Source organism: Apteryx rowi, unplaced genomic scaffold, assembly GCF_003343035.1.
Source record: "Apteryx rowi isolate R43461 unplaced genomic scaffold, aptRow1 scaffold_252, whole genome shotgun sequence".
In the NCBI taxonomy this organism is placed as follows: Eukaryota; Metazoa; Chordata; class Aves; order Apterygiformes; family Apterygidae; genus Apteryx; species Apteryx rowi.
The window spans coordinates 675,640-790,413 of record NW_020448886.1 but is presented as its reverse complement, the minus strand read 5'-3'; the positions used below and the strand labels follow the sequence as shown (position 1 = coordinate 790,413).

At 37.1% G+C, this 114,774-nt stretch overlaps 1 protein-coding gene across 1 annotated transcript; it reads right to left on the bottom strand.

Annotated features, from left to right (window-relative positions):
• Nucleotides 1-6,133: 6,133 nt before the first annotated feature.
• Nucleotides 6,134-106,917, bottom strand: PTPRZ1 (protein tyrosine phosphatase, receptor type Z1). Its single transcript, XM_026067047.1, has 28 exons — nucleotides 106,858-106,917; nucleotides 71,513-71,692; nucleotides 69,504-69,655; nucleotides 67,896-67,991; nucleotides 67,570-67,636; nucleotides 64,655-64,812; nucleotides 63,941-64,091; nucleotides 55,449-55,633; nucleotides 54,570-54,696; nucleotides 47,731-47,774; nucleotides 44,338-45,298; nucleotides 37,914-38,058; nucleotides 30,645-30,736; nucleotides 27,202-27,287; nucleotides 24,677-24,773; nucleotides 22,436-22,518; nucleotides 21,552-21,686; nucleotides 20,061-20,195; nucleotides 19,117-19,280; nucleotides 16,393-16,528; nucleotides 15,313-15,459; nucleotides 13,099-13,192; nucleotides 12,706-12,779; nucleotides 11,560-11,688; nucleotides 10,509-10,655; nucleotides 9,714-9,856; nucleotides 8,961-9,096; nucleotides 6,134-7,157 (listed from the first exon to the last, which is right to left on the bottom strand). The coding sequence occupies exons 4-28, from the start codon at nucleotides 67,989-67,991 to the stop codon at nucleotides 7,017-7,019; spliced, it is 3,873 nt and encodes a 1,290-aa protein (XP_025922832.1). The 5' UTR covers nucleotides 69,504-69,655; nucleotides 71,513-71,692; nucleotides 106,858-106,917; the 3' UTR covers nucleotides 6,134-7,016.
• Between the last annotated feature and the right edge of the window lie 7,857 nt (nucleotides 106,918-114,774).

Genomic DNA, 114,774 nt, shown 5'->3' with positions numbered 1-114,774 from the left:
GCTGTGTACGTGAAATATCTTTTCATACTTCTTGCCAGACTCACAAGAGAAGTCTCTTAAAGGATTGTTTGAACATACACATCTAACACTATATATATTGCTGTATCTAGACAGCTTCTTCTTCAGCTGTAGTCTTAAGGTATGCAGAGGCTTTTTTTAGTGAACGTTTTGTACTTGGGTAGAAGGTCAACTTGTTAAGTGGGAAGCTACAGAACACTAGATGTATAATGTCTATCTGAGCCCTAGGAAGAAATAAATGCTTTGTCTGTCACTGCCTGTCTCAGCTGTAGGGCTTTGCTCTCCCAATGCAAAGTTGAATATTCAACTTGGTTTCTGATGTCACTGCCTGGGATGAAAGGCTCTTAAACTATTTGCTCACATTAGGCTGCAAAGAACAGATTGCTTGTCATTGTGTTTCTCTTATTTCTTCTTTTGGGAATTTGTTCTACTGACTGCTCTCTCTGACAGATAAGATCCCTCTTTCCTTCCGAGTTAAGAAGGTGCATGAGCCAGATGATTAACTCAAACAGCCTCTGTCTTCCTTGCATTGATATTTGACTCTCCTTCAGGCCCCAGATATTCCAGTAGACAAGAATTACATCCTTTATCAAGGACTGGAGCACAGAAATGTAACTGACTGCTAGACAAAAGTAGGAGCTCGTAGCACAGCAGCTGTTTAAGGGGAAAAAATCTGGATCAAGACAGTATGGGGTAAAGTGATGGTGATTAGGCTGGAAATCTAACAAAAGAAGGAAGGAAAAAAAAGAAGTTTAAGAATGACTGTCCAGCAGAATTTATCAAGGCAAATCAGACCATCTCAAATGAAGTGTGACTAATTCTAAGGTCACAAGATATAGCTGTTTCCTGAAATGAAGGAATGAATTCAGTAAGCCAGAAGGTTTCATTTTTTTTCACTCTTGTGCTCTAAAAGTACAAGAACATAATTGAAAAAAGGGGAAACAGGTAGAGGAGATGTGGCCAAATGTGCTGAGAGAGACTTCTCTCCTGTCTTGTCCCTTTAAAAGTACCTTATCTAACAAAGTACAAACCTGTGAAACAGAAATGTATAGTCAAACCTTAACCTTACTGCAGGGAAGTAGTGTAAACTAAGAATGTGACCTTTTCCATGTGCCATCTGCTATGTTTTTCCTTTTGTTCTCCCATCTATCATTCGTAATGCTATATAAGCTTTTTTAATTTAGACACCTGTTGACCTTCCCTTTCTTCCTCCATTTGCTTGAGAAACATGACCACAAGGCTGGCAGATATCTTGGCAACCTCAGAGAGTGGCAGTGCTTTACTTACCCCAGTCTTCTGAGGGCTGAGTGGTTGGGTGGTAGCGACCAAGCAGAAATATAAGCAGAGGTGCCCATACAGCCCAGGCAAAAGCTCGTCCAGGCTGACAGCAAAAGATGCTAGAAGAGTGGGAGACAGGAGATGTACCAGGTGTCATTGCACTCATGTTTGATGGAGCATTGCTGGCAAATGCATTCTAGGTGCCTTATCCTCTTGCCCATTACAGAATGTGAAATGCCTGTGGTAATTCCTGGCATGTCACCAATGCGCTATTCCCTCACACGCTAGAGAAAAGGAAACTCTACTAGCCTGTGTTCAGCAAGAGCAAAATAGTTGGTGCTCTCTGAAACGCTGGCTTGCAGCTTGATGGCTGGAGGGACAGCTCTAGGAAGTCCCACCAAGGCCTGAGAGTCCAGCGTGGACCATGCCCAGTGGTAGTGGCATCTGCAGCCCATTGACTATTGCCTTCTCATGGCACAGGGCGCTGTAGTGAGAACGTCATCCAGACCCAAACATGTCCCATGCTGTGATCTTGGCATAGAGATGAATCCCACTGTGAACACTTCTGTCCAGTGGCAAATCCCAAGCCCTGGCACCAGTGACAGGGTACTAAGATGTCTTAGACTTGCTGTAGTAATTTGGACTTCTGTCTAACCCCAATGAGACAACATGACTCATCTTCTCCCCATCTCCAGCTTTGCTTCTTCTTGAGAATGACTGAATAAGAGGAATGAATTTAACCTTGCCAAACTCATGTTGAAGTATTTTCCACAGAAAATTTCAGCCCATCTGGTTTTGCATTATCCTAGATATTACAATGAACCATGCTGGATAACCAGTTTTATAACACATTGATAACTAGTTTAGTGAAATAATTTTCAAAGCTTTTACTAAAGTCTTTAACTAATATGCTGTTGTACTGATAACCATGAATTTATAACTTCTATTCATCATTTCTTGCTGACTTTTGTAAAGCTTTTCCTTAGGTATTAAATCACAATGCCAGTTTCTATATTTTTAAAAAGTTGGTGACTTTACTAAATTAGTTAAGATTTTATGGTTTGTTTATTTTTTAAAACTCTTTCTCTACTTACAGTTTCTTAGGAGGAAGCATATTAATCTTTTTTTTTTTTATGGCACACATGACTGTTGCAGCTGTGTTTAAAAGAAAAAAATGCTTAAACTGACATTATTTATTAATAGCCTACTTCTTGTAGGAGATACATAGCATCTTTTCCACACTTGACCCATTTTGGAAAGGCAGGGTATATGTCTTTTGAGTCTGTAGCTTGGATTACAAGAAAAAATTAATTAGAATATGGCCTTTGTCTGAGATGGGAACTGATACGCATTTATTAAAAATCTGTAATCCATCACAGGTTGAAGATTACAGAAGATTTTTCTATGGTTCTTAATTTTTTTTCCAGATCAGAACCAATATGTGTTGGTAAAGAGATTATCCTAAGCACTTATGTTTTAAATAACTTGTCAGCATGCTAAGATGATGAATATGATTACAAACATCTCTGGAAGAAACCTTGAATGACAGCTGATTCCTTGGATTATTATTTTAAAATGTCTGCAAAACAGTTTAGGTTGAAAGGAACAGTTATATCAAGATGGGATTTTAGAAAGGAGGATTCAGGGGTTTTTTTGCTTTTGCTCCATATAGGCTTGAAAAACATGACAAAATATATTGGCCTAAAAGCTACTACAACTATATGCAACTGCAAATATATTAATAGAAGCTGTCAGAAGAAAAACGCATAAAGTTATGTAAGACTAAAAGCCAGTTTTCCTAAAGAAAAGGCTGGAGAAGTAGCAGAGGAGCATTATAGATTCTTATGTTATGTGCTAATACTATGGTGAAGAGCAGATTATGGAATAAGGTTTGGAAATGGCCATAAGATTGAAATTAACCTCTATTTTACATGCAGCTCTAGAGATAAAGAAAGCAAAAAATATTGTGTCTGAGTACATACTATGTTTTTGGAACAAAAGAGAATTAGATAGTGTTTCTGACCTCATTAAACTAAATATTCAAGTTGAAGAGTTTAGTCAATTGAGTACCTAAGAGGAAGTAGCAAGTAATCCCCAGGCCACATGGAAAAAGAATATATTGGCTTGCTCAAAGTGCAGTTTACTGCTTGAATGTTGGGAAGAATCTGTACATATAAGAATGCAAGGTTATAAAAATGTACATATTTTGGGGCAGTGTGGTGGTTCTGTACATTTGTAACTCTTACCACCCCCAAAAAACCACAAATATAACACAAGCTAGTACAAAAAATCTTGATCCCGTTTTTCAAAGATATTTAACTTGGCTAGGGATACATTACAAGTTAGCACAGTGGATGCTTGCACTTAGAAGCCATCTCTCAGTCCCATTCTTCCCGGACTCCAGAATTAGCGAATGTGCAGGTATGACAAGGATCACAGGAAGAAACTTGTAGAACCTAAATAGTGATGTCTCAGCTCAGAAAAGGAGGTTCCTCCATTTCTATCAGAATTACTTAATCAATTGGTTATGGCTCTGAACTGAAGAGGCAGGTATTAAAATTTACAGGCAGATAGCTAGTCCCTGGCCTGAGGTTAAGCTGACTGAACAGATCCTGAGAAACTGCTGGGCATGACATGAGGAAACTGCTGAACAGAACAAGTAAGCGTGAGAAGCTGACAAGTGTTAAAGATATAGCAATGAAAGGAGGCCACATTTCACAGGGGGCTAAGGGGGAGTTATCTGAGAGATCACCAAACTTCACAGATTAATGGAGGGGAGTACTGGCGACCTTTTGGAGGAGAAGAATTTGCAAGGCCAGCAGGAATCTAAGTAATCGTGTCAGAAAAAAACAACTTTGGGTAAAGATGTGACAAAACTGGGACTAGTGAGGAAAAAGTAATGAGGGGCAGGTTGTTTATCCAGGAGGAAACAAGGAAACCAGAGTGGAGAAACAGAGGGATCAATGTGGATAGGGGAAGAATAAACATGGGAAAAGGGAGAGAGGAGGGAGTAAAAGGGCCTGCTCGTGTGTAAGCAGGTGGCTGGTCAGTACCCGTGTCTGGCTGTGCCCTGTGCCTGATCACTGCAGTCTTTTCTGCCTTTTTATTAAAACTCTTTTCTGTATGTCTGTCTTCTGTGTGATGAATCCTGTTTCTAATTATTTGCTGTGTGATATCACTCTCTAGTGTGTGTGTGTGTGTGTGTGCGCGTGTGTGCGCGTGCGCACATGTGTGTTTGTTGGTGACAACAGCTATGGGCGCCAGCAACTGGAGAAGGATAATAGGGGATTGTAGGTCTGGAGGCCAGCCCTTGGATACACTGTCCAGGGCCCACTACAGGGCAGGAATCCATGTGTGTGCGCATGCAATGCACTAGCAAACTTCAAGCTGGACTATCTAGCAGGTAGCAGGAGACCCACATCTAGAAATACTCAAGGTCTGAGCTCATGAGAACCCAGGGATCCAGGCACAGATATTAGACAGGGAGTCTGTGCCACTATGCAAGGGACCCATGACTGGTGTGCTTGTGAATCTGGAGTGTGCAGACATGCACATGTGTATGTGTGTTTCACTACTGAACTTCAGTCCTGATCAGCTGGAGAGGAGGAACAGGATCAGGTCACTTGAATTCATGCTTAAATGAGTGCTGTTGGTGGTTATGAGATGCCGGTAAAGGCACTGCTCTGTTTGTGTTGGTCTCTGTGGCCAGCTGTGTGTGTGCGTGTGTGTGTGTGTGCGCGTGCACGTGCGTGCGTGTGTGTGTGTGTGTGAGAGAGAGAGAGAGAGAGAGAGAGAGAGAGAGAGAGAGATGAATGTGATGGATGTGCCTGTGTGTGCATCTCCCTCTGTGGAATATATGCCCAGCCTGGCTCCTGGCTGGACCTGCAAACAGGAACAGCACCAGCTATATCCATTAGACTGAGATGGAGAAAACCTCCTGGATTCAGCTCTGGTGGACTCGGAAGGTGAAATACCCCAGGTCTCAAAGTCCAATGGGTTTGGCCACTCCATAGCATCCGGGACCACATAGCTATGGTTATAAAGAGAAGTGGTCAAGCGTAAAAGGGAATTCAAGAGCATTAATATGTCGGCACACTTTTATAAGACAAACTTTGCATTAGTTTTGATTATTTCATCTGTATGATTAAAAAAATGGACAAAAGCAGGAAATAAATCCACATGCCATTCTGTCTTCTTCACACTGACTTAGCTTATCAACAATATTAGGATTTTTCAAGTTGTTACTCTTCAGATTCTTCTAGACCTATATTTGTTCACCTTTGTCTGCACTTTATCATTCCACATATCCTCTCAGGGAAGTCCCACACTGTTGAAGGGGACCTACATCCATCTGTTGACACATACTGTGTACTGAGATCCCCCACACTCTTGCCTCAGGGCATTAGTGGCCAAGCTGAAACTTTTTGCTTTTGGCCAGGTGGAGATTACTCCTTTTATTTTTTCCCAGCATTTGGCTTCTGCCTTGCAAAAGGAGGCAGCAAAGAGCTCATCAACTGAAGCAAAACCAGCATGGAGAAGTCTTGCTGAGGGGCAGTTAAGGCAATTTGGAGGTCTGGGACAGCCTGTCAGCCTGCGCTGACAAGGCTGGGAGACTTGCAAGGAAAGGTTAAATCAGGCATTGACTTGAACGCTACAGGTATGGGTGGAAGTGAAATAGAGATTGAGTAACAGAATTTAAAGCATTCCAAAATTATCAGAGCTTCCATAGAAACAGTAGGCTTCTCCAGGTCATCCTTGAGTCCTTATTCTTGTAAGTAAAAGCTCTTCCCTATGACAATGCAGACTGACTACTGTATGTGGTAGATTGCTAAGCACAGACTGGAATATTTATATTTATTTTTGCAATGCCATAGGTAAAAACAATTTAACAATGCCAAGTACAGATGTCATTCTCATAAAAACTTCTCATTTCAAAACAAATGATTTCTATTTCCCGCAAAAAGTTAAAATTGCATGCAGCTATATGAAGGTTAATTGCTTAATTATATATCAGAAGACTGTTAAAATAAAAACATACTGGACTACATCATTTTAACAAGGCAATTACACAGAACTAGAAAACTGACTCTGTAGTAAAATATAAAAATCTACAATTATAAATATAAATTTGGTCCATGGAATCACTATAGAAGTAGCAGTATTTACAGTAAGTATCAGATTACTATTCTAAATGTCTAATTGAAGTCTTAAAATGTTGAATGTTATGGAGAACAATATTTTATTTACATTCTACTATATTAAAAGTTATATTTCTAGCAAATGTAAGGTTGTTATAAATACGGCAAATAAACTGAGTACTAAAACCATGACGTTTTTCTGTAGTTGAGAATCCCCTAACATCTATAAATATGGTAGTTTTAAGTTAAATCCAGATAAATCAAAAACTAATACTGAAAAAACATACCACAATTCAATTCTTAGAAACACTGTAAAAGTCAATCAAATTAGTCCAGATGTAACAACGTATTACAATAAATCTTTCAAGAAAAGGCACACATTGTTAATGATGTAAGTAAGTTCTGCAGTAAAGTCATATGCAACAGAAATAACTGTTTGAATGAAGGATGGGAACTGATTATATATATAATAACAGAGAAGATTCCCCCCCCCTCCAAAATATAAAACTGAAAATAATAATGGTAAACTCCAGGTATGACTGATGTGTTGTAGGTATGTGTGTGTTTAATTTGCTTTGTTAATTAAACTAAAGACTCCAAACTTTCAGCTGCATTTCCATCAGGTAAAGCTGAACCATTACTGTCCATAGATGCTGAGGGATTTTCTTCTTGCCTTGTGCTAACAAGGCTGAGAATAGCTTTGTACAGAAACTGGTATTGTTCCTGGAGAAGAAAAGACGGTATGTGTTTTCACAAATAATAATGATAGATTTTATTATAACACTGTTACTCAATTAATAGCTAATGTGTCAGTCTGGTAACATATAGTCCTCCACAGTTGATAGTGTTACTCAGTAGATTTATTAATTTTCTGACTAATCGCTCCCCCTGTACACATTGTGGATCACATATTAAGGAACATAGTGCATGTTTGTTAGGTTGGGGAAAAACAATGTATTTCATTAAATACATGGGCTAAAACTGATCTTTGTTTAAGTCAATGGCAAAGTTCCCATTGAAGAAATGGGGTCAGGATTAGGGCTTCTTTATCTGTTTGCTTTTTTTTTCCTTGAATATGTTCTCATTTTCTGCCCTGTGAATCCTATCCTGGCAGACTTTATTTTTCCTTTTTCTTTTTGGTAAATGTGGTTGGTGCTTATGATTTTGAAACCCCTGACAAGTGTAGAAGGAGAGACTTGATTGCACTGGCAGATTCAGTGAAGAGGCCGTTGCCTAGCTGGAATGGGGGTCTCAGCTAGGTGCAGTAGGAAATGGGAAGTGCCAGAAGCACTGGCCAGAAGCCAGCCGGACTGGGTGGAGCTGGCTGGGGAGGAGGAAACGCTGGAAGTTCAGTGTAGGGCAGCATCTCTGGAGGGCATGCACAGCAAAGGCAGTGCTGCACTAGGTAACAGCAGATGATCTGAAAGGGCAGAGTAATATTTTGGATTCCTGAATGCATACATGAGGAGAATAAGGAGATCCTGGAGTGGAGAGCAGTAAGACAGACTACACAGAGTGGAGGAGATTTGGAGCTGGAGTATTAGTATGGACTCAAAGATCTGCGGTGGAAAGAGCAGGGCGTTGGGAACTCTGCAGCTGGAACAGATGGGAAACTGGAAATCTGAGATAAGGGCCCAGGTCTTTGCTGAAGGCTTCTGGGACAAGAGAGGTGAGAGAACTGATGGTGCTGCTGAGGTGGGAAGAGCTCTCATTGCACAGACCTGTCTGCCAGGCGCCTCAGTCTGGGCTGGCTGGTCAGGGGAAGGGGTGGACATGTCTAACTAAAATCAATGGCAAAATGCCTGTTCTTGGAATGGGGTCAGGATTAGGGCTATTTTATCTGTTTGCCTTTTTTTCCTTGAATATGTCATATGCCTTGAATATGACATGAATATGTCATATATGAACATCTATCAATCCTGTCACGTCCTGTCTTTTCTGTCAGAAATATAGTAACCCTATCTCTAATGTTTTACTGTTCAGGTGTTCTCTTTATTACACCCATTGTAACTCTGCAGTACATAGATCATCAGCAGTATGACCAAGGGCAGGATTCATAATTTCTGTAATGCATGTTCATCTTTATGGCACAGACTTAAGTGGGTAACTCTAATTTGCTATAGCTTTTTTTTTTTTTTTTTTAAGTTCTTCCCTTCTGTAAGTACGGTGACACTGGTGTCAAGTGACCATTCGACAGATCATGAAAGTTCAAAGTCAGTTCTGGACTGGAAAACTTAATTAATTAAAACCATTATTTACATGACATAGTGCAGACTTTTTATGATGGTGGCAGTTCTGCACATATTGAATAAGCCCACTTGATAACCAACTAACCAGTTTTTCATGGGAAACACTTTATTTTGGAATTAGCTATAGATCCACTACAGCACTGCTGGAAAACAGTTCTGATTAACTCATGAAGAAATTAACTCACAAGTGGTTCAATAAAGTTGCCCTAACACCTAAGCATTTTAATAATACTACACATATTAAAAAAAAAAAGTACACATTTTGCTTCTTACTTACAACATCTGTGAAGACTCCAGGTCTCATCAAATTTATCATCTTAGCTACCTGATAAACATCCACAGAGTTCTCATTTTCTAGCTGATGCAGGAGTGTTGTTAGTGCACAGAAAGTACCTGCTGTCACCCCTCCAAGCCTTTGGAAAGGAAAAAAAAAAACACAAATAAAAGTCTATAAACTGGGTCAGATTCCCACAGCTGGAGAAAATACAGGGGCTAGGGTGAATAGGTAAGGTGAATTTCCACGATGTGATATTTACACCTTTCTGAAACAGGCCTGCACAGCAATGCCTTAACATGATCTTCACAGTATATGGCTACAACTTCTGGGGAATCTTTAAAAAGTCAGTCTTAGAATTGTTTTCCCACAGTCACGTACTAAGAGAATCACGAAGGCTTTAGGGCCCATTTACAATATTTCAGTATTTTTGGCCATTGTTAAACAGCTGGGGCAGGGTAAGGCTCCTCAACTAAATAGTCTCTTAATAATAAAGAATGAAGCTCTGATTGATTTCATCTCCAGTGCCTAACTCAGTAATGATCCAGACTATCAAAAATGATTGAACTGAAAAGAGAAAATTCGGTGTGTTATTAAACCCAAATGCGTCTCTTGTTGATGCAGTTGAAACAGAAGCAGCAGCGCTATTGTTAGGTGCAGACTTTCTGCCTTGTTTCAGTGACTCTCATTCTAAATGAGCAGCAAATGTGACTCTAGAGAATAACATAAAAACAAACTGAAAGCTGCAGTTCTTACTCATCATGTACAATCATGGGTCCATCACGGTTGGATGTTTCCTCTTTGATGATGCTGATCAGTTCAAAAGTTTTACTAATAGGACTATCAGGATTTGGCCATTTTGGACACTGAAAATGCCTCACTTCGAGTACATAGTCATCCTAAAAGAGTAAAAAATCAAAAAAGAACATAACTATTGCTTAACATTTTAAAAGCAAGAAGAAGAGAAAAAAATTACCTTTTCCCTTTTAGGGCACTGTTTAAACAGACCAGAGTTTCTAGGGATCCTCCAAATTTTTTTTTTTAAACAAAAACATGACTTTTTTTCAGGATTAGGGTCTCATCAGGACTCAGCCTTCCAGCTCTGGTCCAGTTGTAGACCAACAGGCTACAACTCTCCAAGACACTCCCATTCCTTTCTCTTGAGAAATGCCAACAAGGTGCCCCAACACCTGAAGTCCCACTCCGGTAAGTGCAACGCAGTACAGAGCCAGCTGTGCATACCTGCTATGCTGAAGGGGTAGAAAAGATGAAAGCACCTCTTCCCATCAGTAATCCTAATGTTATACAGTAATATTTGGCCCCTTGTGCCCTGCCAGCCCCTGCCCTCCCCATGCAGGCAGCGCACCCAGAAGCTCCCTGACTCTATGCTTGGCTAGAACAGGCTCCCCTTTCTCTTTTTTCCGCTCTATTCAGTCCTGCTTTCTTGGTGCCCTCATTTCTCTCACATTCGCCATAGAAAATGTAACAAAAGGTAGGCATTACCTTTAACAAATCAAATCCCGAGAGTTACAAGGTTTATGACAGTGTTACCTGTGTAGCTTCTAAAATAAAGTCTTGGATAATGAGCTTTTCCTCGTTAGACAGACACTTATGTTCTTCAGCAATCATAGTAACTTTAAAACTCTCACAATTTATTGGCTCATCTTTGTTTGGCCAGTAAACAAATTCATCTTCAGCCTCAAGGAAGAAAAACAAAGTAATTTTCAGACATCAAAATAAAACTTAATCCAACATAATATATAATGTGCCATGTATGCAGTCAGTGCACCCAACTAGATTTAAACTGACAGAGCAAAATTTGAGCAGGATTACAAGTGTCTGAAGTGATGGTTTTCAGACACCTTCCTTACTATTAAGGCTAACTTAAAAACCCATCTCTTTTGTAGGAAGTATAACATTCATAATGTGTTTGATGAGGAGACAAAAATATAAATTGTCTTGGCTGCCCTTATTTTTCCAGTCATTCAAGACTTTCCAAAGCATTTGCATAGCTTTCCTCCAAACTCATCACCAAACATGATGCCCTGTCATGCCTCAAAATTTCTGTAAGCACCAACCTAAAAGCTCTCAGATATTTTTACGGCCACATCTCTAGTAACTGAAAAACACATTAATTGTTTATTAAATTATGCATACAGTATCAACACTTGAGTTTCCTTCTTAGTTTATAGTCAGATAAATTCCAACTAAAAAAACCCCTTATTTGCAACTTTAGGAGATGAGATAGAGAAACAACATCATATTTCTCCCTTACACAATAATAGCTGAAGGGGCCATATTACAGCTAAAGTAAAAGTCTTGGAGCAAAACTAGACTTGCTAAGGATGACTCCTGCTGTTTGACTCTTTTTATAAATGATATTGGAATGATGAAATATCTTCTCATTCCAACTAAAATCTGCCCAAATGAGGATCTCCAGATCAACTAGGTGACTTTGAATATTTTGCACTCAGTACAGTATTATTAATTTTTGATTGGGTTTGGCAAAATCTCAGACATTGTCCCATGTTTTGCATATTTTAAAATGGTAATACTAATAAAATTCATATACAAAACTGTAGCAATCAGTCATGAATCTTACCATATTCTGGCTGTCTGGAAGCATGACTATCACTTGGGCATTATGGTCCCATATCATTCTCCAGAAATCCTTGATAGTGTGTAGTAAGGGATGCTGGGTAATAATGAATTCATTACTTTGATAATAACCCTGCAAAAAAACCCACCGTTAGACTCAGAGCTGATGTCCAGCTTTCAACATTTAAAGGAAACTTCTGCTGGGCAGGGCCAGAAGCCTAAAAAGTGAATTCCAGAATGATGTCCCCTCTTGCAGAAAAGATAACCGCGATCACAGCATTTTCCAGATGAACAGAATAAAACCAATTACACTGAAATAACTTTTAAAACTTTGAAAAATTCAAGCAACCAAACAAAAAAGACAAAAGAAATCAGTGGAGAGTTGACGCTGAACAGTTAACTCAAATGAAAATACTCAGACGAACATCCTACAGGACGTGACATGAAACAAATAAAATAAAATCTCTTGAAAGATCTGAAAAAAATCCCAGGAAGTTTTTTGATTTGTATAAACATCACAGACAACTTCTAACCACAAAAGATACCTTTTTTGTACTCATGCATCTGATGAAATATCATGCATAAACAGCACTGCAGGGAGCTTTCCCCTCTATTTCCTGAATGGACATTTTCCATGTAAAAGACAGCCTTTACTCCTTCTTTCAGCTAATGAGGGGAAAAGAGTTGAAGAAAAACCACAGAGCAAGAAAGATAACGAAAAGATGATGACCTATGGTGCCTAGGCTCTGCCAGTTGTAAAAGCCATTTTAGATATCTGCAAGGAGGCACCTTTGTAAAACAAGGTAGGAAGGAAGTTTGGTTTCATGGCACAGCCTTTAAAAAGTAACTTGTTAGTTAACACTTATTGGTTACTCTCAGAAGATCCTTCCATAGGTGGTATTCAGCTTTACTGGTTTTTAAAACTGTGATGGGACTTTTAGTTCTACAGATACGCACTTAAATGAACTTAAAAACAGTAATAATAGTAATAATAATTCTGTGGAGAAGGTAAAGAGTAAATAATGGAAAAAAGTTCATGAGGAGCTTTCAAAATCAGAATTATGTCAGTATAATGTGGACCCTTGGCAGCTCTGAAAACAGCCATACAGTGGGGCACAGTATTTTTCATCAGCACAGTTAACTGACTTACCATGATATAGGAAGCATTGATGTAGTCTGTCCCTTCACCAGACAGTGATGAGATACCAACTCGAGACCTTTCCACTGTAAAAAAAAGTCATAAACTAGTCTGTTCATTGAATAACACATATATTTTAGTAATGATCTCATATATTATGGTAATGTTAACAAAACTGAGATCCATCAATCAGGATAAAGTGCTATCCAGCCATCTTTTTTGTTCTCTTCAGTGTAGCTACTTCGCCAAATCATTTCTTCACTAAAAGTTCTTTACAAAACTTAGGTACTCATTGCCCCACACCATTGCAGAAGTCCTCAGATCCTGCTGAGGAACAGTTAAAGGTTTGACACACACTATTCATAAAAATTTTGCCACCCAAGAAGCCAATTTCAACCAGCTTACCAGGAATGATGGATGAAGTTCTGTTCTTTTCTCTGTTACACTGTTTGAGTGCAGTAGAATAATCACACTGCTGTATGTTAGATTGACTCAGTAACTGAAATAAGGAAGTTAAAACAAATCAGGTCACTGTTCAAGAACCATTAGCTGCATTAAACAGAGGGGTGCACGTATTGCAGGTTAGCTGTATTGCTTAAATTTAGGCATTTAGTTATCTGGCTAAATCAGTTAGCTTGTCATCAAAGTCCTTTCTCTTCGGTGTTTTAGCAGTTCAAATGATTCTTGGTCCCTAGGTCAATGAGGCACTTGATGAACTGCCAGTTTAAGTTGTTCCCATGTCCACCCCATCACTGCTTGTTGTCACCCTGCTGTCACTTCTTCCATTGTGCCTGCACAGCTGTTTGTGTAGCTTTAAATAGTTTTCTCAAACAGTAAATAGTAAATAGACAAGTAAACTTGTCTGAACTGTGTGCAGAAAAATCTGCATTGTTACCGAGACAGTACAGATGTGAGTACTGATGTGATGCAGCTCTAGATATCCCAGTTATGAGCTTCCTGATTTTCTCTCCAAATCTGAGAGCAATACAAGACTGAAATGGAGGTCATATTAACCCACTTGTTTTGACTAATACAATTCAGGCAGACAAGTGTGAGAAGGAATGAGTATATATGTCACTATGACCATGCCTAAGCATGAAATAAGTTTGAAAATCAGGTGTTTCCTAGTTTTTAGTTTTCTGATTGCTAGTAAAATCAACTGGATTAATCAGAATGTTCAAAAGAATTCAAAAGACGTTTCTGTGATATTTTCGGCTGACCATATGTAGCCCCCAAAAGCTACTGCTTTGGAAGAACAGATAGCAAACCAGAGAATTTCCATCAAAATGAACTAGACCACTTTTTTTTTTTCATCCAAAACAGTTCTTACATAAACTAATGTTCCACATTTATATTCACACATTAATAATTTTGGCTTTCAAGGGAAAATGAGATTGAAGCAGACCTGCCCCTGTCTGATAATATTTAATCTCTTATAATTTGAGCTCTACAGGTCTCCCACAACTTACACTGCACATTATGTATTTTATTCTTTTATCTGTGTAAGAATGGTGGGATGTTTATTTCTCCAAACACATCATAGCTGAGACAGGAGAACCTGCTTCTCATTAGAAAAAAAAGCAACAGTACAACACTGTGTGATCCTTCAAGCCAAGACAGTAGCAAACTGTGAAATCCTTTGACCCTATTCTGTAGTTCATTATCTTGAAGAAATACTAGTTACTGTGCCTATGTGACCAAAATGCTTCAGAAAAGAAATATATTAATATTTTTCTTGGCCTCATTATCTACTGACATTATCTACCGACTTATCTGCTTGAGTTTTTTATTTGTGATCCAATAGTTAATTGTGGAAAGAATATACATTATCCCACACATTCCTTATCAGAATTAAAATATTTAGAGACAAAGCTTCTAACAAGTCATTTCCTGGTAAATTAGGGAAATCAAAGACTGTTATGCCACATAGAACAGAAAAAAATTAACTGTGATTTACTTCCCTGAATTCAAATTCACTTGAAAAGGTAGGATTTTCCATCTTTATTTCTTAAGTCACCCCAGTGAGCTAGCTAGATTTCCCATTCTCCCCATGAGTCAATGTACTGTTTCTCTCCTGGGTCCTGGGTTGTTACCTGCCCAGCTTCTGAACCTCTGGTCTTTCTCTGGGTGGCTGAAAGTCATTGGCATGTACACATCAATCTCCACATATACAAACACTGGAGTGTTTATTTATTGCCTACTGAGCAGATGTCTGCCTCTACAGCTATTGCTGTATATTGAGGGGACTATGTTGATTTACCAACATAGGACAAGATGTTTTCTGCCAGAATGACACCTTTCCAGACAGTTATTTTATCTTTGGGGATCTTCATGCAAAGGTATGTAGTAGTTTTATCCAATATCTACTTACTGGACTGTTTCTTATGCTGTTGTTTTTAGAAAAAAATTTAAAAATCCTGTTTAAGAGTATGTAAATAATTCTTTTGTCCCAACTGACTGCATGCATTTGTAAAATTGCTCTGAATCCAGGTTCAGCAGTTAAATTATACAGAGAGAAAGATGATGAAAGTTGCATTGAGATACCTACTCTAAAAATCATTCAGTTTGAGAATGCTTACAAGCCAAAAGCTTTTCATGTTAATATCTCAGAGAGCTCACCTTGAATTGTTTCTCCAGCCTGGTCTTTCCTGTTGGTCCAGGTATCAAGAGAGAATTAACATAGGCATGAATGTGAGTCTCAAGGACTTCTGTTTCTTTACTGAGTATCGCTTCGACCAGTGCATCATGAATGAAGATGTATTGCTCCTAGTAAAATAAAACCAAACATCTGAGCTCTAATTATTTTCAGATTTTTCCTGGGCATCTTCTTCGGCTAAGCTGCCGCTTCTGACTGGGTCAGTATTTCTTTGCGGTTTGCTGCTATAGTAGAGTTTTCTCAAATGTGATCCTCTACAGTAAAGGCTACTCCTCTGTAGCGACAGTATATATTTACAAGTGCAATTGAACTACATATGCAATGTATATGTGATATGATAGCCTCGAATCAAATTTCCAAGTCAGCTTCTTATTCAGTGCTCCCTGCCTCTCTTCCTTGCAATAAAGTGACCACTCCCAGTTCCTACTGCTATCTTCTATTTTCTCTCTCACATCCTTTCGAACAAGTGCTCATGCTGCTGTTGATTACCTCTTCTTCTACTGAAAGGCACCAGGGATTCTAACCCCTGTTCTTGAAATTTGAAATAAGCTTTTCAATGCCCTGCTGTTGTCCTTATTGTTTCTTTCTGGTCTTTTACCATTCTATATATAATCTTCTGTTTAAAACAGCTGTATATAATCTTTGCTTGAAACAGCTTTTTTCCTACTTATTATTATCTGCTATCAACTGTTAGATCTGAGTCAGTGAAGATTCCTAAAAATGATGTTTCCTTAAAACAGGACTATAACACGTACTGCCAAGAAAGTGCTATTGTGGGAAGCATGATTTATATAAACTCTCTCTCTTCTGATTCCTCCCCCATAAAGAGACGAGATCCCACAGATAGGTCATTTGCTAGCTCATTGCTTTGAGTGAGCCTAGAAGGATTGCACTATAGAAACAGGGGAAGCAAACAGGAAAGTCCAGTCTGGTGACTGGTTGCCATTCTGCCTGGTGGCACCAACAAGAGGATTGTATCATCTCTGCTACTGCAAATAGAACTATGGAAAGTAATATTCTTGTTAAATATATTTTAGTCTTACCTCAGTTTGCACCAAGTAGTTCCTTTGGGTACGTATGTGTTTTAAGAATCCAAATATGTTGACTGTCCCTTCATGCTGAATTTGCTGCAGCATGCTGTCTAATACTATGTATGTGCCTGTCCTTCCAACACCAGCGCTATAAAACAAAAAAACATTCTTGAGTCTGAAGTAAAACAACCATGAAGAGAATTGTTTCTTATATATAGCTTTTTCAACAAATTGGTGTGTGGGGAAGGCTTTCCTCTACAAATTAGATTATTATATGAATATATTACTTTATTAAAACTTCAAGGCTGGTAATGAAGAAAAATCTTTCCTCATCATTTTTTTCTTATGCAAGGATAGCTCTAAAGATCATTTTTTTAAACCGTTTTTTTAGAAAGTATTAATTGAAATAGAACTAAATGGCCTCCTATTAGACTGCAATTTTTGGGCTGCTGCAACTTCTGATACTACTGATACTTATAGAACTTTGTCAAAGATACTGAGCCAGTTAGCAAGTGTGGCATATGTCAGCATTTGGGCACATTTAATGTGCCCAAGTTCTTCTGTGCTGAAACACATGCCACTTTAAAGGACAAGCTGCATTATGCCGCCCCTTACAGATACTGCCTATGGAGTTTTCAAAGATACTGGATTGCGGAAAATCCTAGGAAGTGGCAGAGCTGCAGATGGTATATCTGTAAAAGAAAAAGCTTAGTACTCTTCAGGCATGGTTAAGAGGGAAAGCAATGGTTGAGACTTCTTAAAGAGAGAAGATGCAGAAGAAGAAAGGGTTAATCAACAGCTGGTGTCACGGTATTGCCACCATTTTATGCTAGAGTCAGATTTTGCCATTGTGTGTGAAACTCTCAAATGTGGAAAGCTTTGTATCCTAAGTATATCTGCGTTGAGAGAAGAACTTGCCTCTGAGAAATATCAGCAAAAAAAAAAACAACAAAACCCCCCAACCATTTGGAGCCATGTTGTATTAAAACACTCAGTCCTGTTATGAACTCTGACTCATTTAGCATAATGATGACTGTGTGGTAAGAATCTAGACTAACAAGCAGCTTTTTTTTTTCTGGGTCAAAAGCATTAAGACAAGAGATAATTTTTTGTTATGTAGTCACACATGGGAATTAGTCAGTTGTAATTCCCCTGTAATGTTATGTGGAAATGTTATGTATGTTGGTACATATAACTTGGCAGCAAAACTATGATTGGTCTACATGGTCCTTTAGAGGCAGATCCAAACTCAGTCTGTCTATGCTAATGCAGCCACCTCATTTCTTGTTCAGAGGTGGCACAAAGCATGGGTAGAGTGAGCTCAGATTGCCTGCAATCCATTGCCTAAGTAAACTTGATATAAAGCGGAAAAGTCCAGGTTATTGACACACTATTACACACACAAAATTACAAAGATTACCAGGTACCATCTGTACTTGTTAGAAAAGGCAAAGGCAAAACATGAAAAGTATCAAAACACAAAAGTAACTACATAAGGTGTCATGAAGTTCCTCATATTTGTCCTCCATATAGCCTGTAAAGATAAATAAAAGTTATATTTCTAATATTAGACTCCTCTGAGATTCCACAGTCCACAGTGACAAGTGAACTTAAAAGCCTTATAAAACTGTCTAATAACAGAAGTATTTGAGTTGTATCTATGACCCAATGGAGAAGTCTGACTGAAGCCATACGACTTACCGCTGTTCACTGTTTAAAAAAATCAATTTACTTGATTTATATCATGTTGCTGATCTCTCAGCCCACTGGCATAGATCACAGTCTTTTGGGGAAGCTCTTATTTTGAACTTCCCAGGAATAGGCAGGGTGCAAATACAGCAGAAAAACCAAAATGTGGAAATTTCATTTTCCAAGCTAAAAACAGATTTTAGTCACATTAGATCATCCCAGAAATAAAATATCTTCATTTTCAGTATTTGTGAGGCGACTTTACCTGTTGGCTTCCTCAGAGTCAGCTCCAGAAGGACAGAATTCATGAGGAGGTTCTCTTTCCAAATGTTCCATCAAAGGTGAGGTACTACAGTGGAAAACCAGAACCTGCTTATATATTTTACAATAACCCGGTCCTTCACGGGCATTGTGAAGTCATTCCAGGCCCTACAAGCCATTTTTAACCAATTTTCCCTGGGCTGCCCAGTTTTAATGAGCACTGACAGAACACCTGCCTGCACACTGCGGCACATGCAGACCTCAAACCGATCCCCAGAATGCTCCTCCATTGCAAATGAATGCTAGAGCACAGAGTAATGTTAAAAATGGCAGAGTTGTAGTTCAGCCAGGAATACAGTGAGTCTTCTTTTGTGCACAGAGCTCCTCTTAGGATTACAGAGTATCCCTGCACCAAAGAAAGCATGAGCCAAAAACATCCTAACGATATGTATATTTGCAGAAATGAAACAATTACTGCTATATACGTATCTGGTAAGCTCATAGCAAACAAAAGAATAGTACAGAAGTGTGCAAGAAAGTAAAAAAAAGCATTTTTTTGCAGAGCAGCATCACCTTGTTTATAGCCATTATGGCGATTTATAGAAGTGGCACAGACAGCTGATTGATTAGTTGGCCTTACCAAAGATAGAAATATCAGCCAAGAACTTAATCTTCCTCCATCAGCAATTGTTAAATATGAGTGAAGTTTTGCTTAACCCACCACAGAAAATTCATTTTTTCTGCAAAGCAAAGGTGGAGTGAACTTTACTACAGTAAAAACCACACCTGCAATGAACCACAACTGGCCCGACAGCATGACGCTTGGCATGCGATGCCTTCCGCACAAAGGTGAGCACAGGTAGCGAGTATTCTGGAACACCCATATCAGGCCACTGGGTATAATGGTACTGAGTTACTACACGTCCACTAGACCTCCCTTTCTGGGAACCCTGCAATATAAAAATAATGCCATGAATAAGTATCCCACATCTAAAAGGCATTATTTTTCATTATTTTATTTATGTAACTAATAGTTCTTTACTTAAATTAGTATAGTCCCTATTTCATTAAAAGCAAGCCAAACATGACAAAGCACTTTCTAGTGCTGAATATTCCAGTTTTCAAAGAGAACAGAAAGGGCAGGTGCTTCTATTAGTGCTAAAAGGAAAAGTGACCTGGCACTGCCCCTTAGAAAGACATAATGAAAGGCTAAGAGCACTGGAAAGATAACAAACTACAGCTGCTCTTAAGATCCACCAGTTATTTCTGCCACTCTGCTTCTCTGTCAGGTGGACAGAAAGGGTAGAAATCACCTCATCCAGCTTTACTGATCAAAAAAGGAATTATCCACCTGTTTTGCAAGGGAGTTAAAAATCCAGTCCTACAAAAGGAAAATTCATAGGTGGATGATTTAAATCATCCCATATTTTCTACTAGCTGCTGTCATTCTGAGAAGTCATATTCCTGCTCATCAGGAAGGTGAAGTCCACATCAGCTCTCTAGTGTGATTATAACCTTTTCCCTGCATCACACCACCACAGGCCAGTATCTCCTCCACCAGCTGATCAAGTCAAATTAACTCTGAAGTTGATGAGCATCTTGGCTGGCTGAGACCTACAGGATTCAGCTTTACCTCTACAGTGGAAAAGAGCTGCGAACTATTTTAAAATATTCTGAGCAACTTTCAACACTCCCTTTTGATCAAGCTATGTTTTCAGGATGCCACAAACCTTTTTGACCTTGGTGTTCCTAATAGTAAAATTCCTCACTGTGTAATAGGCAAGTACATGAACACTCTTCTGAGTAACCAAGAAGTTCCCATATTCTTCACTACCTTCGACAGGCCAGTACTGGTCACATTTTCTCTGTTAGAAAGAGAATGAGAAACAGAGAAAGAGAGAAGGAAAACAAGTGTCAAACTGTCAAGGTGAAATGTTCAAATTTAAGTGCACAGTCAACCACAGAAATATACAGGAACTCCCAATACACCCAGTTTATACTATACATGGTCTTCATCTCAAGAGAACAAAGAATGTTTATTTATTTTGTGCTGCAAAGAGATCTGGCTGTGTGAAGATATTCTTTATTTGGAATATTCCAAAAAAGAGAGGTCTAAATCATGCTATCAGAGCTAAAGAACTCTAATATTGTGGAAACTGCTATTCTATATACACTCTAAAATCTAAAGACAATAACAGATGACCTACATGAATAACAGGAATACATTCCACACAAGGGTGAGTCTACTCTGCCTCTGCTTCAAGTCATTAAAGTCATAGGTGGCTTTTTGGTTGGGTCACAGAATGGGTACAATATACTTATATCTGATCAGAGGGGAGAAGAGTGAACTTGTGTGTGGCCAGAACAGAGCTATATAGAGCTGCAATGTCCAGCCTTTTGGTTGGGCAGTACTTCTCTAGAAGTACTAGAGTACAGATTTATAGTCTGGTATTGTAAATGAAATAGTACTTACTGTGTGACCTCTGGTATTGTAAATGAAATAGTGCTTACAGTGTCTACATCTGCTGTGTCTATCACCTGACAGGCACTTAGTTGGTCATATGACAAGAATGCACGCATTTTAGGTCAAGTGACAGGCACACTTGCTGCCAGTATGTGGCAAGTGTGATGCAATGACTGCTCATGTGACGCCCAGTGGGCTTGCATATCCCCATCAAGTAATCAGATGAAGACACATCCTGTGATAAGAGATGACCTCATTTTGGCTCACGGGACTAATGCATATCTAGTCATGTGATGGGGGAGGAAGTGTGGGTGCCATGGGATGTTAACAGGGAGTAACCTGTGAACATCCAGAATACTTAATTTAAATTAAAGCCGTCTCCTTTCCAGAGCCTAAGGCACCCATGGGAAAGAGATTGACAGAAAACAGATTGCTAGCAGAATTTGGCCCATAGTCCACAGTCTGGCCACTCTTAAATATATCCAAGAAGGCATGTTCTAGTATAAGACAATTTTTTATTTATAACATGGTATTTTCAAGACCTCAGTTGTTGGAAATTGAGTTTGAATGTTTTCCTTAGTTTCATACTACAAATTCTCATCTTTATATTTCTATGGCCAATTCTAGTACAAGCAACTACTACAAACTATTGCTTTTTTCTCAATAAATGACTAAAAAGACTTTTAAAAGAGAGGAAGGAGCCTGCTAGAGGTAGATCTATCAATATCAGACAGATAAATAACAAAGGTACTCATACCCTTCCTTTCTCAACAAGATTAGTTATCATCACAATAACTTCTACGTTATGTTCCCATATCATTCTCCAGAAATCTTCTGCTGTCGATTTTAGTGGCCCTTGAGCTGCAATGTAGGCTTTTGGCTTGTTGTAGCCCTAAATTGAAATATAACAAATGATACTTGTTAAATCACAGTCTGCAAGCAAAAGAAGGTTGGGAGGAGTACATGACATTTTATATATCTATTTTTAAAGAATCTCAAGAGCTTTTAAGTACTTTTGAATTTATAACTATCTAATTCACAGAATGCCTGTGGTACCAGATGACATATGAATGGAACTGTTATGTCAATGTTTATCATTCCAACAAATAGGATATATATTCAAGTGCCCGTGTTCTGGCAGAAAGTTGACATGATAGTGATTATGAGACATCTGTTATGATAGTGGTTTAAGAAATGAATCAAGATCATTTGCATGTAAATTACTGGGTAACGGAAAGTGAATAAATGGTATCTCTATGAGGTTCTCAGCCAAATGCCATCTTCCCCTCATGAAATTATCTCAGAGAGAAGAATTAACCACTTACCAAAAAATGTATAAAAGAATAAACATTCATATGTGATATGCTTCTGAAACAATTCAGACATGATAGAACATTTTATGCTTCATAAAGCTTTTCACTAAGCTGCAGCTACTACAATATCAAGATGGATTCAAGAAAGTATTGGAGATTTACCTGCACTTCACTTTGTGGGTTTAAGTCAGAGCAAAAGGTTTTTTTAACAAAACCTTTAACATTATGATGCATTTTTTATTAAGTCTATTCACCTCCATGCCTCAGTATTTAGAGAAAAGACTCTTCTGACAGATGAATGTATTGGCAGTTAGAAAAATGCACTTACATCAACACAGTTGGCATTAATGTAATCAGTCAGTTTTCCATCCTTTTCTGCAAGTTGTGCTAATTTAACCCTAGTATGATCATCTGTATTAAAAAAAAGGACAAAATAAGCATAGTTGTCTGCAAGGATTATATTCTTTCTGTAAAATGTTTAAAAAATACTTAAATGGATTTTTACAATATTTATAAGCTAGTACAGTGACAATCACATATGCAAACATCCTGCGCTAGGTATGAGGCAAATTCAAAGTTCTAGTTTGCAGAAATATAACCTAATCAATCCATGGATTCAGAAATTCAGAAATTTATTTCAGAAGTAAATGGTAATATTTTTTAAAAGAAAAAAAAGATTTTTGCATATGACAGAAGTGTACAGCTCTGTGAAGCCCATGGAAGTTCAAAATGTGCAATTGATGGAAACCTGAGTCCCTTGAGAAAAACAGTCCTACTGCAGTAAAGATGAACAAAAAGGATGATAGCGTAAAGTGAGTTTGTCATAACTGCACAGTACAATGTCATGGTAAAAAAGACTAATGTTACTTGCAGGTATTCAGTATTATATAGTGTGCACAGTGATACTGAGGTGCACAATTTATTTGCCTGAACAGAAGCATCTAAGGTCATTTTAGGCACTGTTTCCCTATAACCTCCATCTGCTGCTTGTGAAGGGCACAGGTGTTCTCTAAGTCCTGTGTTATGACTGCCAAGCCTGCACAGCAGTCCTGGATGCCCTGGGATATCTCAAAAGATGGTAGGCACCCGTGCTTAGATAACTGACTCCCTTCTTGAGAGGGATTCATTTCAAGGTAAAGAGAGTGGAGCCTGGAGCTTGGAGACCTATGGGAGCCTATGGAGCTGGTCAGCTGAAGAGCCTTCAGCTGACTGCCTATTCAGTCAACTAGGTGACTACTCTAGGGTTAACCAAAGCTTTCTGTAGCCTCCATTGTTTATAGGGACCTGATTCTGCTGCACATGGCACTTCTTGCTACTTGAGATGCCCTAAGGTAGCTGAAACCTCAGTGAGGGGCTTGAAACTGTAATTCAGGACCTGTGGGAGATCCACATCCTTCTGGAATGACAGCGGAAAGGCAGGCAGAATGCCCTAGGACATCTCGGATGCCCTGGTCACCTATGCAGGACAACTGAATGTACCCAAGAACTCCATTGACTATAATGAGAGGTCAGACACTGACTTGCATGTAAACTCCTACATGTAAAGACATTAGTCCTGAACTGTATCACATCCACCATTTCACAGAACCAATGGGCAAAGCTTCTACTTCAGACTTTACCCTCCTTAGGGTCAAAGGCAAGTCAACATTCATAAAACCTTCATTCATAAAACCTTCAAGAAGCAAAAGACTGGTGCAAAGCTTGTTAAGAAGAAAAACTGGCACAATACTCTTTCCCTTTCCCGCCCTGCGTGAGCACTGCCCTTTGATAACAAAGTCAGGTTAGTGCTCTCCATACCATCAGGGACAAACCCAGAGAATGGCAGAGGAACCGCCCTGATCTCCCTTCCCTCTAGAGGTATCTTCAGCCAGGTGGAATGGCTGCTGCTGCTGTACAATTTCCATTGTCTTTTGCCAGATGGACTGATACTGTCTCTTTATAAAGCTCTAGTGCCATTGAATGTTGAACATGTATTTAATTTAGAGCTTCTTGATAGCAGAACAAAGTTGAAATACGATAGACAGCTGAGTATATTAAGACACCAAAATCATCAAAAGGTCAGAGACAATGACTTCAAAGAGAGGACAAAGAAATTGGAAAACGTGTCCTGGCTAATGAAATGGATTTATTACATCATGGCTGGGCACGATACAACATAAAACTGGTAAATTTATATTTATGTCAGTAAATATATCCTGGGATTGTGCAGCTCCTAGAGAGGATAAAATAACCATTATTCCAGCTTAAAGATGGATTAATTTTGGCAATCAAAACACAGCTTCTTCGGCTTTATAATGGCATTATAACAAAATCTCCCAACTCCCTTTGGGCCATCACAAAAGACACAAATATGCCTTGCTAACAATTGCTCATCAAAGCAGCAGAATGTCAGAGGATTAGCTTGAAGAAATGTGAGATCTCAGTCTATTCCTTTCCAGGCATTTTGCTGAGCAGTACACAGAGTTTTCAGTCCAGAGATTTTTTTTTTCCTCCTCCTCTAATACCATATAAGTCTATACTTGTCTACAATGATTTCTTACACAAAACACCAAGTGAAGCATTTACTTACAAGCAACAATATTTATATATCGATTTTTATTCTTGTTGTCCGGGTGATTAGAGCTGTCTGATGTAATACCTAGATCTACAGTACAGCTCTGGATTTCCTGAAAAAAAAAGTGTACATCACAGTATAGTAAATATTAAGATATACACAGTGTCTTAAAATACAGTAAGCTAGCATGAAAAACCACAACCTTACACCCAATTATCTATGATATTTTACAACTACTTCATTGCTAAAGAAATGCAGTGAAATAATTCCTTACCTGATAAAACTCTTTCAGTGTCTAATGAGGGAATGAATGCAAAAAAAGTAAAAAAATCAAATTCCACAGCACAGAACAATGGATAAAAGTGTTTATATAAATTACAAATACTATATGGAAGACAGTTATGGTCATGCAATATATATCTCCATAATAACAACAAAGCTGAATATTTTGATGTAACTCTTAAAAATAAAAGAAATCAGCAATTCTGAACTTTGAAATAACTTTCCTGTTAAAATACTGATATCTGTTTACTTATCTTTAATGTTATACACTGGGCCTGGGAAAGCATATGTATGTGAGGAACATCATTGACTTTAGTCAGATTATCTATGTATTTAACTGTTCATAGGATTTATGAAGACTTATTATTGGTCCTTATAACTGCATTAGTTTCTCTGATGAATGCTCTTGCTCTCTTTGAATTCAGTTGCAAAGTCTTCACTGGAGAAAGATAATATGCAGCTTGGCCGTCCTCATGGGACTGTTAACCGCCTGCAGTTTCTCAACGTGTTTATAAAAACTGCCTGCAGGAGACAGGCTTGAGAAGGCAGGCACAAAGTCTATAAAGTTCACAGAATTCAATTCATTTCTTTGTATTTTATTGATTACTTTAATTCACAGGAAACTCAAGCATTTATAAGGCTCACAATGTTATATAAGAAATATGTTGCCATGAATAAAATACTATAATAATACTTCCCAACGTTTTCTAGGATTTATTTTAAGATAAACTATCTTCCTCATCAGCTATTTAAATATGCATATGAAAAGTGGTTACCAGTTTTGGTATAGACTGCTAAATTAGAGGTTAAATATGAGCTGTTTCATATAAATAAAGAACTGAACATGCCTATGCCCCCCTCTCCAAGTATATGCTGATTCTGCAAAGATAATGGCTATATTTAAATTCTTCTATAACTTATAAGTTCTTTATTGGTAGAAAAAAGGTCAGGTCACTAATTCTGGGGTATTCTGTAAATCAAAAAAGGATTTCCAAGAGAAGATGAGAACAGTGGGTTCTTTGTCATAGTTATGGTAAGAATGAAAGATGTGTAGACTCAGTGAAATGCAGTATATTTGGTCTTTGGATCTCTCTTGCAATTTAAGAAAAGAAGGCGATGAATGCTTTTATTTTTTTTCTTAGTTTCCTCACTTATGTTGAAGGGACATTGTTATCACTGTATTTACACAAAATCCTTCAACATTTGCTCTTATTAATAGTCAGCCTATCTGGAGCCCAGTTCTATGCACATGATTAGCTTCACCTATGAACATGTAATGGACATTTACAAGCATTTACAAGTTTGATCCCCCAATCAGATGGATATTCTGAATGCTATATGAGTTGGAGAAGAAATGTTGATGAAGTAGTTAGATAAATGACACAGTTTTTGGTCCATTAGATTACAATTCATTGGATGGGAAAACAAAAGCAAACCAAAAGATATGAAAGTATGAATTACTTTCAGTATTGTTGTCTTAGCAGCAGGACTACTACAAGCATATTTTAAATTAATAGAGATCTACAAACAATCATTTCTGTCTCAGTGGAGTGATTTTATTAGAAAATACATGTCAAGAATTTTAATAGCACAGCTCTGATTACAGAGTTGGGATTTATAATGTTTACTTTATAAATGACAAGGTAGAACAAACATCTATCTTTAACTTGGTCATAATGTGTATGAATGTGAGAAACAATGAAGTTCATTAAATACTTATGGTGATATTGACATATTATATGATAAGAGTATATGTTTCAAAGTTTTGAAACACCTCATATGAACCATATACTTTATGAAAAGAACTGTAAAGCTTTCACTACCATATATGAAGACTCTACATTAGCTCCCCTGTTAATCAGAAGTTTTGTCACATGTACTCATTATTACTTCCATATTTTTTTCTCTGTAAATGGAACAAGCAAATGTGGATAGCTTCTGCAAAATTCAGTTGGCATTAGTGTTGGAAAAGCTTTAAGTCTATCTCTACATCTGATGAACTATTGTATAGGTTATTCACCCAACCATTTAACATTTTATCACAATGATAACCATCACCATCTGCATTCCAATCCTGTTAGCTTTAATAAATTGCCCTAGCTTTTATACATGAGCAGTTCTACTGGGCTCAAGGTTACTCGTTTGTGAAATTGGTCACCAAGTCAGAATGTAATGCCCAGTTCTTTGTTTCCATCTGCATTTAAATCTAACGTTATTTGTATGTGCTAAAAAAGAAAGATGACATTATAGAGCCATACCTCAAATTCTTCAGAAAAACCATTACTTGCATGTAAATCTGCAACATGTTTTGGAAAATGCTTTACTGGAATTGCTCCAACATCATCTTAGGAGTGGGAAAAGACAAAAAATATATTTATGAAGAATAAAAAGCCAGAGTGACATATAAAGAAGTTCATATTTAGGCAATCCACACAACATCCTGAAATAAAATTTATATCATGAACTTTGGATATATGTCTCTCCTTAAAATTAAAATCACTCCCTAACACCGTTAACATTTCTAAAATCATTCTCTAACACCTATACATTTCTAAATGGCTATTCTGAAAGAAGACAGGGAAAATGCCCAGATAGGTCTTTCTCTGTCTTTAAACCTCGAAAATCAACATGCTGATCCTGCAAGAGGATGAGTTTGTCTGTAAATTGAAGAGAACTCAAAACTCCCTGCTAAGTCAAGGGGAACTGAGAGTCTTAGCAATTTTCTGCAACGTGTTGAAAAGCAGACAGCAGGAGCAGAGCTCTGGTTAATACTGGGAGAGGAAAAATGATCAGGCAGAAGAGTCAGGATGCTTTAGGTTGATTAATGTTGCACTGGGACTCTGATGGACTAGTTACATAGTTCCAAGCCTAGGAAATTAATCCAGCATTATGACAGCAGTACAATTTTTACTGATGTGTTGCATGTTTGCGTTTAAATCCAAAGGAAACAACAGCTGACCTTCCTCTTTTACTCCAAGAGTGAGTATTTCCAGCAGGAAATTACCCCCCCCCCCAATTTCCCCCATGATTCTATGATATTCTATTCATTGACAACAATTTTATGCTTGATTCTGGGAGTATCAACTACAAACTCTTACTTCAGGCATTATACTTCAAGTTTTAAGTGAAGATCTTTTTTATCATTTAATCTATGTAAATTGGAATTGACACGCATACAAGAACATTTTTGGGATACTCACAAAAAAAATATCTACATTCTCAGCCTATAAATGTGCCCTGTGTGTCCTGATATTGAGTCTGAATTTTCAATCTGATGTTTATATTTCAGGAAATCTCCTTCTTACTGTATATAAACACAGAAAAACACTTTTGTGTAGAATATTCATTAGGGATCATGTCAAAAACCTTTGGGACTTTTAATCTTTTCTTTCCTGCAAATATGTTATGTAAACAGAGTCATCTGTTCTGTTAATTGCCTGTTAAAGACTATATTATTTTAACTAGCTTTGGCTCTGAAGGATAAAGATTTTTTTCTAAGTGTTTCATGGATTTAAAACATTTTTATTTCACAAATTGCAATTTCATCACTGTTTCATATGAGAAAGAAACATTAAAAACATCTTACAGGGACCTGTTATTTATATCAACAGATGCTCATCATTTAGACCATAAAATAATTTTAGCTTTCAGTTACCAAGAATTTGTTGATTTGTATTGAGATCCATCTGGTCTTCCACTTACATGAATGGACCTGAATATAAGAAGTGAATTTATCCAGTCAAGCCTAAGAGAAGCTGAACAAATGCATAACACTATCCTCACACTTCAGAGAAGGAACCTGGCATAAAGTGTTTATTCTATGATACGCAAACACAAAACCAAAAGGGAAAGTAGATGACCTGATGAACATGGACAATAAGGAAAAAAGATATCTCAAGTTTGATGCTATTACTATTTTATTTTCTGAACAGTGCTCATTTCCCATTTAGTCACTTCTGGCTCCAGGAATATATTCTACTTCTGGATGGCAGGTATTACTTGATACTAATTAAAGGTTGATATTGGCTCCTAATACTACCCAGTAATTCATTATTTGTAGTAAATGTCTCTTTGAATTATATTATGAATTTCATTTTCTCTGCATAACCGTGAATCTTCTACCTCTGCCAATAGAACTCCACGGAAGGAAAACTGAATCTATAATAATGAAATCTGTGGAATGTGTTTGTAGTCATAGTTATAATAAAAAATAAAACTTAGCAGTTACAGAATGCTCTTCCTGGCCTAAGCTCTTTGACAATATTATATCATGGTTAGCCTCAATTGTTGTAAAATTACACTGCTGAACATTATGTGGTAGAAAACATGAAAACTGCTCACTTGACATCTGCTGCACACAAAATGAAACAAAGATATTTCCTTGGGACTTGGAGTTTTTCCATAAAATACTTTATGTGCATTTTAGTCATTTAAAAATACTTTTAAGTTAATATTTATCAGCTTTTTAGAAGTAAAACCATCAGGATTGAAACACATATTTTAAGCACTCAGAACAGCGGTAAGTGTAATTCTGTCTCAATGAATGGAAAACACTATGTCCCTGAGGTGAGTTGGTCAGAATAAATTGCAAGGAAATTATACAGTTGTACTGCAATATAGTTACTGATAGAGACTAAGAACAGAAATTTTATATATTGAAAGCCATTTGACATTCATACATAATCACATATTCTCTGAACATTAAGCTTTGTCCCTGCCTGTTAACCATTTAGAAAAAGGTTATGTGCCTCTAACAATAGCAATCAATGCAAGACACATTTAAAGATGCCTACAATTTAGTTACAACTGAAACCTAAAGTTTGGGATTTATTTAATTAAATGTGTTTACCAGATATCTACACAAGGGCTGATTTTGCTTCCTTTAGTCAATCTGAGGGCACTCATTTCCCCATGTAATTGCACCATTTGAAATAGCATTACTTATGCAACAAGACATTCTTTTCTCATGTGTGAAAATGTGGCTCAGGATCACCTGCAGAATTAACCTATTTAATGTGGTTTTCACTCTACCTGGTCTGAAAGAGCTGGGGACTGCTGCACAGTGCTCCTCCAATATTCTTTGAAGAGGGAAAGAAAGAAAAAGTTTCTCCAAATAACTACAGTGGAAATGGAAACAGGAGGGGCTAATATTTTGCATTTGTGTATCATGTTTTATCTGAGGCTCACAGAAAATTTTACTACTGGCAATATATAATAGTAAAATATATCAGCAAGTTAAAAAAAAACCCAAAACATTACAACAGCCAATGAAATGCAGACAGATGAGGCATGTGTTGTTTCTGCTGGTAAAAACAAAAGGTAACATTCTATACATAGGTTATACATTCAATGACAAAGTAGAAATACAGCATAATATGTTACTGGTATAATCTTCTGCTTTGGGACAGTGAATTAGAGCTGTTTAGTGTAGCTCAAATGTGGATGACACTGGCTAGAAAATGCAGCATATCCCATGAAACAACTCTGTAAGGGAAGGATATTTCTCTTCTGTGTTCCTACAGAAGAGAATATTAGTAGCACTAGTCTCTGCCTCCATCAAGTGCACCTGTCTTTATTAGTGTAAGAGGGCACAAATATCTGGTTTACAGATGTTACAGTACGTGAAGAATTCATACTGGCACATACAAAGAGCATCTTTCAATAACTAACACCAATCCACAAAACAGTTGACAAAAAATACCTGAGACTGGGAAGATTGGAGCTGGAGGAACAGAAATTACTCGAGGTGATGTATTATCTTCTAAGTAAAAATGAGCTGTCTGGAAACATTTCCTAAAGGGTAAGAAAGACAAATAAATATTGCAAACATAAAACATTAGCTGAAATCTCTTGGAATTCTGTCGTTATTAAGTCAAGACAGAAAATCATGTTTCTGAGAACCAGTTCTCATGAAACGTTAAATATAACTGCTATAATATAAATAGTCCCTCAGTGCCCCACCAAATTATGTATACAATCTGAGATACCACATTAGCTCAGCATGGTATATAGTTTATGCATCTTTACGTATACCAGAGGCAGAAGATAGAGCACACATCAGATATAGTGGAAGCTGAGAGAGGCACTCTGTACCAGGAGCTACTGTAGATGCTGCATAATAATTTCAAGTATAATAAAGTGCCACTGTCTTCATTGCTTATCCAAATTTGCACACATAATTGCTGTCCCCTTTCCTGTCACTACGCTAGCCTGAAGATGGTGCAACATATGAGATCAGTTATGGTAATCCATCAATAGATCCTGCCGCAGACACTGAAATGTAGAGGGTAACATGCCCTGCGACAGAAAAATGGAGGCTGTGGAACTACCACAATTAGGACTAACTGATTTTTCCATAATGTAGTCACAACAGTGAGGGACGCCTTAACCAAGGAGGACTTCCAGAAGCTGATAGACAGAAACAGGGAAGTTATGACTCCAGGAGGTGCTAGCTCCATTGCAGAAAAATTGAAGTAAGAATACAAATGGAATCAACCTTAACCCACAATACTATTTGTACCCATACTGTAATCCAGATGTGAAGATAATAAGAATAGCATCTGTTAAGATGTTAAGAGTCCAAGCTATTCAAGGGACTAAATAATCAACTGCTGCTGTAAGCATTGCAAAGCCTCCTTAATTAAAAAATCTCCACGTGATTAGACATGCTAATAGCAATCTTTACTCTGGGTCACTTAATCTATTTGAAATATTATTCACAACTGGTTAAAATTAAAAAGAAATATATGCATCAGGAAAATATTAATTTAATTTTATATTTACAAGATTCTGTTCCTTGAAAGCTGCTGGCTTAAGCTATTGCATGATCATTGGTATTTTATGTAATCAGTGTTATTGTAAATTCTCTTTCCATACTGTTCCTGTGAATGAGTAGCACTGTACAGATAAAATCCCCCATATGGTTGCTATAGTCAAAGAGAAATATTGATGCTACTTTGAGAAACAGGTGGAGAACAAAGGTTTACGTGGATATTGTCATTATTTCTGGGACCATTAATGTAAATCATAAAGACTTTGGTAAGCTTATTTGAATTAAGCCTCAGAGAAAGACACAGATACTCCTGGAATGTGTTGGGAATTTTCTGCCTTTGTGTACAGTGCAGATTCTCTTGAAATGCAAGAGAAAGTGGGCACTTACACAAACAATAAAATCCAGGCATGCAAAATAGTTCTAGTGATTCACATGAAAACCATATTTGTAGTCCAGCTAGAATCCTCTAAAAGCATATTTATGACAGTCATGGAGGGGTTTTTGATTTTCCATGACACACTTGGAGTAGGACTATCCATTATGTACTTAGCTTCATTTAGAAATTGATATTTTGAATGCAGACCAAGATCATATTCAGGATGCGCTAGGGAACATCCTTCTAAATGTAAAGAGGTTCTAAGACTAGCATCCCACAGAATTAGCAGCTCGAATGGCTACTGGGGTGGGAGAGGCTGTCTCTCAATGCTAGTATAATACTCAAGAGGTAGTCTCAGGAGGATGTGAAAAATGGTTATAAGAGGTAGACAAATACTGAAGTACTTCAAATCACTAATGAATTTTGGAAAGTCTGACTCTCAGTGCACTGGGCACCGTGAATTCAAATCTAGTATGTTTATTAAAATAACAACAACAAACTAAACATACCAACCGCCCCAACACTAAAGCACTAACACAAAAAAATGTCCTCCATCAAATAACATAATGCTTTTGAACGATGGTCATACATAAAGTTTATGTAATAACATTACAGTTATCTCTATGCATGAAAAAAGATTAAGCTAAAAATAATTTAATTAGTGTAACGATTTCTCACATCTTAAGCCTTGCTTAAAATGCCCTCATAATATGCTGTACATTCACTACCCCTCATTGAGCTACTGCATCTTTAATATTTAACAAGTTAATTGTGGCTGAAAATAAATTACACCCTTAACACATTTGGGAGACAAATTCATAGCAGTTGATTTAACCTATAATAAGACTCATAAATAGGTATGCCATCTGCTTCTGCATCAGCAGTGAAAGCCTTCATGACTAAATCTAATGTTAATAATCATGTCTCCTGTTAATTATCACTCGTCATTAATGAAAAAAGTGATGACTGTTTCAAACTTGCACTCAATGTTAACCCGATTATTTAATTTACACCTTATATCACAGCATTTAGATCTCCAACCTAAAACTGTAATTCATAATTTAGACACTGCACTTCTTCAAACACATATTTTATACATGAGACAGTGCTAAAACATTGAATTAATTACAGTCTGTATCTGTTCAGGAAGCCATGCAGCAACAGCTCATCAGTTTAACAGGAGGGATACTAGATGTGAATGAACACTTAAAAGTAAATTGTTTGGGATGAAACTATGCCTCAAACTGCAGAGGACATCCTTTTTCTTGTGTGCAGGCCACAGCACCTTGGCTGAGGATATGTGCTCCCTACTTCATCCCTGAGGCAGGGATTGCTCAGAGCTTGGTTTTGATGGTCAGGGAGTTGGGCAGCACAGCGTGGTACTGGGTGTGTGTGGGTGGGTGTGTTGTGGGTGTGTAGGGTTTACTGCTAGCGCACACTGGCTGGAAATTGCTCCTCGAAAAAGTTAGCACTGAGGAAGAGAGTCAAACCCAGAAGCATGCCTCCGACACACCCACTGCTCATCCAGAATGGTTTTAGAGGAATTATTATTTTTTTCTCTGAGAACTTTACAGTCTTTTCTGCTCACAGAATATCGGCCAATAGGTATTCTCAAATACTCATTAGAATTTATTTTTAAATGATTACAAATTGTTGGCTGGAATTTTAATCTTCAAATTTTATTAACTCTTTTATTTACAATCTGATGTTACATAGCTGAGCAGTTTTTTCTTTCCTGGATGTATGAATGTGGCCTATGAAAGTTTAAATCCATTTTTAGCATGTCTCTGCATGTGCAAGTTTAAATATCCTTACAGAGGGTTCTCAACTCTCTTTCCATAAAACTAACACAGGATTCAAGGTACAAGATTAAATCATGGATAAGAAAACGAACATTCTCCAATAACTATGTTTCAAAGATGTAGGATGGTAGGGGAGAGTTAAAATCACTAAATGACTGCTCAGGGTGTTGTCTGCCATTGGGTTGGCAATTTCTGAAGCACTGCTGTTATACAGCTTCTAGGAGGCTCCAGGACAGCTAGCGGATATTCAGTGTCTCTACAGATAAAAATGTAGCTGGAACTGTATTAGCAGTTTGCTGTTCACAGCGTTACAGGAGCTCCTCTCTTAGTGAGATTCAAATATACACAAGAATCTTGGATGGTACAACTCCCACTTACACCTATTATTGTACTATTTTCCAAGTCCTGCTTAAGATAACCATCATGAAAACTAACTTGCACAAATAACCTGATTTCTTCTATAAATCATGCCATCAGGTTTAATCTCATTGATCAACTCTATGAACTGTTTCAAAACAGTACACATACACTTAAGCAATTTCCAGTATATGTCAGCACAGAGATACTTTCAAGTTCAATCACCTTAACAGATAAGGTTAATTCAGCAAAATTGGAATGATGATGCCATCAAGAAATTAAAAGAACAGAGCAAGGACATTGAAATATTCCTAATTCATCTGTGTTACAAGGACTCAGTCAAGTAGATACATAGAGAGATGGAAAGACTCTAAGTTTGAATAGAAAATTCTCTCTAAAGCTGTAGAAAAAATCTATCCAGAACACAAGGCCATTAAACAGGTAAAAGAATCTCCTTGTTTATTCCACTGTAATCTTAGGCAGGCTGGAGAAATGAAAGGAAAATGACGTTGCTGGAAAATTGTTTGAATTACAAAAAATTTGATACACAAAACTAGAGTAGTTTAAAACTGTGTATTTTATTTTACCACCTGCAATTAGATATTCTTTAGACAATATCACCATTAAATTCTTTTATCCCTATCAGATAAATGAGTATTTTATCACAGAACGATTGGACTTGGGTTTAATGGGATAGTGAAGAGATCGGGGAATTTCCTCAAGTGCTGATTAACAATTTCATGTCAAAAAACAAACAAACAAACAAAAAACCACAACAGATGGTACAGAATTATTCTTCTGATACAAGTCATTTGAGTGCAGAACAAAATAATTTTGCTTTTTTTAACCTTGAAAAACTGAAAATTGTAGCTCTTGCTAGTTACTTGCTTTTTTAAACCTTTTTTTAAAAGAACACACCTTTTTCATATTCAAATCAGGAGCTAACGGTGGAAACAACTCAGAGTACTATTCCCTCACCCAAACACACAGCTAGGACATACCAATGCAGTCTTTATGAATACTGTAGCCAAAGGAATATATGATACCTCCTTGCAAACCTAAACTTTTTATGAACTTTAAGGAGTGCAAATAATTGACCCACATAAAAGAGAAAGCTTTTAAAATCCATTGTAAAAATAAAGGTTGATAGCTTATACAAATTATTTCAAAATCAGCTAAAACTAACCATAAAAATGCTTATATCTGTAGATAAGTATTTTCCAAGCACAAAGAAAACAATATAGCACTAAAAATAATGTTCTGATTCTTCCCACGTTTTGAAACAAGGCCACAAAGTCTTACCTACAGTACATACTATTTATATTTCATTCCTCTGAAATAAGAAATGTGTTACTGATGTTATCATAATGCCCAAGAAATTTTTCTGGAGAATTAACAAAAAAAAAGAGCTCCATATTTTATTTTGTAGTACACAACAAATACAGGAAAGATTAAACTCAACTTCAAGAAGATATTATGGCTAATGGGATTTTTGTGTTATTTTGAAAGACCTATGTTACTGAGTTGTTCATTCCCAGAGAAAGAGTACTAAATGAACACAATGTTATTTGACAAAAACAAACTTGTAACATGTAGGATTACTAAAACTGCGCTATACAATCTGGGTCTTAAAATGGATGGTGTTCTTTGGTAAATATAAGAGATTTTAAATACTATTTAGCTTCAAGGATGAAACTCTTTGGAAGATGAATGCTCACGTTGCATGATGTAAACAAAAAGAGAAGGTTCTCAATATGAAAGTGGTTAACTGATTAATCCTGTGATATGAGTATAATTATCCAACTAGAAATAAAGTAAGAAATGAGTTGTGCAGTTCTTCCTACAATTAGCTACTTTTTTTGAAAGAAGAAAAAATCCTTCTGAAAATTAGTTGTTCAGAAGTGTCTTTAATCATGTCAAATGTTGGCCGACTGGTTAGCATGCTTGTCTGGAACGAAGGCAGCTCAGGCTCAGTTTCTTAGTCCACTGAGGGAGGAGATGTATTCTGTCCCCCTGTGGGAAATAGCCTGCTGGCCTGACAGAAGAACTAATGTCAGGAGCCAAGGAGAAAAGTCAGTAAGCACAACTCTGACACCATAACCTAATGATTCGGGTAGTAGCTGAGACAGGCTGGCTGTGCTCTAGTTCCTGGTTCTTCACAAGTTATGTATTTTAGATTAAACAAGATTGGGTAGGGAAAAAGAAAAAAAAAAGAAAAACCCACAAAGAAATGGTCCTGGAAGCATCTGCGAGATGTTCGAGCCTGACTTCCCTCTTGTTTGTATAGGACCTAGAAACGGTCTTGCTACTGCTGTTTACACATTAGCACTGTACTGTATGAGCAACATTGGAATCAAGTTCCTGACAACCATGACATAGCATGAATCTCCACAGAAGCAAATTTTTGCAACTAATTTCCCCCTTCTGGTCCACTGCCTTTCCTCCTTGGAAAGCAACACACTAAGGAAGATGCTAGGGTACTGCATGGATTTTGATAGCTCCATGAGAGCACAAACGGACTGTCCCTAGGAAGACTCTCTGTCTTTACAGATAAAGAAACAGAGCCACGAAAAAGCTTGAGTGCTCTCACCCAACTCGCAATACTGTCACACTGCTAACTAGCTTCCTGGTGTGTTTTTATCCCAGGCCAACTTGCATTCTTCCACACAACCCTAGCCATAATTTGGGGTTAGCACCGGCCAGAGACCATTCCAGTAGGTGATTTGTATGCAGCCACCCTGTTTTTTGAGGGAAGTGTCTTTAGCTGTATGGAAGTGAGCTGTGCCATGCTGGTTGTCCTCAGGGCTGGAGAATGGTCCTTGGTCAATTTTAGTTCATAGGATAGATACAGTCTTTTATCCCCACTGGTTATGTTATTAGGGTTTCCTACAGCTATCATTTCTCTTTAGCTTAACTTCTTTCTTATCTTCTTACCAACTTAGCAAGACATGGAGAAACACACCCATGAGGGAACCTGAGTATGTATTTGCACATGAAACTCATCCTTAGTTACCTGCTGAATGGTTTGAATAGTTGAGGAACAAAATTCAAATCTGAGATTGGAAGAATCCCACATTAGGAACAACCTTCCAGTCACATAACATGGTAAGGGCTACTTAATAAGTGATCTTAAACATTTATACACCATCCCATTCCTAGCTCAAATACAGTGTGAGCTACAGCATACTCTTACAGTCCTTTGTGAATTGCTTATTGCTGTTGAGGACCACAGATTCTTGTCTTAAATTGATAACAACTGTTTTTAAATAGTTCCATGAATTGGAAATACAGGAAAGGAATCCACTCTACTTATTTCTCCTCCCCCTCCTCTTTCCCTGCTGCTCCCTCAATTCAATTGATTTCTAAGCATTAATAATCACAAATCATTTATTTATTAAAATCTCTCAATATGGAAATAATTTATTAGAAATGGTTCACCCTCTGCAACCAAAAAGGAGAATTGCAGCTGAGCACTTTGGAAAGAAACTATCTCACTGCTTTATACCACTACAGCACATCTGGGAACACAAAGACATTGTGAAAGACAGGATCTAGTCTGTTGACTAGATTATTGAGTCTATTCAGCACAATAATGTCAATCACTTTTTTAAGATCAGAGCTCTTTAGAAATGAAACAAACAAACAAACAAACAAACAACTTACCTCCAGTATATGAGAATACCCACAAGAATCACTAGACAGATAAAAGTCAGGGCTGATACGACCACAAGTGGTATAACTGTCTTCTTCTCTGATTCCAGACTCTCAGCTAGACCAATACGAGACTCATGGCTACTATTACTTGCCTCTGCAGTCAGAGAAAATTGAAACAGTCCACGTTTAAATTCTGACAAATGCATAGCACAAATGACTGTGTCTTATGTCTTATAATGAACCTACTTAATAACACTTACCTCTCTTTTTTACTATGTACTGCAGAAAAATGTATACATTCGCAAACCAGCTTACAGAAAAAAAGCAGACAGAGAGTAAAGCAAAGTATTCAAGCTTATGTGACTCAGCCTTCCAGCAGTGGAGACTTCTCTTTGTAAGAACAGCAGATTGTTGTTAAAATATAATTAGGATAAGAAAGCTTTTTATTTTCATCAGTCTATTAGCTGAAAGTTAGTGGCATTAAGGGATCCGAATATATAATATTGGAAAGCGTAAAGAACACTTCGATATTTAACTGCCACTCATATAATGCAAATCACTTCTCTTTCACTAACAATGTAATACGACATTTTTACTACAATAGAAAATCACTAAGCAATCTCTGTACTGCAGTTAGGGCTTCTATATTTTAATACATCGTCCATTCCGTAATTTTCCATATAGATACATGGGGAAATCCTGGTTCCTTTGAATTCAATTGCAGTACTCCCTCCCATGACTATACTGGAGCCAGAATTTAATTTTCTCCTTTTTTCCTTACCATGAATCCAATTATTATTTAAATACCTATATTGTCTATAATTCATATTTCTGTCAGCCTTGTAATGCTGGATGACAGAAATATTTGGGCATAGAAATCTATATGAAGATTAACACAATATATTTTATAATCTCATTAAAATAAGAGACCATTGTGGGGAAGTGACTAGTCCTGGAATCTTAATTTTGGCCATCCTCCTAAAAGTAAACACTTTAAAACAGTAATTTTGATAAATGATGTTTTTTTCAATCTGTGCAGCTTATTGTGATTTGTGGCCTTTACATAAGTTAAAATACAGAAACAACTGCTTCCACACTTTTTGGAATTTAACCTCAAGATTTTTTAAAGATAATAAGTCATTTCTGCATTTGCGTTCAGTTCTAATTCAGTCAAAATGCTGTATGGGAGCAGAAGTTTGGTGTCCAGAAATAAGCTGCATTCCACTGGGATTTCAAGGGACCGATTCTAATTCATACATGGATAAAAAACTTTCAGAAAAAAGGGAGGAGGGAATGGAGTTGGATCTGAAAAAATGACAACAAAGCAAATGTCCTAGTTAAGATGTTAAAAACCAAAAGCAGTTATCTGGTTTCATTTGCTTGAGTTTAGGTGCTTTATGTATAAAAATGTTTTGCAGACACCTTCTGTATTTTATTTCAAAGTGCTCAAACATCTAAATCTCTCATTGCTCTTTAAATCCTGAAGCTCAATGTACAAAGCGATTGAAGGCACAAAGTGGTAGTCAGTGTTAGAAGTTGTTTCTGAAAATTGGTGCCCAAGTTTCTAGTGAGTATGCTAAAATTAGTATTTCCTAGTGATTTCAGTGGAAACCACATATATGCATGAAAGATCAGAATATGATCCCTTTGAAGCATTCATATTCGCTTATCCAACTCTGGACTAATTCACAGCGTAAAACTTGGTCATATCTGTGCGATGACAGGATTCCTTCAAATTGCATGACAAAATTCTATTAGCCTTCCTTCTATGGGGAATGAAAAGCAGTCAAACCTTCTCTTTTAACAGACAGCTTCTTGCCTACTTAGCCATTACTCCAACGATGGCTGCTGTAAAGGCAGACTCATTTATAGTGGATTTCTTTGCTCCTTAGTAACCAGCATGTTTAGATCCCTTGTATTACTTATTCTGTATTAATTTCTCTTACTGCTTTAAAACTGAAAGTGAAAGGTTTAGGTAGCCGTAGGGGTGCTATCAAGAAAGTCGTAATTCAGAATAAGCATGAATATGCATCAACAGCTATGAAGAGTTGGAAAAGTTAAAAATCACAATTTTTATGAAATATTAAATAGCCACAACAACAAAACATAACTTCTGATGAATTCACTCTGATATATACAGAAGTTCTCAGCTGAGAGTGTTTGTTCTTTTTAATTGCTTTTTAATTGAATTAAAGCATAGATATCTTTGATTTGCAGGGGACTTCATGTTAGACATGCTCACATTTAATTTTTGGTCTATTAAAAGACAACACTTGTCATCATTTATTGGAAAAAAGTAATGTACATGAAGTGATGCTGTATAATGTCATTCAAAAATATCTGGAACGCAAACTTTCAGTCTGTTGTACTGCTACTCCAGTCATGTATAATCCTTTTCAATTACTATCAGTAACAATTCAAGCTCATTGCTAATTGAAAATGACAGCTTTTATGTAAACTATAAATCTCTTATGATAACATCCATTTACTTCAGTAGTGTAAGTTTTGAAATATTCATGTTATTTTGGCTGAACTTGAAAGAAACATATTATGTGTTTTATACAACTTGGTAACTACTTACCTACTGGATTAATTCACTTATAGATTCAGTTTTATTGTGAGTACTGTGGTAGGACTCCTGTTAATTTCAGTATGTTTTCTATTTTACTTCACATTCCATTAGCCCCAACTACACAGAGTGTGTCTATCATCCTGTCAATATTCTTTTACTTCTGAGTAATATGACCTCGTGTGATTTAACTGGGTATTTATAGGACTGGGCTTAAAATATCACATACTTTATGGATTCCTTTCCTTAGGTGGAATTAGTTGAATGATACTGCCCTCTACAGATACCTTGAATATTTAATGAAATTCCCACATTCAATTTATTTTATGAAATACCACTTTAATCTTCTTTTTTTTTATTACTGTAGATATTGTTTCTGATTTTATTCTTGGATTTTCAATATTCTTATAAGAGGCAATCCAAATATGTGTCTGAATAGTTCAAGTTTTTCCACAATGTATTTTTAAATGCAAATTAAATGCTTTAGATGTATTATGTTCTTATCCATATGAGGTGCAATTTTGCCTTCTGTACTCATCCTTGGAATCATTGTTCACAAATAGTTGCACTAAGTTTAAGAGGACTAATTAGAGAGGAAAATACTAATACCTATAAGCAGTGCAAGAGGATCTGACTCTAGTGTTTTGGAAATAAGCAGATCTAGTATGAATTGTTGGCATCTTATTGAAATTTGAAAGTGGCAAAAGCACTAAGAATGAAAATGAAAGTTTTTACAAGATGAATCAGAATCAGACTGAAACATCTTTTTCCTTGCTCAATACAACTTGGAGAATACAAAATAAAACATAATGAGAAAATGTGCTGCCCTAATTAAAAAAACAATTTCAGAAGTATGTTTTTTTCTGAAAGGTCAGCACTTATCTTTGTGCACAGAGCCTGCGGCCCTCTTAAACCTTAAAAAATAAAATTAGACAACAGTGAAACAAATTCTGGTTTTAGATGGTGCACCACCCAACTTCTGCTGACAGTAAACATCTATCCAAAGGCAGAATGTTAACCTTATTACAGAAGAGTGTTTCAGGTGTTGTTTTGAGTAGACAGAAGTAGCATCTACGAGACAGCCAGCTCAACATGCATCCCCAGTTCCCCAGTGTTTCCCCTTAATCACATTCACTGGCCCTGTTATGTTCTCCTTTCATTATAATATATGTAGAAAAGCTTCTCATTCTCTGTGGCACAACAATATCCCCTCACAGCTTTCCATGGTATGCATTAGACTTATCCATAACTAACCTGCCTCAGAGATGTTGAATACTGATGAGTGATCACTAGTTACAGATGAGGCTGATGACTGTGATGATCCAGGAGTTAATTCTGAGTTACCTGCTTCAACTGCCCCTTCAGAGTCTCTCTCATTATGGTCAGGAAAACTGAAATCTGTTGAAGTCTCATTATCATTAAGGCTATCTGAGGTACCTTGGCCAGAACCACTTTCTTCATCACTTGTAAAAACAGCCCAAGACTTAGACTCTGATGTGTTTTGCAATGGGACACTAAGAGTTTGAATGTGGTTCTCCAAAACTGTTGTGTTGTTGCTCTTCTTAGGTATCACGCTTGCTGTCAAAGTTGGTACTGATGTATAATTATGTCTGTCCATGCCATAGTTTATCTGACTGTCTGATGCAGCAGTTGAAATTTTCTCCTCTTCTTCAGGTTTCTCAGAATATGAACTTATAATTAGGTTACTCTGATCCTCGTTATTGTTTACCTTTGTGTTTTGCTCCTCTACTACCATGTCCTGAGTTTCTCTATGGGAAGAGCACGTAATACAATTACTTACAGGGAAGTCATCATCATACTCATCGTAGTCATCCTCAACTACAGAAGGCCACAAATCAGTACTGGACATGATACTGGGAGACAACCCAGAGGATTCTCTGGAAGGAACCAGCAAACTACTCAGAGTTACAGGGATCTCGCTTTTGGGAGAAACAGCCATAACAGAAACATGTACATTTGGTAAAGGAAGTGTGTGATGAATGGACACATCAGAATCAGAAACAACTGCAGGCATATGAACAGGATCAAAACCAACTGCAGAACTTGAAGAGAAACTGGTAGCCTCACTTCTTTCAAAAATGCTTGAGGAGGTATGGCTGTTTGGAGGAGCAGCTACATTATCAGCTGTTAGGAAAGGAGTTGTTACGGCACTTGCTGCCTGGGGGGGAAAGGCATTTGTATTTTCTAAATTGGTCAGCTGTAATGAAACATCACTACCGTACAACGAAGACATAACCTGCTGAATATCTTCACTGTTAAACAAACTGGATGAAACATATTCCTCACTTGCATAAGACACAAATAAACCTTGAAGTGATGCTGTGGGCTTACTAAAAGTGTTTGACCACATGTCAGCAACAGAAGGTGCAGATGTAGAATGCAGCATTGTTTCATTTGTAGCAGAACCTGGTGCCATTTGATGCAATATTTGGTCAAATGTAGAACTATCTTTATAAACCCTGGAGCTTTCAGCCAATATTGGATCACTTGGCACAACTGCAGCTTTGTTAAGTAGAGTGCCATCGCCAGAAGGTTGAAAGGAGGATTGAAGTAATGCTTCATTACTTAATGTAGCTGAGGTCTCATAAAGGTACGGCTGAGTTGAGGGTAACATTTCACTATAAGCAGGGGCAGAGGGAGCTTGATCTGAGATTGCACTAAGCATAGGTTTAAGCAAAGTGTCATCAAAGGCTGGAGATGTAACATGCAAAGGCTGAATGGAAAGGTGATTTTCTGTAAGTTTACTAACATCAGGATCAAATATCTTAGTAGTGGGGAAAGCAAGAGAGACTGGAAGGATTCCCTTTGTGCTAGAAACAGGAAGTGGGCTTTCTTGCAGAGACATATTCTGCTTAATTATTTCATTATTAGAAACATATGTAGAAAGTTCAGGTGTCACTTTACTTTCAGCACTGGAAGCCATTTCACTTAAAGAAGAGGAAATCTGCAGTTTTCTTTCATCTCCATATATAACATCACTTTTATGAAGCATCTTATTAACATCACTAAACCCAGATGATTCATATGTAATTTCATCTACAAAATCAGATGAAGAAACATTAAGTACGGTCAAAGTATCTGTATCAGGCAAAAGGGACTCACTACCAGAGTACGCTTCGGACCAATCCATATCACTAGATAGAGAGTGCGTAGGCTGCAGCAAAGTATCAGCTTGTGATATTACAGAAGAAGGTTTATGCACCAGTACATTATTATATCTGCTAAATAAAGGATCTTGACGAAATACGTCAATAGAATCATGCACAAATTCTGCAGAGTCATAAGAAACAGTAAAGCTTTCGAGGGATCCCACATTACTAGATAAAGCATAAGGAAGTTCAGACATTGTAGACAGTGCATGCATATTTAAATCACTGCTGGATGGTTCAACTTGAGAAAATATGTGAGTTCTATTATGACCAAATATCAATGTCTCTGAAGCAGTATGAGTAGTCTGATGTGACACCACATCAGCATATTGAGCAAGGCTTGGTTGTATTAATGTATCACCCTCTGCCAATGTCAAAGAAGCATGCAGGGACACCTTATCACTTGTAACAGCTGGAGCAGCACTTTGTGGAAACATTTGAGAAATTGTATACAGATGGTGAAACATTTTACTACTGGAGGAAGCAGAGGAAAATGTAAGCAAAGGTACATCATCATAGGAGGACAGGGTGGGTTCAAATGACACATCAACACTGGGAAATACAGGTGTAGCATGCAAGGTCACATCACTACCTGATGTAGCAGGGGTAGTGTCGAGCATCTGAGAGTCAAACAATAAAGGGGTGACTAGAGGAAACACTTCACTACTGGAGGAAGGTTGAAGAGGTATCTCACCATTATAGACTGGTTGAGTTGTCTGAGAGAGTACCTCACTGGCAGCAGAAGCAGAATCATATTCTCCAGAGCTTGAAGAGAGAGAATGAGGTGATAATTCAGCAGAGGAGAAAGCAAAGGTAGAGTAATGTGGCAATTCTAAATCCACATCTGAAGTGTCTTGTGAAACCACTGGGCCACTGGAATAGGGTATTGTAGCTGGCTTTAATCCCTCAACATAAGCATCAGTATAACTGGTCTGAGACAATTGCCTACTATCCGATGTACCAGTAGATTGAGCTGTCAGATCTGTAGCATTATGAAACCATAAATTTCCATCAGTGGAATATGTATGCTTTGGAGGCTTATCAGAGCTTGAGGGTGCTACACCTTCTGAAACATATTTAATGAAGCCTTGGGAAAGAACATCATGCATGCTTATATCTGGGCTTCCTGAAGGAAGGATGTCTTCTTGGGAGGTCTCCTCTGTAACCAACCGTGCTGAAGAGGTGGTAAGAAAGGAACTCCAAAAGTCATCAGATTCTTCATCAGGTTTAAAAGTAGACAAGAAATCTTCCTCACTTTGGCCAGTAGTGATTATTCTTGTTGGCTCAGTGCCTGAAGAAAGGTATATGTATTCTTCTTCAATACCTTTGGTGGAGTCAGTGAGTTGAGGAGGGGTTCCAGTAATCATTTGGGATTCCAGAAAAGGATCTTCCTCTTCTTCAGAAATTTCACTAACAGGTGGAGAAGTTGGATAATAAACTGCTTTGAAAACATCATCCTTACCATGCAATTCTTCTTCTCTTGTTAAGTATCTGTTTGTTTTAGCTTCATCAGATTTTGCTCCCATTTTCTCTTGACTGTAGCTGGATGTAGTCACCTGGAAATCTTTCTTCCTTATTTGGTTTATTGCACTATCAGTGCTAGGAATCACTGCAATTTCTTCATCCACCTCTGCTTCTTTTTCATCAACTTCATCCTTTGAAAAAATATCATAGCCAAAGAAAGTTGAAAATGTTTATAGACAATATACACAAACCAAAGCCAAACACTGCAATAATATATTTTCCTGGCTCCATAAAAACAGAAAACAAGGGAGACAAAACTACAGAAAACCTTTGAAAAGATTGTTGCTCTTAAAGCAAAATGTTTAGCTGCCAGAATATGTATCCTGTATGCATGTTTCTTTCTTGAAAACACTATTTAATTGCAATACCATAAAAAAAAAATTCTGTCATAATAACTTCTAAAATGTTGTTACTCTTACTCTGTTTGGGAGACAAAAATCACTACCAGTATTTGTATGCTTTATTCAGAAAGCTCTAGCTTGTTTTCCAATAATAAAATGCAATCATAGATGCGGTTGACCTCAAAGAAAAATAATTTGGCTATCAGAATATCTCAGAGTTTTGTATGAATATTCTGATATTGATTAAACTGTCACAATAACAGATTTTTTTATGTGTTTATGGTCTGACTTTAAATCTGATGAATCTTCCTAGTTCCCTAGACAATAAGATTTCAGGATGCATGATTGTAATAATTGTACAAGTGTTGTAAATAATATCACCTAGACCCTGTTATGGCCCTTTGTTTGCTGAACACGATTAATGATACTTTGTGAAAAGTGTATGTTAGGGTTTTGACTTCTGAAAGCAGATCCAAAAAGAATTTATATGTCCAAATATTCTCAGGATTTAGGCGGTCTTTCAAGACCTAAGTTCAAATCCAAACCCTCCCCCCCACACCCCAAATCCAAAAACGTAATCTGGAAGCATCTAAATTGTTCAGTGGTCACTTTCTTTTGACCTAGACACAGTGGTGTCTGCAGGTCTGTGCTGTGCACCCATCCAGAACTGCAGCAGAACCAATCTTGTCTGAGCACAACTCTAGAAACAAGATTGAGTGTCACCTTCAGTTTCTGAAGGGACCTGATTTGACAGACACACAAAGGCCTAATAGACACCAGCAGCAGAGATCCTCTCACAAAATACAGTTGCAACTGTTGTTCTTTTGAAGAGATGGCTCAGAAAAGATGATTTAGTGGTAATACCTTTTTTTTTTTTTTTTTAAATCCAGGAGCATAATGTTCAGAGAAAACACCCAGAAAACAGGAGACAGATTCATTGTTCTCCTCGGTCTGAGAAATCCTTAAGTTCCACTATAGGTCATGCTGAGTAGACCTCCCACTCCTGCACTGAAGTGAGCAAGGCACAGCACAGAGACAAATGCAAAACTAACAGTCTTGGAGAGAAAGTCAGATAGCAGCAGCTAAATTGTGTGTGCCCAAACCTTTTATTGGAGTGGCCCCTGTTTCCGAGATTCAATTCTCTTAAGGGCAATGCCTGCACTTTTAAATTATCTTGATTCAAGTAAAGTTCAATTAATATTAACTGACATTCAGCTACTGTCCTGTCAGAAGCAATATAATAATCTAGATATGTAGCTTACATAAATATGGAGAAATACGCATATTATTGTTTAGACATCTTCTACAAATAGAAGGAGAGGTAAATAGAATGTTAAGTACAGACTATCTCTAACCAAGAAGGGTTTGCAACCCATGAGAATATTGTGGATACAGTTTGAATCTATAAAATAAAAGTTCTGAGCGATCGCTTGATACAAACACAGACTTTACTGAAGGAACTGGCCAGGTTATAAAATCAGTCTTAGAGACTGTTAGAAACTTTATTGTGATATTATCATCTCTCTCTTTGCATGGATGCCAGAAAGCTTGTCACCAAATGTATCTGTGAAGCCTGCAGAAAAAATGACAAAAAGTCCAAAAGGGTGTGGAATAAAGATATACTGTAATAAACTTTAAAGTCTAACTTGGGTTCAAGAAGTAAGGGTGACTGACTCTCCAAGAATTTTGGAATTTTCTGGTTTGAAATGACAGCTGTTAAAGCCAATCAATAGCAGTCTGAAAGGCACAAACAAATCTCACTCTCTTCATCAAAAGTGCCTTCCTCCCTTACATTTGTTGGCCATACTGCTAAGATTTACTTGTTATAAACAATGTCAAGAAGACACCTCTTCAAACAGCACTAAAAAACAACTGCGATTCTCCTAAATGAACAGTTTTGTCACTGATTTCACTCAGAGTTAAGACTTTATCCAGTATCCTCATGTCCCATTTTCAAAAAATATTTAGGCATATCCTGTGATTTCCTTAACTTCTGCATGTATCTCCAACTCTAAAGAACTATCTAGATGGTCTAGAGTTATCTAGGGAGATACACCTGAAGGAGCAGGCTGCATAGCATACATGTGTATGTATACAGAAATGCAGATACTATGTTCAGTTGGTAACATAGTTTGGTAAATTTTCACACAATAGCAGCTTCATTTAGTTTAAATAGATGTATTACTTTGAAATACTATTTTAAAAAGAAAATAATGCTATACCTCATATTCTTCAGTTTCATTCAGTTCAGGAATGAGGCCAGCCTCTATAAAACAAAAAATATATATGATACCATCCAACATTTAAAATTCACTGAAATTATTAATTCTGAAAAGACTCAGTTGATTAGTTAATACATTTATTGAAGCTAAGACTAAGATGTTTTAGAGGATTCTGTTTGAAGAAGTGGCCAACCACCTGCACTGAGGACTAGCTGTAAGGATAGCCATGCTTGTGCAGGCAGAGTACGTTTAGCCACAACATTTCTGACTGGCCTCATCTTGATACTGCAACTCATGTTGAATCTGCACTCAGGAACCACATCCTGGCCAAAAGAACTAAGTTTATGAGAATGTTTTCTATGAGCAAGTGGCGTTTAATGCAGAAATGACAGAAGAGAGAGAAAAGGTAAATCTGGGAATCAACTATTTCTCTACATTTAATTTCAAAGTTTTAAAATATTCTCCTAAAATGATCTGTTCTGTAATTTGCATACTGCAAATTCCTCATTTGGGCACCCATGCTTGGAGGTTGGTTCTAGTGCAACAGTCATCCCATCATATTCAGCCTAAAGACTGGCATGTGATCTATTGCAGGGCAGATCAAAGAGATCCACCCTTGTTATAGCCAAGAGTTCAGTGCTTAAGGCACTCATCAATAGCTAGAAGTTCTTTTTTTCAAACTCCCACTCTATTTAATATAAGCACCTGAACCCAGTTGTATCATATCCCACAAAAGGTCCTTAACAAACAGGTACCGGGCACTTTGCGAAGAGCACCTCAAAAGGCTTTGAGGCTTCCTCACTTTTTATAAATAAATAATAATTGAAGCAGGATCAAGAAATTAATCTCCTACAACCCAGGTGAAAATCCTTATCTCTACAATTTAGAGGCAGTCTCTCACCTTCTTCCTCACTGTATTTTTGGCCAGATCCAGTATTCTGCTTCTGATGGTGCTCAGCAAGAGAGGCTTCAAAGCAGGTTGCAAGAAACTTTCAAATCTCTGATAGGAACTGGCATGGGCCTCAAGAGATGAAATCTAATACCCCTTGCACAGCATTAACTCATTTTACTGCTCCTTTATCCACAGAAACATCCACTCTACATTTGAATCTTTCTGAGACTGTCCTAAGTAATGTTCTACTTCAGTGTTTATACATCAGTACTAGTATATATTCTGAAGATTGATTTGTATTAAAAGAAAATGTGAATCTTTTTGTTTGAGAAGTTGTCGTAAGAATAGCATCATGGAGTTCAAAGTTTGCTTTTTCTTCATGATTCCCAAATGAAGTTTTCTCAACATACTAGTATAAAGATGTCATCTTTATACTTCTCATCTCTGCAAAGTCAGATGGGCATCTATGACTTAATTTGTATTCTCTTTGTACTGTCCATATATATGTTTCAAAACAAACTGAGACATGTATTATATGCACCATACAATTAGATAAAATTTATCTAAAAAGCTCAGATAGTTTTATCTGTAGATTCTAGAATGTAAAAAAAGTATTGACCGAACAATGCCACACAAAACTTTTATAAATTGTTCTTTTATAACAAACTTCTATACATTATCAAGTACTGAATTAACCACTTGAGATACTTCATGAACAATATAGAGAAAAATTATCTTACCTTTGCTTCTTGGAAGCCTAGGAGGCTCCATGGGTGGGGGGGCAAGGAAGGGGAGGAGGAGATAATGATATTCCCTGGCTTCTCAATGATATACATCAAACATTGTAGACATTAATTTGAAAACTCTTTCTGCAGTAGACCCATAATGTGTATTAGGCACTCAACGGACTTCTCTGCATAATGTTTTTAATAAAGAGAGTGCTAACTATTCATTTTGTGGTCATTATTCTTGAATAGAGCTTTAATCAGACAATCAGAAAAATAAAATGTGGTGACTCTATTAGGTTATACAATATAGTATGTGTTCTTTAATTCCACAAGCAGGACACTACAGTTCCTCCTGCTGTTTCCATGGAGAGGCATTAGAATACATATATATATGTATATATATATAAAACATACATATTAACAACACTAAATGTCCAGGCATTTTACAAAGCCTTTTAAAATTTAGTTGGTCACAAAAGTAAAGTATTTGTCAGAAGCATTAGACACACACTTACGGAAGTTCTATTAATCCTGTTGCTGAGTTTTTGATTTAACAGCATATTAGCAATGTGGTAACATTCCCCAACCAAGGAGAAGAAACTCCCTCCTCCCCCCAAAAAACAACCGATTGATGTAGGTCAATAAGCAGGCTCTGTTTATTTTCTTCTGGAACTACACATTGATTGTTCTATAGCTTACATTTTTAAATAAAGTAATTAAATGATTAGTTAGAAAGTTTTAAAGAAGTGTTTTCATATAATAGTGCATTTTAATGATAGATGAAGAAATGATAGAACACAGACCAAAAAAAAGGGTAACTATTTCCCTACATTTAAGTTCAATACAAATCTTGAAAAAAAAACCCTTAAAACAATCTAATTTTTAATTCTATAATAATTTTCATATCGCAAACCGTTTTCAATTCTGTACTATCTTATAAATGACACTGCAAGAAAGTCTCTTTCTTCCATTTAGATTAAATTTCAGATATCTACATTCATCAGTACAAAATTACAAAAAGCATTCCCTAAGTGAAACATTTAAGATATCTTAGTGTTTTTTAGGACAAAAATCACTCACAAAGACAAGTCACAATGAAATTGCATAGTTAGATCCTCACAAAGCATTGCTGACAGCATGAGCTCCCATGTAGGAGACAGCATTTGAAAGCCATATCCCAGCATGGGTTTTTTGATAAACTCCAACCACGGTCTCCATACAGAAGGATGAGAGGAGAGATATTTATTTATTTTCATTTCCTGTGTCAGTAGAAGCATGTAAGTACCACTGGTATTAACTACACCACAAACTACTGCAGAACTTTCAACACTATACAAACTTTATCTAAAGAGTCAAAAGCACACATTTAGGTAAATATTCAAAATCCGATTCTAACAGCGAATGACAAGTTGGTAAATAATGGTTGGACTTTTCTCAAAGCTGACTAAAACATTATGCAGACAATTCCCTTCAATTTCAGTAGAAGTTGGGTAGCTTAGTCATATAGGGCAGCTGATCACTGTCACTACTGGGAAACTAGTACAAAACCCGTGCGCAGGCATGCTATATGCTACCACTCTGAAAAATTCAGAAAAAAACAAAACAAAAAGCAGAAGGTTCAAGCATGACCATTTTCACACTGTCACATCAGAGCTCCTTATGGTTCCACAGATTAAACTGATTTTAGAAATCAGTAGTGGAGACAGAAGGCTTCAGAGGGCATGGCCCAAAAATAGGTCCTTCTGCTTATGAAGTATTCCCAAGAACGAGGTTTAAATCTGGTCTGTGGATCACCTGGAGCCTGCAGAGTCCTCACTAACCCTTCATAGAATGACAGACAGGGTGGGGAAAAGGCATGAGAAACGCTTTCTCTTGAATGTTTTTCAAAAGGAAACAAAACAATGGTAGAAATAAGTTTTCTGAAAATCAAATTTGTGTTGCGTAGCGTACACAAACTTCCCTCACATTAAAAGTAGCCACTCCAAGGGCAGAAGTCTTCCCAGAAAAGGGCCTTTCTATTGTTTCTGCATGATTTATGCCCATTTAAGCTCTTAATAAGTAGATTAATTGACCTGGAGGTGACTGCAATGAATTTCATCTTAATTAAACTGTTTTACTCAGAGGAATTCTTGAATATGAACATTTATTTTATGCTTTATATGAGTCAATTTTATTTCATGTCTTCATGGTGAAGATAACTTTTCTTTCATAAATTCACAAGCAGGAGTTCCAAGAAATCCCTTTTTGCCTCAAGATCTATAAAGCAGATCACAAAACCAATTTGATGTTACAGTTGTAACCAGCAAGTTGCTCTGAACAAATGTTTTTCATTAGATATTTACATTCCCATATCTCTGTTGTTTAATATTTGCAATACAGTTAATTCAGATGTAAATAATTAGTAAAAATAAGTATGTAAATAAAACATTAATATTAGAAATGAACGTAAGTTTATTTCTTATTTTAAAATTATATCCAAGGGTGAGACATCATTTACAAAACTTATTTATAGAGCAATGTACATTCATAGTAATCATACCAGTTACATGAGAGGGTTTTTTCCCTGACCTTTCCTTATCCACCACTTTCAGATATACCACTGTGGAAGAGTCAAATTAAAACAACACAAAGTACATTTAATAACTTTGTGTTAGTTTCAGAAAGGAAGCATAGCAAAGAAATAGATTTTCTGAGACACTCAAAACTGAGACACTCATTTTGCTCTTTCATTTTTTAGTTATAAACTTCTTCCTCTTTGTTTCTTTTCTTAAAAAAAAAAAAGTTAAAATATCCCTGAAACCAAATTTGCAGTTTTCTTTTGGGCCCAAACAAAACTCTTCATTTGACCTGAAATAATTCTCCTCAATTTTACACTCTTGACAAATTAAAGGAAATGCCTTAGGTTGTCCTGAAACAATTACAAAATTTCAGAACTGCTTCAAAATTGAAAAGACAGGTGTGTATACAGTTCTAACATGCAGATTATTTAACTCTTCTCTTTACAATGCTTTATTTAAAAAGAAGAAAACTTAGGATAATAATATTCTTATATACATTAATTTGCTTTAACGCAACATTAAGGAGACACTTAAATGCTCAAATGAAAGGAAAGGCAAAAAAGAACATTTTCATAATTATGCTAACTTGTTCATATTGCACATAAATACATGTTTATATTATTATGTCTCCTAGGCTGTATTTTCTCATTTCTCTTTCAAAATAAAATTAATGATGTGCTTGTGTAAAAAGGCAGGAAAATATAAGACCTTTTCTCAGAACTGCTAAATATAACATTTATTGCACCAAAACTTCTCTTATAGGATTTGTGTACAAAGCTCAGAGCAATTTCTGCAGACGTATTGGAAGGCAAAATGAGTTTTGCAGTATATATTCCAAAGAAAGGCACTTGCTCATCCTTCTATCGAAATTAACGCAAAACTATCGCTGACTTCGGCATAAGTACAACAAGGACGCAGTTGCCAGTGGCTGTGTCTATACTGCTGGACAGTTGGGGGCTGCCGAATGCCCCCGGTAAGCCTCTTCCCAGGTTTGTGCCCCAGCAGCACGTGAACGCACAGCAGGGGCACTGCATGGTGCTCCCCGCAGTGCTGCCTTGGTGGCCACGCAGCCCAGGAGCTCCAGGAGGAGCTTTCAACCGGGTTTCACTCATCCCTGACGGAGGGATACAACCGTGGCAGGAAGGTGGGGTGTCCTACAGATATTACCTGCGCAAAATGGCAATTTTTACAATGTCTATCTTCTGAGTTTTGGAAGCACTGCACTAACTCCAACTATTGAATTGACTATTGTTTAATAATGAAAACACGAAGCTGTTCATTTGTGATCCAATGCAGAAATGGATATAGGGGTACATAGATGAAACCTCTTCTCAGACAATTTTTCAAACACAAAGTGAACAAATTCTGGAAAGGAAGCGGAGGAATACAATATCAAAGAGGTAGGTAAAGGATAAACAGAAAAGTGAAACAGGCAGAATGGCAGAACCTTGTCATGGACTTGCTACAAAAATGAAGAGAAATATGAAAATTCTGGTAGATATTAGCATGAGAAGACTCCAAAGTACCCTCCTAATATGTTGTTTTTGAAAGACAAGTTAAATGTTTCTTGAAAGTTTGTATGTGCTACACCCTGAATTTTCTTCCCCTGCCCTGCTTTCAGCCAGACACTGCCATACTATTTTAAGCCCATTACCATCATTAGTTCACAATTCATGTGGCAGAGATTGTCAAGAATCAGATTATTTCTCACTGAAAAAATGTGGTTCCCTTGAAATGAAAAACTAACCTGTTTTTTCCAAGGACATCACAATACCACTAAGGACTTTGCTATATCTACACAGACTTAACTAAATGTAAAATTAAACTTATACAAAAGAACAACAAAAATCCAGGTCCTTAAATAAAAAAGTGTTTTGTTACATGATCAAAAGGATTTTGATTTGTTCCTACAATTAATTACAGAGTACTTAACTCAGAAGACAGCTCTCACTAACTTCGATAGGAACCCTGTCTAATGCTAAAACTTCCACAGATTTTAAGGAATTATTAAAGACAAGATCAAGCTTCATGTTATGGCTTCAAATTATTTCATATTTACCAGCAGGCTGAAGAGGTAAATCTGGCTTTGAAATCAGTAAGATTTGATTGTTAGGCCTTTTGATTTTTTGCGAGGCAACATTAAGAAGCAAGGGAATTCCATCACCGCAAGTACGTTGAAATCAAACTCCAAGTATTCATAAGTAATCAAATTTCAAAATCAATTGATACAGATTTTTAAGTTATATATTTGGTTTATAGTACTTGTTTCCTTAATACTTTAGCTATGTGGATTCATTTTGGGCATCAGAAGGATGCTTAAACCATAGAGAAATAACACCAAACATGGCTTTATTTCCCTGTATTATATTACTAAAAGATTTACTTGTGAGATTTGAAATCAGGTGGGTGTTTTTCAGAATATTTTTAGAATTAAAAAATTAACATGCAGTCTCTCACAGGTAATGTTTACAAGGAATGGAGAATTACATAATGATAAAATATCAGTAGCAAAGAACAAGCTGAAGGTTAACTGCAATGATTTTGAAATTTCATTTTAGCATATTTTGATAGTCACGCGTTTTAACTGGTTTGCAAACAAAATACTTCCCTGAATACAGATTTTCAGCTAAAAATGAGCACTAAGCTCAAAACAACACTTACCTGGGTCTTCTAAAGGCATATCAACAATGACCTGGTCACTGTATTTTCCATATAGACCATTAGAACAAACAGCAACTATTTGAAGAACATAACTTGTATTGGGCAGCAGATTATTTAGAATAGCCCCCTAAAAGAAAAACATCATTTAATCATTTACTTGTGAACATTCATCAAATTTTTGGAAGCTTATTTTTTCATAACACATTTTTTCACACAAACCATAAAAATCCATTTTATTGTCAGAGATATTTGTCATGTAACTTCAAAAAAACACATCTTGTGATTTTTTAAAATGGAAGATACCAAACAACCGCATAATTATTTAATGTTGAATATTCGTCTAAGTAATATTATCTCCAATAAGCTTATGCCTCTTTAAAGATGGTAAAGGAAATTGATCAAATAAGTGAAATACCATGAAACTATAATCATCATCCTAATATTTATAGCAGTACCATGCAGATACTGATTCCTTCCTCAGTTGCTTGTGTAGATCATTCTTTACACATCAGTGAACACTGAAGTACAGATCACTATTAATTGACTAAGGGTTTTATGGCTGAGGAAATCTGAGTTTGACATGCTCATAAAGTTTTTTGGGGGATGCTACAGGCAAGTAAGAACAGCAATTTAAGAAAGCTTTCTCTCATCTGGACAAAGGGAGGCTTTCTGCATGTGTTTTTTCTTTTCTTTTTTCTTTTTTTAATTGTCTCTGTGGCTGCACAGCCAAAGAATGAAGTATAGCTTCTTTGGGCTGCAGCCAAAGAAATAAATTTCCACTGAATCAGCTCCCAGCTATTGTTTAATCCTTTAAAATAATTAACAATGAGTGCTTTGCCATCACTACTTTTGTATGAAACATGAAGAGTTTACAGTTACCAAGTCCTGATACCCATCTGTCAGAAACTCATGCTTGGTCTGGTCTTCTCCATCCAATTGTTGATAAAAGACAGCGAATCTCTCAATTGTGGTATCGTACACAACCCGAGGTCTTTCCCATGTAACAAGAAGACTAGTATAATTCTTTGGATCAGTTTGGACATTTTCAGGTTCTGAGCTGCAAACTGAAAGAAAAAAAAAAAGAAAGAACATGATATTCATTAAATTACTCTATTGAAATCCTGATCCACCTCCTGTCAAAGATAGTGCAGGCATTTCATGTGCCTAGTTTTGGCTTTCCTCTAAAACATCTGAGATGCTGGTTACACTGACTGTTACAGCAATAGAGCCAGGATTTTAAAATTCAAAAGCAAGTTAATTTGAGGATTGACGCCCTTCCCCCCTGCTCTTTTTTAATTCCATGTATTGAGAAAGATCCATAACCAGTCCCCAGGAAATAAAATATAAAACACAAAGCATGAAGGTTCATATGTATGTCCTGGGGCAGGGAATCATCCTGTGTCTTCATGGATCTGTCAGAGAAGTACTAGAAGAGCTGCATGCTCTCTCCCAGCTTTTATAATAGATTGTTTTTAAAGTTTAAAGGTAAACCTCTCATACTTAAATTTCCTCTCAATGGTGTCTGAATATGTTTATCGTACTTAAAGAAGAGACAGGGCAAACAGGAAGAGGCTAAGAAATGATCAGATTAGCTGGTAGTGATCTCATGCTATTAAACTACAAGGCATCTAGACAACTACAGTGTGCAAGGTAACAAAACCACCCAGCCCACGTCCCTTGCCCTTTCACACCATCCTCCAACCAGAACCACCTTTTCCTTATATTTTAGCTTGGCAAACACGCACAAGTAGTGATGGCTGCAAAGAAGTTGACTGAGGGGAGTGGGACGGAGGAGGCGTGAGGCAGGGGGAGCTTGGGTTTGGCAAAATGGAAATGCTCTCTGGACCTTCCCAGCCTGTTCCCATTATGAAGTCCCGGGCATGGCCATGGCTGTCCCAGCTCCTTGCAGTCTTGGCCCTGGTTAATGCACACTGCCTTTGTGAGCCTGGAACTTGCACACTAGAATAAATCCGGCTAGGCAGCTAGTGTCGCACATCTTCCAATACTTCCTGCCCAATACCCTTTTCATGTTATTCAGGTAAGCTGCGCATTTTGATATACTTCCAGACGTACAGGTGTACTGACTACCAGTAAGCTATAAATTTACTGAGACTCTGACACTTCTTTTTTAAATTACCCACATACCTGCATATGGCTTAAAAATAATATACAAAGTCAAAGGCAAATAAAACTGTATGAATAAACTGCATCAGCAGAAAATGCAAAGTATTCAGGCAAAGATCACTGAAAAATGACTAATAGGTTGTGATATGTGAAAGAATAAAGCAACATAATAAACAGCCGAAGTACCCTACATCATTCATGGCCAGTTTGGGTTTGAACTGAGATTCCATTTTCCCTCCTTGCCCTCATCATTCCCTCTGCTGGTTTCAGACAGAGAGCTGAAGAATGGAGACAACTGTCAAAATTTTCACTAAATTTGGTTCCAATTTGACACCACAGTGATTAGATTTGTTCTCATATCTTAGAATGAGGGCTAGGGGTCCCTGACATTTCCAGCTATGAAACCGGCTTCTCAACTATTTAAAACTGAATAGTTGTAGCACTTTGGTTGAAACTCTCAGACTGGATATCCATCCCTGCCCTACCTTTTGGAAATTTCCTTTAAAATGAATGACACTGACATGTACTGAAAAGGCATATAACTTTGCAGTCTTTTGCTGCATTTATTACATCATTTCTACTCCTTTATTCCACCTATTAAACTTGACAAAATCACTAAATAGATTTTATGAAGTTTACAACTTATTTAAATCTTATATATTAAAATGACTATAAAATGGATACATTTTTATTACAAACTTTATAGCTTGGCTATTTTGCACAGGTAATTATATAATCATTCCCTATTTGGAGTATACGAGGAAACACATTTTTCAAATCTAAAAATCTGTTTAAAATAAACTCTGAGTGCCTAGCAAAAAGCAAGCAAAACAAATTACCTACCTAATTAAGAAAGCAGGAGTTATAGATTCTTAAGAGCTGTCTTAAAGAAAGCAGCCCCCTGATAACACTTTTGGTGAACTGTACTACAGTTCTGAAAGGAAGGGAAAAAAATGCTTTCAATTAACTTTGCAATTTCCCACTTGAACACAAGAGGGCACCTCAAAACTAAACATTTTGAAAGACCAAATTTCTGTAGTTCTGTGCGCAGCTGGGAAGTTCTGCGACGCTCTAGTCTAATTTAGTCAATGAAATATAAGCAGTGATAATTTTGTGTGTGTGTGTGTGTGTGTGTGTGTGAGAGAGAGAGAGAGCGAGAGAGAGCGAGCGCGCGCTAACAATAGAGGCAGTATTAGTCTCTGTAATTTAGTTTGAATTCTATAGCAATGCCAGGTTGCATACTTTGAATGTATTGCGCTATGTATCTGATATTCTTTTAAATATATTAAATTTTTTTAATAGAGATATAAAGAAAGAGCGAATTAAAAAGAATAAACTCTCGAGTGGGCGTACATGTCAGTAACTTACTTAACCTTGTTATCTCACCCCATTTCCACCAGATGGCGCAAGGAAATCATTAGCTCAGCAAAGATTATTCCCTTTTCATCCTGAGCCATACTGGAGAAGACCTAAACTCTTTTTTTTTTTTTTTTTTTTTTTACGAATTAGAACACTTTTTTCAGATACGTATTTTGGAAGGTGTTTAAAGTAACTCTTAAAACTCTTTTTCATAATAAAGGTATAAAGCTTCTCCCTGATCCAAACTTGCATTCCAAACTCTTCTTTGCTGTCCTCCTTTTTCCTCCCTTCCTCTTTTTTGCATATGGGTGAATTTGTTTCTAAAATCTCTGACTATGTTCAGGCTGGTGTCTCCGACATGATTTCTTTCTCTTTCACTCTGTCTCCTTTCCCAGGTGGTTCTTCCAACTATTTTTTCCCAAGCAAAAAAGAAATGTTATCTCCCCTTTTGTTTTTTGAGGCTTTGTCTTGTTCTCTGTGATCATCCCAACAGGGACCAACAATATTCCCACATGATATTCCTCTGCATATGATTTAACCCTGATTCCTCCCCAAGCTGTTGTCCTTTTCCTTCCCTTCAATGCCTTGTCATCACTCATTTTGCCTGTGCTGTTCCTTCCGTCTTCAGCCAGTCTTACTTACACAGACACTCGCCAGTGCTACTTTGCTCCTGCCTTCTCTCATTTTCCCTCTTGTCTCTCTGGAGACTAGGAAAAGCCAGGAGACCACTTACCAGCTTACCTAATTAGCAACTTCTGGTCTGACATTGGCTTTTTTGAAAATTTGGGCAAAGAGACTGCAAAAAGGGAACCTGTTGCTTAGCCTGAAGTTACAGATATTCAATTGTGCTTTCCTGGATTTTTTTTTTTAAGTCGCAAACAGCAAAGAAACCCAGTTTCAGGGTAATAAGGAGTCATCTGAATAAATGCATAATCTTTGCTTTGAAAGTAAGCACTGTACTAGATCAATTCTCCCCACTCAGAACTCCCTGTGGGCAGAGGGAGCTAAAGGTAGGGAAAAACGTGCAATAGGTAGGAAGGAACAGGGTATCTTCTGAGCTTACTGTATGAAATGGAGCCTTTTCCTCTTCCTGTGGGAATGCAGACCCTTTTCACGGTGGACACAAAAGAATGCGCTTGTGTCTAGCCTGTGTTGCCTATATATTAAATGGTTAGCAACTCTATCAAATGAACGCAACGGAACAAGGTTTTTGAAAGATCTAGTGATGAAGAAGCTGTGGTAAGTTGAAATAAGACAGAAATGTATGAGAGCTTTTACCTTTAACCTAGAAGGTGTTTGCTTCTCTTAGTTAGATAATTTGTGATCTGTTAATTGAAGATTGGGAAGGATTTAAGCTCAATATTAAAATTGTCTGGATACCCGACAACTGTTACCACAATAACTTCATAAGGTTGAGATGTTCTAACTTTAAATTTTTGATGCATATTTGTAAGGTTAAGTAAAGTTCACCTTATGGCATGAATGATATTGTGACATAAATGTAAAGAAAGTAATACTGAACCACCAGAATAAGGATATAGTTCCAGAAATCCTTTCTGAGCTGAGCAAGGCCAGCTAAAATCACTCACAGGGCTATGCAGTGACCTGGTGCAGTGAACTAATCTGTATTAAAAGTAATTTTGGAAATTAAGGTTTAAACTGCCATTATTGCTTGGAAAAGAAGCATAGATTCCTTTCCCAACACACCTTGAGCTTAATGTGAGGTCACATATACCATAAATCATTTGATAATGAATATACAAATTAGATGCTTAGGAGATAAAAGGGATGTGAAGGGATAGTTTTTTGGAGCTGTTTCTCCAAGAAAACATTTCAGTGCCTGCTATTTGTTTTGCTCCCGCCAAACCAACACTATAAGAGAAATTACCTGCAGGTTTTGCTGCTAGAAAACTGACTGCTATGTTAGCAGAAAAGATAACTATTTTGTTACTAAAATAAATAATAATAATAAATAACAAAATAATATTACACCTGGATTTAAGCTGTCTCTGAGCTTGACACACAGTTTGAATAAATCTAGGCATAGTTTAGAGGGAACATTGCATAATTCAGGATTTTTTTTTTCACATCTGTTGCTTTCTTTTACTAATTATTTTCTCTTACATACTTTTCAATTCACAAATAATGTTCTTGGACCCAAAAGACTGTAACCCTATAACCATAGAAATTTTGAGATTTTGCTTGCTTTGAGTGAGAAGTGAATCTCTACAGTTTTGGTTGAATCTGAATTTGAGTTTTTTTCCTTTAAAATCCAGATTTTTCTCTTGTGGAAGACGTGAAATCACTGCATATAAATTAAGTCATCACTGACTTTACAGATCCTATGTCACAGAGTGTGGGATATAGTAGTTCTTTTATATTCCCAGGTTACTCCACCTCTGTGATGGAGGTGGAGAGGCAAGGCAGATACGTCAGCAGAAAGTATCCTGAATCAGAGGAAATGTCTTGAGTTCTTGAGTCCTTACCCCTCTTCTCACATAAGAATTTACTGAAAATAACTGCTGAGTTTTATCCAGTTCTATTTTGCAGGGCAAAATAAGTGGACAGGTTGACAAATATTTTTTATCAACATATATTGTCAGTCTTCAGTTTGAAGAACCCATTTTTATATATATCTTTACTAAATCCAGGAAGATTAACATGAATCATATTTCTACACTTACCCATAGGACATTATCATAAGAGTACAGTGGGTGAAAAGTTATGAAATGAACCCAGTATCTATCAATATGGTTCTCAAGTTTATAGGAATAAATGATGATTTCTAGCTATAAATGGATTTTCTTGCAAGTTGAGGCTGGTGGAGATAAAGGGCTAAAATTCCAAAAAGGTTTTTGAATTGAATCATCAAGGATCCTTTGTCAGGATTAGCTATTTTAATCTAATTCTTACATATATATGTGCATATATGCACATCACATAGGAAAATTACATGTATCACTATGCAGGCTTGGAGAATGAAATATCTCCCATATCCTCAGTATAGCAGTTCTTACACACCAAAAATGTTGAGTTTGTCTCTGTGTGAAAATATCTTATAGTATATTGCTGAAACTTGTTTAATTGAATAGAGAGATTATTTTAGCCTTTCTAAGACAACTTTGCTCTGCATAAGAAATAGTATGTATTAATAAGAGCAGTAAATCAAGCACTTAATCTACTGCCTAACAGGAATCTGCATTGAATACAACAGGAGAAAATTGGGATCCTAGGTTTCACAACATAAAAATCATTTTTCAATTAGGTACTTGGGTAAGTCCCACTCTTGCCATTTCTCCTGTGTTGTCTAAGGGAATTTCAAAAATTTTTTTTCTGATGACTACAAGAACTTAGTTATATCAAACAAGAAACATATAAGCCTATTCACTCTTAGAGACCTATTCATGTTACAGTTTTTACATCTCAGCATTTAAGCTTAATGATTCCTAGGGCCTTTTATTTACCTTCCATTAAAATGCAAATGTGTAATGAAAATGTTAATGCTCCTCTAATGCTGTACATTAAACAAATCCAGTATTTGCATTTTGTGTTTATATATGCATGTGGCATTTTGTGTCTATATATGCATGTCTGTGTACATATATTTGTATATGTATGCATACATGATGTTGCATATACAGAGTGCATATAAATATTAACATACATGTGAAATATATATAAATAGGAAAATTTGAAATTTTAGTGATCTCCTTCTGTTCCCCCTTGCCTATGGCTAAAACAAAATTTTTAACCTACAATTAGTTACTTTAAATACCTAGTTTGGAATAAATGCTACATGTGTTTGTTGCCAGGGTGATGTGAGCGCAGAGCACTTTCTCTTAAACTCAGTAGATTGAAACCCCTTTGTTCTGTGTTATACAAGTCTATCAGTCAACTGTGAAAAAGCTTATTGTCTACCTTGAAACTGGAAACTATAGTAAAAGAAAAATTCTGTGCTCTTGATAGGCTAAGTATGAAATTTTAATTGCACACACAGAGGAATATGGTATGCTCTGTACAACATATTTAATCATTACATGAAGCTGAAGGTGCTATCAATTTTAAATGGTATAACCAAATGCAGAAAGGGATCCTAATATCTTTAGGCTGGGACATTCCTTCCTTATCTGTATAGATATTGAACTCGCAGAAAAGATGCCAGACTCACAGAAACACTCTGTGCCAGTGCAGAAATGGGCCTGGTTGGAAGCAACCTCCTACACAGCTTTAACTCGCACACTGCTGTGGGACAGCACATGGGAAGCTCCTTCCAGCAGTAGCACATGGAATGATAATAAGGGAGCAGGGCCCTTCGTACACAGTATTATCCAGCTCTGTCCCTTGTCCATCTCCATACAAAACTAGGTTAGGGTGGCACAGCTGAAAGTGGCTTCTTTCTATTGCAGCACCTGAGCTGAAGGGGTCAAGGCCAAGGTTAAAGCAGCTATCTATGAGGCAAGAGGATTACAAAGGACAGCAGAAGTCATGGTCTCTGTCTTCAAAGTCTTTTGCCCATGACATTTCTTCACTGTAGACTGACTGCTATTTACAAGGGACTGAGAAGATTCATTTCTTTCCTACAGCATGGACATCAGGAAAGGTGATCTGCATTACAGCATGACTTATCTCCCAGAGACCTTCATTAAAAGGAGAGATTTGGGGAAGGATTCTCTTTCTTCAAGTGAGGCCAAATCAGCAAAGTCCAGGGGAGCCATATTTTGAAATAGCAGTTTATTTGTCATAATTTGCTTAACTGCTGCAGCTCAATTCTGTATTCCTTCTCCAAGCTTCAAAATTGCAAGCGCCGTTGCATAAAAAGCCCCTGGCAGAAAGTAAATTTCTTAGCATAGACCAATCTGAAAAATTACAGTTCAGGGGCACACATCTGAGGAGTTCATGAGAAACCGAGGTCAAAACAGAAATGTCTCTGGCCAGTTATAGGAGTGAAGCAGTAAAGCCATCCTGTACTGCGCTGTGAAGCAAACAGGACCACGTGAGTGTGCAGGGGACCCAGTCCTCCAGCACTTCTGAATGATGGACATCTAACTTTTATGCAAGTTCCATACGCAGAATCCTTCGAGTCAGAAAAGAAATATCTACCCAACCAAGACAAATTATAATAAAACCATGCTTGTTTCCATTCTGGAGAATACTTACACCACACATTTTAGTCATCTGTACATATCTAATTAATTACAGTTCTGTACAACTGTGTTTAAGAATCTATAGGCATCCCCATCCTAGTAGCAACTCAGTCTCCAAATTAGGTATTTACTGCTAGAGGGTGAATATTCTTCCTTGTGCTTGTGAGTATAAAAATAATTTACTTACTTACATATTTAGTGCTAGATCTTGTTTTCCATTACATAACATACTGTTTTGGTCACATAACTTCCACTGAGTTCCCTGAGGATTTAGAGTAAAACAGAGAACAGAATTTGGCTTCTGGGATTCTCTCCACCTATCTATCACCTTCTCAGTAGCCTACATGAAATTAATTTTGTGATCTCACTCCAGCTTCTATTGGAGAAGCATCCACATTACACAACTGAGAGCCAGATGGGTTTGTAAAATGAAATCCTTTTGCAGCCCCTGAAATAGAAGCTTTGTTTAGATCTGAAACACATTAAAAGGGCAGTGCAAGAAAGCTTGAACTGATGTGAACTTCACTGAATGTTTGGTCAAGACAAGTATTTAATTTTCCACTCCATTTAATCTGACATGTTTTATGAGTGCTAATTTTTTTCCCCTGAAGTGATAGATTTATGAATAATAACAGTGTGCTACCTTCTGCACAGTTTAAAATGAGTATCTTGATACTGGAATGAATTTTGTACTTAAAATTGTCTTTACACCTGCAAAGAGAGGAATGACTGTTCAGTAAATACCTGCTTCATGAATTTCTTCTTGTCCAGTGTAAGAGGAAAACACTTGCCCAAAGAATTTATATTGCTGTTCTCTAAAGTTGTTTTGCAGGTAGTCCATCAGCATAACATAGCCAGACTGCTGCATTGTGAGGACTTCACAGAATACAGCTAACTAAAAAAAGTGAGAAAAAAAGAAATGTCAGAAGTCATAGCAAATTAACTGGAATCTACCAGTAACAGGCAAAACCCTGGGGAGGAAGTGTTGTGTAAACTATCCCCGTTGACTTCTCTCAGGCAGTACTGTACTTTTTTTGGTCTGCACCAGCAGTGAATCATTACTCCACCTGCATTCCCCAACCACTCCTCTGCTGGAGCTATTCCTGGCCCGTTCACCACCATTTAGCCAGGGGAATACGGAAAGAGTGTTTGGTACTCCTCTTAGGCCGAAAGTCAAGATAGCCTTTGGAATTAGGAAGTACATTCTTACTGCCTTGTAAGGAAAGCAATGACTCAGAATCTAGTCCTGAACTCAAAAAGGCAAAAGATAACACACTTTAATTAGATACAGATATAGATATAGATGATATATTTAATGGCTTCATGAAAAACTAGATAAAAGAAATGTCAAGCTGTTGGTCTGGTAATGAAGGCCATGAGCTTTTACCATATACATAAAAACTGTTTTTCTCTGGAGGTAAGAACAATTGTTTGGATTTAACACATTAAATGAATTACCTGGTCTTCAGAAATAGTAATGGTATCTTTAAACACAATCCATTCAACTGTTTCAGAGCAGGGAGGAGTTGATAAAGATCCATTATATGTGTAATATTTGTCTGTTGCATTTGGCAAAAGGTTCAGCAAAATAAATGGCTCTAAGGCAGCCTGCTTTCCTGAAAAAAAATAAATAAAAATCTTTCATAGTCAGATAGTTAAAACATTGCAGAAACACTGAATAAATAGAACTACAACTCTCCGAAAGAGCTTCCGTTATGGAAACAGGCTAATTTTGAATCTATTCAAAATTTGACTTCCAGGGAGATTAGCATTCAAACAAATTACTGGGCCTTTTCCATCTAGTTTGAGTAAATATTGTTCAACAACAATTTTGTGTAGTTGGGAAGATCTAATAAGTTACATCAGTAATAAAGTAACCAGTTCACTGGTTCCCAGTAACTCCCTCACCGATAAGTGCTAGTACATGTCTGAGATGCCAAATCTTTGTCTCACCAGTGAGCTTCAAAGAAAAAGGAAATACTTTAAATACTTGTGCTTGGTCTCATGACAAGGTTTCAAACTCTTCCTGAATTTGGGCAAACTGTTGCATTCTCACAGGATCTTAACCTCTGCAGAAACTCACTGCCTGGGGAAATGTCCCCATGTTAGAACTGAGTTATATCACTCTTGTCTATAGAAGCATCCCTTCTGAGGATCAGGGAGTTTTAAAATGGTGATAAGACAGTGAAAAGCTGTAACAGCTTTACACAAAGCAAGAAAGGAGGAAAAGACCTCCCCCAAGAGAGTGTGACATTTCTCTTTGTTGTCCTGTGAAAATAATGTCACCTCTTTCAGGTCATCAGTTTACCTGGTACCTTGTCAGCTGGGAGCGTGTATGAGAAAGAGCTGAGCTGTCCATCCAGAGAAGGCCAATTGCATGTTCATATCGCAGAATTTTTCAGTTTGGGACTATTATCAAGGATCTGTTTTATTGACAGATGCATCCAAAATAGTATTTGTTCTTTACATCTTGGAATAAATGTGGATCCTTATATAACTCATTTCAATTCAAAGTTAGTGATTTTAAATTTCTCCCTCTTTAATAAATATTCACCTATGAATACTTAATGAATACTAATACTGGTGTTAACTTGTAGTTTTCCAGACATACTTCTTCTTGAAACCCTTGGATGGATTTCTGACCTGTCCTTGTCTTCTTAATTCCTTCCAAATTTAGTGAGAACAGTGAATTACATCAACAATTTATTATAAATCATTGATTTTTTTTTTCCATACAGTGACAGTGACAGTTGTTCCATTGAGTTAAGCTTCCCCTCTCTCTTAGCCACATATAATGAAAGGGAAACATATAGCAGTGTTGAGCAAAGCACTTCTGTTTCTGCTGTTTAAATGTTAGCTACCTTCAGACAGCAGCTATTATTGCTATCTGGTAAGCGTCTAGCTAATGCATTCCTCCTTCAGTAAAAATGAATGGCTAACACATTTTAGACAGAGGCTTGGGGACATGAGACTTCTCATTTATACTAAGAATCCTGCTATAAATTTTGCACCTTTAGATTTAAAATGCCATTTAATTTGACTGACAATCTAGAGTCTAAAACTAAACATCTACAAAGAATTATGAGAAACAGACAGTTTGTCTAGAAGGAACAAGACTGTTCCTCTGTAGAGCTTGAGAACTCAGCTACTCTAATTCAAATATGCAAAATACAAGATATGACTGACAAGCATAGATCATGTATATAGCAGACAAGGACAGATCATGTGCTATACACTTTTCTTGAGGATGAATGACTTGATTTATTCATGACCTGAATTTTCAGAGCTCATTTACATTTTATTCAAGAAAATCACATTTTGCTCATAGTTGAAGTGCCACATACTAGCTGTATGTTGCGTTTTGGTGCCTATAGTTTTATAGCTCTTACCCAGGGCTGTAGGACAGCATTTGCCTTGATGAAATACCTTTTCTTCTTTGTGACCCTCAAAGATAATGAATCCCAACTGCTTTACATGGCCAGCTCCTCTGTCTTTGTAAGTTATAAAAGTTAGTCCTTGTAATATTTGTTGAACATTCATTTTCTGGAGAAGATCAACTGCAATTTTAGCATCATACCTTCAAAAGCTTTTAAGACAGTGACACTAATAGCCTTTAACACTTTAAACCCATCAATCTATACAGGGTTTTATAAAACACAAGTATTGTTAATTATAGGGAAACTGAGGCAAAGTTAGCCTTTTACTTAGGATTACGGCCATGATGCAAGAAGATATCCCTGCTCAGGACAGTGCATATTCATGTTTTTCTTTGAAGCCATGGTGAAACTGAGTTAGAAATAAACCCAGATCTCCTTATGCACTACCCCATAATCTCTGTACTCTGATGTAAAACCATGAGGAATTTTAAAATACCAAAGTGTCAACATTTGGTTTCAATACTGTTTTTGCAAATATAATACAATTGGATTATTTCAGATTTACACAAGGGTTACTGCAAAAAGAATTCATCTCCACGGAGTGTACAGCATACTAATATTCATACAGACTCATACTTGTAAGACACATCTTGGATTGTTGCAATGGTATTATTTGTCTTCCAACAGTATATAAAATTCAGAAATGTATGACTGAGAAACCTCACAAAGTAAATAAGACATTTCTCTGGAGTTAGCATTTAGAGTGTTGTAAATTCCTTGTGATAGTTACATTTATTCATTTACACTTAGTGCTATTAATACAAGTATTCAGTTTTGGTGTAAATTAAATGAATAAATATTTTTGTTTCTAACAAAATAGATCCAGCTAAGCTTTAGCAATCTGTACACAACTATTCCTTCAAGAAGGTTTACATAATTATTCTGAAATGGAATTTAGTCTAATCAATAATCAATAAAACACAGGGATAAACTTACCAAAACGACTAACACTATCTACTCCATTAATGATTGGATTATAATTCGGATTGTCTTCTGACCCAACCTGTTAAAAAGAAATTGCATTTTTTTCTTGCAATACAGGCTTCATGAAAAAAAACAAAGGGCGCATTTTACAACCAAAACTATAGATGATATAAAGCAAAACAAGCACATTTGCCTGTTTGCTTTTTTGTGAAAATAAATTAGAAAAATATGTGCAAATTTTTGACTCACTGATCATACACTGGAACCAGTTAATTTCAGTTTGAACATCTGCTGCATTTCAAAGCTTATTTAATGCCACAAAGATATATTTTGTTTACCTCAAACAAAACTGATAAAGCTCTTAACTTTCCATTTCCTTTAATTGCCTCTTCAAAATTTGTAAACTGATCTGCATCATAGCAGTAGATTTGCATCTGTAAATAAAGTATATTCAAATGTTACATATATAAAATATATATTTTAAAAAAATTAATCAATGCAGTTACTTATATTCCTAGTCTGAGAAAAATCTTCAAGCAATGAATTTAATATGAGTACATGGGTTTGTTATGCATCTCACATGCATTATCCGAAGATACAGAATGGAATTCATCAGCTTTTAGCTATCTGCAAAGTATCTGTCTTAGAAAACCATTAAGTTTGCAGGACGTATCCTTTCAAGGAGCATGTCATTTGCCATCAACCATATAGTAAGTCTAGATAACTAGCTTATACTAGACATCTAACTTAGAGGTGAATCTTTAAGTCAGGGGTAACCCCCTCATAAATTCCAATAAGGCAGAATTTTCCTATGCTATCTGCCTCGCAGTAAATTTAGAGAAGTACTGGTAATAAAAAATTGCCAGGTATTCTGGGGCCTCATTTAAGTGCAGTCCTGGGTGTTGGCCTCAGTCCAGCTGCCTCTCTCTGTTCTGATGCAGCTGGGAAATCACATCCCATGCAAGGTCACCGATAGGAGGTGCGAGTTTGCTACTCCTGCTGCCTTTTCATGAGATGGTGATGGAGGAGAATCTTCTTTTCGATGCCATGGAGGGAGTGTGAGTGGAAATTTTTAAATGGCTATGAAGTAGGGAAAGCCACACCATGCAGGGGATAGTCCTGGCCACAGCTCTCCATGGAGCAGCAGAAGAGAAGAGACCACCAAGGCCCCATCGCTTTGCTCTGACACAGAAAGCCACGGTGCTCTGAGTGAGGAGCAGCATGGATGCATGCTACAGCCGCACCTTTTTGGTCTGAAAACAATCACATAGCCACTTTGAGGGTTAAGAGTCTGTATTCAGAGTGCCCCGATGGCACTCAGCTCAGCAAGAGCTGCTCCTCTCCTCCTCCCTGTCCGCGAACTTCTGCAAGCTGGGAGGGAGAGTCACTACATCTGCGGGAAAAGCAGCCGGCCGGGCCATTCTCAGTGGCGGGGCTGCTGGCCTGGCTGCACTGGGCTCGGCGGGCACCCCAAGCTCCGCTCGTGCGGTGACTCCTGGCTCGGCTTCCAGCTCCCAGGTCCAGGCTCGGCCAGGCTGACGGGGATTTGTCTCTGCGAGGCGCAGCGGCTCCTCACTCCTGCTGACTCCAAACAATGCCCCAGCTTTGAAAAAGTGCCTTTACACTTTAAATAACCTATTACGGTGGAATAAAATGGGCCAAGCTCTTAGGAGTTTAACCGTTAGTGGGAATTCGGCCTTTATCAGATTAGCTGGACCAACTCCTAATGCGCTGTTAAAATGCATGTGTGAAAATGCACCATTTAAACATCTTCAGTGTGACTTACATTTTTGGTTTCAAATACATCATTTAAATATTATTAATTTTGATTTAAGTGATGAATATGCACAGAAATAGACTTTAAATAAGTGATAAATGAAGTTATTAAATAAACAATATGACTATCTGCAGAACTACAGATCCTCAAAATCTATTCTATACTTTACCTCAAGAGGAAATTTTTGTCCTTCCAAACTATGTTCTGATCCATCTGATGATATGTTGCATTTTCCCCAGTGAAAAGTGATCTTGCTTGCTTTAAATACTGTGTCTAAGCCACCTCCACTTACATAATAATCATTTGTCAGGTTAATTTCCACTGAAGAAAGAGAGAGGGACAGAGACAGAGACAGAGACAGAGAAAAGAAAGGTCAATATAAAAGCCAGCCAAGGTATCTATGACTCTAGTATTTTGGTATTAGGTATGAAAAGGTAACTATGTTATAGTTCTTTTCCTGCACTTCATAAGCAAACTGACAGAAAGTTGATTATTTAAACAAAGTAAAAAGTGTGTTAATCCACTATTAACACAGAGAAATATATTTCATTTCATTTCATGCTGCAACTCATAAAATAATTATCTAGTGAAGTGATTTATTTTTATGAATGCCTATCATCTGAAACTAGCCACAGAATCACACTAAAGCAAAGCTCAGAAAAACTGGCTTAGCCATGAAACTGTCCTTCTAAGAAAAGAAATCCCTAAGATAAAAAGCTTCCTAAAAGCATACGCAGTTGTAAGAAAAAGAGACCCCCTGCCATTAATTATTAGCATAATTCTAGATACATATCATGAGGCAAGACTACAAAAAGAAAATTGTAGCCAGTTACTAGGAAGACTGTGTGTCTGTGAGAGCCCTTAGTTGTGGAACATTCTGGCACAGAAATAAGTAATGACGAGTCTTCACCAGGCTGTAGTAGTATGCAAACTGTTAAAGGACTGAACATTTTTCTACTGGAGGGAATCAGAAGGGTGGAAAAGACTGAAACTTCACATTTGGCTTTTCCACCTTCAACGACTGTGAATTGTTTGACCTCTTGCTAAAACAGTGATAGTGGAGTTCAGCTTGCTTTCATTCCTGTCCTCAAGACCTTGAAGTCAAATTTAACTGAAAGGCTTAGCAGTTCCTTTTATAATATCTGAATTGCTAGAGGGGAGGAAAAGCTCAGGTCACTTTTATGGACTTTAAGGAGTGTTTCCTCAGAGCTCCCTTTAAAGGAGAAATGAACTATTTATCTCAGCTAGGAGGGCAAGAGGGCAGTAAACAATTTGTTGAGCAGTGTGTAGGAAGTACATGATGGTGCCAAGAACAGAACCCAGGAACAATGACACTAAAATAAAATAAAATGGCTGGCCAAGGGCTCCTACAATATCTGGTAGAAGCTTAGAGATAGTCTTTAAGAGATTCCTTACTCCATACCTATGCCTGAAACAAGAAAAAGTACTTCCAATCAAGCAGTCAGTGGTACTATTCTAGATTTATACAGCAAAGTGGTTGTAAAAAGATTCCTTTGGCAATGCAAATGCCACCATAAGCTTCTTTTATAGTTGGTTAAAATAGGCACTTGTAGGCATAATTCATCTCTTCCTAAAATACATTTCTAAGATAGGTTAGACTATTGGACCATAAAAGCACCTATTTTTCTTCTTTGACTATAACAGGAAGCTGAAATGAGTAATTTAGATGCAAGTGTTTACATTATAGATGTCTAAAGATAGGTGAGATGAATCCCATCCTCCATGTTTGAAACCACAGCTAGTCCATGAAGTGCTTCTAGATGGCTAGGTAATTTATTCATACTTAAAAAAAATCATTTTTGTATTCTCATTGTATATTCTAGATATGTAGTAGTAGTAATCATTATTTTGCGGCAAATGCTAAATTACTGTTTAGCTTCAATAAAGTACTCATGATGAGATGATAGTAATCATGTGATTGCTCTGGTTCTATCTGTCTGTGCATATATTTCCATTTCCGTTTTCTGTTTTAGTGACTTCTCTATTACTCTTGGCCACTGCCATTATCTGTTTTTTTCTTTTATGGATGAACTCAGAAACACAACTACTAGGAAAAAATAAAATGGAAAATGAAAAAAACATTAAGAGCCCTTGGCTGACTGTCTTATATCAGTTTTCTGACTCATTTAACTCCACACATGAAATCTGAGTTTTTACCTGTTTTGCCAGTATTGTGAATGAAAGTATCTTCCAAAGTCTCCTTTTCCCACCCATGGAATTTAAGTTTCTTCAGATTCACATTTACTTGGGTAAGATCTTCATCTATATTAATAGGAGATTGTTTGGCACCATTGCAGGATGAATATTTCTTTCCCCAGTTCTTTTGGTTCAGAGTTCCTAGAAATGTAAACATTTGGAGTAAACAGTTACATACATTGAATGGGACATTTAAAACCTAAACTGGTTCTAAATACTATTATTATTATTATTTTTTAATATAGGAATGTTAAGACACAGTTCGCAATCTATGATCAGAACACTTTTCCTTCTTAGGCCTCATGAGTAGCTTAATATTCAGCACACAAAACTTGCACTCTAACTTTCAGAATTAGGTCACTATTTTGACCATTTTAAAAATGAAGCATATACGATTATGAATCCCCAGGGAAAGAAGAAAACAGAAAAACTCACACACAATATACAGCAATAAAAAATAAAACAGGAATGAAATAAACTTTCAGATGAAACAAACTGTAATTCAAAAATCTTTGGGAGTTGCTGCAAAATCTTCCTTTCTAGACAGCTCTTTTTATCATAAGAATGTTGCTAACATCTCTTCTGCCCACAGAAGTCAACCAACCAATAAGATCTTTAAATAAATAAAAGCAGTAAGATCTTTAAAAAATCCTTATGCAAATGAGAGAAGGAAAAGTGATTTCACCCTGAAAAGGGAAAAGGTTAGTGATGCTATGGCTAGAGAGCGTGGATATATGGCCTGGCTTTGCCCATAGAGGACTCTGTGCATAAGCTCTCCAGACATTTCTCTACACTGCAGCCAGACAAGAGCGGATGGGAAGCCTTGCGCTTCAGCAGGGCACATTTGCCAGGGGACAGGAGACCATCATGGCATTTCACTGCAGACAATTTTATACACAGACAACATGAACATAAACTGCAGGTCCTTGAATTACACCAAATTTTTCCATGAAAAATGCTCAGGTACTCAAGAGATCAGTGCAATGGGCTCAAAACTGTTCTGAGAATCTTTTGATTATATATTTATATAATACAGTAATATATATAATTCTATATTTTTTGTGTATTTACATACACACACACACACACATATATAAAAATAAGTACTTCTTCCTGGTAATTCTGGTAACACTTCAAGAGGCTAATTAAAACCAAAGGTTGACTGTACAGACATACAAAAATATAATTGCTTCAGTTAGCTAGTAGTTAAGAGCTAATATTAGTGCATCCAATGCACACATTTGAATGCTATTAGATGTGCTGAAATGAGGCAGTGCTCATTTATAGGCTGCTGTAGTACATCCCAGTCTGTCAGTGGAAGATTTGCTGTATTGTACCCCAGGCAAGGACAGGCCTCATATTGCACACAGAAGACTCAGAAAAGGAGACGAGATGCAGCCAATACTGTAACCATGACAATAGGCAGTAATACAAGATGCTCATCTGGATAGCTAGCTACCTAGAAACAAAGTTGAGCTAAATTATTCAAGAAGTTTTGAGTAAAGCGAGTTACCAATATCACCTTGCCACACCAGCAGTACCACGAGTCAGATGGTTTGTAAACTCATTTACATCTTTCAAACAGGAACAGAAGAAACTGTTAGGCATAACATCCAAGGGAACCAAAATGAGTTTCAGTCATAATGTTATGAATCTGAGTTTCCTGCAGCTGAGGATTATGGTGCTGTACTGGTCCCCTGGGGAATATCATACTGTGTAAGCTTTCCAGCTCCTCTTCAAGTAATGCTTTTCCTGGACATTAACTATGAGTTATAGTTTATCACTTGGGCAAATAATGTAAGATTCTGATTTCTAATGTATTTGTCATAAGAAAAGCGTGGCTAATAATATTCCACTTTCTCTCTCAAAAGCTTCCCTGAACAGATTTTGAATCCAAGTCAACCAAAACTTGGAGATGAATCCACTAAGATCTCCTATAACAAATTTCACAACAATTATTGATGGCTTTTAAACCCAAGAAATCCAATTTTATTTGAATATAAGCTAAAATAATTAACTTTTTAAACAGCAGAGCTTTCAGAGAGGGTCAGACAGAACAGAAGTAACAAGCATTTGTACACAATTCTCGGCTTGCCCCTTGCATCCTTTCAGACAGGCCCTTGTTTCCAGGTTTGTTTTCAGCCAACTCGGTGATTTTCCAAGCTGTAGCAAACTCTTCAGACCCCTCCCTGGCTCTCTGAAAGGCACTGCTGCTTTTGGCCTGGCTGGTTGCCCACGGCCACCCCTCTGAAGTCAGTCTGAGTCCCCCACTCTGTGTGGTGCCCCTTTCACTCCTTCCTTTTGCCACAGCCGATGATTTCCAGAGGCTCCTGCAGTTTGCCCCAGGGAGAAGCAATCTCCTCTCTCTTTCCACTGATCTACCCACTCCCCTTGCCCACATGCAACCTCTCCTTTAGGATATCATCATGAATCTTTTTCCAACATGCATTTCCCTTATTCTGCTCTTTCCACCAGTGACACTATAATTGATCAAGAATCCTACTTGCTTCTCTCTCTCTGCACTTTTGGGCACTTTCTTCCATGTTTATTTTGATGAATGTAAACTTTCCCAATTTTGTATTTTCCCTTTAAATTCCCTGCTATCCACTATCAAGTTCAATTAAAACAAACATACTAAAATTAAAGAAATTATAATCTCCTTCCACTTTTCCTAGTTTCATATTTTGTATTTCAGGATTTGTTATATATAGAATGCAAATTCTTTGAGTCAGTAGTCTTATTACTATCTGTGCCTCAGCACATGATACAACAAATCCCTAGTGCAAGGTTAATGATAACAATAGTAATGTTCACACATCCCAGAAGAGAGTACTGTGCCAACACTGTAATCCATCACAGCATCCTGACTCAGGGTATGTGGAGGTATGCGGGACGCCGGCTGTAGGCAGTACAGCAATGCCTGTGGCCCAGATGAGGAAGTTTGCTCTTTCATTCTGGATGTGAAGTATTGTTAGCATTGCCAGGAAGAAAGCTGAGAAGTTAGAAGGCATGGTCTGATGAAGAACATTCTTTCCTGTCTCCCAGGAAGACCTCAATCCTATGAGGTGGGCTTGCTAAAAAAGATTTGATAATATTCTACTTTTTCTTCTACATAGAAACAATGGCAAATCAATCAAGCAACTTAATGTACAAAAAAGATTCTCTTTTCATAAAGAGCTTTGCAGTTTGCCCCTTACTGAAATCTTATGGCATCTGCAAATCCTCCTGCCCCAAAGAAACTTTTAGAACAGTGATCTTCATGTAATTACATGTTGCAATACACTTGCCAGTGAGTCATGGTAAGAAGCTAATCTGTGTATGCTATATATGAAGGAGATGCAAATACTGTTTCTGCTACTCTCTGGTTGACAAAAACAAAAATACCTATTGTAGTTCTATGAACGTTAATTGAAATCAGCCAAGAATAAAAGAAAAGTACTTTCACAGTTGCAAAAGACAAGAGACAAGACTTCCCACTAAGACAAATTAACCAAAACTCCCAAATCAATGTTCCTGCTGGCAAATTTGAAAAAGTATTTGACAACTTTTAATCAGTTTTCTTCTTTGTGGTCCAGCAGTTGGTGTAACTGAAAAACTAAATAAGCAAAGGACAATATTATTGCCTACAGTTGCAGAATTACACACAAGTGACCTAACATGGAGTAACACAGGCAATATGGAAGCTCTTTTTTGTAAGTGTGATGCAAAAACTTCTCTGAAGTAGGACAAGCTATAGGAAAAAATGATACTGAGCTCCCTAATGGGGACCAAGATTCCATGTTTATTCCATACGTCAAGAGCAAAAACAGTTACATAACTATTGAGAAGTTGTATCATTATGAAAGACAACCGAATTAAACATAAAGGCTCCTGCCTGGAGCAGGAATACAGGGAATTCCAGAAGGAACTGGAGTTCATTCATGATGGTTCAAATTATATTTGAACAGTAAAATACACTTTTTTGCATAAATCCTGCAAGTGTTATAGCAGATATTGGCTGTGTCTATGTTAGCAAGTAGTGGAGACCAAGAGAAGTGGATTTATAGAGCGAAACAGTGGTGCTGAGGACCAGATGTCCACAGTATTTCAGAAGGTTTTTACCTCAGCGACTAGCTCTGTGTGGTCCCACAGGCTGAATGCCCATTAGCAGTTGAAATGCATTAGGTGCACACTTCCTGTTTAATTTCAGCTGAGATGAATCCAAATCATACACTTTGAGACAACTTTGCCTTGTGAACCAAAGCCTGGAAAGTGGAGAGCAAGCAGGAGAAGTCCACTCCTGATCTAAACTAAAACAGTATTGTAAATGCACCCACTGTAGGCAGCAGGTGGTGAAACTGCTGTAGTTTACATGACTTGCAGAAAGCTAAAGTAAAAGAGAAAGAACCAAATGTTTTCAAACAAGAGCAGATTGTTTTACTGTAGGTGTTATAATGAAAAATCATAAATCAAAGCAATGCGAGCCATTTTGATAAATACTGTTGGAACTGAGCTTTGAAAATGAATTCCCCCAAACTGTGCTTTGCTCAGAAAGAAATTTGAGAAGAATAAAAATGTGCATGATACAACTCAAAACGTGGACAGAGCAATGTTTGTCAAAGGCAATGTTTGTCAAAGCTATCAGCTCCAAAGAAGGAACTGACAAATCACAATGAATGAAAATGTGCCTGAACACAGTGGATTACAGGTTACATGGAAGACAGCTTACACCATAACACCTCTTCTTGCCCACGACAGAATGTTCAAAGAAAATTTTCCCACCCTTTTTTTCTAGGAATTGTTCATATGCAGCTCTGTGGCAAATCCTTAGCCCCACTGATCTCAGCTCTGCAATGAGAGTCCAATTCTCGCTATGTATTCCGCTCCTATCTGCTGCAGTGTTTTGAAAATCTGGCCTATAACATGTTACTGCACTTCTGTCTTTTGTTAAAATACTTGAAATAAAAGCATCTGTCAAACAATTCTGTGTGTCAGTAACCTAAGCAAGTTGAAAGCAAGGCACTTGTGAAGCTGCGTGGGCTGTGGTCCCCTCAGCAGCTTGCCAGGAGAGGTGTTTCTCAGGGTGCTGACACGCAACCATGCATGTGTCCACTGGGCTCTAAACCACCTCTGTGACTATAGCTGTTTACTACCATGTATCAGTGATGGCTGCACGGAATAAATAATTTATGTAAAATGACAGATACCCTTTCAAATCAGTAGAAGATATATACAAAGAACGTAAAATTCAAACCTTGAACAAAAGGAACCTGATTCTGAATACATGAAATGAACACTCTGCATTTCTTCTTCTTACTGAACATAGATATAGTTTCTGAAGAAACAGGATGTTAAAAATAAGGCTTTGGTTTTATGGGACTAATAATGATGTCAGAAAAACATATTAGTGAGGAGACAAGTTTTACTTGGAAGCACCACCTTTTAGTAAGTGTTGTTTTGACACCAGAGTTTGCATTCTTAGGTCTCAGGATCATGTGTCTTGTGAATGAAGGTAAACTTTGCATGTGTGCCCTGAGGAACTGTAAGAAGCCTTAAAGTTAATGCAGTTACAGAAGAAGAAATGCTTTAAACATATGTCAAAGGAAAGAAGCCATACTTCATACACATAAGCTTTGAAATACTGAAAGTCTAAAACCATTACTGTTATGAATAGTTTTAGTTCAAAACTCAACTCTTATCCATTGCAGAGTATAAACACTGCCTCTGGAATTGGCAATATAGCTTGAGTAAAATAAGGGGTGGTACAGAAATAATTATAAGTCTGATTCTCGTTTTCTGTTGCTCCTACCTCACTTACTATTTCGCAAATTAAACTGATGAGAACCTATAGTTTATGTTATAGACAAAAGAAAAGGATGATGGATTTTTTTTTCCCTCTACTTCATTTTGAATCAGCTTTTGCTTCTTCCATGATATGATTACTTTTATATAGAGAGTTTGAATGTGTATGGGGAATGAAGGATGTCTCCTCTGTATGGATTGCCAGAAATGGATCTGCCTTAGCAAAAACCTTATTGACTTACCACTTTGAAAGGGTTAAGTGATTTCAAGGGTGTTTTTTTTCTTTCTTTCTTTTTTTTTTTTTTGAGTAAACTCATTTTAACCCAAGATAACAGGAATAAGGCCATGAAAAGATGTGGGTACTTAAACAGGGACAAAGTTTAAATTTAAATGTCCAGTCAAAATCTGTTCTGAACACCAAACTTCATTTCTTACCTCTTTGTTCCTGATTCACTATTTAGATTGTGCATACAAACTGGATCACTAGAGCAGACAGAGATCAACACATCTTAGTATGCCTCATATCATAATGGCTAATGCATTCAGCTTATTATGGAAAGCTGTACAATGCAGTTTTTCATCCTCCAAGTTAGAAGGGTAATTTAAATTCACATTTTGGATTGAGTGCATGAAGAGTTGGACCAAAAGAGAGGTACTGCCAATACCAGTCTTGTGATTCTAGCTATAGCTCATATTATAGTGGTCCTAACATGAACCATTCTATTCTGGGGAAACATTTTGGTCTTCAGAAATGAAAGGTTTATTTTACACATTACTGAGTAAAAAAAAAAAAAATCTGTTTCATCTTGATGTGCATTAGAAGCATTTTTGGGTTTCATGGTTTTTTTCCCCTCCTCCCATTTGGCCACCTAACCAAAACCCCGATGATTCTCACAGCCCTCTCATTAAACTTTCTACAAGTTTTTCAGATTGAAAAAAGTCCAGACTTAAAGGGGTGAAAAGACTTGTCAGGACAGAGTCACAGCTACAGAGAAGGAGTTTTGTCTTCCAGTTTTCAACTTAGCCAATTATTATGCCTGTCTCAGCTATTTGATTCCTTGTGGGTATTTCAAGACGAGATTGTTTGCCAATGTCTAGGTCAAGTGTTCAAAAATGAAAGTAATTATACTGGTTATGTTAAGGAGAGTCAGACCAAAGATTAACTGCATGGCCACTCTGAAAAACTTTCATATTATTTAAGCCATCAAAATTCAACACTAATAAAGTAACTTGCTTTTAAATGAACAGGAGCCAAATATAGTTATCCTACAGTTTTGGGTTTTTTTGGCACATACACAGTGACAGAAAAAATAATGTATTTTACACATTTTTACACATTTTACTAGTGTGAGATTTAATAATTCAAATGAAGCAAACAAATGAACAAAAAATTCTTGTTACTTTGCAACTAGATGCATTCAGGTAAGCTAAAACATCTAATTTATTATCTTGTTTAGCACCTTATTTGTCATTTTCGTATCTAAATATCACCATACCTACATTTTATGTTAATATACTTCAATGTATGCACACAAAAAGACAATACACACTGTACAAAACAGACAAATATGGACTTAATTTTAGGAGAACACCCTGAAAGATGGTACAACACAAATCTCTGATATGTTCATCTTCTGTGTTCCTCATATAAAACATGCTTGATCACTTACCTCTTATTGAAATCTAACTTTCAGGTGAGAAAAAATCTGATTTTTTAATTTTATTTTTTTGTATTCAGATCATCAGACCTATAATTTTTATAGATTTTAGTGGCAAAACTTTCTGGAATTTTATCCAGAGCAGCTCCAGAAACCTGGTAATTTTGTGTGTTTGCAAAATGTTTCTGCAAAAACATTTGCAGAAAATAAATAATGGTCCAGTGACATAGGTGCCAGGAAGGTTAAATTCAAATATATGTACATATTCTGAGTAGAATAAAACAAATAAACAACATAACATTTGTTTTGCATGAATGAAAACATTTTTTGCAACCTCAAATGAAATATTTGGATTTGTTTTTAAATTTTAACCTTTTAGAATTCCTTTTTCCCCCCAATTCAATGCTAGCAATGTTCAAAATGAAAACTTTGTTTCCAGATTAAAAAAATTACTTTTTGCTTTGATAAAATGAAATAAAACATTCTGGATTTTTCCATATTTTTTCATATTTTTGTCTTACTTATTTGCACCTAAACTTTGTGCTTCCTCCACATCTCCAGTCACTGAGACATTGCTCAATAAAATAACACAAAACCAACTGAGTGAGAAAATATTTTCTTTTTTTCATTCCATCACCACAGAATAAACATAATCAAGTTACAGTTGTTGAGATAAAAAGGAAAACTGTAATCAGCACTACAAATAAGGTGGCTGTCTGGTGATTTTTCTTCCTGGAAATCAATCTGAAAATGATTCATAGTCAGACTAAGTGAATTACTGAGCAAAATGTGTAGGAAGATAAATGCCAATGGACAGATTTCTTTCAATATAGCAACTGTTAGCTGTTCCTCTTCTCCTTCTTTCATTCGTCTATAAATCTGGCTATTGCTGGCTAGTTAGAAAATACATAATCAAACGCTTCTATGCCAGAGACATACAGAAGATAATCACTGATGCTCCATTTGCAGTGCACTCAATGGGATAGATGTTTAGATTAGGAAAGATTATGGGAGAAAGTCACTCAACCACTTAAGATACCTCTTCTCCATTATTCTCATCCCATTGCTCCTGAGTTTGCACATAAATGCTGCCAGAGAATCATGTTGCTATAATGAAAACTTGCCAAGTATTTTTGATAATTAACATAGTTCTGATAGCTTTGAATCATAGTTTTGATAATTGTCATAGATCTAAGCTATATTTTTCAAGTAAGTTTTAAGCAGAAAATTTGGGACAATGACAATTGGGAAAATGCCCAGTTAAAAAAAAGGAAAAACACATTCTGCCTTCTGTTTTTATTTCTTTTTTGACAATATGGGAAGTTCATTGGAAGCCTTGATTATATCTAAACCTTGCTCTCAGGAAGTCGGGTTGTAGCAATGATTTTCTTTACCTATAGTAATACTTCAGAACATGAAACTGAATACAACATCGTTGAGTGACAAAGATCATTCTAAAATCACAAATAATCAGAGCTGAAAACAGAACTGGAATATGTGGAACTGATTCACTTTCAGTTTAAGAAATAGGCAATGATTTTTGGCCAGGTTGAGGAACATAGCCTATGACTTCGTTTCATACACCCTATAGTTGCTTTTTTATTTATTTTATTTATTTATTTTATTAGTTATTTTTTATTTATTTTTTCATGCTGAACATCATAGATCTAGATGTCAACTAGATGTTGACATTGTCCAAGGCCTTTTTGGTCTCCCACAAGGAAAGGACTCCCTACCTGTTCCTGAGGTGTAGGGCATACCTCTACTAAGGAAGGATGTAGAAAGTGGGATGGCCACTTTGTCCCCTAAAGCTTATCTGATTTGTAAGATACAGGCAAAAAACCTTTCCAGTGCAGGAACAGCCCCATCACAGTTCAGCTGTTCTTTCTGGAAGCAAATCTAAAGCTTACTCCCTTACTGCAGAGAAGAAATGGATATATATCATTCTTCTATTGCTGAATAGGGGGATGAATGGAGTTCTTTTCTCCCTCTCCTCTATGGCAGATAAGTAACAGCCTATTTGAAATGTAATGGCTGAGTATGACAAAAAGCGTGTAGAATGTAGAATGTAGCTTGCACCAATTTTAAACAGACCACAAAAAACGCTCTTTAAAGGACCATCAACTAGAGCAAAGAAAGAGGAAGCAGTAATCAAGTGCAGCATTTAGCATCTGTCTGGTAAGTGATAGCTGATGTTATCCCAGGAGATGAGCACAAAGAAACCCATCTTCAGTGGCAAGAAACTTCATTTTAACCAGAGTGAAGTTCACCATTTAAGTCTAATGAATTGCACTAGGACAGTCTTGGCTTTCACTCCTCATTACTACAAGGTAGACTCTGCTGTATTTTAGAAATGATTTTGTGTGCTAGAAGCAGGCACTCAGTACAGAAACAAAATGCAGCCATGTATTTAAAAAGAGATCTGCCATTTCCCTCTCACTTTCTCAACAGATTAACAAATCTAACAATGTTTGTTTTCACGGAGAAAATGGTCTCTTTTTCTCTCCCATTTTGGTGTGGCTTCCCTTCCTTTTTTTCCATCTTTCCTGCTTTCCTCCCTCCCTCCCTCCCTCCCAGAACATTAACTTTTAATGAGCAGTTTCTTTAGTTTTATGAAAAAGTATTCTGATATAGCACAAAAGCACTTTTTCCTGTTACCAAATACATGCACTATTATGTTGTTATCACCGATGAAAATAATTTCTGTCAGTACTGATCTATCTACCAGTCTAATATTTTTAATAACAGCCACAGTCAAAAGTTCTGATCTGAAGCCTGTTAGGTATATAAATAAATGCCAAGTAGGTTCAGTGGGCTTTGGATCAAATACGCTATGCACGCATAAAAATCTCTACTAAATAATACTAGTGAAACCTTGGGTGCAAAAATTCCACAAATAACCATGAAAATGTTGGCATTTACCCTTGAATATCAAGAAGGCATTTATCTCAACTCTAAAAAATAATGAAAAGATCCTGAAAAGCAAGGACTAGACAGTAATAAACCAAAGCAAGACAAATATAAGGATAAAAAAGAATACTGGATTACATCACTGCTCAGTCAGCCCCAGCAGCTGCCAGCAGATATATTACCCTTATGTCCAAAAGAGCATAAAATAATTCTCTTTTTTTTGTTCCCCAGATTCTCATATTACAGAGATTTAATTTTTTTATACAGTGAAGCTCCTACATATCTCCAGAACAACATACTAACATACAAAAGCAAGTTCTTCTAGCATCTATTGGCAGGCTTTGTTATCATACTTCAACAGGAATTTTAACAGATACTATGTTTGCATAAGGGTAAGGATAGAAGACATGATAAGCAGGAATTTGCTTTATAGTACTGTACTGTGCCAAATGGATTTCTTACACAGAGCTATAGCTGTATTTGTGCTAAAGTACGTTTCCCTATTGTATATTATTTTTTACCTTACAAAGCCAATTCTACTTCATAAAATGGCTCTTAAGCAAGAACTTCAATTGCAATAGCAAAAACTCTCTCTTTTCCTCCCCCCCCCACTCCCCAAAATTAAAGACAACCCTTTTGAAAATGTTAATGAGCACTAACTTTTTAAAGCAACAGCGAAGGACCCTTTGGAAAGTACTGCAACAAGCTATTACCGTAGCTAGGCAACCAGCATGACTGGAAAAGAAAAGGTTACACATTCGTAAATAATAATAGTGCATTATTCTTAGAGGAATACAGAAATACACAAGAAATTTAAATCCTTATGTTTGAGGAAACGAGCTTCATACACCCATAGCTATGATTCTGTGTGTGCCCTTTTTAAGCAACTTTGTCCTTTTTTTTCTAATTCAAAGTCACTAAAATGGATCACTTAATTAAATGTATCACTGAGCTAGCCGGTCTGTAATGTTCGTGTTTCTAATGATGCCCTGAGTTTGCTTTTGACCTGGGTTTTCAAAATCAGTGTTTTTTTGACTGGACAGACAACTTGAATATTTTTAAATGTATAAAAAATATATAAGTGGCAAGAAAATAAAACCCAGCCCCCTCCCAGCATTCCACAAACCTTTCTGGACCAACACTGGGTTAAGCATAATTTCAGTGTTATTGTTATGTTTCCATTTTTCTGTAGACGTTATAACTGATTCTTTCAGAACTGCAACAGCAATATCAGTGGATGTATATAGGATTCTTCCTCTGATAATGTGCCATGTTACATTTCAAGAATGTTATTATGTGATTACTCCTTTTTTTGAGACCATTGTGTCTTCAGAAATACTCCCTATCACCTCTTCCACTGAGTGGGGTTTTACCAGGCTTGACATGACAACAGCATTATGTAAATTACACAGTAGAATTTCTTCCAAATTAAAATGTGTTGTATGAATCTCTTTTTTTCTTCTGCAAATCTAAAAAAAGGCCTAACCAGGTTTTAAAAATCTTTCAGTATTAAGAACTTTCAGAGTTACGTTCAGTGCCGAGCAATTATTCTTAATTATACATTGTTAAAAGCAAATGAGCAGTGGGTATAACTCACCTCAGATAGGGAACTCACAGTCCCTTAATAGCATTTATCCTCACAGCTTTTCCACTTTATCCTGCAGTAGAAAGTATGTTTGTAATGGATGGAAGCAGCATTAACTGCTACAGAGGCATGCACTCAATGTGCCTCTGGGCAACTGTGCCCACGCATCTCTGAGCATTTGTGGTCTTACACCTACCTCAGTCAGCTAGTAAGTTCTCGTCCCTCTGTGAGTCTTGTGGTGCTACATGTCCTAAAGGGGTTTGCTGCTGTTAGGAGCCCTGCTGTTTGCATCATTTTTCCTGAAACTAAGAGTTAAGTCATTGCATAGTTTGTACAGAGAAAGAAATAGAAACTATAGCCCAACCTGCTCCTTCCGAGTCAAAGGCCCACAGTGAGGATTCCAGTTTTCTTATCAGTATTCCTTTAAATTCACTGAACTCTTTAATGGCTTGGCACCTGCATTTTTCTTTCCATCTATAGCTAATACACAGAACAATCAACTTCTATGAAGATTTATGTCATCGTTTTTCTCTTTTATTTCCTCTGTGAAGAAAATAATACTTTTTCCTTTCATTTCTACAAGTAGAAAAATAGAAGAGGATCAGAGGAGCATATGTTATTTTCTTTCTTCACATTGTTACCTAAGGATCAAATGTAGGGTACTTTTTTATCACTTTATCAAATATATTCTTTAATTCTTTTCACTAAGCCATTTGAGGAGGAAGAGATCTAGTGTGCTATACCAGAGTTGGACAAATTAAAAGTATGTTTCTTGGTTTTTATTATTTTAAGCAGGATCCTCCTATGGCAGAAGCAAGAGGAAGACATGGTATTCCTCATGCATTAACATTGGCTAACCATCAAACTTCTCCCCAGTGCGGAGGAGCACTTTCTTTCTGCCACAGTGTTAGCTTATGCTACCATTCATATCAGGGAAATCAAGGAGTGCTAAAGGGAGATCGGATGGACATAGGTGCCTTTAGTATTCAAGAATCCCAGCCGTTCTAGATTTGTGGAGGGCTTCTATTTAAGGAGATGAAGATTAAGTTTCATTCTGTGAAATTTTATCTACTACTTCCTCTCCCTTCCTTTCCCCTCTTGGTGGCAAGTATCAATTTTATGCTAAAGAAAAAAAAAACTTTTGCTATTCTAAACAATCTTAAAAGTATAAGTTATCTTGAACAATAGACTTTTAATTAATGAATTATTCCACAGTAAAAATCTTCTCTGTTCATACTGCTAGGAATTGGACAGCCGTAACTAAAATGATGATACATGGAATTTCATGAATTAAATTATCAGCTATCAAAGAGGGTCCCTCAGGCCAAAATGTCCCCAAAAGTAGACACATGTATAGTGTGCCAATCCATGTTAAGATCAAACCATGTTAGAGCTTCTAGGTTCTCAGATGTTCACCAAAAGTTTCCTAAGTAGCTAATTTCTACCACAGTCTGTGCCCTGAGGTATTGTCAGTTTGACTAAATTGGTGATCGCCATCAAAGCCCATTTTGGATTCACAAACTATTCAACCCTTTCCTCAGTCTCCCAAGGCACCTCTTTAGCTGGCATGCTCCAAGTGACACTGGGATTATGGGGCCAAGAGCACTGCAATGAAACCAAAGCCTTGCAGCCACATGTTTCCATTCAAGAACATGGGATGTGGATTCCCACTATTAACATACAATATCCTAACAGCATCAGGCAGTAGAACTGGGGGACCATGCATCAACCTCCTTCCTCAGACAAAAAAAAAAATTCCTATCCCACATTTTCTGCTTCCCATGAGAAGGCCTGAAGTACTCGGATACAGACTATTTAAGATGGAAGGGGAATGAACCTTCTTCACCCCCTCCGCCAACAATGCTTTGACATGGTGAGGCTAAATATTCAAGGGTCATTGGTCCAGAAGAAGATAAGGAATTGGAAGGTTGATTTTGTAGCCCAGCAGTTGAAGCATTCAGCAGGGAAAGGGCAGGGATCAAAACAAACGGGGTGACATAGACATCTTCCTGCTTATCAGTGAAGCTCATTCTGAAGAAAATAACTCCCCCCTCCTGTTGTTTAGGTGCCTAACCTTTAATTGTGAACTTCAGGCATGATCTTTATTCCCTTTAAGATTTGGCCCTCAGTCATCAGTGCTTTCACAATGGGATATGCTAAATATTTGCACACTTTTGAAATCCACACAGCAAGTTACTGCAAAGTATCTATAACATTTCAGATTTGCACCTTAAATTATGTAGCTTCCTCAGGCACACTAGACCTAAAGCATAGTCTAATTCTTATGCAGTATTTCTCCAGTCTTTTTGTTCTCATTTGACTTAGGCCCCAGTCCCACAAGGAGACCAACACTGGCAGCCAGCTATTCAGGTCACAGAACGTATACGTGGCTATAAAACACTTCTTATACCATTAAACTTTTTATATAAATAGATCATATTTCTGAGGCAAACTAAAAGTTCATTATTATTAAAGCAATTAAAACATTTAATTTCTATCAATAATTAAATATAAAAAATTACTAATTGTTTTGTGTTTGCTACATGGCATTTAGCTCCAAATAGCAACACATGCATCATGAGATTTCTGATGCAATTGCATGACTATTGACTGAAGTTTGTATCAAAAGATGATGTCTAATTTCTATATTCTCAAACAAGGAACTCAGATTTCAGGTAAAAAAAATATATATATTCAGGAAAATGAGCTAAGAAAACTTCACCTAGGTTATGCAAATTCTAAACCAACCACCTACTATTTTAAAGTATTTTTCTATTTCTTTTTCTACAACAATATCCCTTGTCCTCATCCATATATGCACTGTACACCACAGGATATGTCTTACAGTCATAATTCTTTCAGTGTTCCCATTCTTTGAGGACCTATGTATGAGTTCTCCCTAACCAGAGTAGGTGTGCATGACTAATGTAGTTCTTGATTGCAATTGGGATGGAAAGTCTGGCAAAAGATTGTGATGGTTAAAAGGAAGGTACAAGACTGGGTTGGAGATGCGCAGATGAGCATGGACATATTGAAGCTTATTCTGCAGTCCAAGTACTGAATCTATATCTCAGTATAATTTTGAAGATATGAAAGGATTAGTCTCATTTGTGAAAGACTTGCATGACATTTACACAGAGATTTCAATCTGAAGGAGCTGATCAAAAAACCCTGTAAGTGAATTATATGATTCTTCTGCATCAATTCTAAGATCTGGAATAACAGATTAGAAAAAGGTGGGAGCTCAGGGGTGGAATAGCAAGGCAAAAGCACTATGTAAATGAAAGTTGCTGAGAGAATGCAGAGACAGCTTATCGCAAATGCAATTGTGAACTCTTTTTTTAATAATTCCTTTTGGTTGTAGGCAGCAACAATCTTCCCCTTCAACAGAATCACCTTTATCTTGGAACAAAACCCAGAATCTCATGTTTTCAGTTCAGCCTATTCCCTTGTGGGAAAACATCAAATCTAGAAGATTCAGTTTGTGGAGTTTCCATGGAACTGTTCCTGCAAAATAAAGGTGTTTTGGGCTTCACAGAGAATACTGCCAGTCAGTTGCCTAAGCCTGTGAGTCACAGGAGATCAGCTGAAAATGAGCTATATTGCCGCTTTACCTTAACTAATGTCCTGGCACACCATCGTTCTGATAAATAATTCCTTGCCTGGTGATTGTCCTTCAAGCTCTTACTCTGTGGAGACTTGCCATGCACACTTGTATTAAGCAATAAGACTCCCCTTACTCCTATCATCTCTCAGCTTGCCCAGGTTCTTGCACGTCCTTCCTTCTCTAGTTTACTAATGATCTGTCTTCTGCCTGAGAATCTTACCCCCCCTAATGGGGATGAGCAGGAAAAAAGCAAGTGGACCAGAGAGTAACATCATCTTTCCTCTCTATCCTGGACCTTGTAAAGAAAGAATAACATGGTCCTGAGAAGCCAAGTCAGAGAGAAAACCTCTTCACCAGAGCTGCATATGCCACACCAGGGTGTAGAGCTTCTGGAGCACTGAAAGTTTTCTGCATGGCCATCCTGGCCTCAATTAGGGATCCACAAAACCTGAGGATGCAATGTGCAGGCTGCTCCACAGGCTGGAAAACTATATTCCATGGCCACATTGGGAATGTCAATAAACAGAGCCTGAAGAGCACTCTCCTTGCCTGCCCCTGTACTGTTGTCCTGGAATATTACTGCCATCCCACCAAAGTTAAATATTGAGGGACATTGTGAGGCGCTCATGACACTAATGCTCAGCCTTCCATCAAGAAGGGATTTTGCTGACAGTTGCCTCCTTCCTAGCTGAGTAGAATGACTGAGCTGAGTGTCTCACTTCTTAGCTGAGTAGAATTTAATTAAAATGCATTTCATCAGAACATTTGGTCACTGTTCCAATAACCCTGAGCTTGCAGACACAGACTTTCTGTGGCCAGAGGAGGAAGTAAGGAAGCTTTACTCCTTGCCCATGCCCACTCTGCATTCCTGTGTCATTTGACTTGACTGCAGCTGTGTTTCTGCATAAACTCCTCCCTTCAGATTAGGTATGACAAGTCCCTGTTCTAAAAAAATTGAGCCCATTTAAAGATATAAGGCATAATCTTGCCTTTAATTTGGTATGTAATTTAATTTGCTATTAGGACAAACTGTTAGTTGCATGAAATAAATATTGCAGCTACACATACCATAATGGTTCCTTTGTTAATGCTGCTGATGATGATTGCTAAAAATTTGGCAGTTGTATGTCTCCAGATGTTCTAGTTAAATGGTCATTTAGGACGGAGAGTTTCCATCCCCTGCCTTATACTGTTTCATAGTTCTTATCCTTGCACACACTGGGTATTTGATGGGGTATAAATATATAAGGTCTTACTTTACTTTGATGGGTTTTGAAAACAAAATGTTTCTTTACAAAAATTGCAGGAAACAAAGTGACATCAGCAGTAAAATGTTGTCTTTTTTGTATCTGGCCAGGACTGAAATGGTGGTAGCTGACATTGAAAACAAATTTACAGATTGTCAGCTCTGTTGGTCTTACAAGTGCTTAAGGGATACCTTGTGAGGGAGCCAACGGAAGGAAGAACTTGCACTCAAGAAAGGCGATTAGTGTTGTGGATTCCTGTGAAGCATTAACTTGACAGCCATGCACAAGTCAACAGTATTCTGGTCTCTCCTCTCTGCTGGGGGTATTGTTTCAAAGAGGGTCATCACTCTGCAAGCCTGGCATCTACTTACATTGTTTAAAAATCCTACAAGGCCCCCATTAGAATGATGGGTCCTGACACATATTTCCTAATTTGCTATATGATTTAACCACTGTGGACAACTGTAATCATACTCCAACTGCTGCTTCAGAGAGAGTTTTTTTTTTTTAATTGCTCCATTGATTTAAGATGTAATCTGCATCTATGATAGTACAAACAATATGTACTGTGGGATGACAGCATTAATATTTTATTAATAACTCCTTGCACTGCCTGCTACGTGAGCTGTGGAATGTAAAACAACCTTAATTGAAGCCGTTTTATGAAAAATCTGAAATGGATTCACAAACAAACTTTAAGAAACATTATATCTACATAAGCTGCATTTCTGCTACAGGTTTTGGCTTTTTAACTGCAGTGTTTCTGCCCTACATAGATTTTAAAGGATGCTTACTGCCACATTGAAATCTGGTCAGTTATTTTCAAGAAAAGTAGATAACTTGGTTTGAGGGATTACATTTGCCAGCCTTTGAGGCTTGACAATCACATTGCTTATTTTTACAGAATGTTTTTCTCCTGACCATCCATATGTTGTAGATTCACTCAAAAAAAGAGGAAACTGAGAGCAGAAATGCACTGACGTTTTAAGCACCTCTCTGTGGAAGTGCACAGGATTAATTTAATACCTCTAACATAATTGGTGAAATACGCTACACAGGTGAGAAGACCTGCAGGGGGAGATCCAGTGTTTATAAGTTAAGTGCCTTGCTCTCTTCACTGACAACATTGAATGGAGGTGCTTTTCAGAAGGCAATCCGATCTGTTCAACTCAATTGGTTCTCTCCTAATGGTGATGAGATGAGGGTCACCGATAACATAGTGCCCTCTTTCTGCACAAGTGGTTAGAGCACTGTGAGGAAGCAGTGACTTCAATTCTTGGTTTTATTCTTCCTGAAGCAATTATACCAAAATATTAGGAAAAGGCCTAACCAGTAAATGAAACTTTCTGAAAAGGATGGGCTGCTGTGGCTCCTGGATAGTAAGAGACCTCAGGTCACAAGGCAACATGAAGGACCCTGACTTTCACCTAGTGCTTATAGCATTCAGTGGATAGGAAGGAGCCTGGAGCCTAGTCTCAGCTTCTAGGACTGTTTTTTGCTATTTTTCAGAGATAATCTAATTTGAGAGGCACAGAAGCTGCATCTGGAACCTCAATTCCAGTGAGCTGTGCTAATTTGCAGTAAAATTACACCACACTGCAGGAAGAAGAAAGGAGCTGTAACAGTTACAGTTCATGTATGAGCCTGCGCCTTTGGAGCTTGGTGTGTAAGATGGAGCATGCAGATGTGTAAAAAGAAAACTGAAAATCTTTCAAATGGACTTTTTGATGGAAAAATATTGTTTTACTATTTTTTTTATTTCTGTTCAACTAAATAATAGCAGTGGATGCTTCCTTTGAAAATCATAAAACCAAGTGATATTTGAGCCTGATGGACAGGATGTCCTTATGCAGATACAGCCAGTGCTGCTCCTCATACACGCCAGCATTTATGTGCTCTTCTTCCAGACAAATGCCAGTGATTTCTGACAACAAGCATAGCCACTTTATGGGTTATAGAAAGATATCAGAGGGAAGAGAAAAGATGTTTGGGAACTGACAGAGATATTTTTTTTCCTGACTGCATCTCTGTCTTTAAATCAGCCAAGTGCATAAGCCTGTAAATAAATTGCAGTGTCTTCAGCTCCTGGCAGTCCTCAAGGGACTGCCTAGCCAGAATCAGATCCTAAATGGGTGTATTATTATACCTTAGGTTAAAAGAGCACCTACTTAAATGTACTGCTATAATATGCCAGTTTATTATAAAAGCATGCACAAAACACACAATCATGTGATCATTCCGGGCTGCTCAGCAAACAGAAGGTGGTTTGTGCTTTAAAAGAACATATACAAAAGGGTGATGAGGATATGCAGGTGCAAGCCTGACATTAAAAAAAAAAAGTGATTATGACTTTTTTTCTGCATCTGCTGTTACTGGATTGATTTTGTTTGTAACTATTCAATCTTTGGGTATATATTCCGGCTCCATTATGCAGTATCATTATGACACACAAAAGAAACCTAATGTTACACACCCAGGGACACAGATTCATCATAGACCATGGTGAAGTCACCTCTAGAAATGTTATAAAGAACTCATCAGCTAGGCAGAGAGCAAAAAAAGCATGAAGGAAACTGATTCACCAAGGACAAGTGCGCTATGCAATTTGAAGGAAGCTGTGGAGGTGTTCTGAGATGGCAGGCTTGCAAAGCTGATTTCTCATACTCTCACATTAATATAAATCATGGATGCTAGGACAAACACAAAGAGTCCACTAGTACTCGCTAGTTGGCTGAAGAGGTGATACAGCTTGGCTGCATAGCTACGCAAAGCCAGTAGAAGGCATGATGAAATGACAGGCTTTGCTGGTCCACACTATGCCCATAAATACAGAGGAAGCTAAAAGCAATACAAATTCAGAACATAAGACCCTAGGGCTGCTCTGACAGGAAAGTCAGTATGTTCCAATTACTGAAAATCCAGCTGGTTGGAAGTTCTCAGTAGCATGAAGAAGAAAGTGCTCACAGCCCTCAGTTCTCTACTGTAGAAAGCTTTTGCCTCAGACAGAGGTAATGAGCTAGCATTACTGCACTCTTGCAGTAGTGGAGGCAAAAAATGAAATCAATTTAATCTCAAATTGTCTGCAATGTGTCCAAAGAAGAGCAAAAAGCTTTTTAACGCCCATGTAAGGCAAATGAGTTTGAGTTTCAAAATCTGCAACATGACCTGAACAGAGTATGGGATACAAAAACTTTGGAGGAATAAAGAATTGAAAAAGCCACACTGAACTGTGAGCATGGAGTCATAAGAAATATGCCTTGTCAAATCTTATTTGTAGGTGTAAATTAGCCAAGCCCTAGAAATAAGTTTGTGTGGCTTAAGAAGTTACTACCCTTACGCAGAAGCTTCTTGCCCCCTCAGATTTATCACTGTCCTTTTTTCCATTCAAAGTAAATCATATTAGTTTAAATAACTTTGATAACATTATATTAACTCAACACATATTTTGTTTATGATGTGGTGACTTGGTGACAAGAGCTTGCTCAGGAAAACGCTTGCCCTAGACAGAAGGTGAGTTGATAAAATAAAAACTACCTCAATCTTTCAAGTTCCAGCTCCAAAATGCGGATGTATTCGGGCTTTCAGAGAAAAGACTGTCAACATTTTTCAAAAAAGTAATGAATTTTTTCTGGGTCTCCTTATAAAGAATATATTTTTGTCTGGAATACTTGCTACAGTCCTTCCTCTCAGAATCTCAAACTTCAACCTGGGGAAATAACCTAGCTTAGAAAATCACTGTCTTAGCTAAATGGTTGATGACTGACAAAATAGTAAAGAACTGAAAGTTCGGGCAACTTTATGAATAGGTGGTCTATTGACCACATATACTAGGCACTATTTGAAAGGTGATTAAACAGGTTTTTAAATGGCCCTAACATCACAAATGTATAAGGCTGAAAGGTCATCTGGGCTTTTTACTTCATCACAAGATCAAGTATAATTAGACTATCTTTCACAAATGCTTGTCTTTGCTATTAAAAAAAACAACAACCTTCAATGAAAGGGATTCCAAAGTCTTCCTAAGTAACCTGGTCCTGAGTTTAGCTATTCTCATTGTTAATATTCCCTATTATTGCACCTAAATCTCTTTTGCAAATTAAGCTGATTCATCCTTGTAATGTCAGTGGAATGGAGAACAACTGATCACTGTCTCTTTTATAACAAATTTTTAATAATTGAAGACTATTATCATAACTCTTCTTTCTAAACAAACTCAGTTCCTTCAGTTTTTCCAAGGAGTTCAGACTTTCTTAGATTCCTACCTGCTGCTTTTTTGGACCCTCTCTCAATTTGTCACCATCTCATCTTCAAGTGTGCAGCCCAAGGATAAATAGAAAAGTACAACTGAGACCTTCCTAGTGACAAGTAGAGCAGAATAATTGCCTCCTGTGTCTTACATACAACACTCCTGTTAATTCACCCCAGAATGGGATTGTCTTTTTTGCAACAGCAGCATATCATTAATTCAGATTCAATTATAGCTAACTGCCATATAGGCGCCTAACCAGACAGCACCCATTTTGCATCCATTGCTTGGTTTTCTTACCCAGTTGGAGTATTTTGTACTCATTATTACAATTGTATTAACAAATTCTACTTGACTGGTTTCAGACCATTTCTCCTATTCATCAAGCTCATTCTGAATTTCGATTCTGTTCTCCAAAATTCTTGCAACTTTCAGCTTGGTGTCCTCCATGAATCTGTAAATCCCCTCCCTATCACCCAAGATATTAGATATTGAACAATAGTTCATCCAGGAAGAAGTTTTGTTGCATATATCTTGACAGGTTCTATTGAATTATTTTATACTTTCACGTAACTGTGAACTGTGCAAAAGTCTCCACCTTTCTTGGTTGCATAGAAAAAGTTACTTGTGTGGATTAATTTGAATCTGGTATTATGACAGACTGAAACAATAGCTTTTCAAAGTGTAAGCTGCCCCATTCATCTTAGTGAAATATTAAATATGAAGTCTCAGGAAAATTAAATGTCAACATCAATTTTCACTGATGATCAGCTTTGTAGAATCAAGCTAATATGCTTGCAATTTTTCTTTTAATGTCAAATAAAGAAGGGCAGGCACAGGCACAGCTAATTGCTATATGGGTAACCTGGAGTGACTCCTCACCTAATTGCCAAAATTTCCAAGTTTTGCCATTTCAGTTTTTCCAATCATTTCATAATTTTTGCACATGGAAAGCAGAATGAATGTTCACGATGCATTTCTGAGTACTTCTGCTACCTATTCCATGACTGCTAAAATCCATATATTTATATTTTGTTTATTAACATACTCCATTGCTAATGAGATATAAATTGGTTTTAACCATAAGGTAATAGTTCAGCTAAGTCAAGGGATACCTTTCTATTAACTTCAATTGGCTTTAGCTCAGACTGTCAGACAAAATTTTGAAATCTGAATAAAGGTAATCAGTTGAAGTTGTAAAATTTAGTAATTTCCCAGCATAATTAAAATATTATTTATATAAAAATATATAAAAATAAGATTTACTTGTGTGTGTGAGCATGCTACTAATAGAGCTGCTAACTAGGTATTTAATATGCATACAAGAATTTATTTGAAGACTATAATAATTGTTGGAAGTTACTACTGCTTGAACAGGAAATAAACTTTGGGCATACATAAGAAATATTTTGTGTAGGATACAGAGCAATTTATAACTTCCCTATATTGATTCATGCTCATAAAGTCAATGTAGTTAGAGCAAGGCTGAATTTCCCCTCAGAATATGAATGAGAACACAGTCAGCTGTTTAGGTATCCAGGTTCTTCTATCTCAGAATAAGAAAGTAAAAACAACAACAACAAAGAATAACTATAGAAGCTTTTGATAAACTAGAAACTGTGCTGAAAAGATCAGTAAATATCCAAAATTGTTACCACAATAACTAACAAATCAATATTTACATTTGTTTAGCAAATATTAGAAAAGGAAAAAAACAGTAAGTAGTGTTAAATGGAAGGAACTAGGCTGTCTGTGTGTGGGGGAACTCCTGAGTTCCCCTGTGTTGCTAATTAAAACTACTGATGACCCGAAGCTGTGAAAATATGACATTACAAAGGAGGTCCAGGATAACATATAGAAAAAAGCAGCTGACCTTGACAATTGAAGCAGTAAAAATGGGGTGAAAGTCAATAATGCAATTTGTAAAATCTTCCATTCAGAGACTACTAACATGCATTTTTGTTACTAATCAGCACCCATCTCTTCACAGAAGAACACAGAATCCAACCACGCCAGTCAGTTTCAGAGGACTGTAAAATAGCAGAGGGCAGGAAAGGTAAATGTGTTCTGAAGCTCTAACCAGACAACTCTTAGTAAAGACAGGAAGGTATTAATGTCGTTGTGTAAAGTCCCAGGGGCAGCTCATCTGGGATAAGTGCATAAGATTCTGGTCATCCATGTTGAAGACAAAGGAATTTAAGCTGAAACATGGATGAGCAGAAAAAAACTAGTAAAATCATCAAAATGGGATAAGAAGAGGCCAAAATACCTTGGTTATTATTTAATTAAAAAAATAAACATAAGAGGGGATAACAAATATTGACAATGGAAAAGAACTATTTAAAAACCAAACAAACCAATTTTATCAAAGGAACTAGGTGACCTCAACAACCCACAAATACAGCTAGTCTGGAAATCAGGATAAGGTTTAAACATCAAGAGATTATTGAGCTGTCAAGAGATTATTAGAGATGTCTGAGATAGCCTTCCAGTGGAGCTGTGAAGTAAAAACTCCCAACTGCTTTTGAAACAGAGTTCAATGAATTTTATGCAGGAGTTAGAAGACATGCTTGCCTGTAATAGCCTAATGCTGGACTTGGGGAGTCCATTTCTAGTCCTAAAAGGAAAACCCTGAACTGTTCAATAACAGATACTTAAGGTGCCGTTAGCGAAAAATCCTACTGATTTCCTTCACAGGAGCTAAAGTTGTGCAACGGGGAAAACAATATTTTGTTTCTGTAAAACACGTGTTAAATAGACCAAAGTAGTTCAAAGCTCTTCCCTGTATGATAATTGAATCTGCCACAAGGTATTTCCAGTCTACCTAACTTTTTGTTGAAACAAAACATGACCAACTTATCTTGAAATAAGTGACTGCAACAGAACTTACTGGTAGCTTAATATTTGGAACAGAGCCATTTACTCATGTTTATGTTTGAAATCTGTTTATGAACTGAATGAAATCTTGAAGGGAAAACTATACAACTCATTTACATGGGATTTTCAAGTGAGTTTTAAAATCCATTGGTTCTTTTAAAAGGTCCTTGCTGTTTCAGCTGTGAATATATGTACAGATAGCTAGCTATAAACCTGAAGTTAAAAAAAATTAAAAAAAGCTTTCCTATGGCTGGATGCAAGATGCACCTAATTTGTATTGACTTTCACACCAAGAAACTATATCAAATAAAACTCTTTTGTTAATGTTTCAGATTGAATAATCAATTATGAGGAAACAGGTAACATATTCAAACCTTCATAAAGAAGGTAGTGAAGGAATACAGCATAATGTGCATCTCATTGTTCTTCACCATTTGTGTTTATTGATTGATCAGTTCAGTTGACAAGTTCTCCAGCAGGTTTATGTATGTATCATGTAACACATCTATACGTATACCAACACACTCACAAAGGGAGGGACAAAGAAAGAGACTATTCTGAATTGATGGATGGCTTTCAGATGGCACCCAAATTGGGGCCAACCCTATATAAAATGTGCACCAATATGCATCTTTTGTTACGTTCTACTTAACTGTGATACAGCAGGTAAATGGCTTCCATCTTAATATGTTCCTATAAATGTGCAGTTGATTTGTTGGCTTTTGCGAACTCTTGCAAGCATTCCAGGAGAAAGCACCATGGTAACCACACTGGAGAGTGTCCATGACATTTAGGAAAAAGCAGCAGGGAGAGACGGAGGGCAAGATAGTCAAGGAAACACTCAGCTGGCTCTTTCTCCATTAGTTTCTTGGGAGGAGAAAGAGTTTCTCCTGGAAACACAGGAGACAAAGTAACAAATTGGCAATTATTTCATGCATCCATTAATGAATGTCAGAGAGAAGCAGGCAACAAAACACTAAACAGTCATTTGATCTGGGGAAAAAAGAAGAATTTTATAATACAAAAAGCAAACAGCAATATTGGCTGCACCGTGAAAGAGTAAATAAGACAACTTGACAAAAACTGTCAAATGGAAAGGGTAAGAAGATTGATCTAGAGAAAGGGATGGTGTGAGAAGACACAGGGAGTCATCCTGAAAAGCTGTTTTTAGCACATTTTCCACCGCCTCTCTAAATACTGTACAACGAAGAATTTCAAAGGGAACTTCAGATAAGTCATCAAGACAGTGCAGCAGATTATCACCTGTTCCTTTTATGCTGAGGAGGATGATTATTGTTTTTTATTTGAACAGATGCACACAATATGGTCACATTAGGACTGGCAGTTGTACAGTTCCCTCCTTGGTGTTTCAAATGTGTTGGTAAAGATTAGTTATGGTAAGACACTGTTGTTCCATTAAAGCAGGTACTTATTGTTGAATAAAATGGTTGCATTATTTAAGTATGTGCTCCTTCCCCAATAATACATGTTACATAGCGTCTGTTCTGCTTTGTGCTTGTGTCCTTTAATCTGTCCTGGATATTCTGAAAGTAGCTAAAATACAGATTAAAGAAGTAATGAGCTAATGCTCCTGTTTAGTGATGACATTACTTGGAATTTCAAGGCACTATTCACACATATCATAGTCCCTACCATAAAGCTAACTTTCATAAAGATGCTTTTGAATTAAAAAAAAAACTTTGTGCTTATAACTTTTCACTAAACAGCACTCCAGCCATAGATATTTGCTGTCATGAAAACTGACAGAAAAAATACAGCTGGAAAAAAAAAAAGACCATCTGGTACATACACAAAGTGGTCAAAACGTAAAAATAGACAGAAAATCCATTATATTCTGAAATAGTAGCAAAGAATTTATGAACTGCTGACCCACATGTTCCAAAATACTCCAGCAATAGGGTTTTCTTTTTTCAGTGTTTCCTTTTCAGGTAACCAAGCAGGGTAATTCAAGGGCTTTTTGTTGTCTGCTTGGTTTTTATCATTAACTTAGCAAAAAAAAATTGTTGTCAGTCTATGACCATCTGCCCATACACTGAATTGACTCCTGGCCTAGCTAGGAAAGATCTAAAGTTTGAAAAATTTCTAAATCCTTACATGTCAATAATTCTTCTTTCCCTTTTCCAGCATTTAATACACTGTCTCTCTCTTTGCTTTTCCATTTTTAATATCTTCATTTTCTTAACTGCCTTTTAAAAATTTCTCTGGTTAATACAGTTTTCATCAGATAAAGATCACTGACAGAGAAGGCACTGACACAGAAACACCACATTCAGAGGGAAAACAGCTTTGCTCTGACATGCAGAATCTATAATAAAGGATGGAAGAAGACAGTCAATTGTTTCTGTGGCTCCTAAAATAGGATTAGTGCCAAGCAATATCAGATCAAGCCATACTTTAATTTCTCATAAAGCAAGCTCCTGAAAGAGAGCAGAAAGAGGCCCCCACAGGAAGGATATGGAGTTTGTTGGAAACACAACTGTTAAAGCGTAGCAGAAACCAGCTAAATCGCCCTGCAGCTAGATGCCCTGACCTGGCTTGTTAGCAAAAAGGACTTTATGCACCTTTCACAGCTAGACAAGATTATTGACTGAAAACTGCATTTCTGCAATTCTGGCAACCAAATGATGCAGGGAACAGTTTGGCTGATAAATCCACGCGGTGCATACGGCCACAGCCAGTGCCCAGCGGACTCTGCAGCAGAAACACAGTTTCAGACTTTAATAGTTTTCAGCTGGACTCTATATGAAAGGATCACTTTGAATAGGGAAGAGTAGTCTCATACAAACCAAAATGGTAAACAGGGCAAAGGGAAGTGAAGCTGTGAAATTCAAGTACAAATGTAAGGGTACAGAGCTTTCATTTGTAATCGCATACTTCCTTTGGGATATACACAGTTTTTAGTCATGCGCCACTATTTCTTCAGGGCAGAATGGAAAGCTTGTCACCCTGGTAGAGAAACAGGGCACAGCCTTCTTCAGAAAAACTTCTTAGAATGGATCTTCCCATTGTAAATAAACTGTATAATTCTCCTGAATAATTCAGGTTTCTTAGAAGTTTGCTAATGTGCCAGTACAAGTCATGATACTGCACATAAACTGATTGTATATAAACAAACACCCCACATCATCCCTCAGAGACTCCTGATAGAAAGTATTCTGCGTACAAATAAAAATTATTTATGGCCCTTGCTAATTTATTCTGCTTTGTTGTGAATTAGTACCACTTCCCAGAAGCCTGCAGATCAAACTAGCTATTGCTGATAACCTCACAGCCTATGTAACAGTGAACAGGTGGAAAGAAATGAAACAGTTGTGCTAATGCCTCACAAGGGAGCACAGAGTCCAGTCACCTAGCTACCAATTGTGCTGGTTCTGAATGTACAGTTGAAGAGAAGTAGTAGCTTATTTCTGCCTCTGAAACAAGAAGGTGACAAGTTTCTTTTCTCATGCTCCTACCCAAGCACGGTTGCCTTTCTCTTCAGTCGGCCCTGTATTTGGTAGAGCTGCTTTAATCCTTTTTGACCCATGGAAAAATGATCTAGAAGGGTATTCTATTGAATTAGTGTGTTGCAGCAAGTCATGAATGACTTCAGTGAGTGCTAGCTCAAGGTAACCAGTGGAAAGGCACGGTCAGGGAAAATGATCCTTTTTCAGGGTTAGTGAGCTGCTAGAAGGGTTTCCTGCATCTTATGGGAATACATGAGTTGATGATTTTTTGAGAATTTTCAAGGCTTGTACCAGTCTGTACCACTGGATGTTAAATTTGCGAGTAAATTACAAAGACTTATTGTCCTTACTTCAGTTGGTCTGTATTCGTGCAAACTGGGCATGATGAAATGAATGGTATTTGAGTACAGTAGAAAAAAACTCCAAAGACTATTATAAATACAGTAGAATAGTAGTATAAATAGAGTAGAACACCCATTTGAGTAAAAATGTTCAAAACAGGTTGTAGCAAGCGAGTAAAACAAGGCCTTCTTTGAACATGAGCAGGGGCAGACCTTATTTTCTGGGCTCTAAATTTCACAGATCCATAAATCAACTTGATATGGTGGTGATGATGATCTCAAAGTAATCATCTGTGCATTCCTCAAGTACATATCCTTCCCACTGTAGCACAGATTGAATGTACTTGTAAATGAGAAATCATTCAGTGGTATATATATGAGGATAGTTTTATGATCCTTTTGAAGGGCAAAGATGCTTGACTAGAGGCTGCACTCTACTGTGAGATATCCCCAATCTGCATTTTTCCTTTTATTTTGGTGTATTCCCAAAGACAGTAGTCCTAAAAAAGCTTTTAATTTCACATCACATTTACTTAATGAGTAGACTACATCTTTCTGACCCTTGGGTCAGACCTTTTCCTATCAAACAGCAGTTTCACACTTTATACAAAAACTTCATGCTTTGACTCTCAACATCTCATAAACAGACCCTCCCACATCTGAATAATCTAATCAATGTTTGGAATGAGATGATGTACTGTTTCTGAACATGACCTAACAGGTTCCTCTTTTTATGAAAGGGAAAAATGTGAGAAGGAATAGACCTTATCAGTGCTGGAAACTCTGGCAAACAGATCACTGAAATCTTTATTGTGAATTGTAAAATGATAAAAAAGAGATATGATTTTATCTGTTAGGAACCCAGTATGAACATTAACATGCCATTCTTCATAACTCTGCACAGGCATTCAACTTTGAAAGGTCCATGAATATGAGGTCCAATTGACAATCTATTCAATGCATCTATTTTCTATCTATTTCATATATTCAGTTTTCTACGCAGCTTACCCTAAAAATGTTGACTGAATCAAAGCTGAATAAATTGCACTTTGCTGATATCAGCCTACTAATGTTCAAAGATCAACTCTCCTATATGATTCAAAAGAAGGGAGGCAGCTGATGTTTAAAATAGACTCTTCTGAACCGTAGAATTTCATATGAATTCAGAGGCCTGAACATAAATATACTGAATAGCTTTCAGGGTTGTTGGTTTTTTTTGAACGACATACTTTGCGTTGCTGATTCAGTACACTGAGATATTTTAAAAGGGGATTTCTCTATGTCCAGCAATGCCAGCATGTAGCTCCCTGCTTGAGGACACCTTGTCTCTTTGGTGTGGGCAGATGCATAACACTGTAATTTCTGTTGCTGAATCATCAGCCTTCCCAAACCCATAATAATGTAATCAGCTTTTTAATTAATGAGTCTGTAAATTCAGTGACAAAAGACTGGAACCATTAGTGACTGTGTGATCTGGGGGATGTAAACACATATAATGAGCTATCGTGCAAGAAATGGTATGACAGCCTCTGAAGCATAAGGTCTACTGAAAATGAAGACACCCTCTGCAGAGTTACTTTTATAGGAGTTAATAAAAGAATGCCTGTTATTTTGATGTCTTATGCTGTATCTTTTATAGAAGGAACCAATAGGGCCCAAGAGTGTAAGCTTTTCTTTACTGTTCGCAACTGATTATTCACTTATTATTCACAACTGATACAGCACATCACTCATGATTATATTTTGGGACTATTAATCACAAAGTGATTTATTTCATATGAGGTGATAAAATCAGATCTTCTCACAAAGTTATGTTGATACTGACATGATAGTTAGCTAGCAGGAAAAAATGAGAGCCTAATTTGATATGCATCATCTCTCCAGAGCACAGTTTTATCTGGTCAGTGATGCTACGAGGTTTCATCAGCTTTTGGCAGGGCTGTCTTGGAGATGTTTCAGTTTGGTCTGGTAGAACTGTTTATTAAATCACAGTCAGTTCAGCCAGCAGCTGCTGGCTTCCACCCCTAGCAAACTCCTGCTGGTGCTGCCCACTCTCCCACACAGCCGGTCTGTCGGGATTTGGCTCACTAAATGGCTCCTCTATCAGACTCCACCCTGCACTGTAAAGGATAGGATCCAGACCCTGTGATTCTAGCCTGTAAGTCCCTTTGGAGTTAAATTCCCTCCCAAAATTGTTTCATATTCTTTTGGAAACAATTCCTTGCCACCGGCTGTGCTAAAACTGAGATTCTCTTATACCAGCACTCAAGCATCTAGCTCTTTTCCATGTTCCTTTTGACACAGCTACACAGTTTTGTAGCATCATATTCCAGGTTAAAAGCTTCTCCGCATAGAAGAGATAACAAGACCAAGGAGGCAGGAGCATGCATGTGTGTCCATGCTCACGCAAACACTGCAACACAGCTTCTTCTCCATTGCTGTTGCAAGGCAGAAAGCAACGCTTGTATGCCTAGTGTTGTGCATCCTCCCAACAGATGGCTGCTGAATAGGCAGACAGGGTGAGGATGAGGGGAGAGCCTGAAATTTTCCATTTTACCTGGATCAGATGATGGAGTAATAGAAAGGGGACCCCTCTTATAGCACAAACAGAATCAGCTGCCAGTGTCAAAATGTTTTCTTGAGAAACAGTTGAATTCAGATCCTTACTGACTCTTTAGGCTGAGCAAAAAGCAAAATACAGCTGTAAATGATTATGGATATAAGCAACAACTTACTTTACCATAAACTTTACGAGCAGTGAATTTGCAGAAGAATCACCTCAGTAAAGAAAAATGATAGAACAAAATCTGAAATTAAAACACTAAATCTCATTTGTGCAGAAAAGAGAATTGTTTTTTTTTTAAATTCCAGTGAAAATATGGCCATTTTAATTTCAGAGTCAGACTATCTGCTGATAGTCTACATTTGAAACCGTCCTCCCAAATTTCCTGGACTTGTGGTGGTAAAAGTAATTTTTCAACTGACAACTAAGGTTTTGTCAGTGTAGTGATGGTAACAGGGTCAATGAACTAGGTGGGCCGTGCCATTCGGCTCCAAGGCATGTTGAATCAGACATGGAACGATAACAATTTTAAACTTAAGATTGGTTCAATGCTCAGCACTGAAGTAAAAAACAGCAAGTCATTATGTGCAGCCATTGTTATTGTGAAAAGTATTGGTCTAAGGTCCAGAAGGGCATCAACATACTGCCAAGTTTTACCACTGAGATACACCAGTTTTTCAAGATTATCTGATTAATTACTCTGACAAACAAGTTGTATGTGTATCAGCAGTGTGCCTTTGCAGCAAGGAAGGGCAACAACATACTGGGCTGCCTTAGCAGGAGTGCAGCCAGCAGGACAAGGAAAGTGGCTATTTCCCTCTATTTCACTCTAGTAAGGTAACATCTGGAATATGGAGCCCAGTTTTGGCCTTCTCCCTGCTCCAGTATAAGACAGATATGAACAAATCAAGGGCCACTAGGATGGTTAAGGGTCTGGAACATATGCAATACATGGAAAGGCAGCTGAGTTTGTTGAGCCTGGAGAAGAGAAGAAGGAAGCTAATTGAAGTCTACTGCCATGTAAAGGGGATTTACAGAGGAGACAGTGAGAGACTCTTCTCAGAGGTGCACAGTGAAAGGGCAAGAGGTAACATCACAAGTTGCAGTAAGGAAAATTTCAATTGGATACAGGGAAAAGAAATCTTCAAAATGAAGGTGGAACACATTGTCCAGACTGCAGAATCCCCCTCTCTGGAGATTTTCAAAACTCAACTGTACATGGCCTGAATAAACTGCTTCAGCTTCGAAGTTAGTTGTGCTTTGAGCAGGAGGTTGAACTAGATGATCTCCAATGGTCCATACAAACCTAAATTATTCTGATTCTGTGATTCATGATCCCACCCAGAGGAAAAGGAAATATGAGGCATTTTTGCAATCGAGCTCTAAAATTGTCCTTTGAATACCCTGAGACTCAGCAGTTTACACTAAAATCACCCTTTGCCCAGGATCAGAGTTGCCAGAATCTGTGAGGCAATTATGTATCATCATATTGTATTATATCATCATATTGTAGCATTATGTATCACATAATGAGTGGCAGCATAAGCTGAAGTTAATACCATTGAATGATGAGACAAAGAACACTGAACTGGCCATGACACGCACTTACATAGTAAATTCAATTTTAGAAAGCATTCAGCTTTTGTAATTCCTGGAAGGCTGTGTTGAATTTCTTGTTTTTAATGGAATCCAGATCTGTTTTCCCCCTAAACCAGGTATCTTTTTTGCTGAAATATTACAAAATAACCCAAATTCCAAGAGTAACTGCAACTCTTGATAGAAAGAAACTTCACCAAGAAAAAAATTCTTCTTTGTGATATCATTTGATATTTCATATGTGATCATTCAGACATGGAGTTCCATGAACCAGTGCCAACTAGCCATGTTAAAAAAAGAAAAAGAGCATTATATCATTCCTTTTGGCAAAAAAATATGCAGATAAACAGAGCATCAATAAAAAATAATCTTTCATCTATATGACAGAGACAAATGACTGAAGCTCATATTGCTTGTTTTATAGTTTGAAATAGCATGTGATTGCCCAGCCTTGGTAGTGTAGCTAAATAATGCCTACATGATCTTTGTTCATCAATTACTTATGTACCTCATTTGAGGAAATACACTTTCTCAGTACACTTATTTTCTCTATAACAAAAATTGTTCGATTTGTTTTTAGAATTTGACTTCACTTAAAAATATTCACTATGCCATCAAAAATCATTTTAATCACTGTTTTAATACAAAAATACATTGAAAGGTGGTTTGACTAAAGTCATTTTACTAATAAACTAGCTTTAGGAACCACTTACTCCTAAAAGAATTAGATGCACCTGCAATATGCACTTGCATTTTCCGCATCTGAAACTCTATATTTGTTTATGCAAATCAGTCAGGGCACAAAACCCCTAAATTTTCGCTTTAAAGTTTGTCTATGGCTGAAAGTTGAGCACTTAGAAGTACTACGGAATGCTTCTGGTAACACATCTTAATTAGATTTTTAACTAAGAATAGAATCTGATGAAGAGCCATATAAATAATAGTATGTGAAATTGCTTTATTATGAAATTTTACCTTCAAAAATTACATGATTCAAGTTATTTCTCTAGTTATGTTTTTATTCAGTCTCATAGCACCATCCTAGTACAGAAATGTATTGATCCACTCTGGCTAATGTATTTGAAATTCCTTATTTGATACAGAGAATTAAACCTGCTCAAACTCAGAGTTAGATTTTTCTAACTCACGGTTGATAAAACTCCGTGGTTGCAGGGCCCCAAGGTCCACTTATAAAACTTCATTGGCACACAGAGGGTAATGTTTCAGATCTTTCAGTCAACAGGATATAAGACAGAAGAATATATTTGGTGTCTGAGGAAACAATGAACTGAGAAAGTACAGGCAATCTACTCAAAAATGTGCATGTTGATTTATGTCTCAAAACCATAAATCCCAGATAGGTATAGTAGTTATGCATACTAGTACCTGGTATTGTCAGCACTTGTACTCTAAATGTTCTGAGTGGAGCCCCAGGAATAAAATAATGAAATTAAAATATACAAAATAAATAAATTAAATGACTGACATCAAAATAAATATGTCTCAGCCTCCTGACCTTTGTGTCTCTAATATACACCCACGTTAAAACTGCAACTTCACATTCATGAAGACTGCATATTTTTTAAATGAAAGTTGAAACATTCCTGTAATCTTTTTGTGCTGTGAACCAAATACATGGTATTTAAGAAAAATACTATGCATCATAAGGCCTGTAATACAGGTGTCAGAGCCAGAAACTGAGTACCTGATTTATATGCAGCCCTCGAAAAAGCTTTGAAAATCCCTGTCCTTCTGAGATTAGAGCTGGCTGTGGTATGAGACCTCAGGGCACTCAGCTTCTACTGATGCAGCCCAGGAGACTCCCTGTGCAGGGCCAGTGGCAGGGGGCTGCAGTGGCAGGGAGCACGCTGCCTAGCAAGTCTCCCCTCACATTTGGAGACCCCATGCCCCAGATGCAACTAAGTATCTAGGTCTGGATGGGGAGAAAGGCTTTGCCAGCATCAGTAGGGGGCAAGAGACATGAAGTGAGATGACCAAATGAAGGTATTTCACACGTTAAGTGAGAGAAGCAACAGGTCTGGATCCTCTGGCTTGCAGAATCTGTGCAGTCATGTTGTGCTTGGTGGCTCCAGCACATCGGGGTGTAATGCTCTACACCTGGGTGGTACAGCTCTTGCAACAAGAAATACCCAGCAAATGTGACCTGAGGCTGTTGTAGCACCTGCACAGGAGGTGCATGTTCCGCATGGGCTAGGGAAGAGCTCGATCCTTCTGTGATACCCTATGCAAAATCCATTTACTGATTCTTTAAACAAAACTCATAAATAGCTCTCTGGTCACCTGTAATCCAAGAGGCTTACTCCTGCATTTCTCTAACTGTAATATTAAAAAATTGATAGATTTTGAAAAGGAAATATTTTATTGATTGATCTTATGCTTGGATTTTGCAGTACAATGTGTGTAAGTGGGAGATTTCATTATAAATCTCATTTTGAAGGGTTTATGACTTGCCTGTTTCAATTCTCTCTAGGATCAAAACTTGTTAGATGTTTTACCTTGAAGAAATAAAACTGTCTCAAAAATGAGAAATAGAGTGAGAGAAAGAAAAAGAATGGTGTAGTTTTCTTTAAATGCAGGAACATATTTTGAACAAAATATATGAAATGTTGAAATTTGACAGTCCTTTTTTCTTCCTATAAATTGGTCCCCTTTGAAACAGAATAACTTGAATTATTAAAAATGTCAGTACCTATGCACAACCACAGGAAGTCACTTTCTATATTCATAATTCACTCTGGGTAAAATATACATATCATTTAAAGATAAAATTACTTCTTTAATATGACTGAAACTTGTTTGACTTTTACAGAAGAATATAGGAGTCAAATTGTGAATTTCCCGTAGTCATTCTGTAATGAGGTAAAGTTCATGCTGAATTTAAGGGTATATCTTTTTTACTGATGCAAATGACTCAGTGCCAAAATGTTTGATTTTTTTTAGGATAACCAAGGTGGGACCTGGTGTGAAAAGGATGCTCAGCTGTTCAAAAGCAAAGTGCAGAGGTTCATATGCAGTATATGGATATGCCTTATCCACATACTGTTCTGTGCCTTGTTTCAGCCTTTCCATCTGGTTTTCAAACTTGCCAGAACAGTAATCTTCATATGATAAAAGAGTGTCTAACAATATATTGGCTCAGCCTTCCTCAAGTATATCATGTCTCAGGATTAAGGCCATATGGATAAGGACTTGCTCTTTCCAAAAGTTATATACATAAGAAACAAAAGTAGTCAATCCTGTTGTGCAGTATGCAGAGGAATTGCATGCTTGTTCCTGCAATTTCTACTTTAGCAATTGTTTAGGCATATGAAAAGTGTTATACATACATAACAGGTTCTTGAAGTTCTAACAGTGAACATGAAAATATCAAAATAAAATAAGTTCTTCAATAAGACAGAGTTGCCTACCTGTATATGACCAATCAATCTCTTCAACCAATTTCCGTTGTTGTCTATAGTATCCGTACACCAAATCTGAAAAATATTAATGAATTTACAATATCAAAACTGGAAGCCTAACAGGAATAAGAAGTGTACATGACACCCCCCCACACCCCTGAGAATAAAATAACTATTTTGATTACCAATAAATTACTTATGTCACCCTTGTCTTGGACTATGAATGATAAGTATACATTAAATAGAATACGATTACCATCATCATTCAGGTCACAAATAAAGTGAACAGAAGAACATAAAACGTGGGGGTTTTGTTTTGTTTGTTTGTAATTTGTTATTTAGTTTTTAATTTTTATTTTAAGACTTGACATACAGGATTGAACTTCATTCCATCCAGATTTCTTTATGTTCACATCATGTCTATTTTCTTTCCTTCTTTCTATTTTTCATCATAACCATATTTTCCTTTGTAAAATTAATACAACTAGAACCAGACATCCCACTTGAAGAAACCATCTTTTGTATTGTCCTTCAGAAGGAACCAGTTGGGGCTATTTTGAATCCAGTGAAAGCTAAACATTGACTTCAGTGTGGTTAAGACTTTTTTAAATATATGTAAATTGGGGATACAGGTTTTCTGAGACTGTCATATCTAGTCTCATAATCTTAAGAAGCACTAAGAAGTTCTAAGGAAGCACAATATAGCCTGTTTCAGAAATAATTGCATATAAACATGTTTAGCACACATATGGATTGTCTCCTTGAGAAAATGCTACAGAATTCTTCTCACATTCTGCAATAAAAATGATTTCATGAAACAGTGCCCATAGCATCCATTTCCTTTTTCCTTTAAATGTTTTTCTCTTCCCTTCCCCCTCCATGCCAAAAAGCCCCTTGCAACACTTACACAACATTCATTTATAACTAAGATTTTTGCAGTAAGATCAAACCTTTTATGCAAGTAGTGTAACTGAAAGCAGTGGCAAACGGATTTACATGTACTAGCATTGTCTTTGGACCATATTTTCAGTCAATGTGCATTGTTCCTCTTTAATTAATTATGTAAAAGAAAGTTGTTTAAGTTCTGATTCACAGGTGTTAGCTGCTGTCTCCAGTTTCCTCCTTTATCCATTGTCCTCATAATTGTTACTTCAAACAATCAGTTAAGCATTCATATGCTAACTAAGCAGGGTTTGGGCGTGAGAGCGTCCCACCACTTTTTTTTAAATTCCACATGGAGGTCTGATAGACAAGGAGTGAAAGCTTCAATGAACAAGAAAAAAAGGGGCAAGGTTCACTTTTTTGGTGCATTACACACGTATAGGCTTAGTAAATCTTACAGAAAGTCTGTATAAATGCCAGAAGACTTTAGGAGTTCATACACCTTCTTTACTCTGCTATTCACCTATTGTGTTCACACAGTCTGATCACAGCACACTCACAGACTTGTGCATTCCCACATTTGCAGTGATTGCCAGTGGTTTTGGTATTGCCTCTTTCCATCAAAAATACGTGGCAAAAGGGGGGGCGGGGGGGAAGCAAACTTCATTTGGGGAGGGAAGCGATTGAAGAGTCATAGCTAGGAAAGGAAAAGTTGTGCATTTGTGTGTGAGTGTATGGGCACAAGTCAATGCAGCAATTCTTCCCCTGAACTACCAGTGTAATATTGCAGTCATGCACTGCATTAAGTGTTGTTGCGTAAATGCTCAGTGTTGACCAACTGACAATGTAGAGACAAGATGGAAGGAAATTATTTTATTTTGAAGTCAACAAAATGACATCCATTTTGCTTTTGGTACATGACAGTAGATACCTGTTTAAACAGTGTATTTATATGCCTTACATTTAATTCAAATTATAATAGTAATAATGTGAAAGTCTTCACAAAAGAGGAAGAAAAACTGCAAATTTGCATTTTAGCAGATAAATCTATGATATTGATACTTGGGCTTTTAAAACTATCAGCTTGAGAGCCAGCACGACCCTTGTGACACTGACTGTCTTCAGCCAGTGCCTAAAATAGTTTTAATTCTGCTGGCTGAGGAGCTGCTTTATGAAGCAAAAAAAATCCTTCATGTTCTCTTGTGCTTCCAGACTTTCAGGACACTGGTGAACATGTTTCCATTGACTGTTGATTTATTCACAGAACAAGGCAGTTCAGTTGCAGGAACATATGTTAACTGATTGTATGGTTATATTTCTATGCAAGTCAGAGAGATGTGCAAGATATCATTAAACACTTTTTCTCCCCTTTTCCTATCCTCCTTCAAAGCCAGAGTTTTCTGTATGAGGCTGTGAGACCTGTTTCTTTTTATATTCTGTCCAACTAGTATACACTCCAGTCCCAGAGGCACATAAGGTTATGAAAAATGGCAACAAAAACTCCACTGTTCATAAGGGGTAGTTAGACTGACTTATTTATTGCTGACCTTCTCTCATGTTCCACTCTACAGTCATGGGAAGAAAATGGAGAAGAGGGGTTTCTGGTTAAAGCATAGTACTGGGAGTAATCAGATCTTGTAGGTATTTTTTCCCATTAAAAATATATAAATAACCAGGTTCTCTTCCTCCTGACATGACACTCCTTTTGTGAATGAAAGAAACATCCAGGTCCTCAATGTGTATTTATTCATATGCAAAAAAAAAAAAAAAAAAAAAAAAAAAAACCTTCTAAAGATTAAAATAAAGAAATGTCTGTGAAGCCTCTTATTTGGCACTCTGTGCCAGGGTAAATGAGTCAAAGAAGTGGAAATGGTATCCTAAATCTCTGAATTTTGTCAGGGAAAATCCTCTGACAGATGCTAAGGCAACAAGCCTCAAGTATCCATCAGAGACCCCTCTCTAATAAAAAGGGTATTCTGAGGACAGTGCCTTTGACACAAGGCATGTTTTGGGATGCTACACTCAACATGCTGTGTTACTAGCCAGGATTATAGCTCAGGTGTAACCTGGGAATGCAATGCATACCAGGCTGTTGTAATTTTACCAGGCCTTTATGCTTGTCTGCTTTGCCACTGTGGTGTCAGGGATATCAGTTGCTAGAACCCAGAGGCCAAAAGGATAATTGAAAGACATTTTAGCTTCCTCTCAGCCTAAACTACAGTCTGATGATACGTACAATGCTTTTTCCATAATCATCATGTCTTTATTTTAGCTCCTTCCATTGATAGGAAGATCACAGGACCCATCTCTCTATCTTTCATCCATATTATAACAGCATAACTTTATTTCCTTAATGGAAATAATCCTTGATTTATACTGACGGAGGAATGAGAAGATTCAGACCACAACCTGCTAACAGTCTAGAAATTCTCATTGACAAGGAGTATCTGTAAATCCCTTTGAGACAATGAGCTACACTGGTGTGAATAGGGTCTCTCTTCTACAGATTTATTTAATTTGGTAACATTATCTGTAAAATCCTTAAGAGTGCCAAAGTGATTTAATAGTCCACCTCTATCTTTTCATACATTTTTTTTCCCCTGAATGTCAATGCGTCTCTAAGTCTTTTGTCAAGATAGGTCTGAGAATTCTAAAAGCCTTAGAGAAATGTTAAAGTTTTTTTTCTTCTTTTTTTTTTTTTTAACCCACAGTTCCTTCTGTGTAGGCTTATTTTAGGCATCAATACATGTCAGGGTATCTATAGAGTCAGTTCTATTCATTATGCTGGAGTGTAGGTTTCTCATTCTGATACACTCAGAAAACAGAGTGAGACTTTCCCTAAACTACATATAATGCCAAAGCAAAACTCTTCTTACAATTTGACAATTGCCATGTTTATTTACTAATAGTGTGTATTTACTAATAAAAAAGTGTTTGTATCTTAAAAAAAAAAAAAAGATTGGGTTAATTTAAAAGCACATATCACTAAGCACCAGAGGGCATTCTGGTTGCTTAACCTGTCACAACTTTACAGTGAACAATGCCATGAATTAAAAGAATAAACCCTACGGTATCAGCTAAGGTTTATAAATCACATTTGAACACAATTTTCTAGTGCATTTGTATATGAAAAAAGCAACTAGGACTTTAATTTGCCTAATAGACATTCCATTCTGGCGTTTTACATGCCTAGGGCTTACAAAGCCCCCTAAATGCCTATGCAGTCAGTGGAAAGAGGGAAGGATCTCAGGATACGGCAGAGTATGATGTAATTTGCTTAAGTTGGCTGCTGACATATTCACTGTGACTACAGGGAAAGTAGTAGGAAATGTTAGGTGTCTCCTTCCATCTGTGATCTTGTACCCCTAGCCATCATCTGAAGACGGAGCACAACAGTTTGATAGACTTCCACTTCTCGGACAACCATTAGAGGCTAGCTGTAGCGTTGACTATGTTAAGTTTTAAGGCTGGGAATTTATGTAGCATTCAGGTGCCTGCTCACTGAAACCTAGATGGCAACAGAGCTTTTAGATGGGAGACTATTACTTGCCTTTTCAGAATAGATATTTCTCAATATGCATGGATGACTGAAATTAAGTGCCTGTGAAGCTTTTGGCCTAAATACAAAGATATCTCAATAATTTAGGTATCTACAGAATTAGGTAACTCAGGAACACAGGATGACTGGCTTGCTGTTAAAGATATTAAATGGATTTTAGATATCTAAAGCCAAATACAGAAGTGATTTAGGAAGAGTGTAATCTTCCCAAAAATGCTATATTATTGTCCCATGTATGTATTGAGGCAAATCGGGTTTTATTAGAAGAAACAACTATTTTAGCAAGACTGAAAGAAGAGAGATTCTGTATTAAAAAGCATATATCAAGCAGTGATTCCCAGGACACACTTTCATATAAGATATAATGCTCTACCCAGATTCCTTTTCCCATGCCCAGATAGAGGCTACATGTTAAATTAATGGAATGGCACAAATCAAAAGTTAGGAATAAATCCAGACCAGGTATAAACAAATACAAATTTAATCAAGTCAGTGAACTGTAGGCATTTTGTTTAAAAATGAATTTACTTCTCTGATATCAGAGAACTAGAAAAGAGATAGAATTGAACAGAACTGGACTTTGATTAAACATAAAGGGCCAATAGTAAATTAACTTTATTTTCATGATCCTCTTCAACCTTCTGGATATTCCACAGACAAACTGAGGAAAACTTTTATGATTTTGATTTCTGGAAAACTGTATGCCAAGAAATATATTACACATAATTAGGAATGAAATATGTGTTTTACCTCGTATATTTAGCAACCAGGTGTAAAAATATTCACAACCTCCTTTCCAACAAACTGGAAACTTGGTACAACAGACACTTCAGAATTGCAACGATAAGAAAACAAACGTTTTTTAAGTCCTATACCAAAGATCTCAGAGTTCACATTTAACTGGCTTTTGGAAAGGTTGTAAAAAATCTTTAATATCTTTCTCCAATGCCTCCCCACTCTTTAACATCTACAAATCAGAAAAGCACTACAGCTTTGGTAATATCTACCTAGATCTCTCATGAGTAAACCTTATGCAAGTCATCCCAAAGGAACATTTACTGAAATAAATGCTGTTCAACACAGTAGGGGTTGTAAAGTCAAGCTGTTAAAACTTTTGCACGCTGTTTCAAAATTTGAAGTCATATTGAGGACTCTAATGGACAGTCTTAGACTGAAGCCTAGAAAGGTCAGGGGGAGACAGAGGAAGACATTCTCTGCAGTAGGAAGTCTTTAATTATTAAATGTTTCCCTATCCCATTTGTTTGATGCTGGAATTGCAAATTCTACTCAACCATTATCCCTCTAGTCATGTTCCAGTAAGTTTCCAGAAATGAGGCTCTTCAGATAGGTTTTTTTTTTTTCTTTTCCTCTCTCTTCAGGGAGGTATTTATGTGAAACATCTTAGTAAAATTATTTTTCAGTAAAAAAAAGGGGGAGGGTGGGGGGACAGATTGCCCTGGATGATTCTGGTAAAAGCATTCATACAAGTCTAGAGATTGTATCATCTACCTTAAAAAACAAACAAACAAACAAAAAACACTAAAAACTTTGAAATCCCATACAGAAGCTTTACAGTTGCAATATTAAGACTGAAAAATAAAGCACCTGACTGTTAGGAAGTCTCAAAGCTAATCATGGACAATGAGCATCAACTGCACATCTATACAGATACATGTCTCATTACTTGACAAATAATATATAAACATAATGCAAACCATACAATGGAAATCTTGTAAACAATGCATGTATATATACACATATATGGATTTGTCAGAAAAAGTATATGATGATATATATAAAAATATATAAATTGAATGTATATATACACAATTTTTACATATACAGGTACTGCAATTTCTTGCAATTGTATCAGGTTATGAAACTCATGCTTAACCTTTCCCTTCTTCTTATTGTAATTGATTATATACAAATCTCTTTTGAAAGAGAAAAGGAAATGTTTCATGACTGCTAAAAACTACAGGAAAAAGTGTACAAACCACTGACACACTAAAAGCACACAAACAAAGCAAAACAAAGGAACTTAATGTGTTATTTCCTTTAAAATTTTTTAAATTTCAGTTAAGTTTCAAATGTTTTATTTACTAGTGTTTGGCAGAATTGTTAATATAGTGGCATAAGGGGGATCACAGATAAAAAAAAAACAGAATAACTGCAATTACTTTCAAATTCATTTATGAATATTCACTTCAAAACAAGTCCCAAAGCATCCAAAAGAAAAAAAAAAACTGCATGAAAGCATACTCTAAGGATATGCCAATTGCCTGAATTTTCAGACAGAACACTGTCTGAATTTTTGAATTATTACTAGAGCATCCTGGTCCTGCTGGAGGTTTCTTCTGCATCGCTTAGACTCTTCTGCACAATGGCACAATTTTAATAGGAACATGGGGAGTACCTCTCACACCTGTTTCTGCACATAGCTTATGTCTACACTTTGGGTGCTGTTCTGGAGCATTTGCTATGTAGATTTGAACCTCTCCAGGCAGAGGAAGGAAGTGAACCTATGCCAATGGAGTTGACAGGCTGCAGTGTAACAGAGAATTAGCATCAGTAATATCTTACATGGAACTTAACACTACAAATGTGTGTTTTAGCATGTTCTTACAAGGTTTAGTCTTGAAAATGTGCCTGAAAGATGATCAGTTCTTTAAATTAGAAGCATGTTTTAGGTATGAAATAAGTTTCAAGCTGCTCTGTATTATCTAGACTGAGAAATTCACAGCAAACCCTAAAGCAGAATTTTAAGCATTTGAAAGACTTTCAGGTCAAGAGCTGGAATATCTGCAAGGTCAGGCAGAAACTGTGCAAATAATTTCAGGACTTGGGTAATTTTGGACTTGAGTGTCTGTCTTAAGTAAGTCTCACTTTTCAATCTGGCTCTAGGAGTTTAAAATTACAGAAACCTTTGGGAAACTCACTGCTGAACAGACAAAATGATAATTGTTTGCTCCAAGTACATTCTGGTACTAATAAAGATTCACCCTGACACATTGGGCTGGAATTTAGTTTTTAAGGCACAGTCCACTATAGAAATGATTGGAAAAAGAGGTACATGTTACATAGAGCCAGAAGAAAAATTCTGATGTACTCAACGAGAGTTTTTCCCAGATCTAAAACAGAATGGTTTTCCATTGAATGGAATAACTAGTCCTTTCCTGTTTGAGCTGGCTCTTACAGGGAATGAGAACAGCACTCTCCTTTGCCTCACCTCATTTGGGATCCTCATTATGCTTCTACTACAGCCCTGCCATGCGGCTGGCTCCTGAACAAGGGACAGGTGTGAGAGACCACTTTGTGGCATCTCCCATGGCAAAAGTTCTGGATGTGTGGTCTGCAGCAGCAATGCCACCCACAGTAGTCCCCATTAAATTCACAAACACGCAGTAAATGCAGAAAGACATTATTTGGAAGACAGTAAAAGACATTATTTGGAAGACAGTAAATATCATGGCTGAGCATTGCAT

What these genes read in the sequence shown, in the direction of transcription:
- PTPRZ1 (XM_026067047.1), bottom strand. Translation starts at nt 67,991, where the DNA reads ATGCAAATCTACTGCTATGATGCAGATCAGTTTACAAATTTTGAAGAG. An exon ending in AGAAGAAATTCATGAAGCAG is followed by an intron (nt 55,634 to 63,940) that starts GTATTTACTGAA and finishes TTTTTCTTTCAG; the next exon opens with TTTGCAGCTCAGAACCTGAA. An exon ending in ACTACTTGGTGCAAACTGAG is followed by an intron (nt 15,460 to 16,392) that starts GTAAGACTAAAA and finishes TTATTTTACTAG; the next exon opens with GAGCAATACATCTTCATTCA.